The following is a 134,037-nucleotide window of genomic DNA, read 5'->3' as shown; positions in this document are numbered from 1 at the left end:
TGGAGCATGGATCCGGGGACCTAGGCACCCAGCGAGTCACTATTGGAATGAATCCAGATTGGGAAATCCTTCAGTGTCACCGCAGCAGCAGACCATGAGCAGGCCCCGAACTTGCCAGAGTTCTGATCTCCCTGTGGGGACAGAGAATGATGGCACACAGCTGCAGATTAGGAAACAAAAGCAGAATTGTAGAGCCCCTGCCTTCTAGTTTTTGCTTCTAGCAGACATCATTAATCAATACAAGTGTTCTCTTTGGAGTTCACAGTGGCAGGCATCACTAATCAATGATCAACGCAAACACTGCCTTTTGGTATTCACTCTACCTGATGCCAGCATAGGAAGTGTTATCCCCAGAAAGAACTCCATGGAACTGGATTCCGATGGAAAGCACAAGAGGGTTCTTAACATTCAAACTCGAGTTTGGATCACACCTCTAACACGCCAACACAGAGGGTGAGGGACGTGCAGCCCCAGCCCAGGGAAGGGTAGGACTTTGAAATGCCATAATCAGGGTCATGTCCTGTTGTCTTGGGATTGGGTAAGGAGGGCAGAGGGTAAGGTAGTTTCAGAAACCATTGGTCAGTTTTTGGGTGAGAAAACCTTAACAAAGACCCATTAATAACAGACAAGGTATCTTCAAGGACAGGATGCCTCCTAGGAACATTTGGATTTTGTTAAATTTTATGGCCCTGCTCCCTGTCTCCTTAATTGACTATTTTCAGGGTATTTGTTCAAATTCCACTATCGCAGTGCATCCCTGGAACTGAGATTCCCCCCCCCCCCCATTATATGGCTTAAGATGAAGTCCTACTTTAAAATGGAGATTGCAAAGTCAGGTCCTCACAGAAGCAGAACTCAGGAAGCACAGATGAGCTCCCAGAGATCTTAATAAATAGTCAGCCCAGGTCTACTAGAAACAGTGGCGGGGGTTGGAAACAGCTCAGGGGTTGAGAGCGTGTGCTGCTTTTGCAGAGGACCCAAGTTTGGTTCCCAGTTCCCCATCAGATGGCTCACAACCGGTAACTCGAGCAGCAAGTGATCCAACACATCTCTGGCACATGCATGAACATGGTGTATAAACACACATATTACACATACACATATACACACATACACACACATACACACACACATACACCCATATGCATACATACACATAACACTTATGCACATACCACACACACACACGATTAAAAATAAAATATATCTTTTTGAAAAGGTAGCCAAGAAGAAATATATGTCTCCCCTAGCACTAAGTAGGTGTGAAAAATAAGACTGAAGAGAGAGATTGTGGGCTGGAGTTACAGCAGGACAGGCCTGGCAGACTTGGCTCTTTCATTCCCTCAGCTTCCCTTAGACCTCTGTTTCCCGAGGAGACATGAATAAATGTCTGTTGGGTCCAGGGGGGGTCGTGCAAAGATGGGGACAGACCACCAAAGTCTAAATAAAGCAGAAACAAACTTAATTCCAGAAGCCAGAATCCAGGAAAAAATAATAAAATAAAATAAAAAATCTCCATGGGGCACAAAAAGCTTATCAGCTAGCTGAGACCACAGCCAGAGATGGATTTTGTAAGGTTGTAACAAAGGCCAGTTTCTGAACCCACTTTTTTACAATAGGGGCACCAAGCATTAGGTCTGAACAAAGGAATTTTTACAATCTCAAGGTAAAACTCAGATACAGATTGTCTTGCTTTACAATCTCCATTAACAGAGTTTTTCAGTTAAACTAGTGTTTGCACTTAATCTATTGTCTTCCTTGGTGCTTCCAGGTGGTGTTTACTGAAGCCCTGTGCTCTCCCCTTTGAGGCTGCCAGTTTCACATAGCAGGGATAATGCATAAACCAGAGGTCATGTATCTATCTCCTAAAAGTTGACTCAGCTCAAATCCGTGCTAGCTCTCAGTTTGCAGAGAGATGCTTCAGCCTTGTGATTAGAGCTACGGGTAGTAAAGTGGAGTAACCCGCTGTTAATAGTTAATCCTTTAGCTACTGAGAAAGCTGCTGACGTCTGTTCTCACTCTCCTAGGCTTACAACTTTATATTTCTTTATTTATACATTCCTATTTATGGAATCTACATTTTTATATTCTTATTCTTGGATCCTTTAATGTCCACTCACTGTGGTTAGGAATCCAACGATATACTGAAGTAAGGATACCACCTGTCTGTAAATGGAGGTTGATTGTTCATTTCCCTGCTGCCCAGACCTGAAATAATCACACAGAAACTATATTAATTACAACACTGCTTGGCCAATAGCTTAGGTTTTTTATAAACTAACTCTTACATCTTAAATTAACCCATTTATATTATATTATATTATATTATATTATATTATATTATGTTATATTTTTACCACGAGACTCATGGTTTACTGGCAAGGTTCCAGCATGTGGGCGTCTGTCTCCTTTGGTGGCTACATGGCGTCTCCCTCACTCTGCCTTTTTTTCCCTCTATCTCTGCTTGGAATTTCTGCCTTGCTCTACTCTGTGCTGCCATAGGCCCAAAGCAGCTTCTTTATCAACCAAAAATGATAATGAAACATATTCACAACATACAGAGTGAAATCCCACATCACCTGTCTTAGTTACAGCTTTCATTGCTGTGAAGAGACACTATGACCATGGCGACTCTTATAAAGAAAACATTTGATTGGGGCGGCTTGATTACAGTTTCAGAGGTTCAATCCACTCTCATCATGAGAGGGAGCATAGCAGCTTGCAGGCAGCCGTGGTGCTGGAGCTGAGTGATGCTGGAGCTGAGAGTGTTACATCTTGCAGGCAAGAGGAAGTCAACTGAGACACTGGGTGATATCTTGAGCACTGATTGGTGTGTGTGTGTGTGTGTGTGTGTGTGTGTGTGTGTGTGTGTGTTGGGATTTGCTTAGAGGTTTGTTTTTATTTTTCTATGTTTTACTTAAGTGTATGAGCACTTGTCTGTGTGAGTATATGCCACATGTGTGGGTGTTCTCAGAGACCAGACCTGTGATGCGTTTATCTAAAATATTCTATTATCAGTAAAAACCTGGGAGTCAGATATTGAGCTAAAAACCTGATAGATCTAGAAAACAGTAGAGGTAAGACCAGCTAAGCGTGGAGAGCTTCCACACTTCCCAGAGTGAAAAGACGGAGAATCTTTCTAAGGCCCTTTCTCCTCCTTTCTGTGCCTCTCTATCATTTCCTGGGTCCTCCAAAATCTCTATGACTATTTCCAGTTAGCTGGTTGCTGATTTTGGTCCCTGATTCAAGGTAACTTTGTTAACAGTCTCAGGGTGTAGCTGAATGCGTAAAAGAGGGTGAGGATGCAAGTCTAAAAACCCCAAGTTAACTCCAAAAGATTTTAGTTATTATTTTTTATTGTAAGGGGAAAACTTGCAATAAATGGAACAGAAACGAGAAGTCCAACTTCAAGATGTGTAATGAAAGAATAAGAGAGAGAGAGAGAGAGAGAGAGAGAGAGAGAGAGAGAGAGAGAGAGAAAGAACTGGGTGGGCCGGTTGTTTTCTCTGGGCACCCAAAAGATCATGCCCCAACCTGATCCAGCCTCTTAAAGGTCATTGGCTGAAGGTGGTACCTCATCATTGGGCTGTCATGATGTCATTAAATATCCTGCAACAGATCTGAGCAAAGGGAGTGGAGTTCCCTGGCACTGCAGTTACAGGGTTTGAGTTGCCAAATGTGAGTGGTGGGAATTGAACTCTGGTCCTCTTCAAGAACAGGAAGTGATCTTAACTACTCAGCCCTTTCTATAGCCTCAATTTTTAAAAATTTCTTCTTCTTCTTCTTCTTCTTCTTCTTCTTCTTCTTCTTCTTCTTCTTCTTCTTCTTCTTCTTTCTCTCCTCTTCCTCCTCCTCCTCTTCCTCCTCCTCCTCCTCCTCGTCCTCCTCCTCCTCCTCTTTTCCTTTTCTTCTTCCTTCTCCTTCCTCCTCCTCCTAAGTCTGGGTCTCACATAGCCCAGGCATACTGGTTATGAATTAGACACCAGCTTGGGCTACAAGGTGAGACTGTGTCTCAGAAACCCCAACCAGCCAAACCTAAAGAGCCCCATGTACAAGATGACTGGTGCCATCCGCAAGACCTCCCTGATTTCCGGGGGTCCATCATGACCTCCCCTTGTCTGGGTGCATGGGTAATCTTGTTTTTTTTTTTTTGTTTGGAAAATAAACAAAAATTAGCTGCACATGCAGAAGACATTTTGTGTTCTGACCAGCTGACAAGGCAAAGCGATACATTTTCTGCAGTCCCTGGACCTCAGCATCTTGCATCCCAGTGTCCACCCCAGCAGGAAACCAGAGATGTCACATATTGTAAGGAAGTCAGTCAGCTGGCTGAGTTGGTCAACTCCCAGGGAAGTCTCAGAGATGCACTTGCCTCTGTCTCCAGAGTGCCACCTCTACCGGCTTTGGGAGGTCCCATATCGTAAAATTGATTGCAGGTACCTCCTTACCCGGAAGAAAGCAGAACCAAATCCACCACCTCTTGAACTGGGATGGTCATGTGACTTGCTCCTACTAATAGAATGGCAAATGGTTATGTTCTAGTTCTGAATTTGGGCCACCAGAGGGCTTGTAACCTGTTGAGGTTTGCCTAGCTGAACATTCCCTTATTTGGTCACTTCCTTCTCCTGAGGCTGACTATTGTTGACCTAGGTTTCTGTCCCACCCAGTCCTGCAGTCATTCAGTCCCAAAGAAACACGCAGAGGTCTACATTAATTATAAAACTGATTGGCCCATTAGCTCAGGCTTCTTATTAACTCTTATAAATTATATTATTCTATGTTAGCCATGTGGCTTGGTACCATATTCGGCAAGGCAGTCACATCTTGCTTTCTCTGCGTCTGGGTTACGACTGCAAAATGAAACTTCCCTCTTCCCAGAATTCTTGTAGCTTTGCCTCTACTTCCTGCCTGGCTACTGGCCAATCAGCATTTTATTAAAATATGATTGACAGGGTACAAACCATTGTCCCACAGCAGACTATCAAAGTCCAACTGTCAGAATATTAAAGTCCCCACTTTGGCTACCCTAATTAGCATTAAACACCCCTTCCCCTTCCTGTGGGCCCTCCTCCCTCCTGCTTTGTTGGTCATTTGTTCCCAAGATGTTCCCATCCTGTCCTGAGATTCCTTTCCTGGGATTTATGCGATTACAGGTCAGCAGTATATAAGCTGCATATTCCTTATCTCTGTGGGTCAGTTCTGCAAGATTGTAATTAATACAATTTCTGTGTGATTATTTAGGTCTGGGAGGCTGCAAATTGAATGTGCAATCTCCATTTACATAATAGTGCCCATGTCTGGGGCATAGATCCACATAAGACTTTAAAAAACTTAAAAAAAAAAAAAGAGAAGGCTTCTAGACCCACAAAAACAGAAGCCAAGGCAGCTTCTTGGTAGCCACATTTTTTCAGAGAGGCTCTGTTTGTTGGTCGTGAGTAGAGGTGCGGCTCCTTTAAGAGAAGTTTTCCTGACTCAGCAAAAACTGCATGACTTCTTTAAGAGCCAGCTTTTTGGTTCGTGCTGGCAGGACTGACTCTGGCTCTTTTGGGAGGTCCTGACTTAGATGGAGTTTTTGAGCAGTGTGGTACCAGTTGCTTAATGGAAACACAGACCCACTGCATCCCTGGAGATGGGGTGGTGAGCATGTCTCACAGGGGAGATGAACATATCTCTACCATGTTGGATGGGGCAGAGCAAACAAGCAGGGTCTCCAGAGTTAGTCCTAGCCATGCCCACTTAGCATTAAAAAGAGGTGCTCCTGGTCAGAAAATGATTACAGCTACGCAATAAAGACAGATCCGTCAAAAATAAATCCCTGAACGTGCCATGGTGTGTTTAAAAAATGTATATAGGCTTGGGAAAGAGAAGAAAAAGAATATAGACAGTTATAAAAAAAATAAATAGTTTAAAAAATAATGTCTTTAAAGAGACAATAAAAGTAATATAAAAGAGTACTGAGTCATCGATTAAAGGAGTAAAAAAAATAAGCTATGTAAAGATGGAAAATACACAGAGAGTCTGAATTATGTTTATTATTGTGTTTTCTATCAATTTTTTGACTACAGAGAGACATTTGATTTTGGGGGATGCTAAGTTAAACCAACATAAAGACATCTTGACTTCAAAATTTGAGTCTAAGGATATGTTACTTTGAAAAAGAGGTTCTGCTTTTGTTTCTACAGAGGATGGGAACCTGTGGATTCCTTCCAGACTAAAGTAGTTTAATGGAACAAGACCTCCTGAAAGGTCTCCATGAATCCTAAAAATACTTTGCCCAACAAATAGCACGAAGCAGTTTGGAGAAAGCTATGCCCAAATTACCAAAATGATTGCTTATAAATGGCTTCATTTAAAGGGGGATATGATAGAGAAAAGAATACTTTACATGGTATGGGTCTTGGTCTACTGAGAGAAATTTAAGGTCGATTGTTACACTGTGTATATGTATTTCTGTTATTGTTTAAGGTATTATGTTTGCGGAACTCATTTAAAAATGTAATGTGTAGATAAGAAATACAGATTAGTAGATAATCATCTATAATAAACTTTTAATTGCATTAGTTAGGTTTTCTAGATATACAGAGATATATTTCAGATGGATACGTATTCTTCAGCTCTTCAAAGTCCTACAGAATATGGCATTTAGGATGTTTTAAAACTTAGACTTTTCTTGACAATGAGACACATCTGCTTCTGGCATTGCCAATGACTTCAAGAGGATGATGGGCATTGAAGAGTCTTCTTACAGAGTTTGCTAGACATTTGGGCAAGAAACTGCTCTTGCCTGAACTGCTGAACTGGACATGCAGAACCCACAGAAAAGTGACTGCTGAACTTTCCGGAGGACAGGATGATCCTTCAGGGTTCCTGCTTCACAGAAGAAACTGCCAGACATTCTGCAGGACACAGAAGAAAGTGATTGACAGACTGTCAATATAGGCAAAACAGAGCTTCAAATTTCCTGCTTCACTGAAAAGTCTGCCAGGTATTTTGGGCCTGTAGGCTAAAGATGGATGCCCCAAAATTATAGAAGAACTTTGAGTGACTGTCCAGGCAATGAGATGTCTCTGTCATTTGTAAAGTATTGGAAGTTGCTTACAATGCACTTCCTGTGTACTTAGGTAATATTATATCCTTTTGGCGTCTTTGTTGGAGTTGAAGACTGATATTTATAGTTTTCCTTAGTTATGAAAAATGATAAATTAGATATAAACATTGTAACTATAATTCTTGCTTGCTAACTGTTTTGCTTTTTTAAAAATTTTTTTATGGTTTATTTAACTTTTATTTTATGTGCATTGGTGTGAGGGTGTCAGATCCCCTGGAACTGGATTTTCAGACAGTTATGAGCTGTCATGTGGGTGTTGGGAATTGAACCCCGGGTCCTTGGGAAGAGCAGTCAGTGCTCTTAATCGCTTAACCATCTCTCCAGCCCCGCTAACTGTTTTGCTATATGTAATTTTACTGTGTTAAAGTTAAAACCTTCCTTTTATCTAGACAAAAAAGGGGAGATGATGTGGGACATTCTTCTGTATATTTGGTGCTTTTATTGGTTAATGAATAAACTGTTTTTGCCAATGACTTAGCAGAGTAAAGTCAAGTGGGAAATCTGAACAGAGATATATAAAGAGTCGGTGAGGTCAAGGAGATACCATGTAGCTGCTGAAGGAGAAAGACACCATGTAGCTGTCCAAGAAGCAAGAGGTAACAAACCATGAGCCTTGTAGTAAAATACAAAATAATAGAAATGGGTTAATTTAATATATAAGAACTAGTTAGAAATATGCCTAAGCTATTGGTCAAGCAGTGTTGTCTGGGGGCTGGAAAGTGAACATGCAATCTCTAATTGTTCACATCTCCTGGGAAAAGTGTCTGAGAGGTGAAGGGGTTGCTGGGAGGGTTGGGGGGGCGGTTGAGGGGAGGGTAGAATTCATCTCTGAACCACAGTCTGTCATATGTAAAATGGGCTGATGTGGGGTGAGGAGATGGCCCAGTGGATAAAGTGCCCAACTGCTGCCCAAGAGTGAGAACTCACACATAAGTATCCAGTAGATGACTTGCTTCTAATTTCAGCACCTGGGAGGTGGGGGGCGAGAAGGGGATTCTAGAGCAAGCTGACTAGCTAGACTAGTTGTATTGATGAGCCTGGCAGAAGGTGTGGATATAACTGAAGTCATTCACCTGGCTACCTAGGAAACAGAATGCCAATGAATTTTCCTCTCAGTCTATCGATGTTTTGGTATAAAAGCTGTTTGGAGAATAAACACGGGTGATTTTCAGGATGTGAACTCAGGACTTCATGAGGGATCCTTGAAAACTACCTCCCGATAAAGTCATGTGAGTTGTGTCTTTATTCCCACATCTCCACTCTGCTTTGAGAAATAATTTATGGTCCGGGCTGACCCTGGACCATGACACAGTAGAGCCCTGCAATGTGAGACCTATTGTGAACCCCAAAAAACACTGGAGAAGTGGCCAGACGAATGGAGGAGAATGTGAGGAACCCCCGAGAGAAAATTGCACCACAGGGAATGAGCACTCAGAAATATAAAATTTGAAGAAGCATAGAAGTGGGAAAATAATAATCAGGAGTAAAAATTTGTTAATAATAAGTTGCATATATGGGATAAGGAAAGAGTATTCAGGTATATATGTCGATAGCTAAAGGAAGTTAAAGTGGAGCAGAAACAAAGGCTGAGATAATTACAGTCTGTAATGTTATGGTAGCTGAGATGCAGCTGCTGAAGGGGTAGGAAGGATGAAGGAAATGTAGCTTTTCCGCTAGCGATCACCTAGGTTACGGCTGAGATCACTGCAGTTCCACGGACATGCACTGTAGCTTAGTTTTGACCTGCATGCGGTGGAGCCACCAAAGAAAGCAGGAGAAAAAGTTTAGGGAACAAATTTTACCTTCCACAGTCAGCACCCAGAGTCAGCCAATAGAACAGGAGAGGATTCAGGAATTCTCCTAACTTTATAATTACAAGTTAAAATAAAAAAGATAGTTAAGAATGGCACGTTACGTTCTTAGAGCAGCCACAATGGCAGACACCAGAGAGTCTGTAAATGTATCAGCCACTGACCTCTAATAGAACTTTTCAACTTAGAAAGCATGGCCTGAGCCCAGGCAGAACCGGAATGAGGACCGGTCACTGCCTGGTCCCCAGTACAGCAGGAAGGCTGGCAGAGGGAGGGAACTGACCTATCCCCTGCCTGGCGGCTGCCTTCAGCTACAAACTAACAAGCACCTACAACATCTCTCTGGGAACTTTCAGCCTGGGGAAGGAAGCAGTTCCTTTGTTACAGCAGGCTCTCTGTATGGCTACAACATCTCTCTGGGAACTTTCAGCCTGGGGAAGGAAGCAGTTCCTTTGTTACAGAAGGCTCTCTGTATGGTCTCCGCCATCCAGACAGCTGCATTTCAAAGCCTCTTTCTCATCTGCAAGTGTGACCTGGGGAAGCTATGTAACGTCTCTGAGCTGCAGTGTGGATGCTGCCCCTACCCACCACCCTCCACACTGTGTAGTGAGGACAAGCCTGTGTGGGAGGTAATGCCACCGTTTGACTGGCAGGTTGTTTGTTTAGTCCCAGCAACCACATGCTATGATGGCTGCTACCCTCCTTTTACGGTGATTGTTTTATTACTCTGCATGATGTGGGGGACACACACACATGCCACAGTGTGTCAGAGGACAGTTGTGTGCTGAGTCCTCCCCTCCACTGCTGTGGGACAATGGTCTGTATGCTGTCACTTGTATTTTAAATAAATGCTGATTGGCCAGTAGCCGGGCAGGAAGTATAGGTGGAGTGACCAGGCAGGATGTAGAGGTGGGGCAATGATAACAGGAGAATTCTGGGAAGAGTCAGTCTGCAGTAGACACCCAGACAACAGAGGAAGTCAGACACAGAGCAAGCAAGATGTGACTGCCTCACCATAAAAGGTACCAAGCCATGTGGCTTACACAGATAAGAATTATGGACTAATATAAGTTATAAGAGTTAATAAGAAGCTTGAGGTAATAACTCAATAAGTTTATGATTAATGTAGACCTCTGTGTATTTCTTTGGGGCTTAACGACTGCGGGACCTGGCAGGACAGAAACCTCAGTCAACACTCCACCGTTTTCTTCTTTTTTCTTTTCTTTTTCTTTTTAGTTTCTCGAGACAGGGTTTCCCTGTGTAACAGCCCTAGCTGTCCTGGAACTCACTCTGTAGACCAGGCTGGCCTCAAACTCATAGAGATCTGTTTGCTTCTGCCTCCCAAGGTGTGCCACCACCACTGCCTGACCCTCTCCTCAGTCTTGACATGGGTTTGGGGAGACTAAACTCAGGTTGTTAGGATTTCACAGTCATTGAGCTATCTCATTCCCCACCCCAAACCTATTTTTCTTTTCAAGACAAGTTCTCATGTAGCTCAGGCTGGCCTTGAATTTATAATGTAAGTAGGATGACTTGAATTCCAGATCCTCCCACCTCCTCCCTAACCCTGGGATTCTTGTGTGCACCACCACACCTGATTTTTCTGGTGCAGGACCTTATACAAGCAAGGTGAGCACTGGACCAGCTGAGACCAGTCCTCAGCACTTGTGTGGAGGGCCGGACCACATTCTCCATTGCTTCTAGGAACAAAGGTAGAGATTGACCTCTGTGACCTCAAGGTGTGGCGGTACACGCCTTTAGTCCTGATGCCTGGGAGGCAGAGACAGGCAGACCTCTATGAGTTCAAGGTGATGTAGCACACGCCTTTAATCCCAGCGCACGTGCTTGGTAACTCTCTACCGCTGCGTCCCTGCCTACTTCCGAGGCATCATCTGGGATAATGGGCAGCGGACCAATCCAAGAGTGACACGTCAGAAGCGAGGACTGTTTCCTTTATAAGGGCTGGGTTCCCCTCATTCTGGGTCTCCGCCATGTAAGCTTATGCTCTCCCTCTCAAGACGCATAAAGCTTTACTGCAGAAGAATCCTAAGTGTCCCGCGTCGTTCTTGCTGGCGAGGCCGAGCGCGGGACACACTTGCTAGGTGAATGTTCCTTTATGAATTTGTTTGAGACAAAGTCTTGCTATATAGTCCTGACTAGTGTGGCCTTTACTAAGTAACACAGGTTGGCCTCAAATTCCCAGCAATCCTCCTGCGTCAGCCTCCCAGGTTCTAAGATAATGGTCGTGTACTACCGTGCTGAACTGTGATAATTTTGCAGTGTTTGTATAGTTGGAGCATGGCGGTACTTTGCCAGAAAGGGGTGCGTGCTCTTGAGTTCTAATTCTGATCTTCGCCAGTCTGGAGAGACTGGCAGGTGACCATCCCTTTCTGATCTTCTATTTCTTCTTTGTAAAGAGCTAGACGGGCCCTTGAAGCAGGAAGGGTGTGACTGAGAGCAGCTGGTAGAGGCAGGCTGTGCCGTGGGCAAACATCTGGGATTCCAGCCATGGAAGGAGGGGAAGGGCCGAAGCAGGAGAGTCTCAGGAAGTTCTCAGTCTCGTGGGGCTACCCAGTTAGACTCTGTTTTAAGAAGATCCCTTCTCCACAACAAAAAGAAAGCTGGCGAATTTGGTTTCATTACCTGGAGGTCTGTGTGTTGGGTTTTGTGTGTTCTCTGAGGATGTCCCTTTGTCCCCAACCTGAGGTGAAACCTACCTGTTAGTGGAAATGCCTTCCAGGCAGGAATGAGGCCACAGCCTGTGTCTGGAAGACTGCTCATGTTGTCCTCTGTCCCTGGACCTCTCAGGGAATTCTGGGTAGAAGAACCTTAAGGGCATGCGGGGTCTTTTATGGGGCTTCAGCCACATTCCTACCCTGCTGGGCAGAGGCCCCCACTTACTCAGTCTCTTCCTCTCATACCCCTATTAGGGAGGGGAGCAGGATAACCTAGGTCTCCAGGATAAGGATCCTAGCCCACAACCAGCTCAGACTGAATGCTGAGGAAGAAAGGCATGGCATTATATATAGCCCTGTCCCCTCACTGCCATCCGAAGGACAGACAGCCAAAGGTCAACGAGACAGGTGGCAGTTGGGGCCGCCTCTCCTCTTCACTGCCAGGTTCTCGGCCTGTCAGCTCTGATCCCAGCTCTGGAAAAGGAAGATGCTGCTAGTGACTCTGTGATACAGTCACAGAGACACGGCACCTAGTGACGCTGTGATACAGTCACAGGGACACTGCATCTGATGACGTGATACAGTCATAGAGACACGGTACCTAGTGACGCTGTGATACTATAAAGAAAAAAATTATATATACCACCCTTTATGCTGAAATGCAGGGCCTTAGAAATAGACAATTCAGGCCCCTTGCTGTAAGGGAGGGGAAGGGAGCCTTTTGTCCTGTGACAGGATGTGAGTCAGGATCAGCTAGGAAGGCAGGAAGAGATAAGAAAAACAGGTAGCACAGCCCCCTCCTTGGTATCCAGGTGGGTCTGGACAACCCCCTCCTTGGTATTTAGGTAAAAGGTCAAGAATGTGCCACTCAGCTTAGCCTTATTTGAACTGACCAATGAAATGAAAGCTTTTCTGCTTCTGTACCTGCGCTTTTGCTCCCCTATAAAAACCCCTCATCCCCAACCTGCAGGCGCGCAAGTCCTCCGAGAGACTTTGCCGCCCACAGGTGCCTGTGTATCCCCAACCAATAAACCTCCTGCTGCTTGCATCCGGTTGCGTGCTTTCGACTGGTCTTTGGGTTTGGGGTCTCCCCCGAGGGAAGACGCCCAGCGGGAAGTCTTTCAATACAGTCACAGGGACACTGTATCTGATGATGTTGTGATACAGTCACAGAGACACGGCACCTAGTGACGCTGTGATACAGTCACAGGGACACTGCACCTAGTGACGCTGTGATACAGTCACAGAGACACTGCATCTGATGACGTGATACAGTCACAGAGACACGGCACCTAGTGACGCTGTGATACAATCACAGGGACACTGCATCTGATGACGTGATACAGTCACAGAGACACGGTGCCTAGTGATGCTGTGATACAGTCACAGAGACACGGCACCAGGCCAGAACAACCCAGGCACTTGGCAGGTGCTGGGTGAAGGGAAGAGGCTCTTAAAATTGTGCTTTTTTGTTTGTTTAGGTTTTGTTTGTTTGTTCTTAATGGTGTGTGTGTGTGTGTGTGTGTGTGTGTGTGTGTGTCTGTCTGTCTGTCTGTCTGTCTGTCTGTCTGTCTTATCTATCTGTTTGGGTTTAAGTCAGACTGTGATTATTTATTTATGTTTTTGCCAACTTGATAAAAACCCAGACAAGGCTGAGAAGAGGGAATCTCAGTTGAGGAACTGCCTCCATCACACTGGCCTGTGAGCAAGTCTGTAGCATTTCTTTCTCCCCTCCCTCCCTCTCTTTCTTTCCTTCTGTTTTGGAGACAGGGTTTCTCTGTGTAACAGTTCTAGCTGTCCTGAAATTCACTCTATAGACCAGGCTGTCTTCCACAGAGATCCGCCTGCCTCTGCCTCCCAAGTGCTGGAATTAAAGGAGTGCACCACCATGGCCTGGCCCATTATCTCTTGATTAATGATGGATGGGGGAGGGCCCAGCCCACTAATGTGCTGCCATTCCCAGGCAGGTGGCCCTGGGTTAGATGAGGGCACAGACTGGGCAAACCAATGAGTAGTGTTCCTCCGTGGTCCCTGCTTTGAGTTCCTGTCCTGACATCCCCCAGCGATGGTGTGTGACCCTGAGAGTTGTAACTGAAATAAGACCTTTCTCATTCAAGCTGCTAGAGGTCCTGGCTGGCCTGGAGTTCTCTATTAGACCAGGCTGTCTTAAAATTTACAGAGATCCACCTGCCTCTGCTTCCTGAGTGCTGGGACTAAAGGTCTTTGCACCGAAATGGGCCCGTGTTTTTGTTATTTCTGAACAGGCTCTCACATAGCCCAGGCTGGCTTCAACTTCACTTATGTAGCCAAGGCTGGCCTTGAACATTCCTGGCCACCCTGCCTCCACCTCTGGAATGATGGAATCTCAGGCCTGTGCTGTTTGTTAGTGAACAAATGGACGAAGAAGTGATTGAGTCAGATAGGAGGGTCGGGATTTGAGCTCAAATCCCAGTGACTCACACACCGATGCTTTCTCTCCCAGATACAGGTCCTGGTCCACCCAGCCGAGAAGGCACTTGTGACTCTCTAATAACAGCTCTTATCGGATGACATAGTTATCACTGTCCTTTACGGACCGGCAGTTTTCAGTGATTTCACTGTAGTTGTGTGTGTTCCTCGCTTGCTTGTTTTGTTAACTCTACACTAGCTAGGGCCATCTGGGAAGAGAACCTTAGTTGAGAAAAATGCCTCCATCAGATTGGCCTTTCAGGCATTTTCCTAATTAATGATTTACAAGGGAAGGCCCAGCCCACTGTTTTAGGCGGTGCCACCTCTGGGCAGGTGGTCCTGGATTTTTTGGTTTTGTTTTTGAGACAGGGTTATACTATGTTGCTCTGGCTGTCCTGGAACTTGCTATGTAGACCAGGCTGGCCTCAAACTCTGCCTCCTGAATCTTGGAATTAAAGACTTAAAGGCATGCAAAAAAAAAAAAAAGCCAAAACCAAAACCAAAACCAACACAAATGAGAGTTCATTTGAGTTTACATGCACACTCCCTCTTGCCTGTATGCCACAGCACACACGTGATCAGAGGACAACCATAGGAGTCAGTTCTTATCTTCCACCATGTGGGTTCTAGAGACTGAACTCCAGGCTTGATTGCAGGCACTATTACCTGCTCCCATCATTATGGCCCCCAGTCTTTTTTTTTTCTTTTTTAATAACCCATTGAGTCTAATTAGTGCTACCTGGATTAGCACATGGACAACCTCCCAGGACCACCTTGCTCACCCATCCTCCCCAGCAGTCAGTTGTCAGTAGCAACTAGGCAAAGGGTAGGGCCTTGAATATGGACGCTAAAAAGAAATCCCACACTAGCTCAAAATTGAGTATAATAAAGGTTTATTTATTTAGGGGTAGACTCACAGATCACAATCCTCTGCAGGAATGGAGAACAGGAACAGAAATTAGCAGCTGGAAGAGAAAGTGAGTACGCACTTTAGTATAAGAGGCCTTGCCCAAGTGGACTGGTGTCTTAAAGGCTACTGGCTGAAGGAGTTCCAAAAGCACCTCTCCCTTTGGTTTAAATAAGAGAGTTCTAAGCCTAATACAAAATTAAATACAATAAGAACAAATATCAAGTATAAAAAATAGAATTACAACCAGCATTAATAATACCAAGCAAGAAACATATGATAAATGTTTCAATAATTATCCTATCCCAAGGAGTCTGTCTTTTATTAGAAATAACTTGGCTAAATCATGAGAGGAAAGAATCTATGACTATGTAGTCTTCAACCCCATTGAAGACCTGTATAGCAATATTGTTTGTCATTATATAACTTTCAAATTTATTGATTTATTAATCAAATAGTTACCTTTGTTATGAGATTTTGGTAAATTGTATGTATAATAATCTCTATTGTCCAGCAGGTGTTGCAGTTGCAGACATGTGGCAAACGGATGCGACCAGTAGCTGTAATGATTTGTCCTGTCCCTTTAAGAGACAAGCCACACCCACTCCCCCCCCCCCCATCTGCCGAGGCAAGCTGATCTTCAGCTTCCAACCTAAGTCCCTTCCTTTCTGTCTCTCTCTCTCGAAGAGGCACCTTCTGTTGAAAGACCCCCGAGAGATGTCTTCCTAGCGAGAGAGGCCCCGAACCCACGAACCCGACGAAGCCACACTTACGGATGCAAACAGCAAGAGGTTTATTCGAATACACAGGTACCTGGGGCGACAAGGTCTCTCGGAAGACTTGCGCGCCCCCAGGTTGGGGTGAGGGGTTCTTATAGGAGAGCAAAAGCGCGGGTACGGAAGCGAAAAGCGTGGTTATGGGGATTCATTCCATTGGTCAATTCAAATAAGGCTAAGAGTGCGCTCTCAGTGGCAAATTCTTGACCTTTCATCTAAATACCAAGGAGGGGGTTGTCCAGGAGCTTCCTGTTTTTTTTTTTTATCTGTTTTCCTAGCTGGAGACCCCATGGCTGTCTGTAAATACCCTGACTCACATCCTGTCACAGGACAAAAGGCCTCCTCCCCTCCCCCTTATTTTACAGGCTTGATTCTAATGCCTTTCATTCCAACATTCAGGGTGGTATCTTTTCTTTTTTTTCCTTTTCACTGTCTCTCCCTTCTCCCCACTTTTCCCCTTCCCCCTCGCTGTTTCTCTCTCTCTCTCTCTCTCTCTCTGTCTCTCTCTGTCTCTGTTCCTGCTTTTCCTCCTTCTCCCCTTCCCTTCCATAACCCACTAAATAAATATCCAACTTCACTCTGCATGGCATGCCTATCTGTCTTGGTCTCTCATCTGCCACAGGGCTTCCTGCCTCGGACCTGGCTGCCTTTGTGGCCTGCTGTGGTCTTGGGACCCACTGCCGGCTGCCTGACGCCTCTCAGGGATCTGCGGTGTGGTCTCATGGCCCACTGCCCACTGCTGCCACTCGGGGACCTACAGCGTTTTACTTAGACCATTACATTGGTGCTGTAGGACTCGAATAGGCCCTCCTGTCCCTCTCCCAGGGTTGGAATCTGGAACTGAGTATTTTTTCCACAGCAACCATGTGTTCCATCTGCCTGAGCACTGACTTCTACACTCACCAACAGTTACGGTGGTGAGTTTTACCCTTCTAGTCCCCAACCACAGCCTTCACGGCTACGGTTGAGCCCTTCATTGTGAAAGGCTCCCTCGTGGGCGTCTTCCCTCGGGAAGGACCCCGTGCCCAGAGACCAGTCGAAAACACGCAGCCGGATGCAAACAGCAGAAGGTTTATTGGTGGATACGTAGGTACCTGGGCGACAAGTCTCTCGAAGAGCTTGCGCGCCTGCAGGTTGGGGATGAGGGGTTTTTATAGGGGAGCAAAAGCGTGGGTACAGAAGCAGAAAAGCTTTCATTTCATTGGTCAGTTCAAATAAGGCTAAGCTGAGTGGCACATTCTTGACCTTTTACCTAAATACCAAGGAGGGGGTTGTCCAGACCCACCTGGAGGGGGTTGTGCTACCTGTTTTTCTTATCTCTTCCTGCCTTCCTAGCTTGGCTGGCGATTTGCACAGCCCCTGACTTGTGACGAGCCTCGCTTTCTACGTGACTCAGGCCTCGCAATCTTCTCTTTCTTTGTTCCTATGACCAATCCATCCTGTCTCACAGCCAGATAAGGCTGTCTTTGCTCAGGTGTCTTTGCTCAGCATCCCGGCCTTTAATGAAGCTTGCTATCTGAAAACCTTTGCAGAGCGTTATAACTGTGGTTAAAGTTAAAACCACAGTTTTAACTGTGACCCCAATGAAGTTGGGGTCCTTCATTCCCTCTTTTTTTTTTTGCCTAGTTCTAATCATAGAACTAGATTTCAGTATCTTCTTGACCTAAAAGCACTGTATTGGGGGTGCAACATCAAAATCTGAACAGCACTTGTTCTTTTTCTAATAAAGTTAACATCAGTAGCAGAAGCAAAATTAGGAGTGGTCCCATAAGGGAGGATATTAAAGTAGTCATCCAGGGAGACCTATTCGCATAATCCTCCATCCTTTAAGAATAACAAATCTAATCCCCTTTTATTTTGTAAGACCATTTCTGAGATGGAAGTCAATGACTCTTTGAGTTTGGAAACAGGTTGTTCTAAAGCCCTCAAATCTTAATACATTGAAGTACTGAGGGGCCTGTATTAGGGCAGCTTCTCTAAGGCCCAGGATTACTGCTAGTGTTAGAGAAATAGGTTCTCGTCGAAAGCAAGATGGGTGCCTGTCAAACTCATACCAGTTGTGCAAGCACACAGTAATTTTTGGTATCATCAAAAATTAACATTGACATGCAAAGCATCAAACCTGTACTACAAACCCATCATCTATCTAGACCAGGAACCAAGTACCAGGTGTCAGGAGTCTTAGGACCCTTAGAGTCTCATTATATAACCTCAGTAAGAGACCAGTCCTCTAAACCCAAGCCTTTTGACTGGTAGCGTTGTCAAAAGCCTCGGATACTGTAGTTTGGGTAGTTTAGGAGCTCGCTTCCTGTGGGAGGCGTGGATCCAGGCAGAGACGCGTACTTCTTTCAGTGGTTTTCAGATCTGGTGTCTCTCCATTTCAAGGGCCTTTAGACAGGGAAAATAAAGGTCTAGAAAGAATAACATCAGGATTATACATTTTATCCGACTCAGTGAGCAGTGGTGGTTCTTTACATAGGATCTCATAAGGGATGAGTTTAAATCGCCCTGGGGTATTCCAAACCTGGAACAGGGCAAAAGGGAAGGAGGGCTGTCCAGTCATTTCCGCAGGTCTCTTTTAGAATTCTATTTTTCCTTTCTACCTGTCCTGACTCTGGGGTTGGTAAGCATAATGTAATTTCCAATCAATCCCCAATTGGGCGGCCAGCCCCTGACTTACCTGGGCAACAAATGCAGGTCCATTATCAGGCCCAATTACCTTGGGTATCCCAAACCTTGGGAAGATTTCTTCTTTGATCTTCTTAGCCACCGTATTGGCTGTCTCAGTCCTGGTAGGAAAAACTTCTATCCAGACTGAAAAGGTATCTATAAAAACTAATAAGTACTTGTTGCCATATCTGGCTGGCTTAATTTCTGTAAAATATACTTTCCAGTAGGCTCCAGGCCAATCGCCCCTGAGCCTCTTCCCAGGAGCATATATGGAGTGTCCTGCATTAATCATAGCACAGGCCTTGCAGTTTCTGACTACTTCTTCTGCCAAGACAGAGAGTCTGTCATCTGATTTCCTTCAGCCACAGCATCCCAAGCTTTTTGGTGTCTTGGACAAGTATATGTCCTTTTTTGCAGATGTTAACAGTCTGTATATGAATATGGGCAGTAGCAAACGCATACCTGTTGTCAGAGTAGATACTGGCTGAGACTTTTTCCTCTGCCACTCGTAGAGCTGGTATCAAAGCTGCAAGTCCGGCTTTTTGTGCCAACGTCCTTCAGGGAGGCTATGCCCAAGCCATTTGCTTCCCATCCACCACTGCTGTCCCCGCCTTCCGCTTACCTTCGATCACGAAACAGCTGCCATCCGTACACCAGCTCGGACTTTCAGGCCAAGGCTGATCCTTCAGATCTGGTGCCAGTTTCTCAGCGCATTGATGAGTAGACGAGGTGTCATCAGTCTCAGGCAGCAGGGTAGCGGGATGGAGGACAGCAGGGGGAGCGGAGGTCACTGGTTCAGTCAACAAAGGCTTTAATCATCTCCAGCCTGGTTTGAGTAAACCGGATCTGGGCCTTCAGCTTTGTTAGCAAGTCTCTTTCTAATAAAGATGGGACACTCGGGGATAACCAGGAAGGAATGAGTCACTTGTCCTCTCCCCAAATCTACAGTTCGTGAGGTGGTCCACAGATATTGTTTCTGTCCAGTTGCTCCAATTACTATAGTCTTTTTATTTTTTAGCTTTCCCAATGGTTGTTACAGCACAGAGTGCTCAGCCCCTATGTCCACTAGAAAATCCATAGGGGTCCCCTCCATAGTCAGGGTTACCCTAGGCGCAGGGGAGGGAGCGCGAGCCCCGTCCCCTCTAATCATCTTCTTCTAGGACCAGTACCTTAGAGTCCCTTCCTTTCTTCTTTGGGCATTCTCTTGCCCAATGTCCTTTTTCTTTGCAATAAGCACATCGTTCTTTGTCCAAGGGGTGCCTGTCCATCTTCATTTTTTTTTGGTCTTCTGTTGCCCAGGTTCCCTATCTGTCTAGTTCCTATCTTTCCTTTCTCTCCTACCATTGCGGCCAAAATTCTATCAAATTTCTCTTTTGTCTGTGATCCCTCCAGTCCTCTTTCTTCTGCCTCCCTCTCTCTCTCTCTCTCTCTCTCTCTCTCTCTCTCTCTTATGCTTTTCTTTCTCCGTCTCTCGCTTATGAAACATTTTCTCTGCCTCCTTAATCAAATTCTGCAACCTTTTTAACCATAATATCTGATGCTGACTGTCCTATAAAGGCCATAGGTACCATAGACCTCCTTCTGCCAAGACAACCTCTGAGGGTCTATGGGGAGTATAATGTCTGTAAGCCTCCTTTAAATGCTCAAGAAACATAGATAACAGAGCCCTGCGGTGATGGACTGTCAGCTGCTCCTTACCTGCTTTAAGTTGGACCTTAAAAACATACATGGGGACCTAGATAAGGCCCATCTGTTTACATATTTTTTAACCAAAATTTCCCTTGCTTTTAGACAACACAGCAAAAATTTCTCTTGCTTTTTAGACAGCATAAAACTCTTACCAAAGTCTTTCTTGTGTTTTTTTTTTCCAGTGGGGATATATGGCTATATTTTAAACAAGAACAGCATATAAAATCCTATACCAGTGTGAAACATCTGAGATCAACAATAGGCTCTTTCTTAAAAAAAATGAAACATTAACCAATGATAATTTTTAAACAATAACAGTACATAAAATCCTGTACCAGTACGAAACATTTGAGACCAGCAAAATTTTTTACATTAACCGACAATAATTTGTGACCAGCCTCTATAAATGATGACAGATATTTATAACATTTATAACCCATAGGATCTGAAAGAGCTCTTCATAGGTGGAGTTAAGCCTTGGCCAGCTTTGACCAGAGGTTTGAGACGCACAGCTCCCAGCTCATTGAGGAAAAAAGATTGTTAACATCTTTGAGTCATAGCAATTATCCAGCCCAGCCATCCACGTGCTTGGGGCTGAGGCTGACTCTTTTTTTCTCTCTTTTTTTTTTTAATATACCCTTATGTTTATGGCCATATCTCTAAAGTCTTGTAAGTGAACATAATATCAAAGTCAAGAAGTCATTAAGTCTAAGTCAGGACAAAGGCCTTACATGGACGGACAAAAACATCAAACAACCCAAACACTTTAAGCTGCTTCATGGGTGTGACCAGCCCCGAGTTATTCATCAGGGCCCGCAGCCCGCAGACGGCGAGGGGGGGGCGCCTTCGGGGCCGCGCGGGGAGAAAGACATTGGAAGGCGGCGGTGGGCGTGCAAGCGCAAGGGGCCGCAGAGGAGTGCCAGGCCGCGACCATAGCCCGAGTCCTCGGTCCCGCAAAACAATGGTAGCGTGCGGCGGAGCTCTCCTGGCCCGGGGTGGCAGGGGCGGGGCGGGGCCATTGCCTCCTCCCCCATTGGAGTCCCGCCCACGATGGCTCGCAGGCCGAGGGCGGGCGGTTGTGGGCGGGGACTCTGCTGCTTGCCCTGGGCTCGCCGGCAAACCTCGCTCTCCGCGGCGGGGAGGCCAGGCAGGCTACCGGCTCTCATGGTTCCCGGCCGCTCGTTAAGGCCTGGGCGCCCGGGAGCTGGGTCCGCGGTGGGCAGTGGCATTAGCGGAACGGCCGGCATCCGGGCCCCGGGGGCCCATTTCCCCAGCCCCCGCGCACGCTGCCGCGCTGGGGGTGGATCATAGGCCAAACTCTCTCAGGTGCCTATCTGTAGTAGAGACTGCCCCCTGCTGGTGTTTCAGTAAACAAACAGACAAACCACATGCACAATAAGACGAACCGGCCGACAATCAAACACGCTGCGCAAATGGAGGTTACAGAGGGGCTCCGGAAACCCCGCCTCCCAGACGAACCCCGACGCCTCGGACAAACGTCCTACACTGGTCGTGGGTTCAAACAGACGAACCTCGTACCCCTCCATCGGACAATAGTCCGACTTTGGTCGTGGGTTCAAACAGATGAGCCCAAAAAAAAATCGAGCTCCCAGACTCCCTCAGGACGTCTCCCGGGGTGCGGGGGGAAGTTTCCAAGCCCGTCAGCTCCTTCCGAGGCCCGCCAGATACAGATCGGCCCAGCTGAGTCGTACAGATTCAGATTCGCAGCGCAACAATCAGATGCAAAAGATGACAAATACAGAACATATGACACATATGACATAGAACATGGAATGCTGGCCAGCTTACCTCACCTCCCAGCGGTGGTTCGGCGTTCTCTGGGACAGGGGCCTCAATTCCCGGCCAATGCACCAAATGAAAGGCTCCCTCGTGGGCGTCTTCCCTCGGGAAGGACCCCGTGCCCAGAGACCAGTCGAAAACACGCAGCCGGATGCAAACAGCAGAAGGTTTATTGGTGGATACGCAGGTACCTGGGCGACAAGTCTCTCGAAGAGCTTGCGCGCCTACAGGTTGGGGATGAGGGGTTTTTATAGGGGAGCAAAAGCGTGGGTACAGAAGCAGAAAAGCTTTCATTTCATTGGTCAGTTCAAATAAGGCTAAGCTGAGTGGCACATTCTTGACCTTTTACCTAAATACCAAGGAGGGGGTTGTCCAGACCCACCTGGAGGGGGTTGTGCTACCTGTTTTTCTTATCTCTTCCTGCCTTCCTAGCTTGGCTGGCGATTTGCACAGCCCCTGACTTGTGACGAGCCTCGCTTTCTACGTGACTCAGGCCTCGCAATCTTCTCTTTCTTTGTTCCTATGACCAATCCATCCTGTCTCGCAGCCAGATAAGGCTGTCTTTGCTCAGGTGTCTTTGCTCAGCATCCCGGCCTTTAATGAAGCTTGCTATCTGAAAACCTTTGCAGAGCGTTATAACTGGTTAAAGTTAAAACCACAGTTTTAACTGTGACCCCAATGAAGTTGGGGTCCTTCAATTGCTTTTCTTTCTTTCTTTTTTTAAAAATTTATTTACTTATTTATTATGTATACAATATTCTGTCTGTGTGTGTATGCACAGAAGAGGGCACCAGACCCCATTACAGATGGTTGTGAACCACCATATGGTTGCTGGGAATTGAACTCAGGACCTTTGGAAGAGCAGGCAATGCTCTTAACCTCTGAGCCATCTCTCCAGCCCCCTTCATTGCTTTTCATAGCTAAAAATGTGACCGGATGACCCAGGGTCAGTTCTCTCATGCTAGCACTGCACACACTGTGTGGTGCATTCAACTAGCAGCCCAGGGTCCCTCTGATTTTTCTTTCTCCTTTCTTTTCTTTTCTTTTCTTTTCTTTTCTTTTCTTTTCTTTTCTTTTCTTTTCGACCACTCATCAGTGGCCTCTGCCATGAGAGACCGCTCAGAGTGGTCTTTAGTCTCTCTGGCTTCCAAGTCACCCTGACGGGAACCAGTCAGGCTTTAACACCCACCTGTAGGTAGAGGAGACTCTTCTACATGCCCTGCAGTGTTTGCCACCATTTCACACCCTGCCTATAGAGGGGAGATGTCCCCTTACAAGCCTTGTGGTGTTGCAGTTTTTGAGGGTTTTCACATTTTCAGCTATGGTATAATCCCTCACTCTGCCCATGTCCCGCCGGCTCCACTGGCTCCACTTTTCCTCAAACTGTCTCTGCTACCATTACTGTTGTCAACAAGATTGGTTGGATCCATGAGGTAACTGTTTTCAATTCCAGCCTTTTGCTCCCTGCCACAGCTTGTGGCATGGTGGCTTAGAAATAGGGTAGATCATGCCTCTAGGTCTCTCTTTTTGGGGTTTTTCAAGACAGGGTTTCTCTGTAGCTTGGAGCCAGTCCTGGAACTTGCTCTTGTAGACCAGGCTGGACTCGAACTCACAGACATCCACCTGTCTGAGCCTCCCAAGTGCTGGGATTAAAGATGTGCACTACCACCACCCGGCTTAGGTCTCTCTTCCAAACAACATGTGACCACTGCCATTTTGACTGCAGTCAGGTGATCTTACCACCATCTTAACTGAGGTCAGGTGACTTTACTGCCATCTTAACTGACAGCCAGGTCAGGTGACCAAGTTCCACCATCTTTACTGAGGTATTCCTTGCCTGGTTCCCCAGTGTTGACTCTGTTACCTGTGTGTTTTGTGCAGTGGCATGCGTCATTCTACGTGGCATGCCTATCTGTCTCGACCTCTCACCCACCACATGGCTTCCTGCCTGGTACCCTGTTGCCTTCGTGGTCCCACTGTGGTCTCAGGATCCGCTGCCTGCTGCCTGCTGCCGTTCGGAGACCTGCAGCATTTTACTTAAACCATTACAGTGGCTGTATGAACAGTCCTGTGCCACTTTGGTTTCCCGCATTGGTGCCTGGTTAATACTGACAAATATGCTTTGCTTGCCAGATTAAAAGCAATTAAATCAATTCTGTACGTGGAGCAAGGAGCCCAGAGCTCACTAGCAGGGAGCACAAACCAGAAGCTGTGCAAGTCACTACGAGTCAGGGAAAGCAGTGTTAGGGGGTGTGGGGGGGGGAGTGTACATGAGCTTGAGAAATTTACAAGTCACTGCGCTTAGCTTTGCTGTGGTGGGGTTTGCAAAAAACTACTTAGTAGGTGAAATCAAGCCAGGCAGGCAGGGGTGGGAGACCTTCTGGGCCATGGACCTTTAGGGCCTTTTAGACAGGTCCACGTGGTAGGCTTGGAGTTGGGATCTATGTGGGTGCCAGATGAAGACAGACACTAAAAAGAAATCCCACACTAGCTCAGAATTAAGTATAATAAAGGGTTATTTATTTAGGGGCAGACTCACAGATCACAGTCCTCTGCAGGAATGGGGAACAGGAACTAAATCCAGGAGTCAGATGCCAGGGACTAGAGACTTTTCTGAGCATCCCTGGACAACCAGGACCACTTATGAGAGGTCTAAAAAATCCCAACAGCCCCAGAGGACCACGCCGAGGGGTCTGCTCACATTCCTAGCTATGGGAAGCAACCAGAGGTGAATGTGAGTGAAAGCTGACTTGGAGAAGGGAACCTTAATCATTTGCAGTAATGGAGAAGGCACGGGATTTTGGAAAGTGGTTCAAATCCAGTGTCCCCACGTGTGCTCAGCTGGCCTACCCGTGAGTGGGAGAGAACGTGGAAAGAGTCTGGCCAGTCACGCACCAATGTTATTTTTTTTTAAAGATATGGGGGAGGGAAGGATGGTTCCACGAGGGGTGGAGGTTCCATGAGGGGCAGGTAACCCAAGGTCTCTGTGGGGAAGTGGTGGGTCATCTGAGGCCTCAGCGGGCCCCAGCAGGTCACCCAAAGTTGCAGCGGGGTTGTGGCGGGTCATGGGTGGGAGACTACAGCCGGTTAGAGACATACAGATAGATCATGCAGAAAGAGTTTGGGTATAGAGTTTATTCAGTGGGTTATGGAAGGGAAGAGGAAGGGGAGAAAGGGGAGAGGGAGAAAAGCGGGAGAAGAGAGAGGGAAGGGGAGACAGGCAGCAGCCACCTCTTCAGAAGAGGGACAGAAAGAGAGCGCAGGCTGGAGGAGGAAGATATGCTTGCCTCGGTGTGCTGGGCTTGTCTCTTAAGGGTAAAATGTCCTGCAGAGATGAGGAGAGAGCACAAGACACAAACAAACCCACATGTATAAGTTTATTAAAAGATCTGTGCAACCGAGCTCGGGCTAAACGGTGAACAGAAGGGGTAGAAGAGGCCGTGGGAATGGCGCCTTTAGTTTTCAAAGGTTTCCCAGCACATGCGCATGAGGGGAAAGACGTATCTACGGCAGACACTGAAGATGGGAAATGCTACGCCTTGCGCCTGCGCATGGGGGAGTGAGGCTTCTATGTCAGACGCTGGTGACGCAAATGGTGGGCGACTCACGCATGTGCACTTGGGATACATGGGCTCACCTCAGAACCTGGAAATGCAGTTTTCCGGGTGGCTAAGGAATTACGAAGGGGACAGGGCACCCACGTGACAGGCCAGCAGATCATATCAGACCCCCATACCCGGACTGAGTAGAAATGCCATTAATCTCAGCAATGGGGCCTGAGATGGGAAGTTCACCATGGGTTTGGGGCTATCATGGGCTACACAGTGAGAGCCATCTCAAAACAAACAACAAAATAAAGCAGGAAGTGGTTGACAACTTGTCTCTAGTGAAACAATGACAATGCACACTGAACTTTGGGAAATGGACTATGGGGCCACCACGTGGACACATGTGCTGTCCTTGAGACACAGATTTCCCTATAAAACCCAGAGTCAGGTACTGGGGTTCAAACTGAAGATCAGAAAAGCAAAGCAACTGGGCCACGAGAGAGCTCTCACCTCTATGAAATCTTCAGACTGAAAGAGCGAGTTCTGTCCCATCCCACCTTACATTCCTCTCTAGTGCTGGGATTCAAGGTGTGCACCACCACCGCCCAGCCTCTATGGCTAACTAGTGGGGCTGCTGGGATTAAAGGTGTGTGCCACCACTGTCTGGCCTGTATGGTTGATCAGCTTTGAAATCTGATCTTCAGGCAAGTTTTATTTAGTAAAACAAGTAAAATATTGCTTTAGATAACAAAATCTGAACTCTCTAAAAACATTTGTTCTTAGGCCAGGGAGGTGATTCCAAAGGTTAAATGCTTGCCATGAAGGTCTGACAACCTGAGTTCAGTCCTTGGGACCCACATGAAAGTGAAAGGAGAAAACTGACTCTTCAAAGTTGCCCTCTGACCACCCCAAGGGCTCCATAACACTCGCGACCCACCCCTCCTCTCTCTCTCTCTCTCTCTCTCTCTCTCTCTCTCTCTCTCTCTCTCTCTCTCACACACACACACACACACACACACACACACACACACACGACAGCTCATGTGCCCATGCACAAATACAGGTAGCTGAAAAGAAGCCATTTATTTTTAGCTAGGAGTAGTTGTGTTTGTTGGGTCCATGGGGATCGTGCAAAGATGGGAACAGACCACCGAAATCTAGCAAACCGGAAGCAAACTTTGTTTCAGGAAAAGAAAATAAATAAATAAAAACACCACGGGGCACCAAAGCTGGTCAGCTAGCCGAGACCACAGCCAGAGAACTGGCTTCTGTAACTACTGCAAAAGATGGTTTTTGAACTCCCCCTTTTTATAGCAAGAAGCAGCAAGCATTAGGTATGAACAAAGGAATTTTTACAAGCTTCAGGTGAAACTTAGATACAAATTGCCCTTTGCAATTTCCAGTAACAGGTTTCTAGTTAGACTAGTGTCTGTATTTCAGGTCTTTCTTTCTGCCTGGCTCTCCTGATGGTGTTTACCCAAGCTCTGCACTCCCCCTAAGGCTGCCAGTTTCTCATAGCAGGGACAATGCATAACCCAGAAGTCATGTAATCCCACCTTCAAAGGTTAACTCTGCTTGTATCCTTTGTTGCTCATGGGTGGCCGGGGTGTTATCTTAGGGCTAACTCTCATTTTACAGAGGGAAACAGAGCAGCCAGTTGTAAAATGAAATAACCCACTGCTGTCAATAGATCCTTAAGCAGCTGAGAAAGTTGCTGGTAGTTTTTTAGGTTTACAACTTTATATGTCTTTCTTTCTACATTCTAATTTCCATCTTCTAATTTCTGGTGCCTATATTTCTATATTTCTATTCTTATTTCTAGAATCTTCAGTGCTTCCCCATAGTCCCAGCACCAGGGAGGCTGACACAGTATTTTGATTTACGTGGGTGTTGGAGATCTGATATCAGGTCTTCATCCCTGAGCAGCAAGGCCAGCCTGGGCTACCTAGGGAAATCCAGGCCAACCTGGGCTCCAAAAAGACAAAGGAAGCCAGGCCAGGTGGTTCAGGCCTGCAACCCCCGCGACTGGGGAGGTTGGAGGACCACAACTTCAAGGGCACTGGTCAGTTTGAGAAGACCAAACTGTCTTGTCTGACAGCAAACTGTATTGCTGTCAGAAATACAAAAATAAATAAAGGGCGTACCAGAGACGGTGACTGATGCATGCCTGTAATCCATCACTCCAGAGGCAGGCTGCAAGCTCAAGGGCAACCTGCTTTACGTGGAGAGTTCTAGACAAACCAGAGCTACCTAATAAGGCTTTGTCTCACAAGAACAAACACCAGCGCTGCTGGAGCACTTGCCTCTCCCGTCTCAACAATTGGGGTTTGCAGATATTTGAGCTTGAGTCTTCCAGAGTGTACTGTCAATTTCCTTCTTTAGCAAAGGAAAACATTTCAGATGTGTGACTCCCAAACTGGCGAACGACATTGTCAACTTTTTTATTCTTGACAAATTTCCTTGACTTTGCTCCAATAAACAGGGTATAAGGGAACTGTAAACCTGAGCAGCTGCGCCACCTTCTGTTCAACTGTGGAACTGCATCTCATGCATGCGTTCAAGTCTCAGGAACACTTTTTAAAATTATTATTATTGTTTGTTTGTCTTGTTTTTCCGACAGGGTTTCTCTGCATCTGGATGTCCTGTAACTTGATCTGTAGACCAGGATGGCCTCGAACTCAGAGACCCGCCTGCTTCTACCTCTTGAGTGCTGGGATTAAAGGTGTGTGCTACCACTGCTAGACTATTTTGTTGATTTTAAACATTTTTAAAAATTAAAATATTATTACATCATCTATCCACTCCTCTTTCTTTATCCAATACATCCTCATCTAAAATATATTTTTAAACTGGGTAGTGGTGGCACATGCCTTTTATCCCAGCATCTAACAGAGGTAGGCATATCTCTGAGTAGGAGGCCAGTCTGTTCTGCAGAGAGAGTTCCAGGATAGCCAAAGCTGCACAACAAAACCCTGTCTTGAAAAACCAAAAGAAAAAAGGTGGATCTACACTGTTTCAAATTAAAAACATATTTTTAAATTTTGTTTTCATTTATTTGTGTGGTTGTTTTGTTCCATGCAAACGCCTATGCGCTATGTGCACGCAGGAACATTGGATCCCCTGGAACTGCAGTTACCGATGGTTCTGAGTTCACACACTTACCGTGTGAGTGCTGGGAACCGAACTCAAGTTGTCTGGAAGAAGAGTCAGATCTTGACCATTGAGCCATCAGCTCTCCGGCCCCTACTGGGTGTTTTCTACACTGGTATGTATGCACACGTTGACTCTGCATGGCCATACGGAAGAAAGCATGTACATTTCTTCATTCACAGGGGCCTGGAGAGACTCAAGGGCAATTGAACTACCTACAATTTCCACTCTGTTCTGGCTCCATATCTGAGGAATACTTTTTGCCGGACTCAGAGTTCTTTCCATGTGAAGACATGCATGATGTGTGTGTGCGTGCATGGTTGTTCACATGAGCAGGGTGCAGGTGTGTGTGTGGGCATGTGAGTATGTGTACATGTATGAGGCTGATATCATAATTTACTCAAAAATGCCACGAAGAGAAGTCACGCCATGCAACAGAGCTCACATAGGAGGTTCATTAGAAGAGGAGAAAAAAGGGGCGGGGGGGGCAGAGACTGGTCCCTGGGGACAAGAGTGGTGGAAGAGAGATGGGTGGGGGCTGGAGAGAGGGGAAAAAAAAGAAGAAGAGAGAGGAAGAGAAGAGGTGCAGATGTGACCTCGTGGGGAGGGAGAGGAATGGGGGGGGAGAGGGAGAGATGGAGAGATGGGGGAGAAAGGGGGAGAAAGGAAGAGAGAGCGAGGGACAGGAGGTGTGTAAAGTCCACCTTTTATAAGGGAATGAGCAAACGTTCACAGAAGGTTCTCACAGTGGCTGCAGCTGAGAATTATCCCCTCAGGACCCCAAGGGCAGGCCAGTACAGATGCCTGAATACTAACAGACAGACTTTTCTTTTGGGGCTGTCAGCTCACATACAAAAAAATGACCTGAAGACTTATTATTAATTATGAAAAGCTCAGCCTTAGCTTTGGCTTCTTTCTAACTATTATAACTTAAAAATAACCTGTAGTTTTAAATCTACAATCCTCCATGTGCCCTCATCTCTACTTTGTCCATTCTGGTTCCTTCATGTCTGGATGGGTCCCCTGCCTTTCTTCTCTGAACTCTCTGCACCCTGAAGCCCTGCCTAACTTTTTCCTGCATAGCTAATGGTCATTTTGCTCTTTTTAAAAATTATTATTTTATGTGTATGGATGTTTTGACTGCATGTGTGTCTGTCCACCATGTAAATTTTAGTAAGGAACTGCAGGGCAGGCCTGCTTTTCACCTCACCCGGCTCCCGCACGGCTAGCTTAGTCCCAGAAATAACAACACACAAATTGTATTCATTTAAGCACTGCCTGGCCCATTATCTCTAGAGAGTTAGTTACTGACTAACTCTCATATCTTGATATTAACCCATTTCTAATAATCTGTATAGCACCACGAGGTGTGGCTTACCGGGAAAGATTCAGCATGTCTGACCTGGTGGCTGACTCCATGGCGTCTGCCTCATTGCCCTCTTCCCAGCATTCTGTTCTGTTTACCCCGCCTACCTAATTTTCTGTCCTATCAAAGGGCCAAGGCAGTTTCTTTATTGACCAATGAAAATAACACAATAGACAGATAACCCTCCTCCATCAGTAAATGCATGGTGCCCAAGGAAAACAGAAGAGGGCATCAGATCCCCTGGAACTGGAGTTATTCATTTTAAAGATATAAGGGGAGGAAGGTCAGTCACACGAGGGGCAGTGGTCCCACAGGGGCAGCTGGTCCCATGAAGGGCAGTGGTCCCACAGGGGCAGCCGGTCCCATGAAGGGTAGTGGCGGGTGACCTGAGGCCTCGGTGGGTCACCTTGGCAGGTGAGAGTTTATTTAGTGGGTTATGGAAGGGAAAGGGAAGGAGAGAGGGGGGAGAGGAAGATAGAAACAGAGAGGGAAGGAGGGGGAGAAGGGGGGAGATGAGGGATGGGGGAGGGAATGAGAGAGGGAGAGAAAAACAGATAGCAGCTACCTCTTCAGAAGAGGGATGGAAAGAGAGAGAGAGAGCACAGGCTGGAGGAGGAGGGATATCTGCTTGCCTCAGGGGAAGGGGGGGGGTTGGGAGTGGGTGGGGTTTGTCTCTTAAAGGGACAGGGTACCCAGGTGACAGGCCAGACCAGCATACATCAGAATCAGGTCTGGTAAAATCCAGGGCTCCCAATTCCTTTAACTGTTTTACTGCTACACTAACCCCAGCCAGTTTCAAGCATATTTTACAGGTCACTCCTGCTGCCTAAACCAAGACCAACCTACAAAGCGCCCCCAGGACCACACCAAAAGCACCTGCACCAACTCCTGGGACTTCACCGTTGGTGCCAGCTCTCAAGGACACCAGCCACTCTTCTGGATCAAGGACACCTGCCAAGTAAAATCTGGTTTCATCTGCTATTGTGTCTCATCCCATGGCTAGCCCCTTTTCATAGGGCCAATAAAAACAATATTTTTTTTTCTCCTAGACACCTGCCTTCGCATCTCCCTCATAAAGCAGCTGCCTGAGGACTCCAGGATGACAGTAAACGGGATGCCGCCCAAACACACCTTTTGCTGAGCGTGAGCTGGCCAACTTTCAGCTCTCCCCTCTCCCACGTCATCCCATGCCCTCAGGAAGTAGCCAGACTTGAGTCTACACCCCTTTTTCCAAAGAGAGCCTAAAATGTTGGTCATAATTATCACCTCAACTCCCTGTCACCCTTATATCCAAAGAGTCTGGAATGTAATGTTAAGTTGGGAGCGTCACCCCAGCCCCTGGCATTCATCCCAGCCCCCTGGCTTGGGAATTGCAATGGTCTGGACTCCAAATCCTGACTCTCTGGAACACTCCACAGGGTATTTAAGTGGGCACCCAGAGGAGGAACACTTTGCATGTGCTCCCCGGTTTTCTGTCTCCCCTGCCATGCTCTTGGTCACTCAAAAGTGCTGTACTTAATAAAACATGGGCATTTTAATTTGGTTTGATTTGACCTGATTGGATTTTTTTTTTTTTTGTGCCAGTGGAGTGGCTGGTCTTAGGAATTTTCCTAATATATGGAGATCCCACTAAGGTGATCTTTACCTCTGAGCTATCTCTCCAGCCCTCCATTCAGGTCCTCAGTAAGTCAATCCCAGTGCTGCATCCTTGCTTCACCTCCTCAGTAAACCAATCCCAGTGCTGCATCCTCGCACAGTGTAAAGGAATATCCCACAACAACTCTCCACCTTCTTTATCAAGACAGAGTCTCTCAATTAAAGCCAGAGCTTGCCAGTCAGCTAGTAGCTAGCCAGCTTGTTCTAGGGACCCCGTCTCTGCCTTCTGAGATCTGGATTTACGGGAAGGCTACTAGGCCCATCTGGCATTTATGTGGGTGCTAGAGATTCAATACCAGGTTCTCACCCTTGTTCGGCAAATGCTTTACCCATGGAACCATCTTTCCCAGCTCTAGATTTAGAATTTGTGACAGCCAATTTTTTCCTTCTGCAGTTTGAAAGTTCTGCCATTTCTGATGGGAAATCAGCTTTCATTTGAATTGTTGTGCCCCTAGGAGTGCCACGGGGCATTTTCCACAAGGCCCTCTTTGCCTTTAGCTCTAGTTTAGCTCTGGGCACAGATTCCTTTAGCCATCCTGAGGAGGGGTGGGGACAAGAGAGAAACAGACAGAGGGAGAGAGCAAGTCTGAAAGGGTGCGCAGACCGCATTTGGCGCCTGGACCTGATGTACTGGCACACTGATAACACAGCCGGCAATGATGTAGCTGCTGGGGTTGAGCTGCTGAAGGCAGGCTGGCAAAGGACCTGGTTTCCAACGGGGTGGAGCCTTCATTCTTGCCACTGACCTGCTTCCCAAAGGGCCAAAACCCTCACTGACTTTGAGTTCAATCTACCTCTCAGATGGGGCGGGTCTTAGAATTCCATTCACAAGCCCAGGCCAAGGACATCTATGGCAGTTCAAGCACGGTGGCAGGAATGATAGGCGGCTGGTCACATTACATTGGCAGTCAGGAAGCAGGGAGAGATGAAGCCTGGAGTTTAGCTAGCTTTTTTCTTTTCATTCATTCTGGACCCACATTCAGGGGAGGTGTGTGTGACTGGAGCGGAGGGCTTGGAAGAGTGGGAGGTGAGGGCAGAGGGCAGGGACAGAAACAACTCTAGGTGTTAACGAGACCCCCTCCCCCCCCCCCCCCCCCCCCCCCCCCCCCCGGAGCAGAGAGTGAGGCCGTGGCTGTGGCAGTCCATAAGGGAGAAGGTGCCATGCTGGTAACAATATTCTAAGGTCAGGTACAGGTCTTGGCATTGCAGGAACAAAACTGGTTCCTTGGTGAACAGTCTCCCTTACTCCCGCCCTTCCAACCTCCCTGACTCTCTAGGCTGAACCCAATGCCTTACAAGTGCTAGGAGTGAACCCTGGTGAGTTTGACGTAGCCTGTAGCCCAGACAGGAAAGCCTCAATTGAGGAACTGCCTAGATTAGATTAGCCTGTGGGCCTGTTTGTGGGCTTCCTGGTGTTAGGTCTCTCACAGCCCAGACAGCCAGAAATGAGCTCAAACTGGATTATAGAGGCCATCAGAGAAAGTCAGCATTCCTCCAGAACTTGAGAAAACGGTTCCCACCTGCCAAAAGGAAACATTTCCCTTCCCTCTGGCAGAAGGGATGAACAAATGGATGTTTGTGGTATTTGTTATTGTTGGCAGTATACACAGTGTCACAAGTGCCTGTCATCCGTCCTAGCATCCTGGCTCTTTTCACATCTCCAGGTCAATCTCCTCAATACACCCGTTTGTTCTCTTTATGGGGGAAGGTTTCCCTGGCCTCTGCAAGAATCCCTTCTCTCATGGATAGCCCTGGTCATATCCAGTCTGTTTCCCTTTCTCTCTACTCTGGACTCCTCCAGGTGCCTTTGGGCATTTTCGCTCTCTTATTCACAATATAAACTTTCTCCCTAATAATGGAGAGGACATCAGCAGTATCTTTTTCATGCCCCCTCACATGCATTGGTTGGTTGTGTCAACACCCGCTAAGGTGGTCTGGGAAGAGCAGCCTGGACTGAGAAAATGCCCATCTTCTTTTAGGATTTCCATTGTTGTGATAGTAGTTAAATGACGTCTCCACCTGCCACGGCAATAAACCCAATTGAGCCAAATTAAAGAGTAAAAGGCAGGTTTGTTTTTTTATTTATTTATTTTTTTAAAATTTTGAATAATTTATTATTCTAACAAAAGTATAAAGTAAGGAAAATTAGTGTATCTGAATTATTTCAGAAAGTAGAGAAAGATTCCTCCTAGCAGACTTCGGTTTTTAGCACCTTTGAAAAGATAGAGTTAAGACAAGCGGTGCTACCAGCCTCAGGCAACAGCTGGCTGCTCATCTACCTGACGCTGTGTGGTTCCCTCCGTGGTTCCCTACGTTTCGAGTGCCACAAAACACAAAGAGGAGGAAGACGTTCACCTGATCCCTAGCTGGTGGTTAACATGAAAGAGAAATGTTGAGCCACGGGGGCGGCAGGCTGGCGAGGAGGTCAGATGGACAGCCCGAAGGCACTGACAGTACAGTACACGGTCTTGTTCTCCCATCGGACTGTGCAGCTCCCGTCAGTAGAGCTGTCCCAGAAGCAGGAACTTGCCGTGTGTAACCCAGAGCCATTCTTCTGCACGATTACACAGGTCACGATGTATTTAAATGGCTTCCCCAGCTTGGTGAGCTGGCTCAGAGTGGTCCACTGATTGACTTTGCTGTGCTGGTAGGCATTGCCACCGATGGCACTTTCTATAGCCTCCTTTACAATGTTGTTCACTTCATCGACAACAAATGCAGTCTCTTCGGAAGCCTGGAAGTCTTCCATCTTTCCTCTATCACGTCTCCTCTGCTGCCGAGTAGAGTAGGTTTATTTAGGGATTAATTGCTCCTGGGTGAGTCAGGTCCGTAGTTGGAGGTCCAAGAAGTCATGTGGCTGGACAGGGTTAGAAACTTTGTGGGAGCTGGGTGGGAGGAAGTGACGCGATTGGTAAGATATTGGAGTGTTGGCTGGGTTTGGGGTCCCGTAGGTGTGTCTTGAGTCCAGTGGTCACTTTGGAATCTGGATCTAAGTGTCTGCTTTGTCCAGTGTTTTGCTGGAACTTTTGAGAGCTCGGGCTTCTGGTGGGAATCTTTTGGTTGGTTCTCAGGTTCTCTGCCAGGATCCACTTCCAGCTGGAAGGGGGGCAGAGATCTTTTTGTCCCAAAACCTACAGTCTAACAGAAGCCATGACCAAAAAGTAAGTTGGAAAGGAAAGGGTTTATTACACAAGTATCAATAACAGTGTTAAAAATGCTGCAAGATCCCCAGCAGCAGTAGGCAGGCAAGCACGCACCAAAAGGAACAGTGAGAATCAAGATGGCGAGGAGGGCAGGGGGGTCTCTGGGAGTGGGCGTGGCTTGTCTCTTAAAGTGACAATTGACCGTAACAAACAGTCCTTCATGAAGGGAAGTCAGGGCAGGAACCTGGAGGCAGGAGCTGATGCAGAGGCCATGGAGGGGTGCTGCTTGTTAGGAAAAATACTAAGACAAGCCGCTCTGCCAGTGCACAAAAACCCAATAAAAGAGATTACACCAAATTAAAATTCCCCTGTTTTATTAAATACAGCGCTCTCGGGTGGCTAAGAGCGTGGCAGGAAAGACAGAAAACCGGGGAGCACATGCAAAACCCTGTACCATGTGTTCCTCCGCTGGGCACCCACTTAAATACCCTGTGGGAGTGGTCCTGACCCTCTCCCTGCGAGGGGTCAGGACCTGGCATGTTGGGATTTGGAGTCCAGACCAAGGCAACTCCCAGGCCAGGAGGCTGGTATGGATGCCAGGGGCTGGGGTGATGCTCCCAACTTAACATTCCAGACTCTTTGGATATAGGGGTGACAGGAAGTTGAGGTGATAATTATGACGAACATTTTAGACTCTCTTTGGAAAAAGGGTTTAGACTCAAGTCTGGCTACTTCCTGCGGGCATGGGGTGATGTTGGGGAGGGGAGAGCTGGGTGTTGGTGGTTCCACATTCAGTGGGAGGTGTGGCGAGAGAGGCATCCTGTTCACTGTCATCCTGGAGATGCCAGGCATCTGTTTCTTGAGGGAGGTAAAAAGGCAGGTGTCTAGGAGGAAAAAAATTCTTATCATTGGCCCTATGAAGTGGAGCTAGTCATGGAATGAGACACAATAGCAGATGAAACCAGATTTTACTTGGCAGGTGTCCTTGATCCAGAAGAGTTGGTAGGTGTTCTTGATCTAGGAGAGTTGGCACCAATGTTGAAGTCTCAGGAACGGATACTGGTGCTTTTGGGGTTGTCCTGTGAGAGTTTTGCAGGTAAGTCTTGACTTAGGCAGCAGGAGTAATCTGCAAAATATGCTTAAAACTGGCTGGGATTAAAATGAAAAGCCTTGACCTTTACCAGACCTGGTTTTGTGTAGCAATAGAACTTTTCCAGGAACCTGTAAGAAACTTTTCCTGGAACAGATTTTATATCTTGATGTCATAGGTTAGAAGGCTATTAGAGAAAATTGGGAACTCTGACCCTCTGAAGATTAAAATCTGTTAATGTTGGACTATGAAATCTGTTAAAGAACAGTACTTTGAGTTGTCAAGTGCCTTTAGACAGATCTGGGAGGAATAAATGAGCAAAAAAAATGAGACAGCTTTTGGCTAGCAGGCAATCCCAAATCCTCTCCTTGTCCTTGGAGATCATCAGTCTTAGAAGCAGTATTTGCCATTAACTGTTGAATGTGAGAGGCCCAAAGATTTTTCCTGTGAGGGGGAAGATTTAATCTACCTGTCTTGGCAAGATGAGCAGATCGATTCCCTGGGTAAAAGGCCTCGTTTTGCTTCTGTGCGGGTGGCTTTGCCAAACTGAGAGGCAAGGCTAAAGGCCTTATGTCTTCTTAGAGGACGCATAGGGTGCTGCAGAAGCTGGCATGTTTCTGTGTCAGAAGCTCTTGTTAAAATGCCATGATCTCAGATTTGTAAGGCACTTGAGAACCTGGTACCATTACCTGACATTTTAAACTGGGCATATAAGCTAAATCTTTAGAGCTGTTGTAATCTGGAAGCACACATATACACAAAACTTAAATTCACATTATGAAAACACAGTTACACACTTAAATACATCATGGCCACATTATTTTAACAGAGAAACAGATGGGACAGCCTTAGGGACCTGTGCCAGCTGACTAGGCATTGCAAGAGAGAACAGAAACATAAATGAAAGACCCCAACCCTAGTCTCCATCTTAAGATGTTTTTTGAGATCAACTAGGCCAGGTAAAAACAGGATATCTGTGGGCGGCAGAAGCAGCCTTGAGAAAAACACCCAGTCCTTTGTGTATTGAAACCCAAGGGGGCAGAAACTGGCTGAAACTGGCTTAATCTAGACTTGTTTTTGTCCTGATGTTGTCCCACCCATATGTTAACTTGAATTGACCAATGATGTTGCTGTTGCTATGTTTCCCTGTTATGTAACCCTGAGACCCTATAAATGCTTGCTGGAAAAATACATGGCGGGGGCCCAGTCTCACTGGAGTGGTGAGTCACCCATTGGTGCCTTCGACAATAAAGAATCCTCTTGCTGTTTGCATCCATTGGTGTGGCTTATTGAGTCTGGGGGATCCTTCCTGAATCCTAGAAATTAGGATCTTTCAATAAGGATGAAACATTTTTGTATTGTTTTGGAGTGGAAGGTGGGGGGAAAGAAAAAGAAACGGATCAATTTTAGACAGAATCAAAACAGCTTGAGGGGGAGGGGCCCAGATAGGAACCTGTGTTGACACAGGCTAGTGAAACTTATGAGCAAATGCCTCTTCACAAACCGGCCGCATGGCGTCTTTGTTGTTCTCAATCAATGAAAAGAGAGGCAGATTTAGATCCCCGAATCCAGAACAGGAGCTGGCTGCTCTCTTGGGCATGCAGTGGAACATGCGTTGGAACACTTTGGAACAGAAGTGGGGCCAGGACAAGGTGCTAATGGGAAATTGGCCACTTTTATGAGCGTGTGCCTTGCATGCTTAGATCTCCATAATGGTTGCGCAGTGGTGGAATGCTGGGAGCTACAGAGGGGTGGAAGTGTGTGTGTGGGCAAAACATTGATGACGAATCAGTAAAGAGAGAGGTGGAAGTGGGGGTGGGACAAAAGAGCCATTGATGAATGAACACACAGAGAGGGATGGAAGTGGGGGCGGGACAAACTGTGTGGTCGCAAATGGACAAAGAAAGAAAAGCAGAAGCCTGGGAAAGAACAGGAGTGCCATACTTGAAAAAGAAATTTTGGTCTTTGGAGTGTTATTTGATTTAAGTTAGATTGTTCCCATTTAACGGTTTTTAAGTGCCCACTTAAGGGTATTGGAATGGACTAGGATTTGTAAGAAACCCACTTTAAATGCATGCCTATGACACAAGCCTGTTGCAGTGCATCCACTGGAACAGCACTGAGTCAGGAAACTGGGGTACATGAGGAATTGGTTGGGAATGTCTTCCATCACCTGAAAGACCTGGATAAATCCAGACCCCCCTAGTAGGAAAAAATAGAGCCAAAAATATGATCAGGGAGAGAAGAATCAGAAATCTAGGATTAGCCGGTTCAGTGACTCTGTTTCAGGAACTAGCTGAAGATAAAGTTAGATTGTAATCTTGAGAATAATCTTGAGAAACAGGGAGTTGCCCCCTTGTGATCATCACTGATATTTTCAGAATTTTCTATGCTGCACTCCCTACCCTGTTTGGATTACTGGGCTGTGTTTTTTTTTTTCCTTAAAACCCCCTTCTCCCAGTTACTCAGGTCGAACTCCTCCCCTGCATGAGTTATGAGTCTCGGCCCCAGTGCACTGGTTCCTGTCTTGTCGAATAAACCTTGTGTGATTGCAGCAAGGACGATTTCTCGCGAGTTACTGGGGGGTGGGGGTCGTGATATCCTGAGACTTGGGTGAGAGTCTCCCCACACTGGGGGGTCTTTCACACCCCTCCCAAAAAATCTCATCTCAGCAAGAGGCCCGGCCTCTGCCGTGTGTGTGTGTGTGTGTGTGCGTGTATGCGTGCGCGCATGCATGTGTAAAGCTTTAGGCACAGCCGTGACTTCAATAAAAGCTTGAAAAGTGAAAGGGTTACCCCCAAACCCTACCCACATGCAGTTTAAAAGGGGGAACTCACCAAGGTGAAGCCAAACTTGCCTGGTGGAGCATGTGCAGAGGAAGGCCCGTTTTCCCATTTTTCCACAGGACAAACTAAGGCTCTTTGGTGGGATGCACCATTCTGTTAGGAAAAAAATCCTAAGACAGGTGGTTCCTCTGGTGCAAAGAAATCCAATTAGGTCAGATCAAACTGAATTAATATGCCCGTTGTTACATTAAATTTGGTGCTCTCGGGTGGCCTAGCTGATGTTCTTTCTGTGGAATATGAAAGAAACCACGAGGTACAAAGGAACCCACATGTAACTTTATTACAGGGAAGGGCATGGTGGACCGTGCAAGCAGGAAACAGGAAGGAAAGAGAGCGAAAGTACCGCACTTTGCCTTTTAAGGCCACCCCAGCCTATGCGCATCAGACGCTGTGTTTTGCATCTGCACGGGGAGGCTTTTGCGTTGCATTGTGGGTGCATGTGTTTCTGGGAAATGAAGTCTTCTGAGTCAGGCAGACGATGCTGCACTCTGCACCTGTGCACAGGGGCCTCCTGGGAAATGTAGTTCCCCAGGAGAATAACATTCCATGCTTTTTGATTTGCTAAAAATTTGGGGGGTTGAGGGTCTTAATGGGTAGGGAATGGGGGCACAACCCAGTCTCTCATAACTGCTTCCTGCTGACTTTATGGGGGTCGAGGGGTTCGGGGTGTCCGATGCATCCTGGTGATCGTGTCCTGTCCGCTGGTGTCCTATGATGTCCAATGCATCCTGGTGATCATGTCCTGTCCGCTGGTGTCCTGTGATGTCCGATTGAAACTGCATCTCTCTAGGTCTTGAGGAGCTGGAAAACAAGTCACGTTAGAAGAAGAAAAAAATTAAAGGGGAGATTTGAGGTGTGGGGGGAATAAAATAAAATTAAATGATACTTATTCCGTTTTGAGTCTGGTCCATTTAAGTGGGTCAAGCTGGCTCCCTGGAGCTTAAAGAAAATGTCTTAAAGGAAATAATTTTTTTATAATGGGCATTGCCTCAACATCCAGGGGACACTGCTGCAGTCAGTGTCAAACCTGTCATGTCAAGGGACCTGTTTAGGTTTTGCTTACCACCTGGGCTTATAATCTTTGGCTCCGTGTTTGATGACTCCTGTAAGAGCAGCTGAGTGGTTATTTGGAAATTTAAACATGACATTGGAGGTATTTGGAGAGGTTACATATAGGAAAAAGAGAAGAAAGGAAAATATGTTGGCATAAGAGTGTTGAGTGAAGAATAGGAACTCTATTTTTCTTGTGTCCTCTGAAACTTAAGAGAGCAAGGTCCTGTCTGAGTTACCATGTATGAGGGATTGTCTTGAGCTGGAGGAGTAAACGGTTTAAGATATGACAGGTGCGGGCTTGGCAGGAATCAGAAGCTCAGCAGCCACCAAAGCACATATGCAGGGTGTCCAGCCCCGAGTGGTGAGGTCCATCTTCTTTGACAGGTATGCTACAGGCGCAAAAGAAGGTCCCAGTTGATGTCCTAAGACCCCAAGGGCATATCCCTCCTTCTCTGCTACATAAAGAGAAAAAGGGCGAGTTAGATCCGGAAGATGAAAGGCTGGAGCCTGGAGAAGGGCCCGTTGGGGTCTTTGGAAGGTTTTGGTAACCGGATGGAGAAGGGGCTGATGCAGAGAGCCGAGAGCTGCTTCATATAGGGGGCGGGCAAGGAGAGAAAAGGAGGGGATCCAGGAACGCAGGAAGCCGGCCCTCCTCCCAGGAACGATAAAACTTCTTTGGTGGAAGGAACTGAGTGGTAGATAATTGAATCTTAGAAGGTGAGACTCTATAGCCCCTTTTAGATAAGAAATTTAAAAGGGCAACAGTATATGTCTTGCTGATCTCCAATAATGGGCTGCAAAGTAAAATATCATCCATGTATTGTATGAGCTTGGATTTAGGGAGAGACAGTAAGAGCAGATCAGAGGCCAAGGCTTGGCCGAAGAGGTGTGGGCTGTCTCGGAAACCCTGGGGGAGAATGGTCCAGGTGAGCTGTGTGGAAAAATTAGTGTCAGGGTCCGTCCAGGTGAAGTCTCTGGGTCCGATGCCCCCATGCCACCGTGCGCATGAGGACAATCTACAGACCAGTGACCTTCCCTGTGACACCTTGGACAAGGTCCCCTGGGATTACGATGGGGATTAGGGCATCCTCGGGCCCAGTGGCCCGTCTTACCGCACTTGAAACATGGACCTGGTGGCTCACGCACCCCAGGAGGCAGGGGGGGCAGCATGAACAGGGCAGGTAGAGTAGTCTGTCGCTTTGGCTGGCAGGGCAGCCGTGGCTACCACGTGGCAACGGCAGTGGTTGTGAGCTTTGTCATTCCTTGCATGGTACACCTTAAAAGCCTTCTCCAGGACTTCTGCCTGTGGGGTTAAGGGGCCTTTCTCCAAACGCCTGAGGTTGGCCTTGATGTCTGAATAACATTGATTTAAAAAGTGAGTCATTAATAGCTGTCTGCCCTCAGGGAATTCTGGGCCCAGGTTCATAAACTGTAGTAGAGCATTTGTAAGATGTTCCAAAAATGAAGAAATTTGGAATCCAAAAAGAAGGATTTTCCTTTGTGTCCTGAATAATTTCTGAAAGTTTAGAATAATTTACTGGCTTGAGGGCAGCCTTCCAGAGGCCTGTTAGGAGACAAGTTAAAAATCGGTCTCTGGCCAAGATCCCACCTGGAGTGTTATAATCCCAGTGTGGTTCTTGGTCTGGGACTGCCTCTGCCCCAGGAGGGTGGGAGGCAAGAGTCTGGTGAACTTCATTCGCGTGCTGTCTGGCCTGCTCCCAGACCCGCCTGCGCTCCTCGGGAAGTAAGTTATTGGACAGGATCATAAAGATGTCATGGAAAGTGAGATTATAGGATTGAGTAATATATTGAAATTTTTTTATGAAAGTGGTAGGATTAGACGTATAGGACCCAAGTAATTTGGCTATATGGGAGAGTTCCGAAAGGGAGAATGGAATGTGAGCCCTAACCAGTCCGTAAACGCCAGCCACCTCCCTCAATGGCAGGATGGCAGCAGGCTTGGCTTGGTCAGGATTAGGCTCTGTGGTGGCCCACGAACGCGTGAGCAGAGGAGTGAAGGAAGGTGCCAGAGCAAGGCGGCTGGCACGAGAGGAAGGGGAACTCAGCAGGGTTCTGGAAGACCGAGGAGGCAGAGTAGGGTGGGAACGGGAGGGAGATGGGGAGGATGAATCCGAAGAGGCTTCTGGTGATCTACGTGACCTGTGATGAGAAGGGGGGGAGTGGGAGGAAGTGGAACCGGAGGAGCTGGATGGAGACCTGCTGGCAGGAGAGGGAGAATGGTGCTTAGGTGAGGCTTTTTTAGATTTTGAATAGGATTTGTGTGAGGTTTTCGGAGACCTAGAAGGAGAAAGGTTAGGTGAGGTTTTCTTATAACTGGACCTGGAAGAAGATCTATGTGGGACTTCCGGAGACCTAGGACTGGAAAGTTTATGTGAGGTTGTGTTTGACCGGGTAGAGTGAGAGTGAGCAGGTGAACAGTGAGCGAGGACAGAGGGGTCAGTCTTAAGGGCCATATAGAAGAAAGCAGAGACATAGGAGAGTTCTTTCCATCTGCCTGTACAATTGCAATAATTTGATAACTCCCGTAAAATGTTGGGGTCAAAAGTGCCGTTAGGCGGTCATTTGCAGTTTCCCTCTAAGGTATACTGGGGCCATATTTTGGAGCAGAGACGGATGAGTGTGAAAATCTGTAGGGAAGGCATCAAAGTGTGAGGCTGTATGGCATCCAAAAGGCGTCCTAGTGGGGAGTTTGGAGTGATAGTTTTAGACGATTTGCCCCCCATAACTAAGGTCATGAAAACACCCGCAAAAAAAACCGTGGCACCTCAAGCCTACAGCGAGAGCGACTCCCCATTAAGGCAAGATGCAGATGGGGACTGGCTAGGCCAAGCCATCCCAGGCATGGGCTTAGCAAAGGGGACAAGCTGGGAATGAATGCCAGTGAAGGGACTCCAGGCCCTGAAGGCCTGCAGTTGGGGAAAGTCCCCCCAACCCTAGAAACACCGGGAGTACCAGTCAATTCCCGGGTTAAAAGAGTTGGTTAAGCTGGCCGGAAGGGGACACTCACGATTAGAAGCCGGTGTTGTTTGTAGGAGCTCGCCCAGGCAGATGGAACACGTGGGTCACTGTAGAGGAGGTCCTCAGTTCTGTTCGTGTCCCGGGAGGAAATCGGAGGCCCAGGCGGCGCCTGAAGCCTGAGCTCCGGCTTTTGGCTCTGGGTCGAGTTGCGGCACCAGTGATGTTCTTTCTGCGGAATATGAAAGAAACCACAAGGTACAAAGAAACCCACATGTAACTTTATTACAGGGATGGGTGTGGTGGACCATGCAAGTAGGAAACAGGAAGGAAAGAGAGCAAAAGTACCGCACTTTGCCTTTTAAAGGCCACCCCAGCGTACGCGCATCAGACGCTGCTTTTGCGTTGCATTGTGGGTGCATATGTTTCTGGGAAATGAAGTCTTCTGAGTCAGGCAGACGATGCTGTACTCTGCACCTGTGCACAGGGGCCTCCTGGGAAATGTAGTTCCCCAGGAGAATAACACTACCACATGGCGGGGAGACAGGAAAGCAGGGAGCACATGGAAACCTGGAACCACATGTTCCTCCTCTGGGAACTCACTTAAATACCCTTTGGGCATAGTCCTGACCCTCCTGCGGGAGGGGTCAGGGCCTCACGTGCTGGGATTTGGAGTCCAGACCAAGGCAACTCCCAGGCCATGGGGCTGGGATGGATGCCAGGGGCTGGGGTTATGCTCCCGACTTAACAGCTAACTCTTACATATAACCTATATTTCTATCTATGTTTTGCCACTTGACCTAAGGCTTGTTGCCTCACTTTTTTATATGTCCTGCTTGTTTGGCAGGTGACTCATCTTTCTTGGCTCCGCCTCTCCTCCTCCAAGTTCTCAGTTTGATTGTTCTACCTAACCTTATCCTGCCTGGCTATTGGTCAAGCAGCTTTTATTAATAGCCAGTGAGAGGAATACATTCTCATGGTGTACAGAAAGGACATCCCACAGCATGTGTGCATGTTTATGTGAGTGTGTATGGTGTGTTCTGATGCATGCGAGTATAGATGCCATGGTGTGTAAAGGTCTGGAAACAGCCTCATTGGAAATGAGGTCTCCTTTCATTCGCTGCTGTGTACACCAGACTAGCTGGCCCTTGTGTTCCCAGGATTCTCTTACCTCAGCCTCTCATCTTACCATAGGACTGCTGGGATTGCAGAGCTACCATGTATGGCTTTACACTGGCTCTGGGGATCTGAATTCAGGATCTCTACTAACCAAGGCATCTCCCTAGCTCCAGATGTTTAAATTTTATTTCATGTGTATGGGTGTTTTGTCTGCATGTGTGTTGTGAACCATGTGTGTGCAGTGCCTGCAGGAGTCAGAAGAGAGCGACAGATACCCTGGAACTAGAGTTACAGACTGTTCTGAACCTCATGGGGATGCTGGGAATTGAACCCGAGTCCTCTGCAAGAACAGTCAGTACTCTTAACCACTGAGTCATCTCTCTAGTTTTTATTGCGGAGATTAAAAAAAAAATCTGTCACCCATGCTGGCCTTGAACTTCTGACCCTTCAGTCTCCCAAGTGCTGGGGTAATAGGTGTGTGCCACCTTGCTGATTCATATCTTCCTTTCTTTTACAATAAAGACTATCTTATGTTCTTTCCCGTATCATCAGAGGGCTCCTCTTCCAGGAAGGCTCCTTGCCCTCGGGGGTTCAGCCTCCTGACACCACAGCCTTCTTTTATGACCAGGACCCACCCCCATGCGTATGCTCCTCGCTCATTTAATTAATATTTTGTGGTTGCTCATGGCCAGCTTGGCAATCGGCCTAGCTTTCCTACAATCAAGTAACTGGTTTTTATTGTTTTTATTAGCATTGTTGTGGGCCATAGCAGTCTTAGTTCCTGATCCCTGAGGTCCCAGGGATTCCCATCTCTGCAGAGAGAGAAGGACTCTAGGTTTGAGGGCAGAGGTGAGGACAAAGTTTGTTCCTCTCCTGCCCCCAGCACAGCTGGCCTTTCCCCCAGCATGCTTTCCACACTGTGCCACAGGCTGTATGCACCAGCCAGGAGAGACAGCCTGGAATGTTGACACCAGTGTCAGGACTCATGGGGCCTTCTGGCTTCCGCGGCTGCCTGAGGACAGGAATCCTCCTCTCAGGTGAGGTCCCTGCTTCTGCAGACAGACTTCGTTGGGTGGTTGGGTGGCTGGAATTGGTGTGTGTGTGTGTGTGTGTGTGTGTGTGTGTGTGTGTGTGTAAAAGAGACACAGAAAGAAATAGAGTCAAGGCAGAAATAAAGCAGACACCAAGGACATTAACTAAAAGAGACAAAAATGAAAAAGATTAGAAAGCCAGAGAGAAATACCTTTCTCTTCATAAGGGAGAGAGATGAGAGAAAATAGAGAGAGCGGGGAGGGGGGGAAGGATGGGACGGAGGGAGAAGGGGAAACAAAGAGTAGACAGGGAATGACGGTGAAGGAAGTGAGGACAAAGAGGGAGGGTAAAGGTGGGGGGAATCAACCAGAGGAAAACCAGGGGGAGACTGAGATAGATGAGAGAGGGAGGGAGACAGCAGAGGGCAAAGAGACATCAAGAAAACTGAAGAAAAACAGAGAAGAAAAGAGAAAGCGGGGCAGAGGGGGGAGAGGAGAGAGAGAGAGAGAGAGAGAGAGAGAGAGAGAGAGAGAGAGAGAGAGAGGAGAAACTGATAAAGCTAGATGAATGGGGGTGGGACAGGCAGGATTGTCTCAGCCCCTAGTGGTCCACACATCATTATGGGATGGATATAAAATTCACATTTAATGAGCATCTGAGATGAAAGGGCTGGATAGATGGGTCTACAGTTTTTTTTATTTGTTTGTTTTTTTTTAACTTATGCAACTTTGAGGATGAGTTCTGACCCTAGAACCATGTAACAAGCAAGACAAGGGCTCATGCAAGCCTGTATCCTCAGCAATGTGGGATGAATATAGAAGAATCTCTGAGGCTTATTGGCTGTCAAAAAAAAAAAAGTGATCTCCAGATTCAGGGAGAGACCTTGCCTCAAAGTAATAAGGTGGAGAGAGATAGAGCAAGATGATCTTGACCCACCCATGCATAGGCATGGGCACCCACATGTATACAAGTGCATACGCACACATGTGCATGCACACATACACACACACACACACACACACACACACACAGAGAGAGAGAGAGAGACAGAGACAGAGACAGAGAGAGAGATTGAGGGTTGCTAGAGTACTTTGATAAAGCAAAACACTTAAAGGTGAGGAAATGATCTTGTGATGGGTCCTCCTCAGACTTAAGGGCTCAGCTCAGTTATGCTGTGTGACCCTGAGGCCGATGCTCCCATCTCTGGGTCAGAGCTTCAAGGCTGACTTGGTGGCTGGACAGACTCCAGGTCCTCTCAAGAGGCTGGGTTATCAGCTGTGTGCACAAATCTCACCGTAAGGTTTGCTCTCTCCTGGTGGGGATCAAAGTCAGGACAGGAGAAGGAAGCAGGAAGACAAGTCCGGGCCTTTCCCTAGAGGTTCTTCTCCACCCAGGCAGCTTGGTGACAAGGTCCACTTTTGGGCTCATTCACTCTTGTGGCTTCCTTCATCCTTAGGTGTCTTAGGTGAGACTGGAATTATCTTTACTCCCATTTGTCAAGAGGGACAACCGAGACTCAGGGTGAGAGTCACTAGACCAAATGGGTAACAAGGTAGAAATTGAAACCCTCTGGACTGGTGGCCACCACCTCTTAACTGCGTTGGAAGCAGAGTAGAAAAGACATGGAAAGAGCCAGAACCATCGCTGTGACTGAAAACTAAGGAGGAAGTATTGTGTTTGTGTCTTTGTGATAAAAATCAAACCTATGGTGTTGTGCATGCTAAGAAAACATTCTGCCACTGAGCTACACCCCCAGTCCCTCACTGGAGGATTCTAGGCAGGAGTTCTACCACTGAGCCACATCCCAGCCCCTCACTGGGAGATTCTAGGCAGGGGCTCTGCCACTGAGTCACACCCCTAGCCTTTCACTGTGGGATTTTAGGTGAGGGCTTATACCAACCGTACTACTACTACTACTACTACTACTACTACTACTACTACTACGTGTACTACAGTTCTACAACTATAGTGCGGAGCCTGCTCTACAGGACCATTCCCTAGCTGGGCCTGGAGATTTAAACACACAAAGACACACAGACAGAGACATGAGTCTTCCTGAAACAAGAATGCCCCCTTTATTGTGTACCAGAGTCACTTATATATGGATCCTAGGCAAACCCACCAGAAACCACTCCTGAGGGTCTCATGCTCAGAGTAGCTACAAACAAAGGAAAAACAAATTGTTTTGCTCAGAGCAGTTGCAAGCATAACAGATTGTTTACAGGAAATCCAGGGTCTCTTCCACTGAGCTGCATCTCTAGCTCCTAGGTGGACTTGGAAAGTGAAGGAGGAGCCTGCTGTGTCTCCCTTAGAGGTGGGCTGGTAGAAGAGAAACAACAGTAAGTGGGACCCAGCCACAGCTTGCCTGTATTTATTATCACAACTACCACCACTCTACAATGCAGAGATACTACGCCAGCCTTACAGATGGGGAAACTGAGGTTCAGATCATAAATTCGTTCTACATGTTACTGTATTCAGTAAGTGGGTAGGACTACTGTCTTAGTTACTGTGATAAAAGTACCCCAAAGCAACTTAAAGCAGAAAGGGTTGATTTGGCTCAGAGTTCAAGGGTACACGCAGTGCATCCTGACAGGAATGTCAAGGCAGCAGGAGCCTGAAGCACCTGCTCATCTTACACCCACGATTAGGAAGTAGAGACAGGAGCCGCCAGGATGTCGCCTTGGCGAGATAGTGCCAGCGGTCCTATAGCCTGGAGGTATACAAATCCTTTGATGTTGCCGTGCAGGCCAGTGTGCTTGGGGCCTTGTTTTGCATTTCAGAGACTTGGTTCCCTGACCTGTCCTGTGGCCTTGGGCCCTAGCAGAATGGCATCAACCAATCAGCATTTGAGCCTCTCACCCTAGAAAAGCAGCCCTTTGGGTTTTTCGCTCTCTCTCGTCATCCCTTTTCCCATTCCCCTTTTTAATCAAATGGCTCCAATAAATTGTGATCGAAAAGGATTCTTGATTTTGTGACCGTTCCTTCTTGCTGGACAAGGAGTGCGTGTCGCACCAACCCAAGAAAAGGTGTCACCCACAGTACATGAGTCTTGCCACCTCAATTAACCTAACGGAGATAATCTCCTACAGGCACACCCTATCTCCAGGGCGATTTTAGATTTCAAAGTTGATGTCTGAGATTAGCCATCACAACAAAGGTCCAGGAACAAAACGTGCTGCGTGTGATCTCAGAGCTCCTTCTGCTGCTGCTCTTGAAGCTGCCTCACCTGCTCCTGTTCCTCCTCCGTCCACCCCACCTCTACACTGATCTTCCTTTTCCAATTTTCCAAAAGTGGAGGTGGGGGAAATGCAGCCTTTTTCCCCTCCACCCTTTGCTCTTAGGGACCCACCACCCAGCTCCTGAATAAGTACATGAAGACTTATTTTTAAACTGAACTTCTAAACGACCGGCCTTAGCTTTGCTTGTTTCTAGTCAGCTTTTCTTAATCTTAAATTATCCCATTTACTTTCTGCCTCTGGGCTTTTACCTTTCTTTATTCTGTATGTCTTTCTTTACTTCTTACTCCATTGCTGGTTGTGTGGCTTGGTGGCTGGCCCCTGGCATCCTTCTCTCCCTCTTTTCTCGCTCCTCTTCCTTTTTTTCTCCTATTTATTCTCTCTACCAGCCAGCCCTGCCTGCCTATCCTTCTCAGGCCTAGCTATTGGCCACTCAGCTCTTTATTAGACCAATCAGGTGTTTCAGACAGGCAAAGTAACATGGCTTTACAGAGTTAAGCAAATGCAACATAAAAGAATGCAACACATCTTTGCATCATTAAACAAGTAGTCCACGGCATAAACAAATGTACCATATCTTAAAATAATACTCCACAACAAGGGAGTTGGGGTTTAGAGTCTCTCTATGTAGAACAGGGTGGCCTTGAACTCAGAGATCTTCCTGCCTTTGCCTGCTTTGTACTGGGATTAAAGGTGTCAAACTAGGATTTACTTTTGTTGCTGTTGTTGTTGTTTTTGTTTCAAGACAGCGGCTTACCATTGATTGTAGTCTGGCTTCAAATTTGTGATCCTTCTGCATATGGTTTCCTGAGTCCTGGGATTACAGGCCAGCACCACTGCATGTTTCTTCCCGGCTTATGCAGACTAACCAGTCGTGCCATTCCACCTCTCCTTCCCTCAATGTCTTTCCTCTCTCCCCTTCCAGTTGTACTTCTGACCACACGGATCCCTCCAATGGCTGCCCAGTTCACCCGTCCTGCTGACCTGCTTAGCAACACTCAAAGTGGGAGAGGTATGTTATCTTTGGGTTCTCTTCCCAGGCATACATCAGACTGTGACGTGAGCACAGAAAATGAGCTCATCTTTCCCGCGTCTGTCTTCACAGTGTCTTAGGGCTTCTAATACTGTCATAGAACTAGCTAGCACACACTTAACCCCTTGTTTACTTGTCACACAGCATGTCTGTAGCTGGCATTTTCTTTGGTCTGTCAACCAGCTACCAAATAAAACATGGATTCTTATTATTAATTATGAACGCTTGGTCTTAGCTAGGTTTGTTTCTAGCTAGTCTTTTTTTTACTTAAATTAATCCAATTTTTATTAATCTATGTGCTGCCCTGAGGCTACTTTACCTCATCTACATACTGTTCATCCTGCTTTCCTGCTTTCATCCTCTGTGTCTGGATGCCTAGCCCCCTGCTGCCTGGCTCACCTTTTTGCTCTGTCTGCTAGCCCCACCTATCCCTCCTCTGCCTAGCTATCTATTGGCTGTTCAACTTTTTATTAAACCAATAAGGTGCCTTATGCAGGCAAGGTGGAATAAAATAACACCTTTACACAGTTAAGCAAATGCAGCATCAACAAATGTAACACACTTTTACACAGCTAAACAAACACTCTATTCCACAACACATGTCACTATTCAGCTAGAACCTTTCCTTTCTCATTTGTCCCCAAGATGCTATGTTAATAGTAATATCATAATACAAAACATATTCTAATCTTTAAATGTCCCATAAGTGTTTAAACTCCAAACACTTTAAAAAGTTCACTTTCTTTAACATATTCAAAGCTTCTAAAACAGTATTTCTCAACCTCTGGGTCACAACCTCTTTGAGGTGATCAAACAACCTTTTCACAGGGGTCACATAAGACCATCAGAAAACACAGATATGGGCTGGAGAGATGGCTCAGTGGTTAAAAGCACTGACTCTTCCAGAGGTTTTGAGTTCCATTCCCAGCAGCCACATACTGACTCACAGTCATCTATAGTGAGATCTGGTGCCCTCTTCTGGCCTGCAGGCATACATGCAAACAGAACACTGTATACATAATAAACAATTTTTTTAAAAAGGAAAACACAGATACTTTCACAATCATAACTAGCAAAATTACAGTTATGAATTAGCAACAAAAATAATTTTATGGCTGTGGGTCAGCACAGCATGAGGAACTGTGTCAAAGGGTCACAGTGTCAGGAAGGCTGAGAAATACTGCCCTAAGATATCCAAAGTCTCTCCAAAATATCCATAATCTCGCTAAAACTTCTTTTAACTGTGGGCTCCTGAAAGACTGAAAAAAGAAATAAGTGACATACTTACTTACTCTGAGAGGGGAAAGCCAGGGCACGGTCACAATCAGATGAAAGTTAAACCAATTGCAACTGTGTGAAGCCTAGTGTAAGGCTTCTGGGAACAGCGGACACAGCGCACCTCCTAGGCTCAGGCCAGCTCCACTCCATGCCGCTGCTGTTCTTGGCAGTCATCCCATGGTACTGGCATCTCTGAAATGCTGGGGTCTTCTGCTGCAACTGGGCTGCACTTTCACAGGTTGCTCCTCCTGGGTGGTCTTCAAGGACTCACTCCAGCCCTGCCGCACAATGACCAGTCCTCAGACGCTCTCTGTTACCCCTCAGACTTTGAAGCCAGAACCACCTGGGTGACTCTTAAGCTACCAAGTTCAGCTACCAGCATGAGATGCAGCCCCAGACCCCTTTGATCAACAGCTCCTGTAGATGGACTTTTCTGTCCCACCAACCAGCCCCTAAATAACCACACTGAGACTTGTTATTAATTATAAATGCTCAGCTGATAGCTTAGGCTTATTACTAACTAACTCTTACAACTTAAATTAATGCATATTTTATATCTACATTCTGTCACGTGGTGGTACCTTTTTCCAGCATGGTTCGCTCTGTGTCTGGTTGGTGACCTTGCTCTCCTTCTTCCTAGCCTTCTCTCAGTCTTTTTTTTTCTGCCTAACCTCTTTCTGCCTAGTTATTGGCCAATTGACTCTTCATTAAATCAATGAGAGCAACACATCTTCACAGTGTGCAAAAGGATTATTCTACAGCACTCCTACGCTCTGACCCAAAGGAAACAGGTCCCAGAAGATTTTAACTCAACAATGCTGGTCTCTTCTTAGTCACAGCAGATTCTTCAGCCCTAGCCGATCAGCATCCATGGTCCCATGGTTGGTATTGTGTGTCAACTTGACATACGTTAGAATCACCAGAGAGGAAGAAGCATTAGTTGAGGAAATGACTCCATGAGATTAGGTTGAAAGGCATTTTCTCAATTAGTGATCAATAGAGAGGGTTCAGCCCATTGTTGGTGGTGTCATCCCTGGTCTGCTGGTCATGGGTTCTATAAGAAGGTGGGCTGAGCAAGCCAGGGGAAGCAAGCCAGTAAGCAGCTCCCCTCCGCGGCCTCTGCATCTGCTCCTGCCTCTGTGATCCTGCCCTGTTTGAGTTCCTGTCCTGACTTCCTTCAGTGATGAACAACAATGCTGAAGTGTAAGCCTAATGTAATAAAACCCTTTCCTCCCCAACTTGCTTTTGGTCCTGGTGTTTCATTGCAGCAATGAGACCCTGACTTAGACACACAGCAAAGCAAAGGCTTCACTGGTAGTTCTTAATTAAAAATATGAAATGACTCTGATAGAATCTCTAGGAGACTTTTAAATCTTCCCTCTCAAATGCCAAAGGTCAGGCTTCTCTGCTCTCAGCATTGCCTTCTAAGTTCCCACAACTGGTTATTAAACTCTGTGCAATCAATGGCTTTTCTATCCCAAAGTTCCAAAGTCCTTACAAATCCTCCACCCAAACATGGTTAGGGCTGACAATGACATGGTCATTGTCAGGTCAATGTCATGGTCAGGTCAGCAATATTCCATGACCCTAAACTAGTTGGGGATTTTATTGCTGTGATAAAACACTGTAACCATTTTTTTTTAAAAAAAAAAACACCAAGGTTTCTCTGTAACAATGGCGCCTGTCCTGGAACTCTGTAGACCAAGCTGGCCTCGAACTCACAGCGATCCGCCTGTCTCTGCCTCCTGAGTGCTGGGATTAAAGGTGTGCACCATCACCACCCGGCCCAAAAGAATCTTAGAGTTTGTCTTAGTTACTGTTCTATTGTTGTGAAAAGACACTACAACCCAGGCAGCTCCTATAATAAAGCATTTACTTGGAGGTTGGCTTACAGTTTTGGAGGCTCAGTCCATTACCATCATGGTGGAGAGCATGGCAGCATGCATGCAGAAGTGGCTGAGAGTTCTACAGGTATCATGGAGAGGAGAGACTGGGTCTGACATGGGCTTTTGAAACCCCAAAGCCCACTCTCAGTGACACACCTCCAAGTCACACCTTCTAATCGTTCTAATCTTTGCAAAGAGTTCCACTCCTGGTGACTAAGCACTGAAACACAGGAGCCTATGGAAACCATTCTTACCCAAGTCTCCACAGAGAGGAAAGGGTTTATTTGGCTTATGTATCCTGGGTCCTGGTCCACTGAGGACATCAAGGTGGGAGCTCAAACAGGACAGGAACCTGGAGGCAGGAGTGGATGCAGAGGCCATGGAGGGTGCTGCTTACCAGGTTGACTCCCCAAGCCTGCTCAACTTGCTTTCATACGAACTCCAGGACCACCTGTAATGAGCCGAACCTTCCTTCCTACAGTCATCAACCAAGAAAATGTAGCACAGGCTTGCCCACAGGCTAGTCTGCTAGGGCTATTTTCTCAATTGAGTTTCCTTCTTCCCAAATGACTCTAGCTTATATCAAGTTGCCATAAAACAGAGGGTCCTCTCTCTGGGTCTCATGACTATTCCAGTTTCCATTCTGTTTCTGTGCTAAAAACACCCTGGACAAATGCCGAATGCAGTATAGGGGAGGAAAGGGTTTATTTCATCTTCCACTTCCAGGGCACAGTCCATGGAGGGAAGTCAGGGCAAGGAGCTCAAGGTGCAAACCTGAAGGCAGGATCCAAGGGATTCTGTCCACTATTCCCACTGGGAGCTCAGACAAGGAGGAATGCTGCTTGTTGGCTCGCTCACAGGTTTGTGCTCAGCTCTCATTCTCATATAGCCCACCCAGCACCACCTGCCTAGGGAATGATGCCACCCACAGTGGGCTGTACCCTCCTGTGTCAATTAAAAGAACCAAGATAATCCCCACAAGACTTTATCCATAGACCAACCTGAAACAGACAATGACTCAATTAAGACTCTTTGCAGATGACTGTAGCCTGTGTCGAGTTGACAGCTGATGTTAACTGGGGCAGTGTCCATGGTGCTAAGAGGAGACATGTGCTGATTGGCCACGCTAGGCTCTGGTGAAGGCAGATGCAGTCAGTTGTGTTGAAGGCAGCAGTAGCTGTCACAGCTGTGGGCAAGGCAGTGTTGGATAAGACTTAGAAAAGGACCCTTGTTGTTGTTAAAAATTTGATTTTTACTGGGAGGTAGTGGTGCACACCTTTAATCCCAGCAAGAAGCAGAGGCAGGAGGATCTCTGAGTTGGAGGCCAGCCTGCTCTATATAGCAAGTTCCAGGTCATCCATAACTACACAGAGAAACCCTGTTTTGAAAAAAAAAAACAAAACAAAACTTGATTCTCTTTTTGTATCAACATAGACTGGCTTTGTTTATTAGCTATATTTATATTTAAGATTTACTTTTATGTGTGTGTGCCCACCTGTGGCATCCAAATATTAGATCCCCTGTGCTGCAGCCAGCGCAGCCTGGATAACCAAGACTGGCGGGGGTGCTGGAAGAACAGCAACCTTTATTTTGCCCAGCAACCTTTTATACTTCTATTCCTTCTGTGGAGATCCACCAGCCAGAAAGAACACAAACATCCTTGTCAATTATAGACCACAAGGAAGTTTCCCTGCCGGTCAGGGGGAGTGAGGGCAGCTGGATCACAACTCCCCCATTTTATTTTATAATACCTTGCCTGTCATGGGGAATAGCCCTCGAATATTCCGTCTTAGGTAGCATCCTGCCCCCCCCCCCCCAATATTGTCTGTCCGTGGCTACCCAGACACATAGCCCTAAACCAAGTATTCCCAGGACTGACAGTGCCAAGGAGCCAGACCAGCGCGCAACCATCTAGCATGCACTAACTGGGTGGTTAAATTAACAAAAGCAGTATTCCAAACCCCTCTCATATGACGGTTGAGTTTCATAACAGTAGAAGCATGCAATACGGTGTCATGAGTAACACACATAACATGATTAACTGTTGAAAGGTCCAAAGATAGTCCACTTGCTCCTGAACCAGAGCTCCTTATTGGTTCAAGGTCAATATGCCCAGTTGAATGTGTTCAAAGCATTGCTGACTCTTTCAGCAAGCTGGTTGACAGTCTCAGCCGTCTGCACGGTCTGTGAGAGAGCAAGTCCGGCAGCAGTGGCTGTGGTGGCAAAACTCTGCTCCAGCTGCCTTCTGACCCCAGCCACACTCACTCTGGATCCAAACTGCTGCATGGAGTGGAGCAGAACTCAGGAAAGCAGACTCGCTGCTCCTGCTCCGGAACCATTAAAGGAGTCCCAGTTTCAATCTTTTAGGGAATTTGGGCGTCATCAACCTGTCTGAGCAGGGGTGCTGCATTCTTGGGGATATTTTACATCAACATTTCAGGGGGTCTCGATGATTCAAAGCACATAAATTTGCAATGAATCCACAGGTTCTCATCCTCTGTGGAGACAAAAGCAGAACCTCTTTTCCAAAGCATCAAATTCTTAACACACATATTTTAAAGTCAAAATACCTTTCTTAGCAATTCCCAGATCAAATGTCTTTCTCCAGTCCAGAACACTAAAGACAACACAATCAACACAATAACATATATCTCTACACATTCTATCTTTTGAGGCCCTCAATTCACTTTCCTGCCTCCTTTTTATTACTTCCCTACTGGCCAATCTTTCAGAGGACATCCCTCAGAGCATCTCTGGGGATGAAGACACACATACTCCTTTTAATCTGACTTGGCTTGTTCCCAGTCTGGAACATTTAAACCCCCTCCTGTACAAAATTTTCAGCTGTCTTCCTTGTTTCTTCCGTGCCTTGTTGCTTTAAGAGTTTCAGTTACTTTTTGAGGCCTTTCAATTCACCCTCCTGCCTCTTTATACTTGTTTATCTTTGGAGGATGTTCCTCAGAGTTATCTCTGGGGGTGAAAAATAAAAACACTTTACCTTCCCCAATATGCTCCTCGATTTAGCCGGCGGCTGGAGCGACCCCGTTCACGTATCCCCACTTTCCAGATCTCAGCGGGACTTCCACTTTGCTGCAGCCAGCGCAGCCTGGATAGCCAAGACTGGTGGGGGAGGGAGGTGCCGGGATTGAGACAAGGAGGCTTCTTTACAGGTGGAAGAACAGCAACTTTTATTTTGCCCAGCAACCTTTTATACCTCTACTCTTTCTGTGGAGACCCACCAGCCAGAAAGAACACAAACATCCTTGTCAATTACAGACCACAAGGAAGTTCTCCTGCCGGTCAGGGGTAGTGAGGGAAGCTGGATCACAACACCCTGGAAATGAAAAAGATTTATGATATAAAGATCGTGATGTAAAAAGATCCAGCCCATCGTGGTGGGAAGGGTGTGGAGGCAGGAGTGTCGGGTAGCAGCTGCTTCTCACACATAGCAGAGTAGAACACAGAGACAGTTCTATAAGGGAGGCCAAACAAACTATAACCCTTAAACTATACTCCCAGGGATTCACGTCTTCCCATCCAACCCCACCAGCACCAGCAGCTGGGAGCCAGGAACTGTGGGAGACATCTGCCATGTCCCACACCCTCTGCTTCACTTACACTTACATCCCATTCAGTGGTGCACGGAGAACAGAAGGAGGGTGCAAAAGTTTACACCTAGGGACTTTGTGTGAGATGGGTCAGCATTAAGAGCACTGAACTGGGCATGGTGGTGCATACCTTTAATCCCAGCCCTCAGGAGGCAGAGGAAGGTGGATTTCTGTGAGTTTGAGCCCAGTTTGAGCTACAGACTGAGTTCTGGGACAGCCAGGGCTGTTATACAGAGAAAGCCTGTCTCAAACAAACTAACTAACTAAAAAAAAAACAAAGAAACCCCAAAAAACAAAAAACAAAAACAGAACAACAAGCAAAAGCACTTGCTGCTCTTGCAAAGGACATGAATTTAATTCCCAGCACCCTTATAAAGGCTCACAACCACCTGTAACTTCCACTCCAAGAAAATCCAATGCCCTCTGCTGGCCTCTACAGGCACTGCACACACATATGCTCATACACACAGAGGGATACACCCCCCAAAATAAATTATTATTTTTTTAAAGTTCACATACACTTCAAACACAATGGTTTTACACTGGGTGCCCAGTCATAGTGCTGAACTCAGCTCATTGCTAGAATATCCTTTTGGCTATTCTAGTCCTTTCTGGTCTCATCAGATCCTTTTGTGATTTGTTCTTCTAAGTACGTGTCTCTGTGGTGGTGTCATTGCTTCTCATTTTTGCTGTCCTCAGCTTCACTGGCCAAGCCCACCCTGTCAGTCAGCCAGAGCACTGTCATAGAGCTGAGGAGTATGATGACATTCTACTGTCATACTGATGTTGATAATGTCACCATCCACTGGACCTACAACAACTCCACATTAGTGTTGAATGAGCGCATGAAGCTGTCTGCGGATAACAAGAGCCTCACCATCCTCGTTGTCCAGCGAGAGGACTCGGGGTCCTACCAGTGTGAAGTGTGGTATGGCTTTGAGGGTCAGAGCAGCAGCATTGTCTTGCTGAATGTGAACTGTGAGTCTCCAGTTCCCTTTACCCATGGCTGACACTCACTTCCTTGGTATTTCATTCATGGTTTAAAATGCTGTCCTAGAGAAGATTTATGTGAAGTGAAGTGTAGAATTAAAGTCCTTGCCTAGCACTAATCTTGCCTAGCACTAATGAGGCCCTGGATTTGATCCTAATCAAAATCACATAGTGTAACATGCGGGCTTTGCTTGTTGGGGTTTCTGTCCTACCCAGTACCCCACAACCAGCAAGTCCAAAGAAAATCATACAGAGGACTCCATAAGATTATAAAACTGATTGGCCCATTAGCTCAGTCTTCTTATTAACTAATTCTTACATCTTATGGTAACCCATAATTCTCGTCTGTGTTAGCCATGTGGCTCAGTACCTTTTCCAGCGGGGTAGGTTACATCTTTCTTCTCTGTGGTCTGGGCAGGAATGCAGAGGGAGCTTCCTGCTTCCCAGAATGCTCCCATTCTCTTTGCTCCACCCCTACTTCCTGTCTGGTTTTCCCGCCTATACTTCCTGCCTGACCAATCAGCATTTATTTAAAATATGATTGACAGAATACAGACAATTCTCCCGCACCAACACAGGACAGAAATCAAATGTAGAATAGAACAGGAAACTGATATTCACATTTGGATTCCATCAGAAATATCAGGATTAAAACTTGAGTTCCAAACAGTACTTCTATAACAAAACCACCACATCAGATACCCACCTCCACCAGGACATCCACCTCCATCAGATCCACACCTCCATCAGGATACCCACCTTTACCAGGATACCCACCTCCATAAGGACACCCACCTCCATCAGATCTACACCTCCATCAGGATACCCACCTTCACTAGGACACCCACCTCCATCAGGACACCCACCTCCATCAGGATACCCACCTCCATCAGATCTACACCTCCATCAGGATACCCACCTTCACCAGGATACCCACCTCCATCAGGATACCCACCTCCATCAGGATACCCACCTCCATCAGATCCCCACCTCCATCAGGATACCCACCTCCATCAGGATACCCACCTCCATCAGGATACCCACCTCCATCAGGATACCCACCTCCATCAGGATACCCACCTCCACCAGGATACCCACCTCCATGAGATCCATATCTCCCTTGCAGTTGATTGGAGAAGGAAGCTGTACTTACAGTGCCCCCATAAGTGATCTGCTGCTCATTCTAACACAGACCATGCTTGTTTCCACTCTCCCAGATGGTCCTGACCCTGTAGCAATCAAGCTGGACTCAGGCGTAGACGCTGGGGACGTAGTTGAGGTGCTAGAAGGCCAAGCTGTGAACTTCAGGGTGGAAACTCAATCTCGCCCTGCCTCTGACTATACCTGGTATCTCCCCACTGACTCCATCCAGCCCCCCACCATGGGGACATTCACCATCCAGTCTGTGTCCAAGGAACATGAGGGCATGTACAGGTGCCTGGTGTCCAACAGTGTCACCCAGCTGTCCCGCCTGGGTGTTGTCAAAGTCCAAGTGCTTGGTGAGTTTCATTTCCTGGTTCTTTTGCTTCTTTGGGGGACTGGAAGCTGAGGTTTTACAAGGGTCCAGAGACTTAACCTGGGATTTGGGGGCATTCTGTGGTTACCAGGGTGGAACTGCACCTTGGGTCTGGGTGATGCTTTCAAGAAACAATCACTTGTCAAATTCTCAAGGAACCACCAGAGTCAAGTCACCATCCAAACGCGCACCCCGGTATCTGAGGAGGAAGCAGAGGACAGGTGACTTTTGTTTGACTGGTGGCAGAGCAGGGCTCTTACCACAGGGAAGGACACAGCATCAGCTTGGTATGTCTTCAACACCTTCTTGACTCTTCATGTCCATGGTTTGATTCTTTGAGTAGGAAGAAGTTGTGTGTCTGTACAGACAAATGCTGGCACAGTCCTCAGTTCACGTATCCTGGAAGAATGATTCTATGCATATGCTACTCGCACACACACACAACTTACAACACATACACACTGCACAACACCTCAGGCATATACCATACTCTTACAAGACACAGACGCATGCTGTGCTCAATGAAGAGTGCAGAGCATGCTCATCAGACACATACACACACATGCATGCACGCGTGCGCGCGCGCACACACACACACACACACCACACTGTAGACTCTGACTCATAGCATATATACACCCAATGCACATGTATTTTTCTTAAAGGTTTATTTTTATTTTTTGTGTGTGGATGGTTTGTCTGGCTGGATTTGCATTATGCACATGCAGTGCCTGTAGAGGCCAGAAGGGGGCACCAGATCCCTTGGTATTGGAGTTAAATATGGATGTGAGCTGCCGTGTGAGTACCAGGGATCAGACCCAGATTCTCTGCAAGAGCAGCCAGTGCTTTTAACCATTGAGTTATCTCTCCAGCCCTAGTCACTTATATTTATGATATATGTGTAATATACATGTACACAACACAGACACACATATATCACATACAACATATATGCAGTAAATATCACAGCTCATGACACACGACATGTACATCACGAACTCAGCACCCACCCCAAATCATAACCACTCACATCACAGACACTTCAGACAGACAACAGAAAATATATAAATCAGCGGGGCTTGGTGGTGCACACCTTTAATCCTGACATGCAGGAGGCAGAGGCAGGTGGATATCTGTGAGCTTGAGATCAGCCTGGTCTATAGAGAGAGTTTTAGGACAGTCAGGACTACATAAAAGAGAGAGTCTGTCTCAACCCACCCCCCAAAAAATCAGTATTAATCTATTCTACACTCTCGATGCACATACAATTGACACAACATATACATACAGATTAACCTGTAGTTCCAGCTATTTGGGAGACTGAGGCAAGGAGATTGTAAATTCAAGGGTTGGCAGGGAGATGGCCCAGCACATAAAGCATTTGTTGCTTACGCTTGAGGGCATGAGCTTGATCTTCAGGAGCCATATAGAGGGAGAAAGAGTCAACTCCACAGGCATATGCCACAATGTGCCTCACCACGCGTGTACACATAGATGCACAGTAACACCGACTGACCATATGTTAGAGTGGATATGCGTGTACCACAGAGTGACTGTGGGTCAGAGGACTCACTGTTTGGGTCCTGGAATCCAACTGAGGTCACCAGGCTTGGAGGAAGGTAAGCCATCTCACCACCCAAATAAACAAATAAGTTCAAGACTACAGAGTGAGTTTAAGGCCAGTATGTGTAACTTAGTGAGATCCTGTCTCAGAATACCACTAAACATGGTGCTCTGTGATGGGATGTCTGTCTATAATCCCCCAGTGAGGGGCTGGGGTGTGGCTCAGTGGTAGAGCCCCTGCCTAGAATCCCCCAGCAAGGGGCTGGGGCTGGGTGGAAGACCATTTGTTTAGAATTTAGGAGGCCCTAGGTTGAATCCTTGATAGTAAAAAACAAAAAATATACAGACTCAGACAATATACATATATATGCCACACACAATTTTTCATAAAGCATATAAGGAACCACTGTGTACCATAACATATACACTATTACAGATATAGAACACAAATTCAGATACGTGTGTGTATGTGTGTATGTAACACAAAGTGCATATGTGTTCTGCTCATACAGTTTACATTCACAATACACGCATAACACAACACACAGAGCAGGCACAAAATTAGCACCCTGTCGCTAGCATACCCCAGTCCCACATTTTCTTCCCCCCCAAACACACAAGATTTCTGTGTCCTCCCCCCTGTACTATATGGTCCTGTACCAAACACAAACATTCACACATACACACACACACACACACACACACACACACACACACACACACAGACCTTAAAAATGCAGGGTTGCTTTCAGTTTTGTTGCTGTCTTGAGACATGTCTTCACTATACAGCCCTGACTGACTTGCCTGTGATTCTCTATGCAGACTAGGATGGCCTTGAACTCACAGAGATAACTCTCCCCTTGAAGTGTTGAGATTAAAGGCCTGCACCACTCCTGGCTAATGTAGACTTAGGACACATCCTTGACTCTGAACCTGTATCTCCCTGTGTTTCCAGAAAAATTAACTGCACCCAGTATCGAGTTCCCAATCCTGCCTCTTGTGGAAAATGCTACCTCTGTGTCCCTGACCTGCAAAACCAGCCACCAAGAGGCCAGTGTCCAGTGGTTTCTGAGGGGTCAGCCACTCTGGCCCAGTGATCGCCTGACGCTGTCTTCTCAGAACAGGACCCTGATCATCCATGGCCTCCAGAGGGATGACACGGGGCCCTATGAGTGTGAGGTGTGGAACTGGGGTAGTCGCGCTCGCAGCGCTCCCCTGAGGCTTGCCATCAACTGTGAGTGGTGGGGCCTGGGCCTTCTCTTCCTCCTTGCCTTCTTCCCTCCCAACCCTCCCTCATGAAGGAGTCCCTTCTTCCTGGGTGCAGCAGTGTAACACCTATAATCCCAGCACTTGAGAGGCTGAGACAAGAGTTTTGCGAGTTTGAGGTCAGCTAGGATCTGGAAAGATAAATGGATAAAAGTAACAACAAATGGGGCGGGGGGTGGGAGAAAGAAGAGAAAGGAGAGAGAGAGAGAAAAGATTGCCTTACCTTTTAGTCTCTTATCCTGTCACCCAGTTCTCAACCTTTGAGTCACAGCCTCTTTGGCAAACTCTGTCTCCAAAAATATTTACATTACGATTCACAACAGTAGCAAAATTAGTTATGAAGTAGCAATAAAAATAATTTTTTTTTGCTTGGGAGTCACTACAACATGAGGAACTGTGTTAAAGGGTAATAACATTAGGGTGGTTGAGAACCACTAAATTTTAGACCCTTTTGCATGACAGGCACGAATCTGGGTGCTGGACAAAGTTGTGTCCCAGTCCTTAAGCAATTTGTATTGTAGTGTAGCAGACAGACCCTAACGAGATAAGCAAGGGCCAACATGATGGCTTAGGGTGTAAATGTGCTTGCCACAAAGCATGACGACTTGAGTTCAATCCTCAGGATTCAGAGTGGAAGGAAAGAACCAACTCTTGCAAGTTGTCCCCTGACCTCCACACACATGTCAAGCCATGTGCATGCTCCTCATAACAAATAAAAAAAATGTAATAAAAGGAAAAAGAGACAAAAGGTCTAGGGCCATGAAATCGCTAGAACAGCTGCACCCACTGCACGTGTCCACGGACAGACTCGCTAGAACAGCTGCACCCACTGCATGCGCCCAAGGACAGACTCGCTAGAACAGCTGCACCCACCTGCACGCACATAAGTAAAGACACATTTGTTCTCACAATTCCAAACAAAAACCAAAGTCGGGTGTGGTGGCACACATTTTTAATCCCTGCACGCAGAGGCAAGTGCATCTTTGTGAGTTTGAGGCCAGCCTGGTCTACAGAGTGAGTTCTAGGCCAGTGAGGGCTTTCTTAGTGAGACCCAGGCTCGAAAAAGAAAAAAAAATTAAACAAAAGAAAGAAACAGCGCCCAGAACTGCTAGTATTTTCCAGGTGAAAGCTAGAATTCCTTTGGTTCAAACCAAGGAGGAAGGCTAAGCCCCATGGGGCTGTGCATGACTGCAGTCACAGTAATCATGGGGAAGGGGCTGAAGGAACAGGAGTTTAAGATCATCCTGGGCTACATAGTGAGTTTGAGACTAGCCTTGGCTACTTGAGACTTCGTCTGAAAACAAACAAAAAAACCAAAAGGCCCCAAATAACAACAACCCCCCAAAGGCAAAACAGAAACAAGCAAAGCAAAACAGAAAAGCAGGAGGGGACAAACCTGGTCACTTTGCCTGTGGCCCCGAACACTCAACGGTGTCTGGCTTTGCAGATGGTCCTGACGGAGTGGACATCACTCCGGGGTCAGCATCTGGAGAGGCCAACACCATCCAGGCGATGCTCAACTCCAGCCTGACCCTGCATTGCCGGGCTGACTCCAATCCAGATGCCAAGTATCACTGGACCCACGAGCGCTCCTCTGCATTGCACACTGGGGAGCAGCTGAGCATAGAGGCGCTGAACCGGGAGCATGAGGGCATTTACAGCTGCACGGCTTCCAACCCTATCACCGGCCTGGCCCGGTCTGCCTCTGTCCTGGTCAAGGTGGTGGGTGAGTTGTTCCTGCTCCGTTGTTCTGGAATCCACGTGTTCTTTCCCCATGTAGCTCTATCCACCCAGCCTTTCCCTAGCATGGCTGAAGTATGACAGTGGCTAGCTAGATTTCCAATGCAGAACCACGGAATCCCACACCTCATGCCCAGATCGCCTGGATTTGTACTGTGTGCACTAATAGCCTCTCTGAACTGTTTAAGCTTTATTTTTTTTTCACCTGTAGATGGGTTTGTGGTATTTCTTAAAAACCCCTTAATTCTTTATATGCATGTGTTGCTGTGTGGGTATGTGCTCATGAATGTGCATACCCTAAGAGGCCAGAAGGGGGCATCAGATCCCGGAAGCTGGAGTGATGGACAGTTGTGAGATGCCAGACAAGGATATTGGGGAATTGAGGTTGGGGTGTCTTCAAAAACAGTATGTGCTCTTGACCACTGAGCCATCCCCCCAGTCTCATGATGCTACCTTTTGTTTGACAGGTTATCTGTGTAGCCCAGGCTGACCCTAGACTTATTTTTGAGGCAGAGTTTTACTATGTAGCCCTGGCTGGCCTGGAATGTAGACTCAGCTGCCTCTGCCTCCCAAGACCTGGACTGGGTAAAGGTGTGCACCACCATACCTGACGTATGGCCCCCAACTTCTGATCATCCTACATCAGCCTCCTCAGTGCTAGGAAAACAGGGGTGCATCACCACCCTTGTCTATGATGGCTACATTCTTGAACTGTTTAGAGAGACAACAAATCTTGAATATAGCCTGTGTGTGTGTGTGGGGAGGTGAGTGAGGTGATGGAGGCAGCAGTTAATATGTTGATAGTATTAATATGTTATGCTAATAACTAGATATGCCTGGTAGAGAAACCCTGCATTTTTGTTTCAGTTCTTTTCTTATTTTATTTGTGTGTGTATGTAGGTTCATGAGTGCACAAGTGTGTCTTCGAATGTTCTAGTAGTTTCATGCATGATCCTGCTTGATCTCAAAGGTCTTTAGCATTAATAGATTAGGTACTAGTCTCATTGCTGCACTAGACTTCTGGGCGAAAGCACCTCAGTGACCCGGAGAGATGGCTCAGAAGTCAAGAGCGCTGACTGCTCTGACGGGGGACCTGAGCTTGCTTTCAGCACCCACATCAGATGGCTCACAGCTGCCTGCCCCTCCAGCCCCATGAGATCCAAGGCTTCAGGCCTCTGAGGACACCTGTACTCACACGAACACATACACATTCTCACAGAGACACGTGTGCAGTTCTTAAAACAATAAAAATAAATCTTTAAAAAGATTTTGTAGAGGCTTAGTGCAGGCATGCAATACCAGTTATTTGAGAGGCAAAGGCCTCCAAGTTTAAGGACATTTCTGGGCTAGGGTGTGTCTGTGTGTAACCCACCATTGAGGGACTAGGGATGTTAATCAATAGCAGTGAGTTTGAAACAGGTCGACACACACACACACACACACACACACACACACACACACACACACACAAATATGTATGGAGAGTCAGACAGACAGACAGACAGACAGAGGTCCCAGGAAGTTCCATAAATGGGACCACTTTCTCAACCCTGGGTCCTTATCCTTCTGACAAAAGGCTGAGATAGAAATGGATGGTAAATATCAGGGCATTTATGAGACATCTGCTCCATGTGAGGCATGACCACCTATAGTCTCCTCTCATCCTTGAGACACCTTGTGTAGTGGGTACCACTTTCCTCATTGCCAATAAGAGAATACCATTTTGCACAGGCTCACACTGCTCCGGAGAGTCAAGGGGCCTTACCTGAGGGAGAGCCAGTTTTCTGTTGCCAAAATCCTTTTCCCTGGTCCACGCCCTGATCGTCTATATAACCAGTTCCACCAACACACACTCATTTACTGATCTCTTCCTAGGACTCCAGGGCCTTTACTCTACATAACATACTTAACTAACATGTTTAATCTTTCCAGCAACCCTACAGAAGAGGCCCTCTTTCCCCTGTATACAGGAGACACAGTTGATTCACAGAGAGGCTGAGTACTGTGCCCAAAGTCACACAGCTGGACGATTCGAACGCAAGCCATCGTACTCTAGGGAGGATGCCACTCACACTACCGATTGCTGGGTCCTAGGGGGCTGGAAAACAATATACTCAGATTTAGTGAAGATAAATCCGGGAACTCTGGAATGGAGCTGGGGATAGGGAGAAGAGCTTGCTAAGCTTAGTCTTTCTCTCTGCGGAGGTCCCCAGTCATCCTCTCTGTCTCCTGGAGTCATTGCTGGCATTGTCATCGGGATCCTGGTTGTCATTTCTGTGGTGATAGGATTGGCCTATTTCTTCTACAGCCGAAAGGACAGATGGTAATAAGCAAGGGGGTGAGGGCCAGCCGCAGGAAAGAGAGGCATGGCTACTGTCGAGGTCTTGAACCCTGCCCAAGCACCCTGAGAATTTGGGGTCACTGCCCAAGAACAGATGGAATGGGATGTGGGGATGGGTGTGGGAATATAGACAGCACCCGTGGAAACAGGCAAGAACCCACACTGGGAGATCATGAGAGATTTGACATTTCAGGACCCGCAAGAGACCAGCCAACGATACTACCCTCAAGACCACGGCACACACCGCTGTGAAGCAGAGGCCCGCAGAGTCCAGATGCAATGACTCCATGGCAGTGGTGTTGGAAGCCTGGGACTCTCCTGGCTTAGACCCAGGTCACTGTTGGGTCCCAGGAACACTGTGCTCTACCTGTGATGCTCTGTTTCCATCCTAACCCGTCCTCCTTTGTTTTAAATGTTCTCTCTTTCTCTTTCTCCCACCTTGTTCTTGTCTCTCTTATCCTGGGGGTGGAACCCACAGCCTGTATATGCTAGATAAGGGTTCTGTCCCTCAATTCCTTATCCTGCCTAGGACAATTGTAGTAAGTTCCAGGTGAGTTCTGAGCCCATCATTATTTTCTATGTTTTAGGGTTTTATTTATTTATATTTTGTTGTTCTTTTTTTTTTGTGTGTGTGTGTGTGTAGTTTTGAGACGGGGCCTCACAATGTAGCCCTGGCTGTCCTGAAACTTGTTCTGTAAATCAGGCTGGCCTTGAATTCACAGAGATCTGCCTGTGTTGGTACTAAAATGGGTGCCACCATGCCAGGTATACTTTTTCTTTTTTTAAAAAATTTCTTTACCTTGAAACAGGATCTTTCAAGTTGTCCGTGTAGCCTTGAAGTCTCTTGGGGCCCAGAAAGACCCTAAACTGTGATCCTCATGCATCAGTCTTAAGAGTAGCTTGGACTAAAGGCCAGAACCTACATGCCCAGGTCCCTGCTCCATTTGGCAGACAGAAAACAGGATGACAGAGGGTCAAGAGTGAGGTCTTGGCAAGCCACACTCGGCTCATGAGCGCAGCCAAAATGACTTCCTCTCTTCCGAATTACGCAATGGGCTTATTAGTCTTGCCTGAGATATGATGGGGAAGAGGGGAGGTTCCAAAAAAACCCAGCACCTTCTCCTCTATGTTGGCCTCACTTTCACTCTGATCTGTGGTCGCTTTCTCTAGGCAAGCCAAACACTGTGTTCGACAATGAGCTGAAGCCCCAGTGGAAGGCCATTGGCAAAGAGGTGGGTGAGTTTTCCCCGAATACTATCACTGCTCCCGAACTTTGTGACTGGTCCCTCCCTAGTCCACCGGGGTGTCTACCTTTTAGGATGAGAGGCTGCCATAGCCAGAGACTCTCTTCTCTCCTCTATTTCTCTCTCTCTCTCTCTCTCTCCCTCTCCCTTCCCCCTCTGTCTGTCTGTCTGTCTGTCTGTCTGTCTATCTATCTATCTATCTATCTATTTATCCATCTATCTATCATCTTTATGTCTTGCTAGGGGTTGAACTCAGGCTTCAGCACGCTAAACTAGCTTCTGCCACTGTGCCACACCCCCAGCACCTCACTGGGGGATTCTAGGAAGTTCTTTACTGCTGAGCCACACCCCCAGCTTCTGACTTCTTCACAACTCATTTCCCCCAGATGCTGTCATCTGTCTCTCCGGAGCAGGACTATGAGGTAGGTTGGACCTGGTGCATACAGTTATAGAAACTGTGGGGGGAAATGTGACCAGAGGATTTTATGCTCATCAAGGCTGAGAGGTGATTCACTGTATTACAATTCCAGGGATGGAGAGATCACAGCCCAAGGCCTCACAGGGCTCTGCGTCCGAGTCACCCCTTCTAGCTGGCCTTGGGGCTGGCCAGGCACATGATGGGTGGGAAGAAGTAGCAAGAGAGAGCAGAGGAAGACTGGGGAGAGAGATGGAGATGGGGGAGGGAGAGAGAGAAGACCTTATGTAGGAACAGCGAGTTGGGGTTCCAGCTCTTCTTCCACTGCAGTTGTCTGTAGGACCCTGAGCTGGGTGTATCCCATCCTCTCCTCCCCGCTTTCTTTTCACATAGGGTCTCTCTATTATGTAACTATAGTTTCCCCGGAACTTGCTATGTAGACCAGGCTAGCCTTGAGCTTACAGAGATCTTCCTGCCTCTGCCTCTTGAGTATTGGGATTGAAGGTGTGCGCCACCACACCCAGCCTCTCTGGGTCTTTGAGGAGTATAGGTTGCCATCTTCCAGTTCATCTGGGACTAAGGGTCCCACCTGACTTCTTTGCTTACTTACAGAAGAAGCTACCTTCCGTAGCTCCTGAAGGTCTCAGGAAGCCACTGCCCCCAATTCCAATTCCGAAGCAGCCATTGGTCCCACCAGTATCAACAAGAAACCCAGAATCAAATTATGAGGTAATTTGATGCCGTGTATTCTGATGTCACTTTGTCTCTGGGCTGGTAGAAACCTTTGTCCCCTGCTGAGGACTCTGTAGGATAAATGTCCAACAGAGCTTTTCTTTGAGAACCATCTCCATTCTAGGGACTGAGAAGATAGCTCAGCTGGTAAAGTGCTTGTCATGTAAGAGTGAGGACTCGAGTTCAAGCCCCAGCCCCTGCAGAAGAGCTGAGCATAATGAAACATTCTCATAATCCCAGTGCTGGGGAGTCAGGGACAGGTGGGAACCCTGAGGCCTGGTGGCCAGCCAGCCTTGCCCAATCCCACACTCCAGGCCAGGGAGGCTTTGTCTCAAAAACAAAGCAAAACTAACCACTACCAACAATAAAACCAAAGCAAAACAAAATACCAAAGGTGGACAATTCCTGAGGAACAAACTTGAAGTGGACTCTAGCTTCCACACGCATACACCCACACATGCACACACATGCGCATACGCCTATGCGGGCACAAGTGTGCGCGCATGTGCACGTCCACACACACAGTCTTTTCAATTCCATTTTATTTCCTTTGTTAGCACTCTCAGTTCATTTCCAAATCTTGTGGTTCACCCCATTTACTCTACTGTTCGGTTTCCATTGAATTCCTTTCTCCCTCTCTTCTTTTCATTCTATGGTCTCTCTCTGTGTAGTTCATGTTGGCCTTGAACTCACGATCCTTCTACTTCAGCCTACCCAGTGCTACATAGCCCGTGTGTGCCACCACACCTAGCCTCCATTTTTGTCTTTCCATTTCACTTTACCCCCGATATTTGTTTTCCACGCCACTTTGAGTGTGTGTACACTCGTGTATGCGTGTTTCCGTCCAGTTGCTCCTGCCACCTCTCCTCCTGTGCATGCGTGTTTTCACCCAGTTGCTCCCTACCACCTCTCCTCCTGTGCATGCATGTTTTCACCTAGTTGCTCCCTGCCAGCTCTCCTCCTGTGTATGTGTGTTTTCACCTAGTTGCTCCCTGCCAGCTCTCCTCCTGTGCATGCGTGTTTTCACCTAGTTGCTCCCTGCTACACCTCCTCCCGTGATGCGTGTTTCTGCCCAGTTGCTCCCTGCCACCTCTCCTCCCATGCATCTGTGTTTTCACCTAGTTGCTCCCTGCCAGCTCTCCTCCTGTGTATGCGTGTTTTCACCTAGTTGCTCCCTGCCAGCTCTCCTCCTGTGCATGCGTGTTTTCACCTAGTTCCTCCCTGCCACACCTCCTCCCGTGATGCGTGTTTCTGCCCAGTTACTCCCTGTCACCTCTCCTCCCGTGCATGCGTGTTTCTGTCCACTTACTCCCTGTCACCTCTCCTCCCATGCATGCGTGTTTCTGCCCAGTTACTCCCTGTCACCTCTCCTCCCGTGCATGCGTGTTTCTGCCCAGTTACTCCCTGCCACCTCTCCTTCCCTTCCATTCTTTTCCTTCTTTTCTCATTCACCCCACTTTCCCATTTCTTTGACGTTGCTTCACTGATGCAAGTTCACTCTTTATAGGCCGGGCTGTCATGCTTCTGCTTCTCTCTAGACATCCCAGGCCTAGAACTTAGGGCACTTCTCTTGCCTTGCCCTTCCCAGCACTGGGACTACAGACGGGCATCACCATGCTCAAGCAAGCTTCAGTGTGTCTAAGTTCAAGCTCCACAGAGAGCATCAGACTGGCTCATGCTATCGTCTGTCGTGTGTTCAGTTTGGTGAGCTCTCCAGTCAGCCCTTGACTTTCACAAATGGAACTCTATTCTTTCTTTTTCTTTCTTTTCTTCTTTTCCCTTCTTTCTTTCTTTCTTTCTTTCTTTCTTTCTTTCTTTCTTTCTTTCTTTCTTTCTTTTGAAACAGGGTTTCTCTGTGTAGCACCGACTGTCCTAGAACTCACTATGTAAACCAGGCTAGCCTCAAACTCACAAAAATCTGCCTGCCTCTGCCTCCTGAGTGCTGGGATTTAAGGCGTGTATCACCACATCTGGCCACGAATGGAATTCTTAAGTCACTCCCCATCAGGGGCTAAGTAGGGGAGTCACGGACATTCCCTTTATCTTTAGAGAAAAAGCTCTTTCTGGGAACCTCCCCTTGGAGGCTTCCTCCCGTTCATCATGGTATTCTTGCTGTAGGGTAGGCTGTGAACATGATGGGCAGGACTTCCCAGGCTCTCTGCACATGGAGGAGAGAGTCCCTCCACCTGATCCAGTATCTGCTACATTCTGGAGGGAGGAGAAGAGCAACCTAGGTCAAAGGAGTTGGGGAGCGGTGTCAAGTTGAAGGACATCGAGGGCCTCCTGGGGGTGCTTTCTCTATCAGTCACCTCACAGTGAAGTCACCTTGACTGACCAGCTCAAGATAGCTCACATTTGTCACCTCCCAGGTGCTATGGGCCAGTGGGCCAACATCATTCACCTTGGCCTCCTGCAAGGCTGGAATGGAGGTGCTGGGGACCACTGAGCTTTCAAGTGGGGCTCCACTTAGGGAGGATCCATTTTCAAACTAGCACGGCCTTGGTTTCTTGCTGATTGTCAAGTAACCCTCAGCCTTTTTTTAATGTGTTCCTCTCTGTGGGCAGCTTACAGCACTGGTTCGTGTTTCTTTCAAAGTCAAGTAGAAGTCACAATCTCACAGGACAGATTGTAGTACCCATGCAATCACCCACATCCCGGGTCTTTGTCCTGTTTTATCAAGGTTCCTTCCTCAGGCCTGGGAATTGTATAAGGGTGCCAGGGCCCAGAGGTGGGGAACTGTGGGCTGCCTCAGAGTCTGTCTTGCACAGTGGGCAGGTTCACAGGCCATTCCTGGAGGCACCATCATGACTATAGTATAACAAAACAGGAGTTTCTGAGGGCGGGGGAACAGCCCAGGATGTGTGGGCCTCAGACTGTAAGTCAAGTAGACAAGAGCGTATATAACAGAAGACACTTTCTCCTTTGTCTAACAGAAGCTGACGAACCCAAGCCTCAGCCTTTACTGCAAGATTAACCCGTCAACCTAATGGACACCACGCTCCTTTTTCCGGAAGGTTTAAAAAACCATCCTGGGTCACATGCTCCATGCCCTTGAACGTGCAAGTTAGAATCCAGCCACTGCCTGCCATCTTTGCAGACCTCATGATTACCTGACTAGGTCAGGCTCTGGACACTGGGGTCCACCAAATCTTAGCCTTTGGCTCACACTTCACTTAAAGCAACAAAGCTGGGCTGGGGAGATGGCTCAGTGGTTAATAGAACTTGTGGCTCTTCCAGACGACCTGAGTTCAGTTCCCAGAACTCGTGTGGGGAGACTTAAAACCTACCGTAACTCCAGTTTCAAGGGATCCAGTACCCTCTTCTGGCCTCTGCAGGCACCTGGATACATATAGATAAAAGTTAATAAAATAAAATATATCCTTTTTCTTAGGACAGTGTTTCACTTTGTAGCCCTGGCTGGTCGGGAGCTCCCTATGGAAACCAGGATAACCCTCAACTCACAGAACTCCTCATACCTCTGCTGGGATTAAAGGCACATGACCACACCCACCTCTAAAGAAGTCTTTAAAAACAAAAACAAAAATGGTCAAGTGCCTGGCTGACAGGCATGAGTCTGGGCTCAGTCCCTGGTAGCACACATGCAGCAAGTGATGAAGGCGCTGAAGAGACATCTTGCTGCCTAAGATGCATACTACTTTCCAGAGGAACCCAGTTCAGTTCCCATACACATGTCAGTGGCTCCCAACTTCCTGCAACTCCAGCTCCAGAGGATCCAACTTTTGGCCTCAGAAAGGCCCCGCATGCATGTGTGTACACATGTAAATAAAACAATTAAAAAAAAAACCAATGGCAACAGGTAGTTTTTTCTTTAGAGTCTGTCTAGTTAGATTTCTATTGCTGCAACAACAACAGAGTAACGCGGGGAGGAAAGAGCTTGTTTCAGCTTACAACGTGGAGTCCATCATCCAGGAAAGTCAGGACAGGAACTCAAGGCAGGAACCTGGGGGCGGGAGCTGATACAGAGGCCATTGTTGGCTTATTCGGTCGGTGTGATAAATAACCAGACCAGCTCAAGAACAACAGTTATAATTTAATAATTGAAAAAGGGGGAACTCACACTACAAGAGTGAGAGGTCCGAAATCCAGAAGGGTCCAGCGAGCACCACATGGAGAGAGAGAGAGAGAGAGAGAGAGAGAGAGAGAGAGAGAGAGAGAGAGAGAGTGCCTGTATCTCCTGGTTTTTCTACCTGGGATCCAGGTGGCCACACCCTAACCAGATGTGATTGGTTGAGGTTCCCCATCATCTCCCCCTTTTGTCTAAACAAGATCGATCCAAACCCAATACAACTATATACAATAGGAACAGATACTAAAGATAAAATTACAAGCAATAAACAATATTAAGCAAGGAACGCATAGCAAAAGTTTTACTAAGCATTCTATTTCAAGGAGTCTAAATAATGTATTGAAATTAAGTTTAGCTAAATCATGAGGAGGGTAATTGCAATTATCTAATCTTCAACTCCATCGAAGATCTGAGAAGGAAAGTAATATTACTTGAGTAAGCAGGAAGTACAATCGAGAAACTTCCAAAATGTGCAACAAATGACAGAGATAACTGACTACCTGAGCAATCACCCAAAGTCTCATTTGCAATGTTGAGGCAACCAACTTTGGCTAAGGACTAATGTAACTGACATACCATTTTCAAAGGCAAGAAACTTTTCAAAACTATCTTACCCTGTCTTGGCAGGACATGACAGTCCTGTTTTATCCATTTACAGATACTCTGTATCTCTGTCAGTGGTTGAGGTATGGGCATTTCTTTGCCCAAAGGCCAGTTCTGCCAAGAAGAAAGGCTCCAGGTGGAGTGTCTTTGGTGTTCAACATTCTCTTGGGAGTAGATCGGTGTTGGCACATTATAGAAAACTCTTCAAGCCTTTGCTATTGATGAGATGTTTTTTATGAAATTCAGAGGCCTGCAGCACACTTCCAATCAATAATTGATCAATTTCTGCATTACCTTGTGCTAGAGGACCTCGCAGTCCTGTATGGGATTGGATGTGTGTTATGTACATAGGGCAAAGCCTATTCCTGATCATATCTTGTACCTGGATAAACAATGAAGTCAGTTCTGTACCATCTGGTATAAATTCAGTGGTTTCAATATGCAAGATAACTCTTTCTGCATATTGCGAGTCAGTAACTACATTAAGAGGTTCTTTAAAAATCCCTTAGCACCATAAGAATGGCATATAATTCTGCCTTCTGGACATAATAATAAGGGCTTTGTTCCACCTTACTCAATTCTTCTGATTTGTAACCTGCCTTCCCTGATTTATTGGCATCAGTATAAAATGTCCGGGCTCTGGTTATCGGAGCATCATGTACGATTCGAGGAAGAATCCAAGAAGTTCTCTTTATAAAGTTAAGCCTATTGCTTTTGGGATAGTTGCTATTAATTTCTCCCAAAAAATTAGCACAAGCTCTTTGCCATGGTTCATTGTCTTCCCATAACTTTCTTATCTCATGAGTAGTGAAAGGCACTATAATTTCTGCTGGGTCTATGCCTGCTAGTTGACGAAGTCTCAATTTACCTTTTATAATTATTTCAGAGACTTTTTCCACATAAGTTTTTAATTTTTTACTTGGTTTATGTGGTAAAAAGATCCATTCTAAGATAATATCATCTCTCTGCATTAACATTCCTGTAGAAGAAATTCTGGAAAGCAATATGACGAGAATACAACTAAGCTTTGGATTTACCTTATCCACATGAGCCTCCTGTAATTTTTCCTCAACCATTGTCAGTTCCTTTTCGGCTTCAGCTGTTAATTCTCTGGGACTGTTTAAGTCTTTATCACTATCTAAGGTTTTGTTTAAATGAATCATTAGATCAGCTGTTATCCCAACAGTGGGTCGTAGGCTGGAGATGTCTCCTAACAATCTTTGAAAGTCAATAAGAATCCGTAACCGATCTCTCCTAATTTGAGCCTTTTGTGTCTTAATATTTTGTAAACCTATTTTATAACCTAAATAATTTACGGAATCTCCTCTCTGTATTTTTTTCAGGAGCAATCTGCAATTCCCATTTAGGTAAAACTATCTTTACTTCTTCAAACAGTTTTTCTAAGGTATCTATGCTTGAATCAGATAGCAAAATATCATCCATGTAATGGTAAATTATAGACTTAGGTTGACTTATAAAATATTGACACAAGGTGGGACTATTGAGCATTCCCTGTGGGAGGATAGTCCACTGGTACCTCCTAGTAGGCTGAGAATTATTATAAGTAGGCACTGTGAAGGCAAACTTTTCTCTATCTTTTTCTTGTAAAGGTATAGTGAAGAAACAATTCTTTAAATCAATAACTATGAGAGGCCATCCTTTGGTAACAGAGAGGGCAGAGAAACTACAGATTGCAGAGGGCCCATAGGTTGAATAACCTTGTTGTTAGCTCTAAGATCTGTCACCATTCTCTATTTTCCAGATATTTTCTTAACAACAAATACAGGAGAATTCCAAGGGCTGGTAGATTCTTCTATATGTCGAGCATCTAACTGCTCTTGTACCAGCTGTTCTAAAGCCTTCAGCTTTTCTTCAGCTAAAGGCCATTGCTTGACCCATATTGGCTTCTCAGTCAACCATTTTAAAGGCAGGGCTGTTGGTACATCTGAAGGGTCATCAATAATTGGAAAAGGGGGAATTCATGCTACAAGAGTGGGAGGTCTGAATCCAGAAGGGTCTGGTAAGCACAGCGGGGGTTTTTCTACCTGGGGCTCCAGGCAGCCACACCCTAACCAGATGTGATTGGTTAAGCTTCCCCATCAGGCCATGAGGAAGGCTGCTCACTAACTTGCTTCTCATGGCTGGTTTCTTATGGCTTGTTCATCTTGTTTTCTTATAATACCCGGGTTTGGTGATGGCACACGCCTTTAACCCCAGCACTCAGGAGGCAGAGGCAGGCAGATCTCTGAGTTCAAGGCCAGCCTGGTCTACAGAGCGAGTTCCTGAGCAGCCAGGGCTACACAGAGAAACCCTGTCTTGAAAAACCAACCAACCAATCAACCAACCAACCAAACAAACAAACAAATCACCCATGTCAACCAACCTCATCGTAATCATGAATCAAAAAATGTAGCAGAGGCTTGCCCACAGGCCAATCTGATGGGGGCATTTTCCTAATTGACGTTTCCTCTTCCCAGATGACTCTAGCTTGTGTCCAGTTGACATCAAACTAGTCAGTACATTTTAGTATTGGGGACCAAACCAGCACCTCATGAATTTTGATGAATACCGTACTAACTACACTACTTTTCTATTATGCCAGAAACTCACACACAATCACGTGCACCCCATCCTCTGTGCCACATCCTGTTCATTGGATGAAAGTCCCAGGTCCCAGAAATGGTGTGTAGTTTTCACTCTCAAATCCCTTCCATGGTGACATGCTTCCTCCGCTCACTCTGTACCACCTAAACCTCCCCAAAGAGCTCCACCAACTGGTGGACAACTGCTTAAATGCTCCAGGCTATGGGAGCATTCAAGCCAGCACACTCAGGGTCACCCGGTTTCCATTATGTAGTCCAGGCTGACCATATACTCAAGACCCTGCCTCAATTTCCCAAGTGCTGGGATTACAGACATGCATTACTACAGCCAACTAATTATTCCTGGGCATATATGGCATGATGCCATGACTGTTAAGTTGGGAGCGTAACCCCAGCCCCTGGTATTCATCCCAGTCTCCTGGCCTGGGAGTTGCATTGATCTGAACTCCAAATTCCAGCATGCCAGGTACTGACCGCTTCCTGGGGGAGGGTAAGGACCACTCCCACAGGGTATTGAAGTGGGCATCCATAGGAGGAACATGTGGTTCGGGTTTGTGTGTGCTCCCCACTTTCCTGTCTTCTTGCTTTCCTGTCTCCCCACCATGCACTTGGCCACCCAAGAGCACCACATTTAATAAAACAATGGGCATTTTAATTTGGTTTGATCTGACCTAATTGGATTTTCTTTGCGCCGGCGGAGCAGCTCGTTTTAGGATTTTTTCCTAACAAAGACAATAAATTTTTGTTGTTAGTTTTTGTGATGGAGACAGAGAATCAAAATAGACACAAACCCTTTTCTTTATAAAGTTGACATTCAGCTGGGCAGTGGTGGCGCATGTTTTTAATCTCAGCACTCAGGAGGCAGAGGCATACAGATTTCTGTGAGTTCAAGGTCAGCCTTGTCTACGAAGTGAGTTCCAGAACAGGCTCCAAAGCTACAGGTAGAAACCCTGTCTTGAAAAACCAAAATAAATAAATGAACAAAGTTGACAGTCAAATGGTGAAGACAGACAGACAAAAGACCAGATAAGTACCCAAAATGTACAGTGTGTTAATGAAAAGTTCTTGAGAAAAAAATAGGATGGGGGGGGACAAAGGGGCACGTGGGACATGAGAGAGGAAAAGAAACAGGGAGGAGAGTGGTTGAAAGTGGTATTTGGGACAGCACGGGCTGAAATGAGGACAGAGAACCTATTAAAGCACACTTCATTTGAAAACGCTGTAATGACGATCTCACTCTGTAGACCAGACTGGCCTGGAACTTAGAGATCTGCTTGCCTCTGTCTTCTGAGTGCTGGGATTGAAGACATGCACCGCCATGACCCATAATGAGACCTAATTCCTTGTATGCTAATTTAATAAATATTAATAAAAATTAAAGAGGTGAGGGCAAGAAAAAATTAAAGAGGTGAGGGCAAGAGCAACAGGGAACATTTATTTGAGTGTTTACAAATGTCAGGCCATATTCCAAGAGATATGGCATTTCTCTAAAGACTAAACAAAGAAAGGAAGAACTGGCAGAGAAATAGCCTTCCAGGCAGCATCAGCTTGTGAAAGGGCCCTGTGGTGGGAGTCTGCTTAATGGACTGGAGATGAGGGTGGGGGGAATGGGCCAAAACACGAGGGTTAGAGGAAGTGCAGGGATAGAAAACAAATCAATAAGGGCTTACAGGAATAGTAATAACTCAAACAGGACTGGAGAGGTGGATCAGTGGTCAAGAGCACTCACTGGCTGCTCTGCCAGAGGACATGGGTTCAATTCCCAGCACTGACACAGTAGCTCACAACTGTAACTCCAGCTCCAGGGAATCTGGCACCCTCATGGAGACATACACACAGGCAAGCACCAATGCACATAAAATAAATAAATCTTTAAAAAAAATAGAAAGAACTCAAACAAACAACATAGACTAGGCAGGGCTTCTAGAAGAGAACCAGTCTCAAAAAGCTAAAATAAACAAAATAATTTTTATTTTACTATTGTGTAAACTTATGACATTAGTGCTCCATGGTATAGTAAAGGGGAAGATTTTTAAAATATATTTATTTATTTATTATGTATACAATATTCTGTCTGTGTGTATGCCTGCAGGCCAGAAGAGGGCACCAGACCCCATTACAGATGGTTGTGGGCCACCATGTGGTTGCTGGGAATTGAACTCAGGACCTTTGGAAGAGCAGGCAAAGCTCTTAACCTCTAAGCCATCTCTCCAGTCCCAGGGGAAGATTTTTTTGAGGAGGGTGTTGAGACAGGGTTTCTCTGTAGCTTTAGAGCCTGTCCTAGAACTAGTCTTATAGACCAGACTGGCCTTGAACTCACAGAGATCCACCTGCCTCTGCCTCCCGAGTGCTGGGATTAAAGGCGTGCACCACCACTGCCTGGCTGAAGATTTTTATTATAGATATGTGAGAGAGAACAGCCTGAGTAACCTGGAAGAGCACAGAGTAGAAAGGGGAAGCAGTGAACTGAACTTGACCAGCAGGTTGGACCTGGCATAAGAGAAGCAGGAGCAGAGGAGAGAGAGAGAGAAGTGGGTAGGAGAAGAGTGAGAGATGAAGACAGAGTGCAGGCAAAAGAGAGAGCATAGCTGAGGTAGCAGGGTTATAAGGAGAATGAGGAGCTGGGAGGAGTGAGGCCCGTGACTGGAGGAGTTTAGGGTAGGGCAGGAGGTGAGAAGAGCCAGGATGCTAGCGTGAACTCTGAAATGTGTAAGAGATACTTGGGTACTTGTGACACTGTGGGAGCCTGGAGGCCAGCATGTGCTTTGCTATGCTAGCAGGCACCACAGATAGCCATTGTCCCTTCTGCCAGTTGTAGTAGACTCTCTGGTGGCTGCAAACCAGTTCCCAAATCATGACATGAAGACTTATTATTAGTTTTGAATGTTCGACCACGTGTTATGCTTTGCCCACTGTCTTTTATAACTTAAATTAACCTGTTTCTCTTCATCTATGTTTTACTGCAGGGCCTTTTACTGTCATTTTATATGACCTACTCGATGTCTGACTGGCTAGTGGTTGCCTGGTTGGCCGGCCCCCTGGTGCCTCCTCACCATTCTCCTCTCCTTTTCTTTCCCTGAAGCCTAGATTCCTCATTCTACTTATTCTCCTTGCCCACCAGCCCTGCCTATCCCTCTACTGCCTAGCTATTGGCCATTTACACTTTTATTGGAGCAATCAGGTACTTTGGGCAGACAAGGTGAACCAACAACACATGTTCACATATTTAAACAAATGCAGGATAAACAAATGTAACACATCTTTGCCTAGTTAAACAAACAAAATCCACAACAGCTAGTGATAAGAGAATGGTTCCTTTTGGTAGAGGGAAACCTGCTTCACAAATTCCTGAAGAATGCTGGCATTTGTCTAACCACAGAATTAGGGAGAAATGGAGTTTCCTTAGACATGACTAATGAAAAAAATGAGAAACAAATTAGCCCCATGTTGGGTGTCAATTTGTTGTAGGAGCCCGCTTGTTGGTTCCAAATCCAGTATGTACTAAATAAGAGTTGAATCACAACTCAAAAAAAATCACTATTTACAAATGTACTATATACAAGTGATAAACAGGCTGAGAAAGAAATCAGAGAAATGGCACTCTTTACAATAGCCACAAATAACATAAAATATCTTGGGGTAACTCTAACAAAAAAAAAAGAAAAAAAGAAAGAAAAAGAAAGAATTACCTGTATGACAAGAACTTTAAGTCCTTAAAGAAAGAAATTGAAAAAGTTATTAAAAAATTGAAAGATCTCCCATGCTCTTGGATGATAGGTAGGATCAACATAGTAAAAATGGTAATCTTACCTAAAGCAATCTACAGATTCAATGCAATCCCCACCAAAATCCCAACACGATTCTTCACAGACCTTGAAAGAACAATACTCAACTTCATATGGAAAAGCAAAAATCCAGGATAGTCAAAACAATCATGTACAATAAAGGAACATAACCAGCCCTGACTTCAATACTACAGAGCTATAGTAATAAAAAATAGCTTGGTATTGGCATAAAACAGACATGTGGATCAATGTAATTGAATTGAAGTCTCTTATATTATTCCACACACCTCTGAAAACCTGAGTTTTGACAAAGAAGCTAAAATATGAAATGGAAAAAGAAAGAATCTTCAACAAATGGTGCTGTGTAGTGAGGGGCTGCGGGCAGACCTGCTTTTCGTCCTGCCCGGCTCCCGCACGGCTAGCTTAGCCCCAGAAATAATAACACATAAGTTGTATTCGTTTAAATACTGCCTGGCCCATTATCTCTAGAGAGTTAGTTACTGACTAACTCTCATATCTTGATATTAACCCATTTCTAATAATCTGTATAGCACCACGAGCTGGTGGCTTACCAGAAAAGATTCAGCATGTCTGACCTGGTGGCTGGCTCCATGGCGTCTGCCTCATAGCCCTCTTCCCAGCATTCTATTCTGTTTACTCCGCCTACCTAATTTTCTGTCCTATCAAAGGGCCAAGGCAGTCTCTTTATTGACCAATAAAAATAACACAATAGACAGATAACCCCCCTCCATCATTTCCCCTTTTTCTGTTTAAACAAAAAAGAAAGGCTTTCATTTTAACATAGTAAAATTACATATAGCAAAACAGTAAGAATTACAGTTACAATATTTATATCTATTTTATCTTTATCATAATAATCGGAAACTATAACTAACCATTCTTCAACTCCATCAAAGACTCCAGAAGGATATAATACTACCTAAGTAAACAAGAAGTAAGCAACTTCCAAAACTCAGACTTCAAAATGACAGAGACATTTTGCTGCCTGGACGGTCACCCAAAGTTCCTCTGTATCGTTGGGGCACCCATCTTCGGCCTTCAGGCCCATAATATCCAGAGACATTTCCATGAAGCAGGAAATTTCAAAGGCAGTCCAGTCACTATCTGCTGTGTCCTGCAGAATGTCTTGCAGACTCTTTCATGAATGAGGAACCCAAAAAGATCATCTCACCTTTAGGCAAGTTCAGCAGTCCTCTCTCTGCGGGTTCTGTGTCCAGTTTATACAATAGTCCAGGAAAGAGCAGTTTCTTGCCCAAAATGGCTATCAAACTCCATAAGGAGCCTCTTCAATGCCCATCTTCCTCTTGAAGTAGATTGGTGCTGCCAGGAGCAGAAGTGTCTCATTGTCATAAAAAGTCCTAAGTTATTAAAACATTAAATGCCATGTTCTGTAGTCTTTGAAAGATATGAAGAATGCATATCTGAAATATATCTATGCATATCTAGAAAATCAAACTAACATTACTACAAGCTTGACTATTATCAATGATTATCCATTAACAACCTATATTTTTAATTATATATTACATTTTTAAATGAACTACACAATCACAATACCTCAATCAAGATCAGAAATATATATACATATAACAAAATTGACCTTAAAATCCATACCAATGAAATTATTCATATCTATATCATATCCCCCTTTAAATGTAAAAGAACATTTATAAACAATATTTGGGAATATGGACGTAGTTATTTTTCTCCAAACTTCTTCCTGCTGTATAGGGGTGCAGTTAATCAGGTCTTTCATGGTATAATCTGTCTGCCAGGTTCATCTCAGTTGGCAGTTGAGTGAAGAAATTTTTTGAGGGTGTTCACAGAAACCTTTCAGGAGGGCGTGGTTTATCATACCATATTGGGAAAGAAGCAATCCACAGGGTCTCATCCTCTGTGAAAACAAAAGAAGAACCTCCTTTCCAAAGTATCATATCCTTAGATCCAAATTCAGAAGTCAAGGTATTTTCAACATATCTATCTTGGATTAGTTCAGCAGCATTTATAAACAAATATCTTTTAGCAGCTGTTGCTCCTTCCTCAGCATTCAAACAATTCAAAGAGAGGATAATAGCATACAGTATCAAGATTCTCTGTGTGTTTTCCATCTTTATGTAGCTTTATTTTAACCTCTATTTCTTTTATTTTTACTTTTACTTTTAGAGACTGGTTCTCTGTATATCTTTGTCCTGGAATAACTCTGTAGACCAGGCTGTCCTTGAACTCAGAGATCCCACTGTCTCAGCCTCCCCAGAACTGGGATTAAAGGTGTGTGCTACCACACCTTGAACTCACAGAGATCTGTCTCTGCCTTCCAGGCATTGGGATTAAAGGCGTGTACTACCACACATTGAGGTCACAGAGGTCAATATGCCTCTGCCTCCCAGGCACTGGGATTAAAGGTGTGTACCACCACACCCTATATCTCCCTTTCTTTTTTATTTTTAATGACTTTAACCTTTTAACCTGCATATATTTTTAACTCATAGTAAACCATTTAGAGGTTTTCTTCCTCTTTGAATCTCTTTTTATTGTATATCTCTCTTTTTCTGACCACATGAGTCTAAAACCGTGGCTTTGACGGCTAGATCCAGTCCATTCCTTAGCTTTCCAGACTCATGGTAGAGGTACCACTGGAGCCTTTTACTGCCACAACTCTATGGCATTTTAAGGTCCGTGCCAGTAAGCAAGCTGGAGCATTCTGCTCACAGACCACACTCAGTCGGACTGCCTGCCTGAAAGAGTCAGAGATTGCCCTGGCAGCACAGTCCAGAAAGCTGGCATTTTAAAACAGCGCAGCTTTTTTCCTGCTACAGCTGAAAACCAAAAAGCATGCGTTCAGCTTTTCATCAACACCGTTTAAGTGTTTCGTGGCAGGACCTCTTAATGAGCTGCAAGGTTTTGTAGCTAAAGCTGAGTCAGGAAGCATCTCTTAGATGAGAGCACTTGCTTGCCTCTAGCAAGCAGAGCAGACCCGAGAAATTGCTGCTACCAAGAAAACATGCTGTACTCTATTCTTTCCCAAGCTTTCTCAAGCATTCTGTGGATTCAGTTATCCACGTTGGCGCCATCTGTAGTGAGGGGCTGTGGGCAGGCCTACTTTTCGTCCTGCCCGGCTCCTGCACAGCTAGCTTAGCCCCAGAAATAATAACACATAAGTTGTATTTGTTTAAACACTGCCTGGCCCATTATCTCTAGAGAGTTAGTTACTGACTAACTCTCACATCTTGATTAACCCATTTCTAATAATCTGTGTAGCACCACGAGGTGGTGGCTTACTGGAAAAGATTCAGCATGTCTGACCTCGTGGCTGGCTCCATGGCGTCTGCCTCATAGCCCTCTTCCCAGCATTCTATTCTGTTTACTCCGCCTACCTAATTTTCTGTCCTATCAAAGGGCCAAGGCAGTCTCTTTATTGACCAATGAAAATAACACAATAGACAGATAACCCTCCTCCATCAGTGCTGGCATAACTGAATGTCAACATGTAGAAGAATGTAAACAGATTCATATATACCCACATGCGCAAATTCAAATCCAAATGGACCTCGACATAAATCCAGTTACACTGAACCTGATAGAAGAGAAAGTGAGAAATAGCCTTTAATGCATGGACACAGGAAACTATTTCCTAAATATAACACCAGTAGCACAGACACTGAGAGCAGCAATTAATAAATGGGACTTCCTGAAACGGAGAAGCTTCTGTAAGGCAAAGGATCAGGTCATTAAGACAAAACAGCAGCCTACAGAATGGGAAAAGATCTTCCCCAATCCCATATCTAACAGAGGGCTGATCTCCAAAATATACAAAGAACTCAAGAAACTAGACATCAAAATGCCAAATAATCCAATTTAAAAAATGGGATACAGATCTAAACAGAGAAGTCTCAACAAAAGAAATTCAAATGGCAGGAAGACATTTAAGGAACTGCTCAATATCCTCAGCCATCAGGGAAATTCAAGTCAAAATGACTCTCAGATACCATCTTACACTTGTCAGAATGGCTAAATCAAAAACACTGATGACAGATTATGCTGGAGAGAATATGGGGTAAGGGAAACCCTCCTCCACTACTGGTGAGAGTCCAAACTTGTACAGCCATTCTGGAAATCAGTATGGCTCATCCTCAGAAAATTGGGAATCAGCCTACCTCAAGACCCAGAAATACCTCTCCTGGGCATGTACCCAAATGATGCACAATCATACCACAAGGACATTTGTTCATTTATCTTCATGGCAATATTATTTGTAATAGCCAGAGCCTGGAAACAACCTAGATGCCCCTCAACCAAAGGATGGATAAAGAAAATGTGGTACATTTACACACTGGAGTACTACTCAGAGGTAAAAAAAAACAACAACATCCTAAAATTTGCAGGCAAATGGATGGAACTAGAAAAAACCATCCTGAGTGAGGTAACCCAGACCCAGAAAGACAAACACAGTATGTACTCACTCATAAGTGGATATTAGACGGGAAACAAAGGATAACCAGGCTACAATTCACAGCCTCAGAGAAGCTAGGTACAAATGAGGACCCTAAGAGGGACACACATGGAGAGGGAAATAGTTAAGATCTCCTGGGTAAACTGGGAGTGAATAGGGAAATGGGAACATGAGTGCTCCAGATGACCAAGTTGGGGGAGGAGTAATGAAAGAGGTATCTTGATAGAGGGAGTCATTATGGGGTTAGGGAGAAAGCAGGTGCTAGGGAAATTCCCAGGAACCCACAAGGACGACCCGGGCCAAGACTCCTAGCAATAGTAGAGAGGGTGCCTGAATTGGCCTTCCCCTGTAATCAGATTGATGACTACTGTAATTGTCAGTATGAATCTACATCCAGTAACTGATGAAAGCAGATGCAGTGATGTGATCCATAGCCAAGCACTGGTCTGAGCTCCTGGGGCTTAATTGAATGTAGCACGACAGTTGAAGAGAGTGAGGAGGGATCATATGAGGAAGAGGAGTCAAGATCATGATGGGGAAAACCACAGCGACAGCTGACCTGAGCTAGAGGGAGCTCAAGGTCTCTGGACTGACAAATGGGGATCCTGCATAGGACAGAACTAAACCCTCTGAATGTGGGTGACAGTTACATGGTTTGATTTGTGGGAGGGGCCCCTGGCAGTGGGACCAGGATTTATCCTCAGTTCATGAACTGGCTTTTTGGAGCCCATTCTCTATGGTGGGATACCTTGCTCAGCCTTGATACTGGAAGAGGGGCTTGATCCTGCCTCAATTCGGTATACCAGACTTTATTGACTCCCCAAGGGAGACCTTATCCTTCTGAGGAGTGGTGGGGGGTGAGAGAAGGAGAGGGAGGGGGAACTGGAACTAGTATGCAATATTAAAACACTTTTAAGTAAAAAAATTCAAAATGAAAAAAGAGTAAATTGCATAAGTCGTATGCTGTGGCAAATTTAGATTATTCAGGTATAGATTTTAACTGTAAGTCTTTTGTTAGAAGTGTTAAGCTAAATTTTGTTACCGATTTTATAGGTTTTTTTAAACATACCCAATGAACTTTTAAGTCATGAGATAGTTTATAACATAGTTTTAAGTGTTTATTTATTTATTGGTTCTTGAAACAGGGTTTCTCTGTGTAGCTGTGGCTATACTAGAACTTACTCTGTAGATCAGGTTGGCCTTGAACTCAGAGATTTTCCTGCCTCTGCCTCCCATGTGGTAACTAGCTCTACTGAAGGGAGTTCCTATAAGGTTCAAGAGGGAGCTGAAAGAGAGAAGCCCAAGAGGTCATAGAGAAGCTGCGGGTCTTTAAGCAGGAAGCTGAGAGGGAACAGAGATGCCCGAGGGAGATTGAGAAAGAGAGAGAACAGGCATTGTAGTGATGAGGCAAGCAGGCCTGCTTTTTGTCCCGCCCAGCTCCCACACGGCTAGCTTTACACTCGAAATAACAACACACAAATTGTATTCATTTAAACACTGCCTGGCCCATTAGCTCTAGCCTCTTATTGGCTAATTCTCATATCTTGGTTAGCCCATTTCTAATAATCTGTGTAGCACTACGAGGTGGTGGCTTACCGGGAAAGATTCAACATGTCTGACCTGGCAGCAAGTTCCATGGCGTCTGCCTGCCTCTGCTTTCTTTCTCCCACAATTCTGTTCTGTCTACTCTGCCTGTCTTAGCTGCTGTCCTATCAAAAGCCAAGGAAGTTTCCTTATTAACCAATGAAAGTAACACATAGACAGATGACCCTCCTCCATCAAGGCATCTTCTTGGAAGAGGCAAGAGGAAGCTCAAGAAAGGAACTGGGAACAAAAGGCTGAGGGAGATAAGTGTTCAATCCCAGGTGACCCAAGCAGAAAGAGCCTTGTCAGAAAGAATCTCTGAAACCACAGAGGAGGCTGTCCCTTTCCACCTGATGGGAGTCCAGTAGGGCGAAAGGAACTTCCTGTGAAGTCAGTGTGGCTTTGGTAGAATAGAAGACAAAGCAGGCAGCTCTGGGGTGATCCTTACCCAGCAGAGGAGGGGAGAGAGCAACTGAAGGTGGAGAGGCTTTGGGGAAAAGAGAGGATTCCAATAGAAGGAGCCAAGTGTCTTTAGTAGAGGAAATGTGCCACATGGGGCCCCAGAAGCTAGAGAGACAGTTATGGAGTAGACAAGGAAAGGCGAGTGGTTGGAACAGGTGGAGGGAAGCAGGAGCTGAAGAATCAGACTCTAGAATCTGGAATCAAATTTTATGAGTGGCAGAAGTCAGCAGAAACAAATGCCTCTTCTACCTTAGGAGAGGCAAATCAGCAGCTTGGTTTGGAGGGACAGGGAACTCATTTATGCCAATGCCCAGTTTCGGCGCCAGATGAATGGAAAAACAACAATCAAACAAGCAAACAAACAACAACAACAACAACAAAAAGGCGTGACAGCCCTGAGGTATGTTTGAACTACAGGGAGAGAACAGCTTGAGGCGTCTGGGAGGGTTCAGATTGAACCCAGCCATGAGTGGAGAAAGGGGAGTGGGAGGGCAAGAGAGAAAGAGAAGAGGGAACAAAGAGATGAGCAAAGAACCAAGAGACCAAAAGAGTGCCCGGGAACCAAGGGAGTTTATATAGGAAAGAGAAGCTGGGGGAAGGGAAGCGAAGGCCAGCCCCTGGGAGGGAAAGGTTTAGGATAGGGATGAAATGGGTTAGGGTAGGGATAGGTGAGAAGGGCTGGAAGGAGTCACAGGTACAGAGTTATGCTGGGAGAACTGACCAACAACCACTTGGATATGTTAATAGACACCTCGGTCACTGTCCCAGGTTTCTTTGAGAACTAACACGGACAACTATCAAATACAAAAATTACACATTTTAAAAAGATCCTATTTAAAAAGATGGGTGTGGTGGTGCATGCATTTAAAACAGCATCTGAGAAGCAGAAGGAGGTGGTTCTCTGTGAGTTCCCGGCCAGTCTGAGCTATATAGAGAGGGAAAAAAAATGCATTTATCTGTCTGTCTGTGCGTGTGCGCGCGTGAGTGTGTGCGTGTGGTGGTCAGAAGACAATTTATGGGACAATTCTTTCCCTGCACCCAGTGGGTTCGGGAATCCAACTCGTGTCATCACGCTTGGGAAGCCGGCGCCTTTATCCGGCGAGCCATCCCGTCGGCTCAGTCAGGACTTTTTGAACTGTGAAATGGGAACGCCGCCAGTCTCCCCAGCTTTGCCAGCTTTGCCAGTGTCCAGCGAATTTCTATTCTGGCTTAGAGAATACCTTCCCCAAGTGGTCACGCCCCACGCGTTCCTGCCCCGCCCTGGACTGCCTGGTGGTCCTCTCAAACGCTGGGACGAACTGCACAGCCGTTCGAGGTCCCGCCTCTCGGTGCTGAGTTCTCCCAGTAGCTGCGCACGCCGCTGAGACTTGTGGGAATTGTAGTTCTACTGAACTGACGCCTCCCTCTTCCGGGTTTAGCCGGCAGTGCAGCCATTTGTGTGTGTGTGTGTGAATGTGTGAATGTGTGTATGTGTGTAGTGTGTGGGCGCCGGCTGTGGCCCGGCTTCCTGGCTGAGCTCAGTCTGCATGGAGCAACCAGTTTGATGCTGACTGGAGGTGGAGGCCAAATTTGCACCACTTGAGTCATGTCGGATATGCTTCAGGATCGGGGCAGGGTGCTGTGAGCCCAAATTTGCTCTGACGCTGAGTCGTGCGCGGCTCAGACCGGGCGGGCCCACAGCTCGGCCCACACTGCGGGATAGCGGACACCCAGGTTGGTAGGAGCTAAGGATGCTGATAGTGCTCGGTGTGCGCATGCGTAACGTCAGGGCGGGAAGCTGGACGCGGCTGTGTCAGAGAATGAGGGTTCCGGCGTCTGAGTTCGGACTTCTGTGGGTGGCGGAGGTCTGTGGAGACAGAGCTGCCGTGACTGTGCAGTGCGCGCATGCGCGGATGATGGGGCGAGTGGTGGGACTTGTTTGGGACCGAAGATGTTCAGAAGCATGGAAGACAGAGCACAGACGTAGTTATGGGGGAGATACTTAGACGAGGAGTTCTCGCCCCGGAAAGACAACATGGCGGGGCCTCTGAGGTGAGGAGAATTCAGGTCTCCGTGGCACAGTAGGGGTTACCTTACTGGTTTTGGAGGAAGGAGGGAGCTTCGAAGCCACCTAGTTGAGTTGTCCCAGCTTGTAGTCAGGCTGCCTGCCTCTTGATTCCTGCCTGTCTCAGGGAGCGAGCGGAGTGTCTCACGTTTCCTGGAAGGGGTGTATGACCTTGATGTGGGGAGGATGGGCCTATTTAGTCTACTGAGTCTATTATAAGCTGTGACGCCTAGATCCTAATAACTGAGTCTGGTGACGGTAGGTCTGAATGCAGGATCAGCTTTCACAGTAGGGAGAGACGCTGGTGCAGGGTTGGGTATGACCTGAGCAGTTTCCGATCCGCTTTCTAAAGTACGGAAAAGCCCCCTCTTGCCGTGCCCATTTAGTGGCGAGTCGAGTGCCCACATTCTCTTTCCTAGAGAGAGGGGTTGCCCCACTGTTCCTGTACTCTTGAACTAGTATTCGTGTCGGAAGCACCAACCAACATTCTGGGAACGTGGTTCTAGGACCCTGGGCAGAGACTGGTCTTGCAAACCTGGGGTTGTCCTGCTTGTTGGAGATAATATGTAGCTTTTGTTCCCAGATCAGGCATGATGACAACTAATCAAAGAAGCGGTTACACCCCAGTTTAGCCTGGTGAGCCAGGGGGTTTGTTGTTGTTTCTTACAGAGGTATGGGTGAGGGGTTGCTTACAGGAGCATGAATGACTCAGCTACATCACTGAAAAGCCCATGGGGTATGACTCAGGAGAGCTGCATTTCAGCCTCTTCCCCAACCATTGCTATGGCATCTAGAACCTTGAGGAATGGTGCGTGTGTGTGTGTGTGTGTGTGTGTGTGTGTGTGTGTGTGTGTGGCATGCATATGTGTGTGTGTGTGTGAAGCTCAAAGTTTCCACTTCTGGGATTTTTTAAGTTTAGTTTACTTTCCGAGTCTTAGCCTCCCACCTCTGTCTAGGAGGAAGCATTTCAATTTAGAGAAAATGGGTACAGGAGAGCAGACTAGAGTTCCCTGTTCTTGCCCTAAGACAGGCAATGTTGCTTGAGCAAATCAATCCTTTAGACAGCCAAGAACTGGACTGAGAGGGTTCCAGGGCCTAGCAGAGGGTTCCAGGTAGAATGCACCCTTGTGCATGCCAGAGTTAGAGGATCCTGACCTGAATCCTGGCTCCCTTGTAGAATGATGCAGGCTTCTAAAGTGCTCAGGTTGGGTAGAGACTCCAGCTTGGTGGAAGAAATCTGCATCCCTAAGGACTTTCTCATGTCAGCTGCCTTCTGTCTGGGGGGAGGTGGATGCTGTACAATTTGGTATTGCCAGGACCTTTGCTTTGGACTCTATTCTGCCTTCAAGCAACAGAATGACTAGGTTTGTAGGAAGGAAGGATGGAGGATGGGGATGGACCAGGTCCCATGGGAGCAGCCCCAGCACAGGCTTGAGAACCCTAGGGAGCCAAGTGCTGGGGTGCTGGGAGTGGCTCTAGAGCTATGTACTCAGATTTCAGTAATACTGTATTTTAACTGCAGTTCTACAGGCATGCAGAGCTGGCGCCTGCAGAGCTGGTGCCTGCAGGGCTGTTGTGGTAGCTGTGACTCAAGGCATAAGGGGATTCAGGTTCCTATAAGAACCAACCAGGGTGGAACTTGGGTGGTTAGGTGCTTGCCTAGTATGAACAAAGCCCTGGATTCCATCTCTAGCAGTTCATAAACCAGGTCCGGTGGCACATATCTGTAAACTCAGCACTCGGGCGGATGGTGAGTTTGAGGCCAGTCTAGACTGCATGAGACCCTGCCCCAAAGCAAAGCAAAAAAAAAAAAAAAAAAAAAAAAAAAGAAGAACCCCAGATTGGCAAAGAGCCCAGGGCTTGAATACAAATCCTGGGTGGAAATCTGCTGGGGTAAAAGGTGTGTGCCACTGTGCCCTGCTAGACTTGGATTTTATAGACACAGTGCTGGGGTCTTTGTAGAGTTCTCTGTGATCACAACCAGTTGATGCCCAAGTCTGAGGAAAGACAGGGTCTCCCTGGGATTCAGGTGCCCAGGAAAGTGTTAGAGCAGGAATTTGGGCAGGTTGAGAGAAGTGGGTGGGGCTCCACACTAGTGCTGGGGTAGTGAGAAAGACAAGGATGGTGGCTGGGCATGTGCCTTAGGCATAGACTGTAGCATGCTTCGAATCCTGGGTTCCATCCTCAGTGCCACATAAACCAGCATGGGGGTGCGGTGCAGTTGAGTGCCTAGTTGGGATTGGTCAGGTGCTGCCCTGGTTTCAGAATCCATGACATCCAATTGACAGAAAGAGAGCCAAGCTTCAGGGATACAGGTGCTGGTGCTGTTTCTGCCAGAGCTCCCCCACCCCCATCCTGCATAGGCTATTGAAGCTTTAGGCCCAGAGCTCTCCAGATTAATGGAGGAATCAGGTTCAGTCTAGAAATGAGGGCCTGAGGATTTGACTAAAAATCTGAGCCAGATTAAGGTTAGATGGTGGAGGGAAGGACTGGGGTCCTGCCTGGATAGGAAGACAGAGACTCTGGGAGGTTTGCTGAAAGATCTGACCTGGCCAATGAAAGGGCTGTGGTGAAATCAGTTTCTGGGAAGACTGGGCTGTGTCCCGAGCTTCATCCATATGGTCAGTGGCAATGGTTCCTGGTCCTGGAAAGGCTGGGACTCTGCCCCGAGCATCATCCATTTCCTCAGTGGCTATGGTTCCTGGCCCTGGGAAGGCTGGGCTATGTCCTGAGCTTCATCCATTTGGTCAGTGGCTATGGTTCCTGGCCCTAGGAAGAGCTACTGGCTTGTGGTTGCACACTCAGGGCAGTCAAGTACATAATATAAAGGAGTCCTTTGTGTGCTGGGTTTTCATGGGGCTCCCAGGGCCCAGTGAAGGTCCTCACGGGAGCTGCACATTTTGGTAGTGGGCAGAAGACCATGTTTGAGCATGTGGTAGGCTTACAGGGTGGAGGGAATGAAGGAACAAATTGGAGCTATGAAGATTTGGCCTGGAGGAGGAACTGAGGAATTCTTGGTTAATGCCAAGTTGGGGCTGTAACTTCTAGTCCGGGGGCAGGCCGGGTTGGAGGTTGACGGTGTGTGCTGTGCTCAAGAGCATTTGTTTGTGCAGCCTGAAACCTGGCTACACCTGGAGGAGACCATGGAACAGCAAGATGAAGAGTCCCTGGAGTCTCCGCAGGCCTGTGTGGAGGTGAGTGCAGCCACCCATCCCCGGAAGCCTCAGCTCAGTCCTGCCTGGCCCTACAGCCTGAGCCTTGCAATTCTCTTTGCAGTATTTTAAGGAATTTGGTCCCTCATGGGCGGCATTCTTTTTTAAAAGATTAGCCAGTGTGCATATGTGCACATGTACACTAGTGCCTACAGATGCATGTGCAGAGGCCAGAAGAAGACATGTGCATTATTATACAAAACCTTTATTAAATCCTTCAGGTACCTCATTCTGCAATGCCTTGAAGTAGTGTCTAAGACAGTACCATGTGCACATCTTCACGCGTGTCTACAGGTGCATGTGCAGAGGCCACAAGGCACTGGTGTTCTCTGTTACTCTTTACCTGTTCTTTTGAGAGAGGGCCTTTCCCTGAACCTAGGGATGCTGTTGAGAGTTTCTTCCAGATTGAAGTGTTTCTCTGAGAGGGAGGGGGGTTCAGTAAATAAAATGTCACCGGCTGACAAAGTAGAAACTTGTGAGGGCCAGGAGGACTCCTTCCCTGGCTGAATGGAAGCAACTCGCCTGTTACAGAGTCGACTGTGAGAGGCAGGCTGCAGAGGAGAGCCTTTGGGCCTGCCGAGCTGCCTGCCAGCTGTGCAGAGAGCCCCGGAATGTAGCTGCTCTGCCGGTAACCCCAGAACAAACTCACTGCTTCGCCAAGGTGGACTTTGGTACCTTTGTTACTTTGGTATGCACGGGTTCCCTTTCTGGCATGAATATGTGTATGTTTCATCTCTCCAGGAAAAGTCTGTCATACATCAAAGGCTAGCGTTTCCCCAGGTAGGCTGGAAGCCAGTAAGTCCTAGTGATTCTCTGCTCGCTGCCCTCTGAGCTGGGGTGACAGGTGTACAGGGGACACCTGGCTTGTTATGTGAATTCTGGCATCTGAACTTTTAACTGTTTAGCTCTCTCTAGCTCCGTACCATTTTAAAGTTTAAAGATTATTTTTATTTACCTCTTTTAAAATTCTATGTGCATGGGTATTTTGTCTGCACTACACGCTTGCCTGGTGCCTAGGGAGGTCAGAAGAGGGCACTGGGTCCCCTGGAACTGGAGTTAGAGATGGTTGTGAACTACCATGTAAGTGCTAGGAATTGAACCTAGGTCCTCCAAAAGAGCAGCAAGTGCTTTTAACTGCTGAACCGTCTCTCCATCCCATATTTATCTGTTTTTAACGTTCATTTGTATGTGTCTGTATGTTAATATATTCCACGTGTGTAGGTATCTGCAGAACCAGAAGAGGGCATCAAATCCCATGGAGCTTGAGTTACAGGAGGCTCTGAGCTGCTACTTGTGGGTATGGGGCACTACCTTCAAGTCCTCTCCAAGAGCAGGGAGTGCTTTTAACTGCTGTCCATCTCTCCAACCACCATCTTTTTAAAAACCATTTTAAAGCAGGACAGTGTCTCATGTGTTGAGGGCTGGTCTGGAACTCACACATAGCTAAGGATGACCTTTCTTCAACTACTTACGTTCCTATCTTTACTTCCTGGGGTTAAATGTGAGCCACCATGAAAAGAACGTTTTTCACTTTTCCCAGTACTGAGGAGAATACAGAGGTCCAGTGTTTATTTAGAATTTAATATCCTAGGCAATTAAATGCCTCATTTAAAATTATACAGAACCTATATTAAATCCTTTAGGTAACTCATTCTGCAATGCCTTGAAATAGAGTCTGAGACATTATTGTGTGAATTATTCTCAGTCTGATAATCTTTTGCCTATTAACATGTGTCTTAGGATTTCTATTGCTGTGAAGAGACACCGTGACCACGGCAACTCTTAAATAGAAAAACATTTAATTGAGGTGGCAGCTTACAGTTCAGAGGTTCAGCCCACTGATGCCATGGTAAGGAATGTGGCAGAGTGTAGGTAGACATGGTGGCTGGATACACCTTGATCAGAAGGCAACAGGAAGTGGACTGTCTTATTGGCGTGGCTTGAGCATATATGAGACCTCAAAGCCTGCCTTCACAATGACACACTTCCTCCAGCAAGGCCATACCTCCTAATAGTGCCACTCTCTTTGGAGCTATGGGGCCAATTACATTCAAACTAGCAAAACATGTTACCAGAATAAGAAGAACTTTTGAATCAGACTATATTTTGATTAATCACTAAGGTCTCTATAGGCTTCAACCAGTCAGTTCAGGAGAAACTAGTCTCTAATTCCCAAACCACGTATTTATTGTTAAAACAATTTAGTGACACCTTTAAGTACCTTCTAAATATTATGACAAGAAAAAATTTGATGCATGTACAGGTATAAAAGTCTTAAATATGAAAGGTTCTTAGTGATGCATTCATCACCCAGAGTCATAGCTGAAGGACCTCCTCTGACCTGTGGACTGTCTACCCAGAGTCATAGCTGAAGGACTTCCTCTGACCTGTGGACTGTCTACCCAGAGTCATAGCTGAAGGACCTCCTCTAACCTGTGGACTGTCTACCCAGAGTCATAGCTGAGGGACCTCCTCTGACCTGTGGACTGTCTACCCAGAGTCATAGCTGAAGGACCTCCTCTGACCTGTGGACTGTCTACCCAGAGTCATAGCTGAGGGACCTCCTCTGACCTGTGGACTGTCTACCCAGAGTCATAGCTGAAGGACCTCCTCTGACCTGTGGACTGTCTACCCAGAGTCATAGCTGAGGGACCTCCTCTGACCTGTGGACTGTCTCAGCTTTCCTTCCCTTTTCCATGCCTATGTCACCTCCAAGTTCTTTGCCTTCTTTTGAGTCTCTGTTTCCTACAAATACGCTGAAATCCAATATGCTATTATTTTTATTATGTTTTTATTGAGAACTGTATATACACACACTACCATTTCGATCATACTCACCTCCCAGTGCTCCTCTTACGTATCCTAGCTTCAACGTTGCATCCCCATTCCTTCCCAACTCTGTGTCCTATTTGTTTTTTAAATAATTCACCTAGCCCAGTTTGTGCTGACCATATACTTTGAGGGTGGCGCCATCCACGTGACTATGGTGAACCTACCATAAGCTATATCTTTAAAGAAAACTAAGTTTCCCTCCCATAGAAGATGCTTTATCAGTAGTTTCTCAGGTAGGAGAAGTGGCTTAGGAGCCACCTCCCACCCTCCATGGCTTGATGTGCAGGTCTCATGGGCAGAATCACCAGCAAATTGTCTAGGAGGTGCCCAAAAAACTGTCTACAATCTCAGCCAGTGCTCTGACGGCTGAGCCATCTCTCTAGCTCCAACTGTGTGTGTGGTGGTTTGAAATAAAATGGCCCCCAAAGGGAGTGACACTATTAGGAGGTGTGGCCTTGGAGGAAGTGTGTCACTGTGGTGGCAGGCCTGGGGTTTCAGTCTCATTTATGTTCAAGCCGTGCCCTGTTCAAAACAGACCACTTCCTGTTGCCTGTGGATCAGATGTAAGAACTTTCAGCCCCTTCTCTAGCACTGTGTCTGCCTGTACGCTGCCCTGCTTCCCACCATGACAATAATGGACTAAACCTCTGAACTGTACGTGAGCCACCACAATTAAATGCTTTGCTTTGGTGTTGGTGTCTCTTCACAGCAATAGAAACCTGAACTGTGATAGTGTTTATTCCTGTCAATAGTTTCTTTATTGTCTGTGCTATTAAAAAGGATCATTTGTGTACGTATTGTGTTTGGGGCGTGTGTGTGTGTGTGTGTGTGTGTGTGTGTGTGTGTGTGTGCGCGCGCGCGCGCGTGCGCCTCTGCATCAGATGTCCTTTGTCATTCTCATTCTCGTTCCTTTGAAACACGCACTTTCCCTGAACCCATGGCTTGCATTTTGTTGGCTAGGCTTGGAGACAGAGTTTCCAGCAATTCTCCTGGCTCTGTCCAGCTGAGCAGGACGTAGACATTTATGGTACAGCCTGGGTTGTGATGTGGGTCTGGGATCCAAACTCTAGTCCTGTTCATCACAGGCCCATCTTCCAGCCCTCTGTTGTTGGCGCTCTTTGACAGAAGCAGGGTCTCATAAACCTTGCTGGTCTATAGCCAGCTATGTTGCAGAGTATGCCCTTGAACTTCTTGATCCTTCTGCCTCCTAAGTGCTGTGGTGACAGTCACATACCACCATGCCTGGCTTAATTTTGAAGTTAATTTGTTAGTTACTTTGTATTGCCTGGGGAGCTAGCCTCCAGCAACACAATGCTCAAAGGGAAATCCATGGAGTTGGCATACTGTGACTGTTTTATCTGAGGGGTAAGGGAAAAGACACTTACACGCTCTCTTGATGGTTTCCTTCTTTGTTCTTCTTCAGTATTCTCTCCTCTATTCTGTCTGCATATTTTTCTTCTGCAGCTTATGTACCCCAACAATACCTCTCAGGCAATGTAGAAATTACAATGTGGTTGCATCAGTTTTTCAGGTGAAGGTTTATAATGAATACAGGTGCAAACATGTTTTTTTTTTATCTCTCTTACATGATTAAAACAGTCATTCCAAGAACTCACATATATTTACGTATAAGTAACTTGTCATAGATTAACAGTGTGAGCAAGCAGGCTATTTTTCTCAGCCATTTCTTTTACTGGCAGGCTGCATATTGTGGTTACTAAGAAAGAATCATTTCGTTACTTATACTGAAAGATAATCTTAAAGGAACCACAAACCTAAACTTTTCTATATGAGAACAATCAGTGCTACTCTAAATCTTTAGGCTTCAGCCTGCTCACCGGAGTTTCTTCTATCAGGAGAGTGAGTGCAGAAATCCGTCATCATCTTTGCTCCCCCACCAGTTCTAGCGAGGAAGGTGTATCAGCTTGTGACAGTTGGGCTGCTTTATGTTTTTACCCTAACCTATTGAATCTGTAACTCAGCTGTGTGAACTTTATATTGTTTTCTAAGGTTTCTCACCTCAAGGCTATTATTGAAACATCTAATCTAACCGGAAGTTACTTTCAGGCTTTGTTTAGGCTGTAATGCACACTGAAAGCTGTGAATGATTCTTTCAACATTCAGATTAAAAGAATTAGAGCCAACCTGATGCCTGGGACTCACTGGTTTTCCCTAGTCATTATCCTGACCTACAATTTATGGAGATCCCTAGGTGAAACTCATGGGCCCAAGCTGTGTGACATTTCCTTGCCTCTATTTTTAATCATCAAAACTCTATTTAAACTAATATTATTATTGTCAATTAGTATAACTTCAGAGGAGGTCATCTTCATAATAATTCACAGGTAAAAATGCCCAATAGCATGGATGTTTCCATGAGATAAACACTACATTACAGGCAGTGGGGATTTCCCCACACCCACATACACTTGCCAGATACCAGAGAAAGATGGCAACGACAAACACGTAAAGGCACAGCAGAAACAAAAGACATTATGGAGTCTGTGGTCTTGGGACCTTGCTGATCTGAGAGTCATGCATCAGGGATTCACCTCCTGGTGGACTGACACCCCAAACTACAGCTGCTACTTCCTGCTCCTTTGACATGACTCCCAGTGGTTGCTCTGAATTGCTTCTGGTTTGGCTCATGCTAGGGTCTGCATTGCTTGCTTACTGCTGAGTGATTCAGGAATTTAAGCAGGGGACAGGACAGGAAAGAGCTCGTGTGGAGGGAGCAGAGATTGGCGGTTGGATGCTGGTCAGATCCTGTTGACCCACCATGGGGGTTCCAGGCTCAGCTTTATTCTCTGATGGGTTCCCTTTGTCTCATCTGCTTGGTTTCTCAGAACTTTGTTCTACCCCAAGAGATGATCATCGAAGTGGAGGGAGAAGATACTGGATCACTGGACGTCATGCCCCAGGTGAGTTGGGCAAGGCCATTCCTTTACCTGGAGAGAGTGTGTGTGGTAGTGAGTGGTAGAAGCGAGGTCAAGGGAGCTGGGGCAACGTCAGAGTGGAAGAGAATGAAAACAAGGTTGGGCAGGCTGGTGAGAACTGGGTGAGGCCTTTGGTGTGCATTCACAAGGGCCCAAATGCCATCCCACAGTTCTAGAAAACTGGGCATCGAATCTTGTAATCCTAGCACTGGGGAGGTGGAGGCAGAAAGACCCCTGGGGCTTGCCAGCCAGCCAGTCTAGCCAAACTGGTGAGTGCCAGGTTCAATGAGAGACGCCATCTCAAAAAAATAAGATAGAGAATAATCGAGAAAGTGTTGGCCCTGGGCTCTCACATACGTGCACCCTCCACACACAAGAGTGAGCAGCTTTTCCAAGAAACTTGGGTATATGAAGGGTCCAACCCCTTCACTGGGAGATTCTAGGCAGGGGCTCTACCTCTGAGCCACACTCCCAGCCCCTCACTGTGGGGTTCTAGGCAAGGGATCTACTTCTGAGCCACACCCCCAGCTCTTTCCTCTCTTCCACCTTAAAGTTTCTTCTGTATTTTGCACTAGTGAATTCCATTTAAAAAATTCCTCCATATTTTCCAAAACCAAACAACAGTATTTTTTGTTTTGTTTTATTTTTATGTCAATGGCCAGAGACATTTTGGGTTTATGGGTCATACAGTTTCCTTGTTATTCTCTGCTGCTATGTACAAATAAATCAGTCACCTAAAATATAGACGCCACAGGTGCTGTGGGACAATGGTCATTTATCCTGTCACTTCTATTATCTGTAATAAAATGCTGATTGACCAGTAGCCAGGCAGGAGTATAGGCAGGGTGACCAGTCAGGAAGTAGAGGTGGGGCAATGAGAACAGGAGAATTCTGAGAAGAGGGAAGCTCATTCTCCATTGGTGACCCAGCCTCAGAGGAAGCAAGTTCTGACTGCCTCACTGAAAAAGGTACCAAGCCATGTGCCTAACTCAGACAAGAATTATGGACTTGTAAGTTATTAAAAATAGTTAATAAGAAACCTGAGATAATAGGCCAATCAGTTTATGATTAATATAGACCTCGGTATTTCTTTGGGATTAAACGATTGTGGGAACTGGTGAGTCAGAAACCTCAGTCAACACACAGGGAGTGGCTAAATTATAATAAACTCACAGTGATAAAATCAGGCAATGGGCCGGATTTGCCTGACAGCTGATTTTGCTAAGATGAAATACAGACCTCAGTGATCAGCAATAGTAGAGCTTAGCAGAGCACAGAGCGCACATATACACACAAGCACAAAACCACTGGCCACAGCATGTCTGTGGTGGTTATAGGACAGTTCCTGGGAGTCTTTTCTCTCCTCTCCTGTGGGCCCCAAGGTTGTCAGACTTAATGGTGAGTGCCTTTCCCCTCTGATCCATGTCATCAGTCCCAGCAATCAACCCGCCAGGGTATTAGGCAGGATACTGCCAAGTAACCTAGCCTGGAGTATGCAGCATGACAGAAACAAAACTCTGCCTTAGGATGGAAGGCTAGAGCAGAGCCTGTGACTGTTCCTCTGAGCTCAGCACACCCATGTGGCACATGCAGGCTCCTGCTTCTCTGTCACATACAGACACATGATGGTACCAAATGATAAAAACCTAGGGGCTGGAGAATGGTTATGATTATGAGCACTGACTGCTCTTCCAGAAAACCCAGGTTCAATTCCCAGCAACCACATGGCAGCTCACAAGTGTCAGTAACACTAATCCCAGGGCATCTGATGCCTTCTCCCTGTCCCTGCAGACTCGATACACATATGGTGTGCATAAATGCTGTCTGATGCCCTCTCCCTGCCTCTGCAGACTCGGTACACATATGGTGTGCATAAATGCTGTCTGATGCCCTCTCCCTGCCTCTGCAGACATGGTACACATATGATGCACATAAATGCTGTCTGATGCCTTCTCCCTGCCTCTGCAGACATTGTATATACATGATGCACATAAATCTAGCAGGCATGACATCCAGTGGCATAAAATAATAAACTAAATAAAATAAATAACTTTAAACTAAAAATTTTTATATTATTTTATGTATGTGAGAGTTTCGTCTGTGTGCGTATGTACTACATGTGTGCCTCTTAGCTGGTGAGGTCAAAAGAGGATGTTGGATCCTCTAGATCCTGTAACTAGAGTTCCAGGTGTTTGTGAGCCACCATCTGGGTACTGGGAATTGAACCCTGGTCCTCTGCAGCAGCAACAAGTGCTCTTGACCATTGACCTCTCCAGCAGCCCTTAAATAACTTCTTAAAGATTAGGAAAATGGCTTAGTAGTGGAGTACTTGCCTATCATGTGTGAGGGTCTGGGTTCAGTCCCTACACTGAGATGGATGGATGGATGGATGGATGGATGGATGGATGGATGGATGGAGAGAATTTGTATGCATTTTGTTCGATGTTCCTCTCTGAGGTGCTTCTGACCTCGGTTGGGATGCTTTGGATGCGGATATTCTAAGGATAATTGCCCTGTGGTTAAAGCATCTGTCCGTGAACATTGGAAAACAAACTAAACCATGCCCAGCTAAGCAGGAGTGTGTGTTGTTCCAGGAAAGCACAGACTTCAAGATTGTGACTGTGGACCTCACTGAGGAGGAACAGAGCACCTGGCACAATCCCCAGATAACCCCAGAGAGAAGTGTGATCCTGGAGGGCCACAGGGACTTGTGGGGTGAGTATATAGCTGGTTCCAAAAAGGTCTGTCTACTGATGCTTTCCTTTCCCATTAAGAAGGTGGGGGGCTCAGCAGCCAGGTTACTGGTTTTTCATTTGTTTCTTTGGTGAGCTCATGATCACACCATAGCATGCAGGTGAAGGCCAGAGGGAAACCTGCAGCACTGGCTCCCTAGCCGAGCACCCCAGAAGTCTTCCCTGATGTTCTTTGAGATGTTGCTGAGAAAATTGATTCTGGTATTCTCAAGCCTAACCTGGGCCTGGTGCTTCTGCATGTTGATTCTTTCTGCATCCCTAGGAAACTCTTGGGTTGTTCTCTAGCTGATAGTGTACCCCTATGCTGCCTTCTGGGAGTATTAGGGAGTGCTGGTGCCTTTGGAGATGCTGGGGAAGGGAACCCCAGGACCTGAGGAACATGAGAACACTTGAAACTTGGTTGTATTGGAAGGCCTGGGGACATTTGGAAACCTGGTTGTGCTGAGGGAGGGAGCTATGGGTACTTGGAGTTCTGGGTGCATTGACAGACCAACCATCAGCCATTTGGACACCTTGTTTAGAAAGCATTGATAATTCATATGCTCTTGCAGTCAGTTCTTTAGCTTTGTAGAACTTTTAACACAGGTGACCCCACTCCACCCTGGGAATACAAATTTATATAAAGTATAATTTGTTAGCTGGGTAGTGGTGGCACATACCTTTAATCCCAGCTCTTGGGAAGCAGAGGCAGGCAGATCTCAGTGAATTCATGGCCAGTTTGGTTTATAGAGTGAGTTCCAAGATAGCCAAGGCTAAAAGAGAAACCCTGTCTTGAATAAGCAAAACACCAACAATAATTTTACTTATACACACACACACACACATATGTAAAATTTTTGGTTTTAGCTTTTCAAACTTCACAGATTCTAAAGGCCAAACTCTGTGACCAAAGTTGGTGGTGATTTTCTTTTGTCTCTAGCCTGAATACCCAAAGTCCAGTATCTTTCACCAGTTTTCTAAACCTCATAGTCTCCTAATTAAAGCAAGGTAAAGAATATAAAGAATTTACCAATGTAACTGTCTATTTTCATATGACTTTTCTGGTGAGATGTGCAGAAATGTTTATCCACCCTAGATGGTCCTCCAACCGACAAGCACATTCAAGTCCAAGTGTCTTAGTTAGGGTTTCTGTTGCTGTGAAGAAGCTCCATGACCACAGCAACTTTTTTTTTCTTTTCTTTTTTTTTTTTGGCATCGTGAGACACAGTTTCTCTGTAACTTTGGGGCCTGTCCTGGAACTTGCTTTGTAGACTAGTCTGACCTCAAACTCAAAAGGTCCACCTGTCTCTGCCTCCAGAGTGATGGGATTGAAGGTGTGCACCACACTGCTACAGCAACTCTTAGAAAGGAAAACATTCAATTTTGGCTGGCTTAGAGTTTAGAGGTTCAGTTTATTACCATCATGACAGGAAACATGGCAGAATGTAGGCAGGTGTGGTGCTAGAGAAGGAGCTGAGAGTTCTACGTCTCCATAAGCAACAGGAGACTGTTTGCCATACTGGGAGTAACTTGAGCATATAAGACTTCAAAGTTTACCTCTGCAGTGACATACTTCCTCCAACAAGGCCACACTTCCTTATTAGGAACTATTGTGCAACTCCCTATGGGTGAAACATTTAAACACCTGGGTCTATAGTAGTTCCTATTCAAACCACCACATCCCACTCTGTTCATCATAGGCTTGTAGCCATAACAATGTGGAAATACATTCAGCTCAACTGCTATATCTTTAATGTAATTTGCTGTAAAACTGAAATAAAAAACAAATCACATACTTCCAACATATAATGACATAGGATTGTTGCATAAAGGCCGCTTGTTGGTTCCCAGCTACTCAGCCTCCCGAAATAATCACACAGAAACTATATTAATTAAATCACTGCTTGGCCCATTAGTTCTAGCTTCTTATTGGCTAACTCTTACATATAAATTTAACCCATTTCCATTAATCTGTGTATCGCCATGTGGCTGTGGTTTATTGGCTAAAGTTCTGGCATCTACATGACTTCTCTCTGACTTTGTCCATCTTTTCCCCAGCATTCAGTTTTGTTTTTCCCACCTAGCTCTGTTCCCCTATAACTCTGCTCTAGGCCTGAAGCAGTTCCTTTATTAACCAATGGTAATAACAGCATACAGAGGGAAATCACAGGATCTACATTAGCATTTTGTTAAAATGTAGGGAAGGGAGCATAGTGAGGAAATACTGGACCAAAACCAGACTGAAAACCAGCTGGGCAATTTTCAAACTTTGCATCATCTTGGGGTCTCCATGCAGTTCAGGTTTCACATTCACAGCTTCCCTTAGTGACCTTCCTGGGCCTCTATTCAGGGACACCCTGACACATGCCTGGCCTCAGCAGCTTTTCTTAGTCTTGGAGGGAGATTCCATAACCCCTTTCTTCTGTCCTTAGCTCTAAAGCCAGAATCATGTGGCTGAAGCTGCCAAGTTCTGCTGCTTAGTGGGACTGGAACATTGTCATTCCTTTTCAAATGACCACGTCCAGCTTGGCAACTGCAGAGTTCTGGATTGATTACAGAAAGAGAGGTTACTAAACGGCAAATAGATCATCCCAACAGGAGAAAATTTACCAAAGCCTAGGCACCACTAAGGAGGTCCCATTCCCCTGTAACTCCTCTTCAGGGTACATCTAGCTGGATAGGAGGAGGTGGTGACTGTACTCTGTAGGGGTCTAGTGACCTTCCCACCTCTTTGGTTTGAGGGAATGTTACCAGCTCACTACCAGCACCATAGACCCCACTATCAGTGTATCTCATTGTTTCATTACTGTAATTGTAATTATCTGTAATCAAGGTGTTCTGGAAGTTATCACAGCTCATTCCTGATGGTGGACTGTTGCACTGTGCCCATAGGGAATGGTTCCATCACACCAGTTAAGAACCAGGCACATGGAGATCATTACATGTGTAGAAAGTCTGTTTCCAAAGCCCATTGGTAGTTGCTGCTTTCCTTGTCTTATGGACCATGTGTGACCACTTTTTCATGTGAGTTCTTCATGTAGTACATCAGTCACTCAGGGTCTATACAAACTTCTAGTCTCTGGTGGTGTCACAGGAATACGTGGTACGTGTTCTATTGTGGTGCCTGCACTTTCTGGAACTACAATCAGGCAAGGGTCACTCTTGAAGCAAGAATGCCCATTTTATTATATCCTCAGGCAGCTTATATAGTGCTCTCCTTGATTAGTGGCCACACCCTAGGTCTGGGGATTTTCCACTGCAAGCCTTCTAGAAACCACTTCCTTGCTCTCAGGAACTCATGAATGTCTGGTGCTCAGAGCAGCTGCAAGCATAGGAAAACAAGTTGTTTACCTCCAGCAGGCAAAAGGTCATAGAAAGTTCAGGGTCTGAGGGTCTGCAACTACCAACACTCTATCAGGTGTTTGGAGAACTGGGATAATATTGCCCCATTTCCGTTCCTGGGTTCACAGATGATTTGTTGACACGCTCCACTAGTCAGTTTCATGCCTCCAGACATTTCTACAGATATAGCCACTAACATTTTAGTGAGTGTGTATCTAATACTAACAAGAATTGAAAGGATTTTTGTTGTTGTTTTCAGTCAGAATTTCTCTATAGCTCTGACTGTCCTGTAACTTGCTCTATATGCCAAGATGGCCTTGAATTCAGAGGCCTACCTGCCTCTGCCTCCTGAGTGCTGGGATTAGAGGCGTGTGCCACTGCCTGGCCATGCTGTGACATTTGTGAACTCACTGCCATCTCTTTTCATTTCTCAGTCCAGGTTATAGGTACATGTATCCAAACATTTTGTGTAGTTTCTTGGAAGCGTTATCACACTGTTCTAGCTCTAACTTTGTCAGGAGCAGGGCTGTGTAAGATGTTGATTTGTTTCAGGTATGAAGATTACCCCGCAGGCTCATATGTTGAATGCTTGTTCTCCATCAGGTGGCACTATTAGAAGGTTCTAGAAACCAGAAAATGGGGTCTGGTTTGAATAATGGGGTCATTTTCTTTGTGTGCCTTTGCAGATTATACCTGTGTTCTGGTCTTCATTATTCTCTGAATTTTAGCTACTATGGGTTGAACCCTCTCCACACACTTCTGCTGACATGATATTTTGCACAAGCCCCTGAAACTAAGGCTAAGTAATTACAGATTGAACCTTCTGAACCATGTGCCAAAGTCATTCTTCCTCTTGTAGGCTGGTTAGTTTGGGATGTTTGGTCACAGTGGTGATAAAAGTAAGGTGTCTTGTTTTATTCTCTTCTAGACGTGCCAGCTGTGCATGGGATAGAAGAAACCACCTCAAGGCAGACTGTCTTTGATGAAGAAACATCCCATGGAGTGAAGACAGAGAGGTTGGCAAGAGAGGATCCTTGGCTCTCTTCCTGTGAAGAAGTGTGTGTATCCAAGGAGCAGTTGGAAAAGAAACAGGAAAAGCAAGTGGAGGCAGCTTTTACGCTAGGGAGAGCTGGCACTCCTGGGACAGTCTGCAGGAGTGATGAATTCGGCAGAAGTTCTAGCCGGCTTTCTTTCCCCTTGATGCCTCTCAGAAACCATTTCCATAAACAGGCGTCACTTGTTAAAAAGTTACATGGCGGGACTGTTGCAAACAGTCCTCAGAAGGTTAGTGATGATGCAGATCTCTCCAAAGAGGAAACATGTGCAAACGTCCCTCCGAGCTGTCATCTCACTCAGTTTACAAGAACCCCAAAAGGGTATAAAGCCTATGAATTGAATGGTCGTGCTCCATCTTTTGGCCATGGTACACCCCTAAATCTACAGGAAAATGTTTCTGTAGAAGGTAAAACCTTTGGCTTTAAAGGGCGCGGACAGGTTTTGAGCCATAATGTATCCCTAGATGAACAACAGAGGATTCTTGAGGGCCAGGAGAAATGTAGTAAAACCGCTCCGAGTCCATCTCTTCTTCAGAACATGAGAAACTGCTCTGATGAGAAACGTTTTGAATGTAAGTATTGTGGCAAGTCCTTCAGCTGGAGTTCTCATCTCATTGCCCACCAAAGAACTCATACGGGTGAGAAGCCGTACAAATGCAACCTGTGTGGGAAGTTCTTCACCCGGAGCTCACACGTTGTTTCTCATCAGAGAATCCATACTGGAGAGAAACCATACAGATGCAATCTGTGTGGGAAATCTTTTACCCAGAGGTATGTTCTTGTGGTGCATCAAAGAACTCATACTGGTGAGCGGCCTTATGAATGCAGCCAGTGTGGGAAGTCTTTCAGGCAAAGCTACAAACTTATTGCACATCAAAGAACTCATACCGGAGAGAAGCCGTACGAATGCACTCAGTGTGGGAAATCATTCATCCAGAGTTATAAACTTATAGCACATCAGAAAATCCATTCTGGAGAAAAGCCCTATGAATGCAATCACTGTGGGAAGTCCTTCAGCCAAAGCTATAAGCTTGTCGCACATCAGAGGACCCACACGGGAGAAAAGCCTTTTGAGTGCAATTACTGTGGGAAGTCATTCAGCTGGAGCTCTCAGCTGGTGTCACATCAGAGAACACACACGGGAGAGAAACCGTATGAGTGTAGTGAGTGTGGGAAATCTTTCAACCGCAGCTCACACCTTGTCATGCATCAGAGAACTCACACTGGAGAAAAGCCCTATCAGTGCAAGCAGTGTGGGAAATCCTTCAGTCAGAGCTATGTTCTGGTCGTTCATCAGCGGACGCACACTGGAGAGAAGCCTTATGAGTGCAGCCAGTGTGGGAAGACCTTCAGACAGAGCTCCTGCTTCACTCAGCACCAGCGAACCCACACCGGAGAGAAGCCTTACGAGTGTACTCAGTGCGGGAAGACATTCAGCCTGAGCGCTCGGCTTATTGTCCACCAGCGAACTCACACCGGGGAGAAACCTTACAAGTGTAGCCAGTGTGGCAAAGCATTTATTAGCAGTTCTAAGCGCAGTAGGCACCAGGCCACTCACAGCGATGAGTCTTGTAAGTCCTGACTAGGTGGGAGCCTGAGTTTGAGTCCACTCCTCTCAGTCCAGCCCTCTCTGTTATACCGGCGGAAGAAGGCACACAGGCCCTTTTGGTTCCCCTGTGTTGCTGATAGAGAGGAGTAAGGCCTTTCGTCTGACAGGTGAGGGTAAGAGGCCCCTGGAGAAGAGACGCTGTGACATCAGCCGAGGTACTTTCTAGCGTGGCTCTGTGCGGCAGCATCCTTAAACTGGTCTCAGAAGGAGGCTACCTACTGCCTGGCAGAAGTGGCTTCCCAAAGCACTCAAGAAGGCAGAATCTAGACCCAAAGGAGGTGAATTTAGATCAAGTACCGTAAGCTTAGTTCATATGCCCTCTTGTTTGAGAGTCCTGGGCTGGGCCCTGAGACACAACTTCTCTCTTGCAAAGCTGACACTCTGTAAGTTTAGTTCAGAAGGTGTTCTAAAACTCCCTGACTTCAGAAGGTAGCCACTGGCCACCAGGAAGCAGTTCCCAACTTCCTTTATCTTGCCCTTCGTGCTACTGGCTCACTGAGCCATGTCCTCCCACCTTGTCCCTCCACCCAGGATCCCCATGCCTGTTCCCTGCAGGCAGAGGAGCTTTTCAGTCCCTCGTTTATGCAGGCTTGACCAGTCAAGCTCTAGTCATAGCCCAGCGGTAAATCTCACTCTGTGTACCCTCTGGTCGTGTGGTAGGAGCCGCTTTTCTATCTCAAGAAGCTTTGCTCTTCTGCCACCCTACCTAGTCATTCCTTTCGGTCTAGAGAGAGCATAGGAGCACTGTCTCAGAGTTGCAGGTGGCCTTTGTTTTCAGTGCCCTAGTCCTCTGAGCTAAGATCATCTGAGCCAAGAAATGGGCTCCCTTGCTCTCAAAGCTCTCCACATCATCGCCATGTATGCTGACCGTAAGCTGTGTAGTTTAAGAAATTTACAAGCAGTGTCAGGCTTGGATCAGCATAGAAGTAGAAACCCAAAACTCATCTCTAGTGAGACCGAATCAAAGAAGATTGTGAGTTCAAGACCAGCCTGCACTATGTAGCAAGACCATCTCAAAGAAGAAAAAACAAACTTGTCCTGTGTCTGCTCCTGCAAACAATAAATTTTGCTACTTTTTCCATAAAGTAAGCAATGAGATCTGAATTTCAGGTAAACTAAATCTAAAACTGATGGCTGTTCCCAAAAAGACTGTGAAACGCTGACTGGTGGGTGTGCTGTGGCGACTCATAGGTTGTGGTTCTTATAACTTAATACTGGAAAACAATATTTGACTGTCACCCTGCATAATTTTCCCGATTGTTAGTTTGTAATCTGTTTTGTACACTTCTGTTACAGTGAATATTTTCTATTACTAAGGTAAAATTATTGATATGGAATGAAATACTTGACAAGAGTATAGAGAATCTCTGGAACTGCCTTCAAAATTATTTGTGTATAGGTTGAAGTTGAAAAGGGATCATGGATCTATTTATTTGATACTGTTGTTTATGTTGTCATCTTTTGGAGATGCATGTTATACTATAACAAACGGTACAAAGAATAAAAAATGATCAGAAGCAAAAACAAAAAACAAAAACATATCTCTCTTGTTTGTGCATTTAAAGAATGGCTAACCATATGCCCTGTGGGGCTTAGGGGTTTCCATTGAGCTCCACCTGAGCCAGTTGCTCCCTAGGGCTCAGAGTCTGGGATGCTCCAGATGAAAGTGTTTCACTGGCAAGGAGAATTTCCACTAACAAGCATCCTGTTTGGGGACTGAGGACCTGGGTAATGCAGAGGGAAGTGGGTTTGTCCATTTATTTTTCCATGGAATGTTAAGGAACATTCCCAATGATGTTGCTGGCCCCTCCCATGGTATTGTGCCCCTGGGTATCCTGTAATAGTTTTCAGAGTGAGGGGCTGGGGAGATGGCTCAGTGAGGAAGAGCACTTGCTGGATTCAGTTCTCAGCAGCCACATTGTGCCTCACAACCATCCATAACTGCTGTTTCAGAGACCCAGCACCCTTTTCTGACCTCCCTGGGCACCAGGTACACACATGGTGCACAGACTTTAAGCAAAACACTTACACACATAAAAAATAAATCCAGTAATGAATTTTTCAGGTAAGCTTTGTAGCTACCACTTGAGGTGTTTTTCCTCTTGTTTATTCGTTATTTATTATTATAATTGCGCATACCTTTGTGCACATGAGTTATAGGGAAGCTTCATTTTTTATTTTTGGTTTTGGTTTCTCAAGACAAGGTTTCTCTGTGTAGCCTTGGCTGTCCTTGAACTTGCTTTGTAGACCAGGCTGACCTCGGAATCAGAGATCCTGCCTGCTTCTGTTTTCATAGTGCTGGGATTAAATGTGTGAACTTCCACCTCCCAAGAACAACTAACTTAATCTCAAAGGGAGTTGTTTTTCTTTCCATCATACGCATTCTGGGAATCAAACTCAGGCCATTGAACTTTGAGGGAAAGTACCTTTACCAAAATGAGCTGTCAAACTGACCCTTGGTTTCTAAAGATTTGCTGTGTCTGTCCTGATCTTTGTCTATAAATGATAAATTTTAACCCTATAAATTACTGTGTGCCTGAATCCTTAATCTCAGAAAAGTATTATTTATTTATTTTCTTAGAAATGGTTTCTCTGTGTAGTCCTGGCTGTTCTGGAACTCTGTAGATCAGACTGGCCTCAAACTCAGAGATCAGCCTGGTTCTGCCTCCCAAGTGCTAGGATTTAAGGCATGTACTCTCATACCTGGCTTTTTGTTTTTGTTTTTTCAAGACAGGGTTTCTTTGTAGCTTTGGAGCCTGTCCTGGAACTAGCTCTTGTAGACCAGGCTGGCCTCGAACTCACAGAAATCTACCTGCCTCTTCCTCCTGAGTGTTAGGATTAAAGGTGTGCGCCACCACTGCCCGGCCCTGGCTTAATTTTTTAAAGGTGTATTCTATGTGTAAGTTTTGCTCACAGGAATGTCTGTGCATCGTGTATTCCTGGTACCCATGGAAGTCAGGAGAGCATCACATACCCTGAAACTGGCATTATAGATGGTTGTGATCTGCCATGTGCTGGCTGGGAATTGAACCCAGGTCCTCTGCAAGAATGATTATTCCTAATTGCTGAGCCGTGTTTTCAGACCCACAGAGAGTTATAAGACAGGGTTTGTCGCACGTGTCGCGTCATGAGTGTGTGGGTTCTTGCAGGTCCGTGAAATGAAGACTCAGACACACATTGAGAATGAACTTAGGCCTGCGGTTGCAGGAAGCTCAGTCTAAGTGAACTGAAGCACTTTCCCTTCACCTCCCAGTGACGTGTTCTTTTCAATCTTCTCTCAGCAAGCTTCTCCACCAGGGTCGACACAGGAAAGTCTTGCCATGGCCTCGATAACTTCACCGGTATCCAGATTGTTGATCTTACTCTAAGAATATATAGACTCTTGAAAGTAAAATTTAAGAACATACCAGAAAAGGTTGGCTTTCATTTAGTCTAAAAGACAGATTATATTTATCATGCTTAATTTTTAATTTTTCTTCCTATTCTTTAAGAGGGTGGAAGGCACTTGCCAATCTCCACAAATTAGTCTGAAGTGAATTGCCAAGTTGCAGGAGAGGACTTGCCATTTCAACTCCATGCCATTGGATAGGTTCATTAACAGAAGCACTAATTTCCACAGGTCCATTCAAATTATATCATTTCCATCTTAGCTGTGAGTGAAACTTTTTTCCTTGAGCAGAGCGAAAAGGGCTCCAGTGCATGACGTCTCCTTGGGAGACATTAATGAACACTTGAGGATTCTCACTCTGACACTGTTGCCAATGCACCCAGTCAGATTCCTTGTTGGCAACCCACATCTCACAGAGTGGTAGACGTATGAAACTAGCAGCAATAATCTGCCTTTAAAACCAGATGCTTGAAACATATAAAATTTGTTAGGGTAATCTCGGGTAGTATTACTATGGATAGCCATATTTGAGAGGTTATGTTTAGGCATTGTGCTCCATTTCTCATGCAATAGGAATTCCCTGTACTCCCACAGTGTAATTGTCAATCACTCTACCGTCCTCTGTTGGCTGAGAAGGACCTCTGTTGTCTTATGGATCAGGTAGCCATGAAGATTCATTAACCACTACAGGAATATCCATATCTCCCCAACTCACTGCTGTGTTAATTGGAGGATTGGTGATGAAAGCCCAATATATATAGTTTGTCCCCTGTTACCTGTCTAATTACCACAAATAAGTATAACAGGGAACGGATCTGTAGCATTCAGGCTTCAGAATCATCCGGCTCCCCTGTCGCACAGACTTCAGCTGCCCCAGGTTGTAAGGTCACTGCCTGCACTGAAGGCCTGTTGTTTCCCAGAGGCATCTCAGCAGCTGAAGCATCTGAGATGCTCTTGGCTGTGCTGGATCTGATGGGATCCACAATCTTCTTTTCCGGTGGAAACAGAAGCAGAACCTTGGCCCTAACTTAACACTTTTCCATGCTTTTACATGCACTGACCTAATTCAGCAGTTTTTCTCAGAATCCACCGACTTTCAGAAGCTGTTGTCCCTGTTTCACTAACATTTAAAAATTTTAAAATTAAAAGTTAAAAAGTATTATGTATTCTATCTCTGGGGGTCCATATATCCTTCTGTTTAACAAACATCTTCCTTAGAGTGTGATTAGATTTTTCTTCTAATCTGTATATTTTGTAGCTGACAAAATGCACGATGTACAAACAGGACAAGCAGGATGCAAGAAAAAAAGACTACCAAACCTTTCCAAGACAGGGTAAGACAGTTTTAAAAATTTTCCTGCCTCTGAAAAATGATCTGTCAGTTACTCTAGGCCTTAGCCAAATTTGGTTGTTCTAACATTGCAAATGAGACTTTGGGTGATTGCCCAGGTAGCTAGTTGACTCTGTCAATATATAAACCTTTAGAAAGTTGTTTGTGCTTCCTATTTACCCAAGTAGTATTATTTCCCTTCTCAGGTCTTCTATGGGGTTGAAGACTATATAGTCGTGGTTACTTTTCTCCCATGACTTAGACAATCTTCATAACAAGATTTAGACTCCTTAGGATAGGATAAGTATTAAAACATTTAGCCTATATTTTTTGTTTGATATTGTTTATGCTGGTTGTAATTCTAATTTTTATACTTGATATGTGTTCTTATTGTATACAATTTGTATTATGCTTAGAACTCTTTTATTTTAGAGAAAAGGGGAAGTGCTGTGGGAACTCCTTCAGCCCATATCCTTTAAGATATCAGCTCACCTTGGGTGTGGTGAATTGTGTTATATATACAGATGTAAAAACTTGTACAGCCTCTTGGCTGCTGAATTTGGTTCCCTATTCCCCACTCCTTCAGGGGACTGCTGCTCTGTGAGTCTCCCCCTAAATAAATAACCTTTTACTCCATTCTGGGCTAGTGTGGGACTATTTTATTATAATCTATAACAGACACGGTCCCTGACAAGCTCTAGAAAGTCATCGTTTAACACACAGTCTTCCAGAGAAAGGTGGAAAGGCTTCATGGTTAGAAGATTTGTATCTTCAGGAAAGCTAAGGACCAGAAGCTCTCAGACACTCTAGTAACAGGGGCTTTTCCGCTCTGGAAAGACGAAGAGTAGCCCTAAGAATTATGGGAAATGTAGTCCGTGACATCCCCAAACCGCAGGACACTAGGAAACCTTCCGCTGCCGGCGGCTTCAAGGGCCAGCCTACTCTTTAATTCATTATGGGAAATGTAGTCCGTAACAGTCCCATCCTCAGTACACTAGCATACCTTCCGTAGCAAGAGGTTTAGAGGGCGGGGATACTCTGTCTCGAATTTCGGGAAATGTAGTCCGGAAATCCCAGGATCAACGCTAACTTCATCTGCACGAGTCTGTGTCGTCCTGGTTCCCTGGGAATTCTGGGAAGTGTGCTCCCGGTGGCCTGTGCGGGAAGAGTCACTTCCGCCCCAGGTGTGCGAGGCCGTGGCCCGCGTTCCTCTCAGAAAGGTGAGCCCTCCCTCTGCTGTCCCCTCCCCTGCATCTTCCCGATAGTTTTCAAGTTGTCCCGGGTGATAGGCACCAGGCGTGGATGCTGGGAAGGAAATCTGCCTCAGAAGGGCAGGAGGCGAGTTTGCTGTGAATCAGCCGGCCGGAGCCTGCCGCGCTTGCGCACATTGACTCAGGCCTGGCCTGAGCTGTCAGTCACCAGGATGGAGGGTGTCATGGGCACTGGGAGCCCCCATCCGTCTCTCTAGCCACTGTGGGAAATGCACAGTCGTCTCCGTCTGTGCCCCCGTTTCTCCCTCAATACTTTGGTACCTATCGAAGAGTGAGCTCGTGTTTCCTGCAAGGCTCAAGACAGCGGGCTCGCGGCACCAGCTCTTAGCTATTATTATGCTCTTAGTGCTTTACAGGTTTGAAGGAAGCGCCCCAGTCCCTGGAAGCTCCAGTGACCCACAGATGGTCTCAGAGCTCCTGCTGTAGGGTCCCTGGCCCCAGCCTGACCACACCTGACCCCTCTTACCATATCCTTAATGCCTGGGGTTTTCTGTTGTTATTTGATGGGTTGTTAAAGAATGTCCATTCCAAAGATGTTAAAGCCATTTTAGAATGTGCAAAGGGTGATGTGTATGAATTCATGATTACTACCCTAAATACATGCACTGTTCAGAGTCAAGTGAAGGTTGGCATGTGGGCTGTTAACATCAGTGCCAACAAGAATGGTCTCATCAATAGGTAACACGATTTTGGTGTTTGTTATGCACAACCCCAATAACCCCATTGGGTCACCATGTTGGACTTACTTGGCAATCATTGGTTCTCTGTCTGGAACAAGTCGACGTTTATTTGGTCATGTCTCCCCTTGAATATTGTCACACAATTCCTGGGGTTACTAACAGGAATATGGCTGAGGGGTTAGTTATTAGAAGCAGAAATGACTCAAAGGCAGCTGCATCACCAAAGCCCCCTCCAGCATGGTGACAGCTCACAAAACTGGAAACCCGGAGCACACTGCAGTCTGCAGGCAGGTCAGCCAGTTGGAGAGCATCCTTTCCAGGTGCTTCAGTTGGTCTGAATCTCTTCTCAGCTCAGCTGGTCTCTGCCTTTTGTACTTCTGCAGGTGTGAGCATCTTCTAGACAGCTTAGCTTGCTGAGTTGTCATTCAGTATTCCTTACTGCTTATAAATGTCTGGGAAGGGCGAGGTCTAGTGAACCTGGTCAGTGTCCCCTCTCTTGGGGATTCTAAGCAGGGGCTCTATCCCTGAGTCATACTCTAATCTCTCACTGGGGTACAGGGACAGTTCTCTGATGCAGAGTAGAATTCACTTCTCGGCAGTCATGGGGACAGAGAGGTTTGATTTCTTACAGTTGTTGTCCACTGCTGGTGCCCAGAATCCCACCAGTCCTTAACACTGAATGCCAACACTCTAATATCCCTCTTACAGAAGGCAGATTTAAAATGTAGAAGGCTAATGAACGTAGCTATTGTTACTCCATGAGCACACATGTTAGCACCACACACCTTCGAAAGAATGACTTATAGTTAGTTATTAGTGTATGTGTAATGACAGAAGCACAGATCAGAGGACAGCCTGTGGGAGCCAATTCTCTCCTTCCATGTGTATCTTAGCATTAATCTCAAGTCATCAGGCTTGGCAGCAAGCACCCTTAGCTGCTGAACCATCACAGCCCAGCAGCAACCTCTGAACACAGAAAATTTGTCTTTGATGCTGCTGGGAGCCAGTACCCTTCTTGGCCATGTTTCCCAGGATGGGAGTGAACATCTGGGGGATGCCCAGTATGAAATAAGAACAGTTGGGAAGGCTGTCCCTGCCTATAGCCTAGGGTGGGACATCCTGGGGGTAGCTGGAATGTGACTTGATTTGCAGCATGTATGTGCTTGCCTCTGGAGGCAAAGGGCATCTGGATCTCACCTGGCCAAGCTTGTATTTTCCCTCTCTCATGGCGTCTATCATCTTGTCCTGTTTTCTCAGGTCTGCACCATTTCCTAGAAAAAAAGGAGAAAATGGCCCAATTGCAGGTGAGTTGATTTTCAACTGTGCTGTTCTTAGAGTTTCTGTTGCTCTGAGAGGTTCCATGACCCCTGCTTTTATAAAGAAAAACATTCAATTTGTGATGGCTTACAGTTCAGATGTTAATCCATTATTATGGTGGTAGGCAGCTGTGGTTCTGCAGAAGATGAGAGTTCTACATCTTGATCCACAATTAAGAGGAGATTGTGTGCCATACTGGTCTTAACTTGAGACCTCAGAACTTGCCTTCACAGTGATACACTTTCCCCCAACGGCTACTTCAACAGGGGCACACCCCTAATAATTCTACTCCCCACGGGCCAAACATTCAAACACACAAGTCTATGAACAGTGTAAAAGAGAATAGAAATTTAAAAATTACACGCATGATTATCTTGCTTACAATGTGCCCATGGCCATTTAAAGCCACATCCCTAGCTCCATTTGCTGTGCTGTAGCGTGGAACTGGCATGTTTTCCACCAACAGTGGTGTGCGTTCTAACTCTTGAGTGAATTGCATTGAGTTGTTCACCACCCACAAACTCGGAAATCCCTGAGGCTCCCACAGTTTGATGTCTCTGTGTCCTTTTCCCTGTGGAGAGCCTTGGCTCACAAGACTGCTCTGAGTCTGGCCGTGTGGCCCAGGGCGTGACACTCACCTGGAATTGGGCAAATGTCGATGTCTGTCCCTAGCACCACACAGTGATGAAATGCTCCTGAGCCTTGTAGAGACTCAAAGCTGTGGTTCTGTATATACATGTATACATGTACACATATGCACGTGCACATGAGCACACACATCAGTGCATCCGTATAACTTATCCCATAGGTGACAGCTGAGAAACATTATTGTGTTTTTCTTTTGTTTTTTAAATTGAACTTTATTTTAAGATTTATATATTTTTATTTTGCCAATGGGTGACTTTTCCTGCATGTACACCTATGCAGCATGTCTATCCCAATGGAAGCGAAAGAGGGCGTCAGATCCCCTGGAAATGGAGTTACAGATGGTTGTGAGCTGCCATGTGGGTGCTGGGAACCAAACCTCGGCCTGTCCGCTGCAAGAGCAGCCAGTGCTCTTAACCACTGTGTCTCTAGGCTCTTCTGTCAGTCTCTGGTACTCTGGGAGGGGGGGATAGATGGGGAGATTTCACCATTTATGCCTTGAATATATTGAACGTAATAGTCCTCAGCATCACCGGGCGTAGTCACTGTCCATCCATCACCTCATTCACAGGCCTGAAGGACCGAGTGAGCCAGGGATCCTTCATGCTGTTCCATGAGGATGGGGGAGCCATGTTCATACAGGATGCTGTGTGTTCTGGGGCCTTTGCCTTCTAGGCCAGGATAGTCAGCCATGTTTAGTGTAAAGTAAGAGTGAAAAATCATAGTGCAGGTCAGAGCAGGGCAGAGGAGAGAGCAGGACAAAGGAGGGCAGGGCAGAGGAGGGCAGGGCAGAAGAGGGCAGGGCAGAGGAGAGCAGGGCAGAAGAGGGCAGGGCAGAGGAGAAAGCAGGGCAGAGGAGAGCAGGCCAGAGCTCTTCATCTGCAGCCAAGGGCAAGCTGCTCAGAAACTGCTGTGGAGCAGGTACAGGTTTGAACAGGTCTGCAGTATAAACATATAAGATTTCTCTATAGCAAGACAGATAACAAAGCAATACGCAAAATGTTTACAGTGTAAACGGAAGTGAAAACAATCGTCTCTGCACAGTGATATTCTAGAAGAGGAAATAGTGAGAGTGAGCAAGGGCCAGTGAGATGGCACAGTGGTAAGGGATCTTGCTGTGAAGGCTGATGACTGGAGTTAGATCCGTGGGACCCACAAATTAGGAGAGAACTGATTCCCCAAAGTTTTTATCTGACCTCCACACATGGACCATGACATGCATGAGCTCCCTGATACACAAATAAATAAAAAATAACATTTTAAAAAGAAATATTTATTATGTAATAAGAGAATAATTATTACTAAATTGACTTAATTAGTGAGCTTCAAGTTAGTGAGAATATACTATCTTATGAAGCAGTGTGTAAGGGGTCAGGGAGATGGCTCAGCAGATACGAACACTTGCCACACAATCCTGAGGACCTGAGTTCAATCCTTGGAATCTGTGTAAAATACCAGATGTGGTGGTGCCCAACAATAGTCCCTCTATAGAGGACACGGGAGAACCAGCTGGCAGCCTAGCTAGCCTGGAATACACAGTGCAGCAGAAACACCAAGAGAGACAACCCTGCCCTGTGTTTCTGCAAGGTTGAAGGACTGGGCCAACTTCTGAAAGTTCTCCAGATACATGCTGTGCCACATGCACAGGTCCGGGCAAAATGCACATGCATACTCACAGACTACACATTTGTGCATGCACATGTGCCTGTATCCAAACATATGTACACAAGCATACGCAAATATGAGGATTTCGTTGCAGCCCTCATGGAGGGTAGACCCAGCAGATGGAAGGCAGTCAGAGACAGGTACTTCCAGCTAAGAGGTCTGAGTCCCACCTTGGTCCTCCCTCATATCTCAGCATCACCTCTTCTGTAGCTATAACCCGCATGTGTTTGCTGTCCCAGGAGATGGTCACGTTCAGGGATGTGGCTGTGGTCTTCAGCGAGGAGGAGCTGGGGCTGCTGGACGCTGCCCAGAGGAAGCTGTATCGTGATGTGATGCTGGAGACCTTCAGGATGCTGCTCTCAGTGGGTGAGGATGGGGTCTGGGTTTCCCGGATGAGCGACTGGGACCAGCTGCTGGGAGCCTGGGAACTGCTGGAGTTGTTTTCTGGGCTGGTTGTCTAATTGGAAGCACAGGTTTCTCATGGCTCCGTCCATCTGTCCTTTGCCTGTATAGGGGAGTCCTGCTTGGTTTTATTAACTTGATACAAACTAGAGTCATCTGGGAAGCGGAGCCTCACTTGAGAAAATGCTTCACCAGGTTGGCCTGTGGGCAAGTCTGTGTGGGATTTCCTTGATTGATTATTGCTATGATTATGGCCCAGCCCACTGTGGGTGGTGCCGGCGGCTCTGAGCTGTGTAAGGAGCAAGCCAGTAAGTAACACCCTCCATGGCCTCTACTCTAGCTCCTAACTCCAGCCCCTGCCATAAGTCCGGCCTTGACTTCCCACCATGAAGAGCTACAAGCTATAAGACGAAATAAAACCTTTCCGTAAGTAGCTTTTGTCATAGTGTGTAAAGGAAGCAGAGTAGGAAAGTGAGGACAGTGGGCCCTTCGCTTCAGTTTACATAAAACCATTTACTATGTGCTTCTAGCTAGTTTTGTTTTATAGACTGTGTGGTAGTTTCTTTATTAGTCCATTTCACTGGGAGGTATGTATAAAATATATTCAGTGTGTGTTTGTGTATGTGTGTGTGTGTTTGTGTGTGCGTGTGTGCGCATACACCATGTTGAGGACAGGTGCCTACAGAGGCCAGAGAGGGCTTCAGATTTCCTAGAACTGGAGTTAGAGGTGGTTGTGAGCTGCTGTGTAGGTGCTGGGAACCAATCCTTGGCTCTCTGGAAGAGTAGCCAGTGCTTTTTTGTTTGTTTGTTTGTTTTTAAACTTCTTTTTACTGTCAAGCGACACAGGACAGCCAGTGCTTTTAACTTCTGAGCCATCTTTCCAGCTTGAGGGTTCTTTTTGTCCCTTCTTCTCTCCCTCCCTCCCTCCCTCCCTCCCTCCCTTCCTCCCTCCCTCCCTCCCTTCCTTCCTTTGGTTTTTATTTCTTTGACTCAGTGTCTCATATAACCCAGGCCAGACTGTTCTCAAACTTACTATATAGCTAAGGGTGGCCTTGAAACTACTCTGCCTGCCTACAAAGTAGACATCATCAAACTTTTGATTTTCTTTCTTTTTTTTTTTCTTTTCTTTCTTTTTTTTCCCACTAGCACACCAGCCCTTCACTCCGGGTCTGATAGCCCAGCTGGAGAATGAAGAGGAGCTCTGCATGGAGGAGGCCCCAGGAGGTGAGATCTCAGTTGGGAAGGATGCTGCCGGACCAGTGGGTGGCTATGGTTTCCCTCCCAGGGGCAGGGCATAGCATTTCTCTCCTTAATTCTCCACTGGTCCCCACTTCACAAATAGTATAGTGGCTTTTAAAGTGCTTGGAGCAGGGCTGCTGAAATGGCTCCTTAGTAAGTGTTCTTGCCCAAAGCAGAGTTCTATCCCTAGAACCTTTGTGTTGTCAGAGGGGAGTAAACTGACTCCCTCAGGTTGTTCTCTGACCTCCACAGTCATAACATTGGTGGAGCACATGTATGTGCATGCACACACACACAGAAAGAGAGGTCACACTCACTTACACTCATTCATGCTCATAAAGACAAAAGACATTTTTCCACATTGGAAATATCCTCTTTTGTTTTTTCTACAGCATTAACTAACAACCCATGATAAAGCAATAGTTCACTGGAACTTTTGAGTCTGACCACATATGATACCCAGATTTTGTTAAGAAAGCCCAGATCTTTTTATCTTTATCTTTTTTTTTTTTGTTCTTATTTGTTGTTGATGATGTTTTTGTTTTTTGATTTGTTTTGCTTTTGGAGACAGGGTAGCTCTGGCTAATCTGGAACTCATTCTGTAAAGCAGGCTGGCCTTGAACTCACAGAGATCTGCCTCTCTCTGCCTCCTGAGTGCTGGGATTAAAGGTTGCTCCACTACTGCCCGGCCGAAAACCCAGATCTTAGGCACCCAGAGAGCCTTGGGTTTGTGTCTCCTGTTTGTGTCAGGTGTTTTGTCAGTCTCCACAGAAACAGTGTGGCCTGTCTGTCTCCTAATGTGAGCCATGTGTTACACACCAGCGTCTCTCAGTAAGGTGTTCACTTGTGTGTTTGTCTGGATTCTCATCTTATAGGAAGCCAGGGTGGACGTGCTGTGGAGAATGATGAAGACATGGAGTTAAGCTTCCTTTGTCCCAGAGAGCTCTCCTCCTGTCAGACCTGGCCACAGGGTGCAGGCTTGTTACCCGGGGATCAGGATTCCATGAAAAGATGTCTAAAGAGCAACGCTGAGTCTCAGAACCAGGGAGATTCTTCCTTCCTGGTGTGCGCAGGGATGCTGGTTCAGATTTCTGAGGATGGGAACTACGTGTTGCCTCCTGTAGATGATGACTCTGCCTCTCTGAGAAGTCAAGAGTTTCCTTCACTGAGAGCCCAGCAGTCTTGGCGGAAATCACATCTCAGTGGGTCCTGTAATCGCCAATGGAAAGGTCAGCAAATGCCCATGAGGAATCATTTCCGTGGATGTGACAACGTCAGTTGGTTCTCATATCACAGTGACAGTGAGGGGTTACACAGAAAGGGGGAAAGCTATAGTTTCCCTGACTATAGAGAAGAGACCATGAAGGTGTCTTCACTTAAGCAGGACTTGATTAAATCAGGGCCAGTGTCCTGCCCATGTAGTGAGTATAGAAAAGCCTTTGGCCATGGTGACGGCAATGAGCCCGACTCTCACACACATCAGCAGTTCAACTCAAGAGGGAAACCCTGTCCATGCAGTCCACATGGAGAGGGCTGTCAGGACAGGTCAGCTTTTCACGTCCATCAGAGTGTGGAAACAGGAGCGGAAGGTGCAGCTGAGAGTTCTCTTCTGTGGTCCCCTCTGAAAGTGTGTGCAGAGCAAATGCTGTGCCAGGGCACTGAGAATGCCCATCATGCCTCCCCTCTCAACACTTGTGGATGTGCCAACCTGGGCGCCACCTCCCAGAAGAGCAGCATCTCTGAGAAAGCTTTGCCTTGTTGTTTACACTATAATAGTAATTTTAGGGTCCACACTAGGGAAGATCCCAACAAGTATGCGGAGAATGGGAATGTTTCTAGTCAGAGTTTATATCTTCATGCCAATCAGGAAATCCACGCTGAAGAGAAACTATATCCAGGTGTGGAATGTAGAAAAGATTTCACACATTGCTCAAATTTTAACACTGAGCACAGACTTCACATGGCAGAGACTGTCTGTAACTCTGAGTGTGGTGACCACTTCAGTCTGGCCCCACATTTCCAGGACTTTTCAGCAGTGTATCCCCGGGAACAACCACATAAACATTCATGCAGTACAAGCTTTGATCAAAAATTGTGTATTCCAAGCCATCAACAACTTGACGTCATTGAGAAACCTACTTATAAAGAGGGTGGGAATGACTGTAACTGGATTTCCAGCCCCCAAGGTCAGCAGAAACCTAAGCCACACAAATGCAACACCTGTGGGAAAGGCTTCAGTGACAGATGGGTTCTTACCATTCACCAGAGAGTCCACACAGGAGAGAAACCATATCAATGTAAGGAGTGTGGGAAGTGCTTCAGCCAAAGTGCCTATCTACACTCCCACCGGAGAGTTCACACTGGAGAGAAACCATACAAGTGTGAGGAGTGTGGGAAGGCCTTCAGTCGGAGTTTCTACCTACAAGGCCACCAGAGAAGTCACACTGGAGAGAAACCATACAAGTGTGAGGAGTGTGGGAAGAGCTTCAGTCGAAATTCCTACCTGCAAGACCACCAGAAAGTTCACACTGGGGAGAAACCATACAAGTGTGAGCAGTGTGGGAAGGGCTTCAGTCGGAGTTCCAACCTTCAAGGTCACCGGAGAGTTCATACTGGAGAGAAACCATACAAGTGTGATGAGTGTGGGAAGGGCTTCAGATGGAACTGTAATCTTCAAATTCATCAGCGGGTTCACACAGGAGAAAAACCCTATAAATGTGGAAAATGTGGCAAAGGCTTTAGTAAGGCCTCAACTCTCCTGGTCCACGAGAGAGTCCACATGGGAGAGAAACCTTACCAGTGTCTCGAGTGTGGGAAGGCCTACAATAGGTATTCCAATCTCCAGATACATCATAGAATCCACACTGGGGAGAAGCCATTTAAATGTGAGGTGTGTGGGAAAGGTTTCACCCAGAAGTCAAATCTTCAATCTCATCAGCTTGTCCATACGGGAAGGAAACCCTATAAGTGTGACACATGTGGTAAGGGATTCAGTAGGAATTCAGGTCTTCTGATGCATCAGAAAGTCCATAGCAGTGATAGTTTCTGTAGGAGGGAAGAGTATAGGAATGGTTCTCATCCTTCTGAGAACCTATGCAGAGATGAAGGCCTGTCAAATACTGTTCTGTTTTGTTAATGAAAAGTAGTGTTTATACCCAACATGAATGCCAGTGGTTGTTTGGAAACAACACAGAGATCCATCAAATGTTTGCCAACATCTCAACAAGCTCTTGTAGAGCATCAAGAACTTAGAATGTCAGCAGGAATTAGCAAAAGTTTGATTATAGGTGGAAGTTTGATTTCTTAGAGTCAATTGGTCCCTAATATCTGGACCCAGAAGCTGCTTCCAAAATTACCATGCAGAGGCTTAATATTACTTACAAATGTTCGATTAATAACTCAGGCTTATTATTAACTAGCTCTTCTAGTTTAAGTTAACATAGTCCTTAATTAGTCTTTGGCATGTGGTAGTCCCTGTTCTCAATAGGGCGCACCCATCTTGCTCTCTCTTATGTTTGACCTGAGTCTCCTGAACCTGCCCTTCCTTATCATTCCTTATCATCCTTAGTTTGGTTGTCCCACCTATATACTTTCTGCCTGGTTACTGGCCAGTCAGCCTTTCATTAAACCAATTTGTGTGACAAATCTTTACAGTGTGCAAGATGATTATTCCACAGTATTTCTCCCTTTTGTCCAATTAAAAAGTAAGTTTTGATGATACAAAATTGACTTTATTATTCAGTTACAAAAAATCAGAAATAGACAGCATCCGTTATATGTAGCACATATTAGAACCCATATGGGTCTGCTGGGCCCTCTAGTACAAGATAGTGATGAAATTGATTAACTTGATTGAAATGTGCTAGAAACCAGTTTCATAAAAAAAAAACCATTATGTCAATAGCAAGAGTTTGAAACAAGATTTTTCCATCACTTGGCAGCAATATAAAAAAATTATAAAGCAATTCCCCTACTTGTTCTTTATATAGCTAAACTCCAGTACCTGTAGGAACTAACCCAAAGGGTATTCAATGAAATGAACTTTGGCTGCTGGATGTGTTTCATTTTGCAGAATTTGAAAAGATAAAATGTGTCCACCATATCATAGGTACATATTTAGGATTTTAGTGGACCACTGCTTTGAGTTCTGAAAAAGATGATTCTATAGTCACAGATTTCTTAGAATTTATGGCACTTAATGGTATACCTGTACAAAATATGACTGACAATGCTCCTGTATGTCTCTAGTAAAATGAAACAATTTTTTGCATATTACAATGTAACACATATTACAGATTTACCACCCCAATCATACCTGACAAGCAGTTATAGACAGAACAAATTGAACTCTTAAAAAATAGGCTTAGTAGACATAAAGGAGTAATTATGATCCCCAAGAATAGATTGCATGATGCTTTATTTACTTTAAATTATCTAAATGCTAATGAGAAAGGAGTTCTTTGGAGAGGCATTTGATAATAGAAAATACTATTGAATTAAATCAGCCTCTATACTTTAAAGATGTGTTGACCTCACAATGGGAACAAAGATAGTTGTTATGTTGGGGAAGTGGTTTTGCTTTTGTTCACACAGGAGAAGGAAAGCTATGCATACCATCAAATTGATAAAGATTAGATTTGAATAAGAGATACCTCTTCATTAGAAGCAGTTCATTAATAATTTTGCATGACTAATCTCAATTAACATACACAAACAGCTAATGATTTGCGTATGATCAGATATAACTTGTCAAAAGGAACCTTTCCAGAGTTAGGATTGGGGCAGATTTTTTTGTTTGTTTGGTTTGGTTTTGCTTTTTTTGTCTTTTCATAAGAATGAAGGCATTTAGCTAAGGAATCTGAAGACTGTTGAACAAAATGAGACATCTGAAGAAAAAGAACAAAGAGTCAAGAAAAAATGTCCCAAGAAAAAGTAAATTGGCTTATTAGTACATCATATCAAACAGGATAAAATTTCATAAATCTTCCCAAATGTTTGTTTCTGCTGTTCTTTACAGACATATAATGCAAATGATTTTTTTTTTTTTTGGTAAAACTTAAAACTGGCTTTGGAGTTGGTAACCCTAAGCATGATTAATAAAGTAAATCCAAAATCTGTGTTTCATGTCAGAAAAGCTATCTATTATTGGACAGAAGAAAAATAAAAATTAAGGGACCTATTCTGTTCCCACTAATCTTATAACCCTTTAGTTTTACTTTTACTTTTTAAAGTTTTTCATAAGGTATAAGTACTATCTCAATTTATAAGATTGATATATATGTATTTTAAAGTTTTTGCCATGATATTAATGTTCATATAGAGTATTAACTAGTTCTAGAAAAAAAACTTTTTCTAGTTTCTTGGACATGATTTTGGGTTTGAGTCTATTATGTAAGTAGGAATTATGATTTTGTACTCTGGATGTACCTAACAAATTATGGTCCTTTAACCTCTTTGACATCTGCTGCCTATTACATTTAAAGTGTTCAAGTTCTCTATAGTGAACTGTGACAATGCATAGGCACAACCTTTGGAGTCTCTAAAAGGAAGATGGGTCCCCAAAACAATTCCACCTGGATTGTGGTAATGCTATCAGGCTCACAGGCACCATCCAAAGATTGACTTTGGATTACAAATGGCTCAGGACAGTTTCAACATGGCTAGATGAGATAACCCAGCCTCACAGACTACCCTAGCTAGAACTTGAGATAAGCCCTACATGTTCTCATTATGCAGAGACTGAACCACAAATGCTTCAGCTACCTCTTCCAGGACTTGGTAATTATTCCAGTGATTTTTTTCAGGGTCCCCTAAAGACGCCATCACTCCCAGACAGCAGGAAGTAATTTTAAGAACACGAAATCCACATTCCCAAGTGGTGGGCAGATGTCTTTTGTTCAGTGGGTTGTGAATATTTGTCATTGTTTAAGGGATTTGGTTACAAGTTGTTACTGGTAATGGTCAGGAAAAAACTGAACAAAGGAGGTTAGATTCAGGGTTTTTTGTTCTAAGAAGAAATAGGGAGGATATAGAAATACAAGGATAACGGGTTTATTATTGAATCTATTCTTAATAAGGGGGATATAGCTGTAATAGGATAATAGAGAGATAATTTAATCTACTTTTAAACCAAAAAAGCAACTACTAGTCATAAATATTTTACATTGTATTGGATTTTTGTATATTGATAACAAATTTGAGGTTATTTTTGTTAGAACATACTATTCATACATATCACTCTGGTTTAAGATATTGTACCTATACAGTTCATTTAACAATGTAATACTAAATTCTAGTCCTTTAAAGTTATTATTACATACTATGACAATAAAGTAATGCAGGTAAATAGTCACCTATTACAGTGGAACTTGTATTCATCTTAGGTTGTTTTCAAGATCAACCAATTATATTTTAGATAGGTGGTCTTCAAACACTTCAGAGATCTGCAGAATATGGTATTTATGTTTTAATAACATAGATTCTTTTTTCTTTAATGACAATGAGAAATGTCTGTTCCTGAAAGCACCAATGTACTTCAGAAAAGATGAGCATTGAGGATATTCCATATGGAGTTTACTTTCTTTGTGGTAAAGTAAGCCACTGGTGAAGAAACTGCCCTTGCATCAACTGTTGTGCTATGTCCAAATTGGACAGGCAGGACACAGAAGAAAGCAACTGTTCAACTTTGCGAAGACAAAGTAGAACAGCCCTTCAGAATTATCCTGCTCCATAGAAAAGTATGTCAGATATGCTAGGCCTATAGGCCGAAGATAAATGCTCCAACGTTATAGAGGAACCTTGTGTGGCTGTCCAGGCAGCCTGCTGTTTCTGTCATTTCGCACAGGTTTTAGAAGTTGCTTGCTTGCACTTCCTGTTTACTCAGGTAATATTTCCTTTGAGCATCTGTGATGGAATTGAAGACTAGAAACTCACAAAGGAATGTAAGATGTATAAAGTTTAGAGATATAAAAAGATAGCTTTGGGTAGGAAATACAAATTAGGATGAGAGGTGAATTAGGTACAACCCTTTGAACTCACCAAGATAGGATAAATAATGGAGTATTTCCTCTCAATTTGTCAAATGCAAATGGACTAGACATTGCTAATGTACTTCTTGATGCTATATATTGTTTATAATTGTTGGCCTTATTGTATATAGTTTTTTAAATGTTAGTTGTAACCTTTGCTTTTTATTTAGACAAAAAAGGGGAAATGTTTGATATTTTGTGTTCTGACAAATCTTGCCTGGAAATTAGAGGGTGGAGCTAGCCACTAGTTAACAAATAACCATAGAGGTCTGGAGGTCTGTACAGATAGGAGACAGGAGTGATAAGGCTGAGTGGGGAGGGAGGAGGTGATTAGGGGTTGGAGACAGGATCTCAGTCCCTTTGACCTGAGGATTCAGAGAGGTAAGAAGTCTCTGGTGTCTGCTGCTCTGCTTCTCTCATTTTTCAGTTTTTACCCCAATATCTGACTCTGGGCTTTTATTGAGAAGAGTAATTAGGATCACACTTCACAGGGCTGACAGGCAGAGAGAATAAATAGGAGAAACTTGGGAAGAGAGGAAGGAGCAAGAAAAGGGGCCACCCACCAACCTATACAGCTAGACATAAAAGAAGAAGACAAGATGTACAAAAATAGAAAAAAATAAGGCAAAAGGTAGCAGGATAAATTAAGAAAAACTGACAAGAAGCAAGCTAAGGCCAGGCATTTATAAGTAATTAGCATCCATGTGTGTTTATTTGGGACCTGGGTGGTAGGCCCCCAAAGGAACCAAAAGAGTAAAGAGTATAACAACTAACTACAAGCACCCATGTTAGATGGATCACAATGTTTTTGTAAGTTGTTTCAGGGGACCTGACACATTCTTTGTTGCTGTGTGGGTGTTGGGTTCACACAGGTCTGTGGCAAGAAGACTCAGAGACAAGAATGAATTTAGCCTTTCACAGCTGTAGGGTAATACCTCTAAGGACTGAAGCACTTTTCCTTTTCTCAGGACATTTTTATTTTCCTCCATATGCTCAAAACAACCTGAATGAAGTTTTCAAAAATAGAATGCCACGTGCAAATTCTCAATTCATAAAGTACCACAGTTTTCCTGGTTTCTCAAACCATGTTTTGCATAGGCTCCTTGGGAATCCTTGGGAAACTCCCAGAGAAGATTCAAATAGAGTAACAAGAGAAACAGTGGGTGTCTACTAAACAAAAGATTTATTAGCGCTAAGTACTAAGCTAACATTCTTGAGCCAGTTGTAGTCCAGCTGGAATTCTGTCACATGGCTTCCTCGGGCACTACACTCACATGGTGAAGATACATACGGTCAAGAACGTTCATACACACTATTGAAAATGAATAGTTTCTTTTGTATAACTTAGTTTTCTTCTTTCTGTATTCCAAGTTCCTCTATATGATAACTTCTTAGACTGTGTGGCTGGTCGCTCTGTTGATTTTGTTTGCGTTTACTTGAGTGTCACATTTGGAAAGTTTTCCTTTTCTATGATTACAAAGGAGGAGAAGGTTGGAGAGCTGAAGGCGAATATCGAAGAAGTGATTCGGACTAAGAATTCCCAAATTTAGATGACTATGCAGATGGTCTTGAAGGCGAGAAAGACCTTCCCTGCAGAGGCTGTGCCCTATAGCCCAGAAGGTTCACGTGGTCCCTGACAAGCTTTTTTTTTTTTTTTTTTCATTTAAACACTGCCTGGCCCATTATCTCTAGAGAGTTAGTTACTGGCTAACTCTCAAATCTTGATTAACCCATTTCTAATAATCTGTGTAGCATCACAAGGTGGTGGCTTACCGGGAAAGATTCAGTATGTCTGACGTGGTGGCTGGCTCCATGGCATCTGCCTCATTGCCCTCTTTCCAGCATTCTGTTCTGTTTACTCCGGCTACCTAATTTTTTGTCCTATCAAAGGGCCAAGGCAGTCTCTTTATTAACCAATGAAAATAACACATAGACAGAAGGCCCACCTACATCATTTCCCCTTTTTCTATTTGAACAAAAAAGAAAGGCTTTCACTTTAACATAGTAAAATTACATATAACAGTTATCGAGTAAGAATTACAGTTACAATATTTATATCTATTTTATCTTCATCATAATAATGAAAAACTGTAACTATAACTAACCATTCTTCAACTCCATCAAAGACTTCAGAAGGATATAATAGTACCTAAGTAAACAAGAAGTATGCAACTTCCAAGACTCTAGAAATGACAGAGACATCCTGCTGCCTGGACTGTCACCCAAAGTTCCCCTGTACCGTTGGGGCATCCATCTTCACCCTACAGGCCCATAGTATCCAGAGACATTTCCATGAAGCAGGAAATTTCAAAGGCAGTTCAGTCACTATCTGCTGTGTCCTGCAGAATGTCTTGCAGACTCTTTCATGAATCAGGAACCCGGAAAGATCATCTCACCTTTAGGCAAGTTCAGCAGTCCTCTCTCTGCGGGTTCTCTGTGCCTGACAAGCTTTATAAAGGCGTCGATTAACACATAGTCTTCCGCAGAAAGATGGGAAGGCTTCGTGGTTAAACGATTCTGGTCTACAGGAACGTTAAAGATGCTGTTCCGGACCTAGAATTTGTGGAGATTTAATCTAGCTTCCTTATGGCGGCACTTCCGCCCTGAAAAGGCAAGGCGAAACACTGAGAATTGTGGGAAATGTAGTGTACGACCGTCCTGTCCCCAGATTACTAGAATAACATCCGTTGCAGGAGGTTTAGAGAGCGGCTCCACTCTGTCGGAAACTTTGGGAAATGTAGTCCGCAAATCCCAGTTACAACGCTAACTTCCTAAACACAAGTCTGAGTCTTCCTTGTCCCCTGGGAATTCTGGGAAGTGTGCTCCTGGTAGCCAGTGCAGGCAGAGTCATTTCTGCCCCATGTGTGCGAGTCTGTGGCCCGCGGTCCTCTCAGAAAACTGAGCCCTCCCTCTGCTGTCTCCTCCTGCGTCTTCCCGATAATTTTCAGGTTTTCTGGGGCGATATGCATCAGGCATGAATGCTGGGAAGGAAATCCGCCTCAGAAGGGCAGGAAGCGAGTTTGCTGTGAATGAGCCTGCAGGAGCCTGCCACGCTTGCGCACGTTGACTTAGGCCTGGCCGGGGTTTTCAGTCACCAGGATAGTGGGTTTCTTGGGGACCAGGAACCCCCAGCTGTCTCACTAGCTACTGGATATAGAGCTGTATATATCCACCCACCTACAAATAAACAAATGTTAAGAAAATAATGGATTTGGGGATGGACAGATGGCTCAATGATTAATCAGGTTTAGATGGCTCATAACAAACTATACCTTTTGGTCCCAGGGAATCTTCTGACCTCTGACAACACTGCTTGCCGTGGGGCAAATAGATGAGCAGGCATATATATATATATATATATATATATATACATATATATATATATATATATATAATGTATATGCATAATAATACAAAAAATTAAACTATAAAGTAAAACATTGAAGTCCTCAACCCTTATACTAAAAAAATAATAATTCAAATATTGCATGTGCAATGCCCTGGGTTCAACCCCAGCCCTGTGAGAGAGAATAGGTATAAAACATGCATCTTTCCTAGCTAGAGAGTTTGTTGTCTGTAGCAGAGCACATGCAACCCTAGAAAAGGTTTCTGAGTTTCATTGTAGTTTTAAAATGCTAATATTAAACACACTATGGGGCTATCAAGATGGCTTGGCAGGAAAAGGCACCTTCTGACCTGAGTTTGATTCCCAGGACCCACATGTTGCAAGGAGAGAATCAACCCCAACAAGTTGCCTTCTGACATCCATACACTTGCTATAAAATTCAGTTTTAACAAACTAAAATGCAGAAGATGAACAAGATGTGTTTGTTGCAATTCAAGACCAACGAATAAGGTAAACAAATTCTGAAGTTAGATCCAGAAACTAAGGGATAAACGGAATGAAATGGTAAAAATAAGTAATAAACAGCCCAAAATGATAGCAGATGGGAATAAGAGAAATAAAATCAGGGGAAACAAGTCACAAGAATACCGTGATGGGCTGAAATCTAGCCACCTTAGTAGTTATAGGATGCCAATTGTTCTTGTTTTACAACTGTTGTTATGAGAAAATACTGGGATGTAAAGCAGTATAGAAGGGAAAGAGTTTATTTCAGCTTAAGGTTAAGAGCACTGTCTGTTCTTCCAAAGGTCCTGAGTTCAATTCCCAGCAACCACATGGTGGCTCACAACCATGTGTAATGAGATCTGGTGCCCTCTTAAGGAAGAGACCTGGTCATTTGTCCTCATCAACTTAGACCATGAAACCCAATATGGACAAGTTCAACAGTACTGCCATATATGGGCAGTCCATACTTGGTGCAGCATTGCCAGCCCATCATTGTGGAAATGTCACAGCAGGAACTTGAAGCCACTCGTTGCATCACATCCAGAGTCACGAGCAGAAGAAATTTATGCATGCATGCTTGCTTACTTGCTTGGTTGTGCTCAGCTTCTCTGCTCATCTCCAGTTCAGAACCTCTTGCCTAGGGAATAGTGCTTCCTACAGTGGGCTGAGCCTTACCACAGCCAGTTCAGATATGTCCACATGTGGGTTTGGGGATGGGTCAGAGGTTAAGGACACTTCCTGCTCTTCCACAGTCCAGAGTTGATTTCCCAGCAAAGACAGAGTAGCTCACAACCATGTACACAACCGTCTGTAATGGGATCTGATGCCCTCTTCTGGCATATGTGCAGACAGAGCACTCATACCTAAAAAAAGTACATAAATAAAATTAAGAAAAAAAGATATGCCCGTATGCTAAGTTATATGGTCCATTAATGAGATTCTGTTTTCAGGTGATTCTAGGTTGTGCCAAGTTGCTAAAGCCAACCATCACATCAATAAAGCAAATACATCGCTTTAAAAGATTACAGATTGGGGCTAGGCAAGGTGGCACATGCCTTTTATCTCAGCACTTAGAACATGAATCATGATTGATAAAAAGTCAGAGAGAGAAATTGGGGTTCACCTCCTGGTTTTTGTGTTAAACTGATGTGGCTACTGGATTAAAGGTGTATGTTATTGCTGTGTGGTCTATAAGGCTGGCCAGTGTGAGACTGGTTTACTTTTCTGATCCTCAGGCAAGTTTTATTAAAATAGAAGTGAAATGCCACTGCATTTCCCCTTTTCATCTCAAACAAAAGAGAAAACTGTAACTAATGTAAGAAAAACTATATATAATCAGTACAATAACCATATACAATATATACTGGCAATAAATGTGTAGGAGCAGATCCTGCTTGTTTGTCCTGGCAGCCCAACTAGCTTAGCCCCAATATAACCACACAGAAGCTGTATTACTTAAACCACTAGTGGCACATTAGCTCTAGCTTCTTATTGGCTAACTCTTACATCTTCATTTAACCCATTTCTATTCATCTGTATATAGCCATGTGGCAGTAGCTTACCAGGTAAAATTTCCAGCATCTGTCTCCAGCGGATCTATGGCATTTATCTGACTCAACCCTTCTTTATCCCAGCATTCTGTTCCATCTTCCCTGCCTATCTATGTTCTGGCCTATCAACAGACCAAGGCAGTTTCTTTATTCATTAGTAGTAATCACAGTACATAAAGGGGACTCCCACATCATAAATGCATCAACAATGTCTAGTTCATTTGCATTTGACAAATTCAGAGAAAATACTCCTTATTATCCTATCTTGGTGAGTCCAAAGTCTTGTACCTAATTATACTTTCTATCACAACTTGCATTACCATTCAAAACTGTTTTTTGATATTTCTCAATCTATATACTTTATATTTCTTTAATGAATTTCTTTTCTGAGTCTCGCAAACAAGGGAGACTATAACTATCTAGCCTTCATCTACCTCAGTGACCTGAGAATGAAATATTTCCTGAGTAAACAGGAAGTGCATGCAAGTGAAAAATGTGAGTGATGATAGAAACAGCTGGCATTGGACAGTCACCCAAAGTTCCTCTGCAATGCTGAGGCATCCATTTTCGGCCTACAGACCACAGGCCTAGCATATCTGACAGACTTTCTGTGAGGCAGAATATTTTGTGTCCTGCTTGTCTAATTAGGACAGCACACTGTCAACAGTTGAGACGGGCATTTTCTTGCCCAGTGGCTTGCTTTTGCCACAAAGAAAGTAAATTCCATGTGGAGTTTCTTTGATATCCATTATCTTCTCTGAAGTAGTTTGGTGCTGCCAGGAGCAGACATGTCTCACTGTCATAAAAGAAGAAGAACTAGGTTATTAAAATGTCTTAAATATCATATTCTATAGATCTCTGAAATACTTGAAGATGACCTGTCTATTTAAGTTATATCTTTGTTTGACTTTGAAAACATACCTAATGTGACAACAAGTTTGATTATACTGGGTGATTAACTACAAATCTATATTTCCTTATGATGTTGGGGGTCCTTCTGTCTATGTGTTGCTTTCAATGGTTAATGAATGAAAAAACTGACTTGACCTGATAAGGTAGAACAGAATTTAGGTAGATGGGGAAAACTAAATGGCATTCTGGAAGAAAGGAGGCAGAGTCAGAGAGATGCCATGGAGCCACCTGAGACATGCTGGGAATTTTACTTGGTAAGCCACTGACGTGTGGCAATACACAGATTAATGGAGATGGGTTAAATTAATATAAGAGTTATCCAATAAGCAGGTAGAGCTAATGGGCCAAAAAGTGATTTAAATAATATGGTTTCTGTGTGATTATTTCGATTCTGGGCAGCCAGGACAACAAGTTGTTCTTTCCAACGTCCTTATTGTCCTAAACAGTTGGTAATAGTAATTAACAAGGAGTAGAAATTTGCATTAATTGTTAAATGAGCTGGATAGGTATAATACCTTGAATAAGATTAAAAATGTATGTGTAGTATGTTTTAACAAAATTAATCTTAAATCTGTATCTGCATACAAAATTTGTATATTGTTATCAAAAGCCCAGTCCAATGTAAAACATTTAAAATTAGTAGTTGCTTTTTAAAAGTAGATTAAATAATCTACCTTTCAATCTTATCATATCTATATCCTTTCTTTTTCTTTTTAGAGTAGATTCAATAATCTACCCTTTTATCCTATCATATCTATATCCCCATATTTTTTCTTTTCAAAACCAGAACCTTGAATCTAATTTCCTTTGCTTAGCTTTTTAACCTGACCATTATCAATAGCAACTTGTAATCAACACACTAAGCGAAGATAAACATCCATAATCCATTTTTTTGGGAATGTGGGGTAGTTTTCTAGGCTACTTCTGATTGGGGCACTGGTAATCTTATGGGAACCCTCATGGAAATCTTATGGGATCATCTCAGCCAATAGTCTTGAAGCTGCTCTGGATATAGAACTCAGAGGAAATTGCAACAGTGGTGCTCTAAAATGTTGGATCATCTAGACCATCTTCTACTATCAGAGATATTTCAAGGGGTCTTCCATAATCAAACCCTATTTTTCTTAACTCAGAGTGAATCCACAGCCTCTCACTTCCTATGGAAAGAAAAGAAAACCTATTCACCAAAGTAACATATCTTTTGACTTAAATTTCGAAGTCAATGCATTTTCAAAATATGTAGGTTGTATTAATTCAGCAGCATTTATAATCAAATGTCTTTTAGCAGCTGTTCCTTCCTTAGTCATCAAACAATTCAAAGACAACACAGTAACATACAGTATCCAGATTCTTTATGTATTTTCCATCTTTACATGGAAGCTAAACAGGGGCAGATGGGAGCTGGGAGTGCTGGTTTTTCTCCTGAACTGAGGTGGCTAGGTTTGGGTTTCATTTCCTAGAACTGGAATACCAATCCCAGCTCTGGCCTGGGCTGGTGACTAAAAAACCTCAGGACAATGACTTTTTCATAAATTTGTGCCCCAAAAGTTGGGCACCAAATGAAGCACAATTAATAAAAATTCAGAGAGAGAAGTTGGGGTTCAAACTGATGGTCTGAAAATCAAATAACCAGCCACTGACTCTAACTGACTCTAACTGTGACCTCAGTTCGAAAATGGTGATCCTGCCTCCAGGAATCTTGGAATGAGAGTGTGTCTGAGAGCTGTTTTCTCCATTTTATAATCTTCTCTAAGGCTTAGATTAAAGGCTTGCACCACTGGGATTAAAGGCACATACTGCGTGATCGCTATGGCAAACTAGTGTGGCTACTGGAATTAAAGGTTTGTGTTATTGCTGCACGGTTTGTAAGACTGGCCAGTGTGTTTACTTTTCTGATACTCAGGCAAGTTTTATTTATTAAAATACAAGTGAAATGCCACTACAGGAACATGCAAACAGGTCTCTAAATTCCAAACCAGCTTGGTTTACATGGTGAGTTCCAGGCCAGCCATAGTGAGACCTTGTCTCAATCATAATGAAACCTTGTATCAATAAATGAATAAATAAATAAAACCTGTCTGTCTGTCTGTCTATCCACTATGTAAAGTTCAAAGCAAGAGTCAAGTATATGCTGTCTGAAAGAATTTCACTTTAGATACAAGGACAGACTAAATTTAAAAGTTTAGCTGAGCAATGGTGGGTGGCACATGCCTTTAATACCAGCACTTCAGAGGCTGAGGTAGGAGGATTTCTGAGTTTGAGGCTAGTTCAGTCTACAGAGAAAGTTCCAGGCCAGGCTCCAAAGTTACACAAGCTACTCAGAGAAACACTTTCTCGAAAAACCAAAACAACAACAATAACAACCCCCCCAACACCCCCTTCTCCCCCCCCCAAAAAAAAGCTCAGCGATAACAAAACACAAAAAAGTTTAAAGTTTAAAAGATTAGGCTGTTCTAGGCTTTTTCTTTTGGGGCCATTAACTGACTTCCCGGTCATGACATAGAGACTTACTATTAAGGGCTGGAGAGATGGCTCAGAGGTTAAGAGCACTGACTGCTCTTCCAGAGGTCCCGAGTTCAATTCCTAGCAACCACATGGTGGCTCACAACCATTTGCAATAAGATCTGGTGCCTTCTTCTGGCCTGCAGGCATACATGGAGGCTGAACACTGTGTACTTAATAAATAAATAAATCTTTAAAAAAAAGAGAGAGAGAGAGATTTACAAGTAGTTTTCAATACTCCGCCTAGGTTAGGCACATTTCTGACTAGCTCTTTTAACTTAAACTAACCTGTTTTTGTTTCTGTACCTTTTGTCTTGGGGCTTATTACCTTTCTTACTTCTGTATATCTTATTTTCACTGTTTCTGGCTGGCTGGTTGGCATCTGCCTGACTTCTTGCCCCAGGCTTGTCCCTCCTTTTCTCCCTCATTCTTTTCTCGCGTTCCTTCCAAGCCAGATTTCTTCTAATTATTCTCTCTGCCCACTAGCCCCACCTGTCCCTCTCCTGCCTAGCTATTGGCCTTTGAGCTTTTTATTAGACTGCTCAGATGTCTTAGGCAGTTAAGGTAAAACATGTACAACACATCTCTACATACTTAAACAAATGCAGCATAAAGAAGTAACACACCTTTTCAAGGTAAAGTAATATTCTACAACATGAACAAATGGAACACATCTTTGCCCAACTAAAATAATCCACAACAGCAGGCAACTCTCTGAGTTTGAGGCTAGGCTATTCTACAGAGTGAGTTCCAGAGGAACCAGGGCTACACAGAGAAATCTTATCTCGGAAATAAAAAAAAAATGTAGGAAAAAAGAGTGTAAAAGATTAAAGAGAGAAGCGTATTTATAGTTTGAATCAGTAGTGTCCCACACTGGCTTATGTATTTTAGTACTTGGTCGCTGGCTCTTTGCACTGTTTTGGAAGGTTCTGGGGATCTATCAGGTGGACGTTGGTCTGTGTGGATGGGCCTTGGGGTTATGATAACCGCGATTTCCCACCTGAACAGTGTAAGTGGAGTTTCTCTGTGCTGCAGCAGCTGTTCCCAACTAATTACACAGAAAGTTAGTATTAATTATAAGTGTTCGGTTGATAGCTCAGGCTTATTACTAACTAGGTCTTATAATTTAAATGAACCTATTTATATTAATCTACATTCTGCCACGTGGTGTTATCTCTCTTCTATCT

General features: G+C 45.4%; 3 protein-coding genes, 2 long non-coding RNA genes and 1 pseudogene across 15 annotated transcripts; 4 read left to right on the top strand and 2 right to left on the bottom strand.

Annotated features, from left to right (window-relative positions):
* Window positions 1–16,780: 16,780 nt before the first annotated feature.
* On the bottom strand, window positions 16,781–29,950 carry LOC148123408 (uncharacterized). The gene is made up of 2 exons (XR_015738396.1): window positions 21,894–29,950; window positions 16,781–18,136 (listed from the first exon to the last, which is right to left on the bottom strand). It is a non-coding gene; the product is annotated as an uncharacterized LOC148123408 (long non-coding RNA).
* Window positions 29,951–30,635: 685 nt separating this feature from the next.
* LOC146895991 (uncharacterized) lies at window positions 30,636–31,491 on the top strand. Its single transcript, XR_014998398.2, has 2 exons — window positions 30,636–30,906; window positions 30,998–31,491. It is a non-coding gene; the product is annotated as an uncharacterized LOC146895991 (long non-coding RNA).
* Window positions 31,492–33,673: 2,182 nt separating this feature from the next.
* Window positions 33,674–43,224, bottom strand: LOC125399721 (dynein light chain Tctex-type 1 pseudogene; annotated as a pseudogene). Of its 3 annotated transcripts, none has more exons than XR_015738395.1 (4): window positions 43,061–43,224; window positions 42,765–42,944; window positions 35,720–39,484; window positions 34,767–35,631 (listed from the first exon to the last, which is right to left on the bottom strand). The product of XR_015738395.1 is annotated as a dynein light chain Tctex-type 1 pseudogene, transcript variant X3 (transcript). The 3 variants fall into 3 exon arrangements; XR_015003216.2 differs by lacking the exon at window positions 43,061–43,224 and having other exon boundaries at window positions 35,720–35,826; window positions 38,675–39,484; window positions 42,765–43,054; XR_015003214.2 differs by lacking the exon at window positions 43,061–43,224 and having other exon boundaries at window positions 33,674–35,631; window positions 42,765–43,054.
* Window positions 43,225–44,526: 1,302 nt separating this feature from the next.
* On the top strand, window positions 44,527–71,104 carry Ceacam20 (CEA cell adhesion molecule 20). Of its 4 annotated transcripts, XM_087908240.1 has the most exons (13): window positions 44,528–44,868; window positions 49,028–49,114; window positions 56,607–56,885; window positions 58,115–58,396; window positions 58,569–58,700; window positions 60,932–61,210; window positions 62,690–62,968; window positions 65,188–65,305; window positions 65,517–65,656; window positions 66,494–66,555; window positions 66,954–66,989; window positions 67,595–67,711; window positions 70,648–71,104. In XM_087908240.1, the coding sequence occupies exons 1-13, from the start codon at window positions 44,793–44,795 to the stop codon at window positions 70,699–70,701; spliced, it is 1,941 nt and encodes a 646-aa protein (XP_087764366.1). In that variant the 5' UTR covers window positions 44,528–44,792; the 3' UTR covers window positions 70,702–71,104. The 4 variants fall into 4 exon arrangements, with proteins under 4 accessions (XP_087764371.1, XP_087764366.1, XP_087764372.1 ...); XM_087908246.1 differs by lacking the exon at window positions 56,607–56,885; XM_087908242.1 differs by lacking the exon at window positions 58,569–58,700 and having other exon boundaries at window positions 44,531–44,868.
* A 15,629-nt stretch (window positions 71,105–86,733) lies between these two features.
* Znf180 (zinc finger protein 180) lies at window positions 86,734–106,608 on the top strand. 4 transcript variants are annotated; one of them, XM_085693661.2, is made up of 6 exons: window positions 86,734–87,022; window positions 90,467–90,547; window positions 91,097–91,253; window positions 96,244–96,318; window positions 98,928–99,048; window positions 103,336–106,608. In XM_085693661.2, exons 2-6 carry the CDS (start codon window positions 90,510–90,512, stop codon window positions 105,042–105,044), a joined length of 2,100 nt encoding a protein of 699 aa, XP_085549787.1. In that variant the 5' UTR covers window positions 86,734–87,022; window positions 90,467–90,509; the 3' UTR covers window positions 105,045–106,608. The 4 variants fall into 4 exon arrangements, with proteins under 4 accessions (XP_085549787.1, XP_048289249.2, XP_048289247.2 ...); XM_085693660.2 differs by lacking the exon at window positions 86,734–87,022 and adding an exon at window positions 87,108–87,340; XM_048433292.3 differs by lacking the exon at window positions 91,097–91,253.
* Window positions 106,609–110,830: 4,222 nt separating this feature from the next.
* On the top strand, window positions 110,831–122,125 carry LOC146895993 (zinc finger protein 112-like). 2 transcript variants are annotated; one of them, XM_087908231.1, is made up of 5 exons: window positions 110,831–111,009; window positions 112,998–113,044; window positions 115,607–115,733; window positions 116,916–116,993; window positions 117,884–122,125. In XM_087908231.1, the coding sequence occupies exons 2-5, from the start codon at window positions 113,030–113,032 to the stop codon at window positions 120,142–120,144; spliced, it is 2,481 nt and encodes an 826-aa protein (XP_087764357.1). In that variant the 5' UTR covers window positions 110,831–111,009; window positions 112,998–113,029; the 3' UTR covers window positions 120,145–122,125. The 2 variants fall into 2 exon arrangements, with proteins under 2 accessions (XP_087764357.1, XP_085549775.2); XM_085693649.2 differs by lacking the exons at window positions 110,831–111,009; window positions 112,998–113,044; window positions 115,607–115,733 and adding an exon at window positions 115,896–115,964.
* The last annotated feature ends 11,912 nt before the right edge of the window (window positions 122,126–134,037 follow it).

Source organism: Myodes glareolus, chromosome 1 (assembly GCF_982192425.1).
Source record: "Myodes glareolus chromosome 1, mMyoGla1.1, whole genome shotgun sequence".
NCBI classification, from domain to species: Eukaryota; Metazoa; Chordata; class Mammalia; order Rodentia; family Cricetidae; genus Myodes; species Myodes glareolus.
This window is presented reverse-complemented; position numbering and strand designations above follow the sequence as displayed.

Bases quoted from the DNA above. Each gene is read 5' to 3' on its own strand.
- Ceacam20 (XM_087908240.1), top strand. From the start codon at position 44,793: ATGTTGACACCAGTGTCAGGACTCATGGGGCCTTCTGGCTTCCGCGGC. The intron at 49,115-56,606 runs GTATGTTATCTT...TGCTGTCCTCAG, and splicing joins CAACACTCAAAGTGGGAGAG to CTTCACTGGCCAAGCCCACC. The intron at 56,886-58,114 runs GTGAGTCTCCAG...CCACTCTCCCAG, and splicing joins TGTCTTGCTGAATGTGAACT to ATGGTCCTGACCCTGTAGCA.
- Znf180 (XM_085693660.2), top strand. The intron at 90,548-91,096 runs GTGAGTGCAGCC...CGCCTGTTACAG, and splicing joins CTCCGCAGGCCTGTGTGGAG to AGTCGACTGTGAGAGGCAGG. The intron at 91,254-96,243 runs GTATGCACGGGT...TTGGTTTCTCAG, and splicing joins TTGGTACCTTTGTTACTTTG to AACTTTGTTCTACCCCAAGA.
- LOC146895993 (XM_087908231.1), top strand. The intron at 115,734-116,915 runs GTGAGGATGGGG...TTTTCCCACTAG, and splicing joins CAGGATGCTGCTCTCAGTGG to CACACCAGCCCTTCACTCCG. The intron at 116,994-117,883 runs GTGAGATCTCAG...CTCATCTTATAG, and splicing joins CATGGAGGAGGCCCCAGGAG to GAAGCCAGGGTGGACGTGCT.